A 107,591-nucleotide genomic window follows, 5' to 3' on the forward strand; every position below is an offset into this window, starting at 1 on the left:
TCTCGCAATAACAACCAAATCTAAGAAAAATATTCTCTTATAAGAGCAGGGGACACCCAGTTAGAGGTTGGAGATTACAAGCAATAGGAGTTGGTCATTGCAAGAACCACGGGCTAGTTTAAATGTGCAACTTAGCCCAGGCGGAAAGAGAGACCTGTAGTCAGCATTCTGGAGAGCCTCCTGCAGCCCCGGGCGAGGATGCCGGGGCACCAGCCAGGAGGTTGTCTCTCAGCGTCTTCTCGCCACTTTTTGCTTTTTCTCTTTCTCTACAAACTGGCTTTCTTGGCTCTGGTTTGTAGAAGGGAAACAGACACCTTGCATCTCTCAGAAGGAGCTCAAAGCAGAGCTGTACCTTCTTTGTTCTGACTAATTGATAACACAGAAATCAGCTCTGTGCATTTCAGGCTGGATGCGCAATCAGGCAGGTCTAGCGTGTCTTCCAGGCCCACACCTAGAAGACTGGGGCGGGGGTCAGCAAATTGGTTTGCTTCCCTGAGAAATAGAAGCATGCGATACACTGAGAAATGCCAACCCAATGACATCTATATAAACGGGAAAGAGTGACTGTGGCATTGAGTTAAATATTCAAGTATATTCAGTCTATTTCCTTAAGGTGACATTGCATTCTAATCTAAGGTGTGTTGATCAAAAGGATAATCTATAATAATAAAAGCGTAATATGCTAATTAGACCAGACTTCCGGACAAAGCCACAGCGGGCAGGGGCCGAGGCAGAGGCAACAGAGACCCCTGGCTGTGGTGGCAGCGGGTGGGGGCCAGGGCCAAGGCCCTTGCATGAATTTCGTGCATCAGGCCTCTAGTATAATATAATGCCAGTTTCATCAATGAAACCCATTTAACCACAGATATACCAATGCCATGTTATCATATTACATGTACATTTGTGCTTATATCTTATTGGGAAAGCATTATGGAGCCCACTTTGAGCAGCAAGCTGAGTTTTCTTACAAATACATTTAGCCTTTTTGGAATGAAGTACTCCCAGAATTTTATGCTTGAAACAAATCTGAGTAAATCAAAGCAAAATTTACCATTAATGGGCTAGGAAAAATCATTCTGAATTATATCAATACTTTTCATATATGAAATAATAAAATATTACATTTCAAAATAATGTCTACTAATAAATTTCCATGACAATATAGAAATATGGATAGGTTCTTTCTTGGTTGATGGAAATTGAGAAGTGAGACTTGAAAGAGATGGTAGAGGGAGATGGAGAATAGAAAGGAGAGGAAAAGGAGGAAAGATGGAAAGGAGAAGAGGGAGAGGAAGGGGGTCTATCGGGCGAGATCATCCAAGCAAAGCCCTCGGATGCTGCCCCACAACCGAGGCAGAGAAAGCACAGACACAGACAAGGGTAGTGAGTGATGGGGCTGAGAGGCCACCTCCTCGCCCTTGAGGCTGATGAGGGGGATGATCTCCTGGAGGCTCCTCCTTGGCTACTACACACACATACACAAATGTATCCAGAACTCATTGCTCATTTAGATGTGCTGGTTTCTCTGCACAGCAGTGTGGGAAACCACAGTAGAGGATCTACTCTGGCAACTTCCTTCATCATCTCTGCGTGAGGAATGTTTCTTAGCTAGGGTTTAGTCTGGTACAATGTCTCCTTTTCCCTTTGGTCATCTCTCTTGGTAGCCTTACTATTGTTTCTCAGACTGAGAACTCTTGAGGAAGGGAAGGGAAGAGTTTCCAACATGAGTGAAGGGCAGTCACAAAGGTGAGTTCAGACTTAAGTAACATTTAGCAGCCAAAATGCACACTGTAGCACAGGTGAGGAGTGGGAATCAGATGTTGAAAAGGGAGAAGGACAACATGTTAAGACCTTCAAGGTCCACTGTGGTAGATATTGCTCAGGGATGTCAGCCAACAATGTTGGGTCAAGCCCTTCTTTAAAAAAAATTAATTAATTAATCAATCAATTAATTTTGTAGTTACACTTTATTTTATTTTTAAATTATATTTTATTTTTATTGTTGACATTATTACAGATGTCCCCCATTTTCTTCCCCTTTGCCCCACTCCACCCAGACCCTGCCCTCACAACATTGTTGTCTGTGTCCACAAACTGTGGCTGAATAGTGGAACAGGTCAAGGACAAACAAGCAGACAAGGACAAGTCAAAGAAAATAGTTTTCATCTTGAACCAGTAGCTTTTTGTTTGTTTGTTTTTTAAGGGAGAGTAGGAGAGAGAGGGAAAGACAGAAACATCGATGTGAGAGAAACACATTGATTGGTTGCCTCCTGCACAAGCCCTGACCAGGGCCCTTGACCAGAATCCAACCCAGGATGTGTTGATCAAAAGGATAATCTATCCACTGAGTCAAACCTGCTAGGGCAGTAGCTTTGCTTTGAGGGATGAATTAAGAGGTTTAGGTCAATGGTTCTTAATTTCATCATACCTACTACTCTTTTTTGTTGTTGTCAATCCTCACCTTGAGGATGTTTTTCCCATTGCTTTTTCAGAGTGGAAGGAAGGGAGAGAGGGAAGGAGGGAGGGGGAGAGAGAGAGAGAGAGAGAGAGAGAGAGAGAGAGAGAGATACATCGACGGATGCCTCCTGCATGTGCCCCGCCGGGGTAGGTGCTCTTGGTGGGGAATGAAACCCCTTCCATGCGTGGGCTGGTGTCTAATCATTGGGCAACACTGGTGAGGGTGACACTGTTTTTCTTAAATATTTTATAACGTTCTCTTTACTACCCTATAATGAAACTCATGGATCACATACGTGCCTATACAGGATAGGAAACACTGGCTATGCTACCCTACCCACATGTGAAGGGGAAGTGACGGTCCTCTCTCATTCGTCCACTAGCACGGAAGTGGGCACGGCTGGCCTGAGGAGGCAGAGGAGCTGTTGGCACAGGACACGCAGAGCGTCTGGGTGAGGAGGCTGTGCGTGCCGATGGGAACAGTGGGTCTCTCTGGAGATTCGGATATCATGATGTGATTTTCTCCTGTGGTGAAACAGCTTCTCCAAAGCTCTGACATATATGTATATATGAAGTTCTCCTTCCCCTCAGTTTTCATGGTAGCTGCATTTCTGGAAAATTCAAACACACTAAAACTGTACACAAAGCATTGGGGACGCTGTGGAGAGCAGTTAGGTTCCAGGCAGAGCTCTGCCTGCGTTCTGGTCCAGTGGGCTGTCTGACAGTTCTGCAGGAGGCGGGTGGTCTCTTGTGCAGCGCAGTCCTGAGCACACAGCACCTCTAGCAGCCTCCGCTTCCATCGCTAACCAAAGCTCGCTCCCAGACAGCGACCGGCAGCACTGCCACCTGCCTGAGGCCCCGCTCTGCACCTTGCCCCCTCGCCCCCTCGCCTCCTGCCGGAGACCCGCTGCCACTCCCACGTGGGCTGGAGGAGCCCTTAGGGGCTCCGTGTCTTGCTGGTTACCAAGTGTGTGTCCGAGGAGCATTGGCAGCTCTTCAAACACACAGATTCCCAGGGACCGTTAGGGTCTGTTCAGGAGACAGAGCGGTAGAAGGTCCAGCAGAGTGTGAAGTGCAGCCGGGTGGGAGCCCTCTGGGCCAGCGTTGCTCCATTGGATTCCTGAGGTAGCTTTTCCCTAACGGGGGGCCTGGGCTGCTCAGCCTGGGTGTGAGGGAGCCTTAGGGTCCCAGCGTCAGGTCTCTTCCCACCTCCTCCAGCACAGAAGGCGAGCCTGGCTGGCTGCTGCACTGAGCACCTGTGTGAACCCTTCCTCTGGGCCAGGTGAGGCAGCCTTGGAGACGGCTGGTTGGTGACTGGACTTCAGCTCTCTCTGCTTGTCTTCTTCGCGTGCTCAGGCCCCCACTTTTTCAAGAATGAGAAACACTTTCTCCAGGTCCCCATCTTCTGATGTCACATCGGCGGCTGAGTCCGCTTCCCACCCACCTGCAGCAGGACCCGGGACAGCAGAGCTGCCCTGAAGCTGATGGGCTGCGTGTGCATGCACAGGGTGTGGGGAGACACACGGGCGCTGCAAGCACAGACAGCTGCTGTGAAAAGAGCTGGGGCAAAGAAGATAAACTCTTCTTAAACGGGAAGCATGAGACACACTGAAATTAAGTACAGGACTTTCACTGTGTAGAGTTAAGTGTTTCATTCATTCATTCATTCATTCGTTCGTTCGATAGTTCATTCAGTGCATAATTTAAATGCACTCAGCACAGTCAGGCTTTCTTCCAGACAATGATAAGACAGCGCTGAATAAAACAGCCGAAACCGGTTTGGCTCAGTGGATAGAGCGTCGACCTGCGGACTCAAGGGTCCCAGGTTCGATTTCGGTCAGGGGCACGTACCTTGGTTGCGGGTACATCCCCAATGGGGAGTGTGCAGGAGGCAGCTGATCAATGTTTCTCTCTCATCGATGTTTCTAGCTCTCTATCCCTCTCCCTTCCTCTCTGTGGAGAATCAATAAAATATATTTTAAAAAAATAAAAATAAAACAAACCCAGGCCCTTCCCTCCTGGTGCTTACGTTCTAGTAGGGACAGAGGTTAATAAACAACATCGCAGAGCAGTACAGGAAGCTGTTGGTGACGTGCTATGAAGCACCAATGAGGACTTCAGATAGGAGTGGGTGTGCACGGCGTGGGAGTGCACGTGGGAGTGCACAGGGCTGAGATCTAAGGACTGGCGATGCCCATGTGACAAGGGGGAGAGAAGCGTTGGGGGTAGGGCCTGAAGTTGGCAGCACAGGGGGCGGGAAAGAGATGCCGCAGCTGTCAGGACAGGAAGTGACTCGAGCCTGGACCAAACGTTTTAGCAGTGAGAGCCAGAGCCATAGCCAAGCCGCCTGGTAATAATTAGTCGGCGTTTACGCAAGGAAGGTTGAGAAACTGCTGGTTGCAAACTGACCTTTTGTTTCCTTCAAGTCCCTGCTTCCTGCGGACTATTTGGGTTTCAGTTCCTGATGGGCTCAGAGTGCGCATGAGCCACCGGTCCCGGGGCCACGGCAGGCCCTTCCCACCCCCGGGGTTCCTGGAGACTTGAGTGTTTGTGCAGAACCCGGCTTCTCTGTGTGGTCTGGCTGTGTTCTCGAATGAGGAATTTATCAGCGGTGCTGACGAGTGTGACCTTAGCCAGAAATACCGACCACTCTTTACCAGAACACCCTGCTCCCAAGTGACATCACACAGGCGTGTATGCTCATGAAGCTCCTGTCACACTCGCTTACTGCATAACATGGTGAGCTACAAACACAGTCAGTGGCTTGATCTGTGATTTTCTCAGTGACTCGCCAGTGTAACTGGGCAGGGATTCTTATTCCCATTTCATAGGTTCAGAAAGCTGGAGTAAGTTGCCCAAGTAAAACAAACAGATGACGGAGAATGATCATCTCTGCCACTCACTACGTCAGACAATGTTTAGATGTGTTAACATATTAACTTATTCAGTTCTCACAACAACCCATAAAGTAAGGACTATTGTGACATTATTTTATCGTCAAGGACACTAAGGCATAGAGAGCTAAGTGGCTGCTCAGCACCCCAGCGGGTGCTGGTGGTAGAGGGGCGCGGCCTGCAGCCGCTCCTGCCTGTTTCAGAGTGCTCTTCCTTGGCAGACAATGACTGCCACTGTGCAAGGCGCAGGGTGCGTGGACAGACAGGCAGCCTGGGAGCGAGGGAGTCCCTGGGAGAGCAGCTCAGAGTGAGGGAGTCCCTGGGAGAGCAGGTTAGAGTGAGGGAGTCCCTGGGAGAGCAGCTCAGAGTGAGGGAGTCCCTGGGAGAGCAGCTTAGAGTGAGGGAGTCCCTGGGAGAGCAGGTTAGAGTGAGGGAGTCCCTGGGAGAGCAGCTCAGAGGGAGTCCCTGGGATAGCAGCTTAGAGTGAGGGAGTCCCTGGGAGAGCAGCTCAGAGTGAGGGAGTCCCTGGGAGAGCAGCTCAGAGTGAGGGAGTCCCTGGGAGAGCAGCTTAGAGTGAGGGAGTCCCTGGGAGAGCAGCTCAGAGTGAGGGAGTCCCTGGGAGAGCAGCTTAGAGTGAGGGAGTCCCTGGGAGAGCAGGTTAGAGTGAGGGAGTCCCTGGGAGAGCAGCTCAGAGTGAGGGAGTCCCTGGGAGAGCAGCTCAGAGTGAGGGAGTCCCTGGGAGAGCAGGTTAGAGTGAGGGAGTCCCTGGGAGAGCAGGTCAGAGTGAGGGAGTCCCTGGGAGAGCAGCTCAGAGTGAGGGAGTCCCTGGGAGAGCAGCTCAGAGTGAGGGAGTCCCTGGGAGAGCAGGTTAGAGTGAGGGAGTCCCTGGGAGAGCAGGTTAGAGTGAGGGAGTCCCTGGGAGAGCAGCTCAGAGTGAGGGAGTCCCTGGGAGAGCAGCTCAGAGTGAGGGAGTCCCTGGGAGAGCAGGTTAGAGTGAGGGAGTCCCTGGGAGAGCAGCTCAGAGTGAGGGAGTCCCTGGGAGAGCAGCTCGGAGTGAGGGAGTCCCTGGGAGAGCAGCTCGGAGTGAGGGAGTCCCTGGGAGAGCAGCACAGAGTGAGGGAGTCCCTGGGAGAGCAGCACAGAGTGAGGGAGTCCCTGGGAGAGCAGCACAGAGTGAGGGAGTCCCTGGGAGAGCAGCACAGAGTGAGGGAGTCCCTGGGAGAGCAGGTTAGAGTGAGGGAGTCCCTGGGAGAGCAGCTCAGAGTGAGGGAGTCCCTGGGAGAGCAGCCTGGGAGCCAGGCAAGCTCCTCGAGCGTTGGGGCCTGTCTGCCTGTCTATGAAACAAGCGGTAGTGAAGCCGCGGGTCCTGTGGGAGCAGGAAACCCAGTGTCCATTAAGGCTGCCTCATTGGCCCGCACTAGTAGGCGCCCGGCATTTAGGGAGTCCCTGGGAGAGCAGGTTAGAGTAAGGGAGCACTCCAACACTGGCCCTCCCCGCTGCGCTTCCTCCCGACATGAATGAGCAGTCAGCAGGCACAGGCGGAAGAGCAGCTGGCAATGTTTGGGTGAAATAAGTGGGAAGCACCTAGTGGTTCCGCACAGCCTCTGAGGAAGCCGGGCGGGGGTGGGGCCGTGCCACCCGAAAGCAGCTGGGACCTGGGTTCCAGGCGAAGCCGCTGGGTGGGGTCATTGGTTCTCCGGCAGCTTCCCGCTGGCTCTCTGTCCCTGCACCTCCGGGGGGCACACAGGGCTGCCCCAGCTTCCTGGAGAGCAGCAGGCTCAGACTCCTGCTCAGCACCCTCTGCACGCTTAAAACTGGTGAGAGCTCTAAGGAGATTTGTTTCCATGGTTAACTCCATGGATATTCATTGTGTCAGAAACAAAAACAAATTTAAAAGTGAATTTTTATTGATGATTTAAATAACAATAAATTCATTACCTTTCACATAAATAAGGTTCCTTTTATAAAATATGTACTTTGAAAACAAGAAGTTAGAGAAGTGCGTTGTTTCACACGGAATGGGAATCTCTTTCCCGCGTCTCTCTGGAACACGGAGGAAGGCCCAGGTCTGCCTCCGGAGCCAGCCTTCGAGGGGCGTCCCACATGGACTCCGAAACACCCGGTGGGGAACGTGTGTGGACAAGGCACCCACTGTCTGAATTGTTGTTAAAGTAGTTTTTTAAAAAATATATTTTTATTGATTTCAAAGAGGAAGGGAGAGGGAGAGATAGAAACATCAATGATGAGAGAGAATCATTGATCGGCTGCCTCCTGCACGCCCCTTACTGGGGATTGAGCCCCATCCCAGGCAGGTGCCCTTGGCCGGAATCAAACCCGGGACCCTTCAGTCCACAGGCCAACGCTCCATCCACTGAGCCAAACCAGTGAGGGTGTTAAAGTAGTTTTGATTTGTGGATCCTTGAAAGGGTCTCAGGGACTTTTGAGAGACACTGGTGCAGAATGTCACTTCCTCTTTCACATTTTTTAAATTCTTAGAATTTCCTCGCAACTTTTTTCTCCTCATGGCTGTGTTTAACCAACCGATCACAAAGGCTAGTGAGTCCTTCCGAAGGCTTGGCTTGGCAAACCTGGAGATGGAGGGTCGTGCTCTTTGGACTTCATACAGCTCCCCACCCCCCTTCCCCTGCCTTTCCTCCCTCCTCCCTTTCCTCCCCACCCCTTCCCTCTCTGGGCTTCCCTCCTGTCTTTGTGACACACCTGGGCGTCCTGCCTTCAGGCTGGGCCTCACCGCCGGTCTCGGCTCTAGGCCAGTGGCCTGGCTTTTACCTGACAACATTCTCAGTTCACTTCCTCGAAAGTCTGGATCTTGGCTAACATTGATTAATTCTGGGTTATGTTTTATAAATATTTCAAAAACTTTCCCAAGCAAAATTAAAATAAAAATTTTTTGAGATGTGTAAAAATGTTAGGCATGCTCACAGCCGACTTCGGAAATGTAGCAGAATTCTGCCTGCGGCTGAGATTGAGCGATAGGGCCTAAATTTGCTTTGTACCAGACACCCCAAAACTGTATGAAGTACGTGAAACTCCAGTGTTTAAGACGTTGGAAATCAGCCAATGGACAGGAGCCAAACAGGATGCGCCCTCCCATTGCTCCTGCTTGCCGGCTGGGAGTGTAGTGTCAGCCACGGAAGCATGGCCAGCCATCCCCACAGGGCGGGGGCCCAGGCACAAATCAGATCCTCCTGAATCGAGGAGACAGGGCTGAGCCGAGGGAGATCACAGGGCTGCAGGTCACAGGGCGGGGCAGGCGAGGAAGGAGCAGAGGACTAGTGAGGGCTCTGGATGTCAGAGGGTCCCCTTTAGAGTCAGTGCATGTGTGTGAAGAAACTACTGAGGCCAGAAGAACTGCCCTAAAGGTTAGATAGGATAGTGGGCAGTGCAGCAGGCCAGGAATAATTCTATCCCTACCTGCCAGACCAGAAAGCCTCCAATTCACAGGCACTCGGAAGAAGACGAGGAGGATCGTGCCTCAGCAGTCAGACAAAGTGAACCCCAGGGTGCAGGCTGCTGGGCCCTGCCTAACAAGTCATAAAAGTAAGATTCAAAGAATCAAAGCATTTCTAAAAACGCGAATATATCCAAAACACAAAACATCCAGAATCCACAAAGTTAAACTCCACAATGCTTGGCATGCAATATAAATTACCATGGCCTTGGCCGGTGTTGCTCAGGGGTTAGAGTGTACGCCTGCGCTTTAAAGGGTCGTGGGTTGGATTGCTGGTCAAGGGCACCTACCTCGGTTGCAGACTTGATCCTCTGGCCCTGGTCTGGTATGTGCAGGAGGCAACCAATCCATGTGTCTCTCTCACTTTTATTTATTTATTTACTTTTTACTTTTTTATTTTAATGCCCTTGACCAGAATCGAACCCAGGACCCTTCAGTCTGCAGGCTGACGCTCTATCCACTAGCCAAACCAGCTAGGGCTGCCTCTCTCACATTGATGTTTCTCTCTCTCTCCCCCTCCCTCCCTATCTCTCTCTCTCTCTCCCCCTCCCTCTCCTCTCTCCCCCTCCCTCTCTCCCTCTTTCCACTCCTAAAAATCAATGGAAAAAAATATCCTTGGGTAAGGATAAACAACAAAAACAACAAAAATTACCACGTATGCAAAGAGTAGGAAAATGAGAAAAATCAATCAAAACCAACTAAAAACACACACATGTTAAAATTAACAGGTGAGGGCATTAGAACAGTCGTTATAATTGTATTCTATATGTTCAAAGACCTGTGTAGAAAAATGAAAGCCCAAAACAAAAAAGACCCACTTCTAACTTTTAGAGATGAAAACAACAATATTTGAGATAAAAAATATACTGGATGAGATTAACAACAGTTTAGACATTGCAAAAGAAGAGATGAATGAATTTAGAGACAGAGCAATAAAAACTGGCCAATGAGACACAGAGGAGGAAAACAAACAAACAAACCAAGCACCAGCGAACTGCAGGACAACGTCAAGCAGACAAGTACATGTGTAATCGAAGTCCCCAAGAGGAAGGAAGGGAAGGTGACAGAACAAAGATTAGAAATCAATGGCCCAAACTCTTTCCAGTTGGATGAAAATTATAAATCCACAGATCCAGGAAATTCAATGACCCCTAAGAAACACAAAGAAAATTATGTTTTATCACAATTATGAAACCATGTTTCATTATAATAAATTACTTAAAGTGACAAAAGAAAAAAATGTTAAAAGCAGCCAGAGGGAAAACATCCCGCAGCGAACCCGGGTGAGAAGACGGGTGCTTTGCTGGGGAAGCAATGCCGTTAGAAGACTTTGGGGCCTTATTTCTAAGGTCCCAAAGAAAAATCCTGTCAACCTAGAAATCTATACTCAGTAAAAATATCCTTTAAAAATATGGCAAAACTAAACTGTTTCAAACATAAAAAGCTGAATTCCTCCCCTGCAGACTCCACCACAGAAATATTAAACGAAACCCTTTGGCAGAAGGAAAATGAAAAAATAAAAATCTCTGGATATATCCAGAAGAATAAAAAGCACTGGAAATGGCAATAAAATTATTATTTAAATTTCTTCAAAAGAAAACTATCTAAACGGAACTCATAATAGCATAGTGTGAGGTTGATAACATGTAAAAGTGAAATGAGTGACAAAAACAGCTCACAGGCCGGCAGGAGAAACGGAAGCGCAGTGCGGTAAGGTCGGTGCATGTGAACTAGTACGTCACCATGGAGAAGCGTTCAGCACAAAATGCCTAACTTAAAAGGCAGAGAAGTGTCAAATCAGTGCTACAGCCTCCACCTTAAGTAACTAGAAAAGAAGAATAGATTACACCCAAAGCAAACAGAGGATAAGAGAAAATAAAGAGCAAAGCAGAGTGCCATAAAATGGAACACAGAAACACAACAGAAACACTCAGTGACACCAAAGGCTGCTACTTTGAGAAGACAATAAAATGGACAAATATCTGACAAGAATGATCAAGAATTGTCAGGAATTAAGTGATAGCACTGCACTACCCTACAGTATTAAAAGAATAATAACAGGTTATTGGGAAAAATTATGCAAAAAATATTGAAATTGAGGTGAAATGGGCAAATGTTTTGCTTATTTATTTAATTACTAGAGGCCCGGTGCCCGAATGCATGCACCAGTGGGGTCCCTCGGCCTGGCCTGTGGGATCGCCAACATCCCTGAGGGGTCCTGGATTGTGAGAGGGTGCAGGCCAGCCTGAGGGACCCCACTGGTGCACGATCGGGCTGGAGAGGGACTGCGGGAGGTCTCCAGGGCATGTCGGCCCATATCGCTCAGTCCTGATCAGCTGGACCCCAGCAGCAAGTTAACCTACCAGTTGGAGCGTCTGCCCCCTGGTGGTCAGTGCACGTCATAGTTAGTGGTTGAGCATCCTTAGCATATCATTAGTATACTAGAGGCCCAGTGCACGAAATTTGTGCACGGGGGTGTGTGTCCTCAGCCCAGCCTGCACCCTCTCCAATCTGGGACCCCTTGAGGGATGTCCAACTGCCCGGTATGATCGGGCCTAAACAGGCAGTTGGACATCCCTCTCACAATACAGGACTGCTAGCTCCCAACTGCTCTCCTGCCTGCCTTCCTGATTGCCCCTAACTGCTTCTGCCTGCCAGCCTGATAACCCCCTAACCACTCCCCTGTCAGCCTGATTGATGCCTAACTGCTCCCCTGCCAACCTGTTTGCCCCTAACTTCCCTCCCCTGCAGGCCTGGTCACCCCTAACTGCCCTCCCTTGCAGGCCTGGTCCCTCCCAACTGCCCTCCCCTGCAGGCTTGATCGCCCCCAACTGCCCTCTCTTGCAGACCTGGTCCCTCCCAACTGCCCTTCCCTGCTGGCCATCTTGTGGTGGCCATCTTGTGTCCACATGGGGGCAGCCATCTTTGGCCACATGGGGTCAGCCATCTTGTGTGTTGGAGTGATGGTCAGTTTGCATATTACTCTTTTATTAGATAGGATAGAGGCCTGGTGCATGGGTGGCAGCCAGCTGGTTTGCCCTGAAGGGTGTCCCGGATCAGGGTGGGGGTTCCCTTGGGGTGTGGGGCAGCCTGGGTGAGGGGCCTGTGATGGTTTCTAGGCTGGCCACACACCCCGGTGACTCAAGTGGAGGCCCTAGTATCTGGGATTTATTTATCTTCTATAATTGAAAGTTTGTAGCCTTGAGTGGAGACCAAGGCAGGCCAAGGCTGTGGGAGCTTGGCTTCCTCCATCGCCGGGGGCAACTCAAGCCTCCTGCTCTCTCCAGCTCCGTGGCTCCCACCATTTTTGTTGGGATTTATTTATTTTCTATAATTGAAACTTGGTAGCCTTAAGTGGAGGCCTGGGCTAGCCAGGGTGTGTGGAAAGCTTGGCTTCCTCCATTGCCGGGGAAACCCAAGCCTCCTGCTCGCTCTGTGGCCACAGCCATCTTGGTTGGGTTAATTTGAATACTCGCTCCTGATTGGCTGGTGGGCATGGCTTGTGGGTGTGGCGAAGTGATGGTTAATTTGCATATTACTCTTTTATTAGATAGGATTACGCTTTGATTAGTTGAACGGCTGACCGGTTGACCATACACTTAGCATATTAGGCTTTTGTTATATAGGATCTTTTTATTTTCCATCACCATTTATCCTCCCATGCCCTCTTCCACCTCCCCCCCCCCACTCCCCACTGCAATCACCACACTGTTGGCCATGTCCATGAGTTTTTTTTCTCTTTTTTTTTCTTTTTTTGCTCAATCCCCCCACCCTTTAACACTCTCTCCAACCAGAGCTCTCAGCCTGCTCTCTATCTATGAGTCTGTCTCTATTTTGTGTGTTAGTTCAGTCTGTTCATTAAATTCCACAAATGAGTGAAATCACACCTGTTAACACCTTCTCTAATGAGGAATCTTGGTCTGCAGTCTTTTTGCTTGTCAGCTGTTGTTTGGTTTTACTCTCTGAGCAATACTAGCCTCATGGAGTTGGGAAGACCACATGAGCTGAAAAGTATTCATTCCTCTTCAATTTTCTGGAAGAGTTTGTGCAGAATTAATATTACTTCTTCCTTAAGTATTCAGTGGAATTCATCAAGGAAGTTATTTGGGCCTGAAGTTTCTTTGCAGGAAGATTTTCAACTACAAATTTAATTTCTTTAATAGATAGAGGGCTCTTCAAGTTACAATTTCTTCTTGAATTAGGTGTCTTTCAGACAATTTGTCTACAGTAAACACTTTCCAACTCCTGAGTTCTTCCCAACTCCATGAGGCTAGCATTGCCCAGATATCAAAACCAAGCAGGAGCCCAGCCGGCGAGGCTCAGTGGTTGAGCATTGACCTATGAACCAGGAGGTCATGGTTCCATTCCTGGTCAGGGAACATGCCCGAGTTGCAGGCTTGATCCCCAGTAGGAGGCAGCCAATCAATGATTCTCACTCATCAGTGATGTTTCTATTCCCCTCTCCTTCTCCCTTCCTCTGTCTGAAGTAATAATCTACACTAATAAAAGAGAAACATGCAAATTGACCATCACTTCGCTACACCCACCAGCCAATCAGGAGCGAGTATGCAAATTAGCCCAACAAAGATGGCGGCGTCCATGCAGCTGGAGCGAGCAGGAGACTTGGGTTTCCCCCGGTGATGGAGGAAGCCAAGCTTCCCGCCCGCCCTGGCCAGTCCTGGCCTCCGCTCAAGGCTGTAAAGTTTCAATTATAGAAGATAAGTAAATCCCAGATACCTGCTTCCAGCTGGCCCTGGCCTCCACTCAAGGAGGCGCTGGGAAAAAAAAAGAAAAGAAAAGAAAAAAAGGAAGGTCTGGGAGCCTGGATTGCTGGGGGGCGTGGCCAGCCTGAAAACAGCCCTCAGCTCCTCACCCAGGCTGGCCACACTCCCATGGGGTGAGGGTCCCCGCTGGGGGGCTTGGCCAGCATGTAAACAGCCCCCAGCCCCTCACCCAGGCTGGCCATGCCCTCCCAGCAGGGCCCCTCACCCCATTGGGGCATGGCCGGCCTGAAAACCACCACAGGCACCTGGCCCAGGCCGTCCCACACCCCAAGGGAACCCCCACCCTGATCCGGGACACCCTTCAGGGCAAACCAGCTGGCCCCCACCTGTGCACCAGGCCTCTATCTATACTAATAAAAGGGTAATATGCTAATTAGACTGGGAGACCTTCCAGGAGACCTTCTGGATGTTCTTCTGGACAAAGCCATGGTGGTAGGGCTGAAGTAGAGGCGGTTAGAGGCCAAGAGGGAAGGGCAGTTGTGGGTGATCAGGCTGGCGGGGGGAGGGGCCGTTGGGGGTAAGCACACCAGCAGGGTAGCCAGTTGGGGGCAAGCAGGCCGTCAGTGTGGGTCAGTTGGAGGTGATCAGGACAGCGGGGGGGTGCAGTTTGGAGTGAGCAGGCCAGCAGGGGGCCAGTTGGGGGCGAACAGGCCAGTGGGGAGGGGCGTTGGGCATGAGCAGGCCAGCAGGGGGGGGGCAGTTGGGGGTGAGCAGGCTGGCAGGGGAGGCAGTTGAGGGTGAGCCCACTGGCACAGGGGGCAGTTGGGAGCGAGCAGGCCAGCATGCAGAGTGGTTAGGGGCAATCAGGCAGGCAGGCAGGCAGGTGAGCAGTTAGGAGCCAACAGTCCCGGATTGCGAGAGGGATGTCCGACTGCCGGTTTAGGCCTGATCCCTGTAAACCAGCAGTAGGACATCCTTCAAGGGGCCCCAGATTGGAGAGGGTGCAGGCTGGGCTGAGGGACACCCCACCCCCTGTGCACTAATTTCATGCACCGGGCCTCTAGTAATAAAAATAAAAATAAAACACACTAAGAAACCCCAACAGGAGGTGACAAGAAGGGAAGACCGCAGACCAAGGTTCCTCACAAGGGAGGTGCTGGCGTGTGACTCGGCTGAGTAAGGAGAGGCAGCACGGCTGGCTGGGAGGAAAGGGGGAGCTGTGATGTCTGCTCAGGTGGACATTTCAAACAAGCAGAATGTCTATTTTGGATAAAAATGAGCTCGGTGGGGAGCGACAGCTGTCCCAGACTTCAGAGCAGCCATGCCCAGTGGTGGGGACAGTCACTGGAGGGCCCCCGCGGGCAGAGCTAGTGCAGCTCAGGAGCTGGGTCGTTAAAGTTATTGAATTACACAGGATTTGAACACTTCATGTTTCTAGAAGCTGCATGGATCGGGTAACATAGCTAGAGGAATATGCCTTCAGAGAGCCATGCATGTCTCGCTCAGGGGCACGTCTGTGCTTTCTGTCCAAGTCTGGTCCACTCTGGATCCGGAATCTTTGGTGCCATGTTTGGGGGACTGAGATCTCAGGCTTCTCCTCTTCCTCTGAGAACAATGCCAGTTGCGTTCTACATGGTGCGCCGAGCACATCAGCAGATCTAACCGTCCTGGAGTAGGACAGACCAGCACACACATCCAGGCTCTTAGTTCACTGACTTACTTATGAAGACGCGAGAGGAGAAGAAGGAATCGCTGGCACTCTGGCCTCTTCTCCCAACCTTTGAACCCAAGGCTGAGAACTGTCCAGCTCCCACCCTCCCCCAGGGCAGCCATGGATAAATGATCGTTGGACAGCAGTTCACTTGCTGCTGAGTTGTTGCCAAATTGTTCTGAGAAAGAGGAGAGAAAGGAATAGTTAAGTGCAAACATAATCTCTGGACATCAGGCGAATGAATCATCAAGCATGACCTTCGGAGTCCGAGCAGGTTTTGCCTCTGCTTCTGTTGCCAGGAGGGCCCTCCTCACTCCCCAGCCGCCTCTGCTGGTGGAGGCCTGTTTTCCTGGGCGCACTCATTCTTGGAAAATCCTCGAATAACAACTCTAGAAGCAATCATTCTTGCAGTTAGTATTTGCTGAAAAGAACAAAGTTATAGTTACTTTTTTTATTCTAAAAATGTTTGTCTAAAATTTCTAAGTGTGTTTGAAGCTAAATTTATTTGGCCATCTCCTGACTCTCCTTTTTCCTTTCTTTGCTGGTGAGATAGTCCCAATGACAATTTCAGAAAGTCGTCTGTAACTGGGCAGTGTTTGGAGGGGAGGCCGGGGAAGGCAGTCTTGTCTGACTTCACCCTGTCCCACAGCTCTCGCGGCTTCCCGGGCTGCGCTGTGGGGTCTGGCGCCGGCCCGGAGCCCGTGGAGCACGCGGGCGGAGGAGGCCACACAGCACTGCCGAGAAAGGGAGAGTGCTGAGCTGCTCAGGACTGAGCCATCGCAGGGTGGGAAGCGGTGAAAGACCAGGTGGAGCACCGGTCCTGCGGGCCCGCGGACGGAAAACGTTTTCCGTGTGAGAGGAGCAGAGAAGTAGGCTGCGGGGGAAGTCCATGTAGGGCAGCGGCTTCTCAGACTGTCGCAGGGACGCTGTGGTTTTGTGAGCGGCGGCTGGCAGGTCCATAAATAACGAAAATAGCTGCAGCAGGAATCGCAGAGGCCCTGTGGGCAAAAAGGTAATTTTCTCCATTTGCCACAATTAAAGTCAACTTAGCTCATTTCCGTCTGCTGCCAGGAAGAACATCTTGCAATGCAGGTGCTTGGCCCCACGGTTACTTCACTCCTTGGGGTAGCAGCACAGTCATTCAAAATTCTTCCCTCTCTGGACCCCTTTTTGTCTCTGGACGGTCACTGGCGTCCTGGGGGGCGGCGGAGGAGAGGGCATGGGCCAGGCCTCGCGTGCTCTGTCTGGATGGTGGGTGAGCCGTGCGCCTCTCGCACACCGTCCAGGTCCATAAACACCAGCCGCCTCCCCGCTGCTGCTCTGAGTGGACAACACTGACTTACAGCAGCACACGTTCTTCTGTGTTCACGCGGCATCCCGACCCAGCAGCCTGCATCCCCGCCGCGGTGTTCGGGGTAACTCACGGGACTCTGAGCTTGGAGACTAGCGTAGTGAGTCCTGTACTGAGGCGCCCCTGAGGGCCCCGGATCTCCTCTCTCCAGACAGCAGCTGGGTGGCCAGCTTGTCCTGGGAACTTCCTTACAGAGCTGGTCTGTCACAGGCAGCTTTGTCAAACAGGACCAGGTCACTGAGCTTGTCCTGAACTTGGCCTTCGGACCACTTCTTCTTTTGGGCTTTGCCCCCCGACTTGCTCATGGGGTCTAGGCTGTTCTGGGCTGACTTTCCAGCATCATTCTTCTTCCTGTCGTCCTGGGGCTTTGCGGGCTCAGAGAGTGAGCAGGGTGCCACTGCTGCTGCACCCAGAGGGGCCCAGAGCCAGCACACACGCTTCTGAGTGCGGCTCCGGGGAGGGAGCCTGTGCTCCCAGCGACCAGACGACGGTGCTTCCTCGTGACCACGTTCGAGCCCGCAGTGCTTCCGACTGCCCTGCCACACTGCGCACACAGGGCACACAGGGCACACAGCGCACACAGGGCACACAGGGCACACAGCGCACACAGCACACACAGGGCACACAGACCACACAGGGCACACAGGGCACACAGCGCACACAGACCACACAGACCACACAGCGCACACAGGGCACACAGACCACACAGGGCACACAGGGCACACAAGGAACACAGCGCACACAGGGCACACAGACCACACAGGGCACACAGGGCACACAGACCACACAGACCACACAGCGCACACAGGGCACACAGACCACACAGGGCACACAGCGCACACAGCGCACACAGGGCACACAGCGCACACAGACCACACAGCGCACACAGGGCACACAGACCACACAGCGCACACAGCGCACACAGGGCACACAGGGCACACAGACCACACAGGGCACACAGCGCACACAGGGCACACAGCGCACACAGGGCACACAGGGCACACAGGGCACACAGGGCACACAGGGCACACAGCGCACACAGCGCACACAGACCACACAGCGCACACAGGGCACACAGGGCACACAGGGCACACAGCGCACACAGGGCACACAGGGCCCACAGCGCACACAGCGCACACAGGGCACACAGGGCACACAGGGCACACAGCGCACACAGACCACACAGCGCACACAGGGCACACAGCGCACACAGCGCACACAGGGCACACAGACCACACAGGGCACACAGACCACACAGGGCACACAGGGCACACAGGGCACACAGGGCACACAGACCACACAGACCACACAGACCACACAGACCACACAGGGCACACAGACCACACAGGGCACACAGCGCACACAGACCACACAGCGCACACAGCGCACACAGCGCACACAGGGCACACAGGGCACACAGGGCACACAGACCACACAGCGCACACAGACCACACAGCGCACACAGACCACACAGCGCACACAGCGCACACAGACCACACAGACCACACAGGGCACACAGACCACACAGGGCACACAGCGCACACAGGGCACACAGGGCACACAGGGCACACAGCGCACACAGGGCACACAGGGCACACAGACCACACAGCGCACACAGGGCACACAGGGCACACAGGGCACACAGGGCACACAGCGCACACAGCGCACACAGGGCACACAGACCACACAGCGCACACAGCGCACACAGGGCACACAGGGCACACAGACCACACAGCGCACACAGGGCACACAGGGCACACAGGGCACACAGGGCACACAGCGCACACAGGGCACACAGCGCACACAGGGCACACAGACCACACAGCGCACACAGGGCACACAGACCACACAGCGCACACAGGGCACACAGCGCACACAGACCACACAGCGCACACAGGGCACACAGGGCACACAGCGCACACAGGGCACACAGGGCACACAGGGCATACAGGGCACACAGCGCACACAGACCACACAGCGCACACAGCGCACACAGACCACACAGACCACACAGGGCACACAGGGCACACAGGGCACACAGCGCACACAGACCACACAGCGCACACAGGGCACACAGGGCACACAGCGCACACAGGGCACACAGGGCACACAGGGCACACAGCGCACACAGCGCACACAGACCACACAGCGCACACAGGGCACACAGGGCACACAGCGCACACAGGGCACACAGGGCACACAGGACACACAGCGCACACAGACCACACAGCGCACACAGCGCACACAGACCACACAGACCACACAGGGCACACAGACCACACAGCGCACACAGACCACACAGACCACACAGACCACACAGGGCACACAGACCACACAGCGCACACAGACCACACAGCGCACACAGACCACACAGCGCACACAGCGCACACAGGGCACACAGACCACACAGACCACACAGGGCACACAGACCACACAGGGCACACAGGGTACACAGCGCACACAGACCACACAGACCACACAGAGCACACAGGGCACACAGGGCACACAGCGCACACAGGGCACACAGACCACACAGCGCACACAGGGCACACAGACCACACTGGGCACACAGGGCACACAGGGCACACAGCGCACACAGACCACACAGGGCACACAGACCACACAGACCACACAGGGCACACAGACCACACAGGGCACACAGACCACACAGACCACACAGCGCACACAGGGCACACAGACCACACAGGGCACACAGCGCACACAGGGCACACAGACCACACAGCGCACACAGCGCACACAGCGCACACAGGGCACACAGACCACACAGGGCACACAGCGCACACAGGGCACACAGGGCACACAGGGCACACAGCGCACACAGGGCACACAGGGCACACAGGGCACACAGGGCACACAGGGCACACAGCGCACACAGCGCACACAGGGCACACAGACCACACAGCGCACACAGCGCACACAGGGCACACAGGGCACACAGACCACACAGCGCACACAGGGCACACAGGGCACACAGGGCACACAGGGCACACAGCGCACACAGGGCACACAGCGCACACAGGGCACACAGACCACACAGCGCACACAGGGCACACAGACCACACAGCGCACACAGGGCACACAGCGCACACAGACCACACAGCGCACACAGGGCACACAGGGCACACAGCGCACACAGGGCACACAGGGCACACAGGGCATACAGGGCACACAGCGCACACAGACCACACAGTGCACACAGCGCACACAGACCACACAGACCACACAGGGCACACAGGGCACACAGGGCACACAGCGCACACAGACCACACAGCGCACACAGGGCACACAGGGCACACAGCGCACACAGGGCACACAGGGCACACAGGGCACACAGCGCACACAGCGCACACAGACCACACAGCGCACACAGGGCACACAGGGCACACAGCGCACACAGGGCACACAGGGCACACAGGACACACAGCGCACACAGACCACACAGCGCACACAGCGCACACAGACCACACAGACCACACAGGGCACACAGACCACACAGCGCACACAGACCACACAGACCACACAGACCACACAGGGCACACAGACCACACAGCGCACACAGACCACACAGCGCACACAGACCACACAGCGCACACAGCGCACACAGGGCACACAGACCACACAGACCACACAGGGCACACAGACCACACAGGGCACACAGGGTACACAGCGCACACAGACCACACAGACCACACAGAGCACACAGGGCACACAGGGCACACAGCGCACACAGGGCACACAGACCACACAGCGCACACAGGGCACACAGACCACACAGGGCACACAGGGCACACAGGGCACACAGCGCACACAGACCACACAGGGCACACAGACCACACAGACCACACAGGGCACACAGACCACACAGGGCACACAGACCACACAGACCACACAGCGCACACAGGGCACACAGACCACACAGGGCACACAGCGCACACAGGGCACACAGACCACACAGCGCACACAGCGCACACAGCGCACACAGGGCACACAGACCACACAGGGCACACAGCGCACACAGGGCACACAGGGCACACAGGGCACACAGCGCACACAGGGCACACAGCGCACACAGGGCACACAGGGCACACAGGGCACACAGGGCACACAGCGCACACAGGGCACACAGGGCACACAGGGCACACAGCGCACACAGGGCACACAGACCACACAGCGCACACAGCGCACACAGGGCACACAGACCACACAGCGCACACAGGGCACCCAGGGCACACAGCACACACAGGGCACACAGGGCACACAGGGTACACAGGGCACACAGGGTACACAGACCACACAGGGCACACAGGGCACACAGGGCACACAGGGCACACAGGGCACACAGACCACACAGGGCACACAGACCACACAGGGCACACAGACCACACAGGGCACACAGGGCACACAGGGCACACAGACCACACAGCGCACACAGACCACACAGCGCACACAGACCACACAGCGCACACAGCGCACACAGACCACACAGACCACACAGGGCACACAGACCACACAGGGCACACAGCGCACACAGGGCACACAGGGCACACAGGGCACACAGCGCACACAGCGCACACAGACCACACAGCGCACACAGGGCACACAGGACACACAGCGCACACAGGGCACACAGGGCACACAGGGCATACAGGGCACACAGCGCACACAGACCACACAGCGCACACAGCGCACACAGACCACACAGACCACACAGGGCACACAGACCACACAGGGCACACAGGGCACACAGGGCACACAGGGCACACAGGGCACACAGCGCACACAGACCACACAGGGCACACAGACCACACAGGGCACACAGACCACACAGGGCACACAGGGCACACAGGGCACACAGGGCACACAGGGCACACAGGGCACACAGCGCACACAGGGCACACAGGGCACACAGGGCACACAGCGCACACAGACCACACAGCGCACACAGGGCACACAGGGCACACAGCGCACACAAGGCACACAGGGCACACAGGGCACACAGGGCACACAGCGCACACAGACCACACAGCGCACACAGACCACACAGACCACACAGGGCACACAGACCACACAGCGCACACAGACCACACAGCGCACACAGCGCACACAGACCACACAGGGCACACAGGGCACACAGCGCACACAGCGCACACAGACCACACAGCGCACACAGGGCACACAGGGCACACAGCGCACACAGGGCACACAGGGCACACAGACCACACAGGGCACACAGACCACACAGCGCACACAGACCACACAGCGCACACAGACCACACAGCGCACACAGACCACACAGCGCACACAGCGCACACAGACCACACAGACCACACAGGGCACACAGACCACACAGGGCACACAGCGCACACAGACCACACAGCGCACAAAGACCACACAGCGCACACAGCGCACACAGACCACACAGACCACACAGGGCACACAGACCACACAGGGCACACAGGGCACACATGGCACACAGCGCACACAGCGCACACAGACCACACAGACCACACAGCGCACACAGGGCACACAGGGCACACAGCGCACACAGGGCACAGAGGGCACACAGGGCACACAGGGCACACAGCGCACACAGACCACACAGCGCACACAGCGCACACAGACCACACAGACCACACAGGGCACACAGACCACACAGGGCACACAGGGCACACAGGGCACACAGGGCACACAGGGCACACAGACCACACAGCGCACACAGACCACACAGCGCACACAGCGCACACAGACCACACAGACCACACAGGGCACACAGGGCACACAGGGCACACAGGGCACACAGACCACACAGGGCACACAGGGCACACAGCGCACACAGGGCACACAGGGCACACAGACCACACAGACCACACAGCGCACACAGGGCACACAGACCACACAGGGCACACAGGGCACACAGGGCACACAGCGCACACAGGGCACACAGACCACACAGCGCACACAGGGCACACAGGGCACACAGCGCACACAGGGCACACAGCGCACACAGGGCACAGAGGGCACACAGGGCACACAGGGCACACAGCGCACACAGGGCACACAGACCACACAGGGCACACAGGGCACACAGGGCACACAGCGCACACAGACCACACAGCGCACACAGGGCACACAGACCACACAGACCACACAGCGCACACAGGGCACACAGGGCACACAGCGCACACAGACCACACAGGGCACACAGGGCACACAGACCACACAGGGCACACAGGGCACGCAGGGCACACAGGGCACACAGCGCACACAGGGCACACAGACCACACAGCGCACACAGGGCACACAGACCACACAGCGCACACAGACCACACAGCGCACACAGGGCACACAGCGCACACAGGGCACACAGGGCACACAGCGCACACAGGGCACACAGACCACACAGGGCACACAGGGCACACAGCGCACACAGACCACACAGACCACACAGGGCACACAGGGCACACAGACCACACAGGGAACACAGCGCACACAGACCACACAGACCACACAGACCACACAGGGCACACAGGGCACACAGGGCACACAGCGCACACAGACCACACAGCGCACACAGGGCACACAGCGCACACAGGGCACACAGACCACACAGGGCACACAGGGCACACAGCGCACACAGACCACACAGACCACACAGGGCACACAGGGCACACAGACCACACAGGGAACACAGCGCACACAGACCACACAGACCACACAGGGCACACAGGGCACACAGGGCACACAGATCACACAGGGCACACAGGGCACACAGGGCACACAGACCACACAGGGCACACAGACCACACAGGGCACACAGGGCACACAGGGCACACAGCGCACACAGGGCACAGAGGGCACACAGGGCACACAGACCACACAGCGCACACAGGGCACACAGGGCACACAGACCACACAGGGCACACAGGGCACACAGACCACACAGGGCACACAGGGCAAGCAGGGCACACAGCGCACACAGACCACACAGCGCACACAGGGCACACAGACCACACAGCGCACACAGGGCACACAGACCACACAGGGCACACAGGGCAAGCAGGGCACACAGGGCACACAGCGCACACAGGGCACACAGACCACACAGCGCACACAGGGCACACAGCGCACACAGACCACACAGCGCACACAGGGCACCCAGGGCACACAGCGCACACAGGGCACACAGGGCACACAGGGTACACAGGGCACACAGGGTACACAGACCACACAGGGCACACAGGGCACACATGGCACACAGGGTACACAGGGCACACAGGGTACACAGGGCACACAGGGTACACAGGGCACACAGGGCACACAGGGTACACAGACCACACAGGGCACACAGGGCACACAGCGCACACAGGGCACACAGCGCACACAGGGCACACAGACCACACAGGGCACACAGGGCACACAGACCACACAGCGCACACAGCGCACACAGGGCACACAGACCACACAGCGCACACAGACCACACAGCGCACACAGGGCACCCAGGGCACACAGCGCACACAGGGCACACAGGGCACACAGGGTACACAGGGCACACAGGGCACACAGGGTACACAGGGCACACAGGGTACACAGACCTCACAGGGCACACAGGGCACACAGCGCACACAGGGCACACAGACCACACAGGGCACACAGGGCACACAGGGCACACAGCGCACACAGACCACACAGCGCACACAGGGCACACAGCGCACACAGGGCACACAGCGCACACAGGGCACACAGACCACACAGGGCACACAGCGCACACAGGGCACACAGGGCACACTGACCACACAGCGCACACAGGGCACACAGCGCACACAGACCGCACAGCGCACACAGGGCACACAGGGCACACAGCGCACACAGCGCACACAGACCACACTGCGCACACAGGGCACACAGGGCACACAGGGCACACAGGGCACACAGGGCCCACAGCGCACACAGCGCACACAGGGCACACAGGGCACACAGGGCACACAGACCACACAGCGCACACAGACCACACAGCGCACACAGACCACACAGCGCACACAGCGCACACAGGGCACACAGGGCACACAGGGCACACAGACCACACAGGGCACACAGGGCACACAGCGCACACAGACCACACAGCGCACACAGACCACACAGCGCACACAGACCACACAGCGCACACAGCGCACACAGGGCACACAGCGCACACAGGGCACACAGGGCACACAGGGCACACAGCGCACACAGCGCACACAGGGCACACAGGGCACACAGACCACACAGCGCACACAGACCACACAGACCACACAGGGAACACAGCGCACACAGGGCACACAGACCACACAGGGCACACAGACCACACAGGGCACACAGACCACACAGGGCACACAGCGCACACAGGGCACACAGGGCACACAGCGCACACAGCGCACACAGGGCACACAGGGCACACAGCGCACACAGGGCACACAGGGTACACAGGGCACACAGGGCACACAGGGCACACAGACCACACAGACCACACAGACCACACAGACCACACAGGGCACACAGGGCACACAGGGTACACAGGGCACACAGGGTACACAGGGCACACAGGGTACACAGGGCAAACAGGGCACACAGGGCACACAGACCACACAGGGCACACAGGGCACACAGCGCACACAGGGCACACAGGGCACACAGCGCACACAGGGCACACAGGGCACACAGGGCACACTGACCACACAGCGCACACAGGGCACACAGCGCACACAGGGCACACAGCGCACACAGGGCACACAGGGCACACAGCGCACACAGTGCACACAGACCACACAGCGCACACAGGGCACACAGGGCACACAGGGCCCACAGCGCACACAGCGCACACAGGGCACACAGCGCACACAGGGCACACAGACCACACAGCGCACACAGACCACACAGCGCACACAGACCACACAGCGCACACAGACCACACAGCGCACACAGACCACACAGCGCACACAGACCACACAGCGCACACAGCGCACACAGGGCACACAGGGCACACAGACCACACAGCGCACACAGACCACACAGCGCACACAGACCACACAGCGCACACAGCGCACACAGGGCACACAGCGCACACAGCGCACACAGGGCACACAGGGCACACAGACCACACAGCGCACACAGACCACACAGACCACACAGGGAACACAGCGCACACAGGGCACACAGACCACACAGGGCACACAGACCACACAGGGCACACAGACCACACAGGGCACACAGCGCACACAGGGCACACAGGGCACACAGCGCACACAGCGCACACAGGGCACACAGGGCACACAGCGCACACAGGGCACACAGGGCACACAGCGCACACAGGGCACACAGGGCACACAGCGCACACAGCGCACACAGGGCACACAGGGCACACAGGGCACACAGGGCACACAGACCACACAGCGCACACAGGGCACACAGGGCACACAGCGCACACAGGGCACACAGGGCACACAGACCACACAGGGCACACAGACCACACAGGGCACTCAGACCACACAGGGCACACAGGGCACACAGACCACACAGGGCACACAGGGCACACAGACCACACAGACCACACAGCGCACACAGACCACACAGGGCACACAGACCACACAGGGCACACAGGGCACACAGGGCACACAGACCACACAGACCACACAGGGCACACAGCACACACAGGGCACACAGACCACACAGGGCACACAGACCACACAGACCACACAGGGCACACAGACCACACAGGGCACACAGACCACACAGGGCACACAGGGCACACAGACCACAGGGTGGGCTGTGTCTCAGATCACTGGTCAGGCTGCCCAGGTCACTGTGACTTTTCGTGGGCATTGCCACGTTTTCCTCCTCAAAGGGGCCTGTGCTCTGAGCAGCTTGCCAGGTGAGAGAGACCGAACACCTGCAGGGGGCATGGCCGCTCTGCAGGAAGGTGCCCGGGCTGGCAGACTGTCCAGACTTCCAAACGGTGCGTCCTGTGGGGAGGGCAGCGAGGAAGATGCGCTCCACCAGATGTCACAAGGCTTCAGAGGTGCTTTCTGCTCCCTCACGTCCCTGTCCAACGCGTCTGCCCCCGTCGTCCTGAGGGGTGCGTCTGACACTGAAGCACACACTGGCATTCAGAGCATCTGTGTGGTTCTGAGACCCAGTAGGAGGGACAGCTGCCCGCAGGGGGAGAGCAAGGCAGCTGGACCCCTGAGGTGCCAGGAAAGGGGGCAGGGGGAGAGGGGGAGCGGTCTGCACACTGAGGCGGGGGAGGAAGGCCAGGACTTCCGAGAGGAGAGTGGTTATAGGAGCCACGGGAAGGTCTCCCAACCCCATCCCCACTGGCGCAGGTGTGAGAGCCCACCTGGGTCCAGGTGTTTAGCAGGGAACTTGGGGCAGGAGTGGGTGGGAGGTGCTAGAATGTAAAGGAAAGTGTAACTTCATTTCCACATCATTGCACAAGTCAATTTTTCTCTCTACTTGCAAACTATTAAACAACCTTCACTGCATAAGCGGTGAGACCCATGTATGCTCCCCAGCATGCGGCGCCCGCCTGGGGCTGCAGCGCGGAGCCGCCGCCCATTTTGGACGTGTGCTGAAGGCGCTCAGGGGGAGGTGCGGGGAGGGCTCCGCTGGGGGCTTGTGAGAACAGCTGCCCACAGCCTGGCTGCCAGTGGAACCGCCCGGGAGCTCCCCAAACGCTGAGGTTCATGCCTCAGCCCCAGGATTCAGATATGGCTGATCTGGGCATCCGAGGTCAGGTCTCCCCGGGGCTTCCAATGTGTAGACAGGCTGGGAGAACCAGCACCCTGAAGAGGGATGCGAAGAGAGGGGACTTCTGATGACTTCTCATAGTATTATGTCACTGGCTTCCCTCTTGAGCTGGTCCCCTGAGAAAAAGGACTCATGTAAGCTCTGGACCCAGATAAAAACAAATGGGAAATTGTCATGAGGCCAGGCCACAAGGCATAGTAGGCTCGAGGATTATTGCGGCCTGCTCCTTTATGCAGTGATGGGGATATGGAAGGATGGGGCAGGGAGACAGCCCAGAGGGTCGCAGGCAAGGCTGCTGAGCTGTGGCAGGAAGGAAGCAATCATCTACCCGGTGCCTCCTGGGAAGAGGGCCCAGGAGCCCTCACAGCAGGCCGGGCTGGTGCAGGTCCTCCCCACCCGCATGGGGTTTGAGGTGTGCCCAGCCATTCATTGCCTCTCTGAGTAAGAGCTCATTTGCAAAACCAGTCCCTGGACTAAGTGGGTTTTAAGCTTAAAAGAATAGCCCATCTGGCCGAGAAGCCCGGCATCAAGACTGTGGCGCCTGTTAGGGGCCTTGCCATGGCGGCAGGACCATAGTTACCAGGGCTCCAGAGTGGGATCTGCTGCGCGCTGGTTTGCAGTAATTGCGCACTGAATCTCTCCAGTCACTCCGTGAGATGGGAGCTGTCACGATCCCTTTTCACGGAAGAGGACACCGGGGTGCAGAGACATTAGCGACTTGTCCGAGTTCACAGTCAGCCAGAGAGGGCTGGGCCAGCAGAGTCTGCCTCCGGAACTCAGGCCCAGGGGCCTGACAGCGGGGAGGCAGCTCATTCTCGAGGTCACGGTGAGGAGTCCCCGCGCACTTCGGGCGGTACCACCGGCCGCCCTGGCCCGCAGCCTCCCGGCGTCCTGGCGCCCGGGGGCCGCCAGGGCGGGGGCGGCCGGAACGGGGGTGAGGCTGGGGCGCCCGGCCAGCTCCCATGCGTCGGTCGCCCGGCCAGGCAGTCTCCGCCCTCCGCCCGCCCCCGCGCCGCGGGCTGGAGCCGGAGCCACGCCCGCAGTCCCGCCTTCCGTCCCCGCGCACCGCGGGCGCTGCTCGCGCTCCGGCGAGCGGCTGGGAACGCGGCGGCGGCGGCGGCGGCGGCGGCGGCGGCGGGATCGTGTCCCCCACACCCCCCCGACCTCCCCCCAAGAAGGGCGCCGCCGGCGCGCGGGAATGTGACTGCCCTGCGCCGCCCCGAGCGCCCTCGCTCGGCTCCCGGGGAGCCCGGCGGGCGGGCCGCAACCCCGCAGGTCCCGCGGGGCCGCCCAGGTAGGAGAGGCTGGGGCGGGCGGGCCGGTGGGGTGGAGTGAGGCGGAGTCCTCGGCGCGTAGCAGGCGTCCTTTCTCAGCTGCCCTGGTCTCAGCGAGAGTGGGGTGGGGGCGGCTAATCTGTGGGGTGCCTGCTTGTTTCTGCCCGTTTGGATCCCTTGAAGGCGTGACTCGCCGGTGGTTCTGGCAGCTGTTCTAGGTGTGTGCGCCTGTGGCCGCGCGCACGTGTGTGTGTGTGTGTGAGTTGCTTCCAGGCCTTGTAATCCGGCCGAGTTCAACTGGTTTAGGAGTGTCCCTCTTAGGGGTTCAGGAGTTTAGCGCGTTAGGGTTTAGGCTCAGAAGGTCCGGCTCCCTGACAGGATGGGGATGAAGGCCCTGAGCACAGGGGCCGGCCGCTGTGGAGCCTCCAGGTCCAGGTGACCCTGGCGGTAGCTACAGACTCCAAGAGGACACTCCTTCGCAACCGGCGTGCCCAACACTCTCCAGTCTGTGCGGCCCTGTCCGCTGAGGCTCCTACCCTCCCGGCAGTCCCAGAGCCGCTGCTCCCCCGCCTCTCTTCAGAGCAGCCGCTCAGCCAAGTGCCGGCTGCGGAGCCAGAGCTGGAGCCGGAGCCGGAGCCGGAGCCGGAGCCGGAGCCGGAGCGGGCGCCCCCCGCAGAGCAGGCGCCCTGGGCTCCAAGCCCCGAGCCTTCCCCCAGGGCGTGTCGGCTCCGGGTCCCTCCCAGCTGGGAGGGAGGAATGTGGCTGAGCCGGTGCGAATTCCAGTTCCTGCCCCGCTGTCCGCAGTGCTTCCTGGGGGCAGGGGTGCCCGTCTGAAGGCGCCTTCCATTGGTTTAAGCTCTAGCGCTTAGACTCGGAGCGAGGGCCACGACGCGCGCAGGAACGGTCAGCTGGGCTCGCCAGCGCGGGCGGCTTCTGGAAGGCGGACGGACGTCAGGATGGCGCTCCGTGCCTGTGATGAACTCGGAGAGGCCGGCGTGCTCGGGAGCTTGGGCACCCTTTTTCCTCTCTACTTACCATGCAGCTGTGGGAATAATTTTCTCCATTGACTTGTTAACGGAAAAAAACCACTGAAACCTGTAAAGAATTTTTGTGAGTTTATTTGAGCCAAACTGTCGACATATGCCGGGAAGCAGAACTTCAATGAATTGAGATAATGCTCCATAGAATGGCGGGTTACATCTACATTTATACATTGAAATCAAAGGAAAGGGACGTAGGAGAGTTACATGAAATCCATTGGTGATAGATTAGGGAGGTGGGACAAAGCAAAGCGCGGGGGGGGGGGGGGGGGGGGAGAAACCTCTGGGGTAGGGGGAAAAGTGAAATGGTGGGCATGTGCTTCTCTTGCAGAGATGGATACAGGATAATGAACAGTTGACAATTAACTTGATAACAATAACAATGAGGGAATGTCCAGGTGCCATTAGTTGTGCCCTGAGGGGTCCGGGGTAAAAAGGAAGTTACAAGTTACCCAGACATCTCACAGATATGTTATCTTAGAGGCAAAAAGGCAAATGGGCTCAGTAAAGATCTAAGTTGATCTTTGTCAGGGAAGATATCGGACTAGGACATGACTACCCACTATAACCTGTTTGTAGTTAAATATTTAATTTTCAAACCATCCTTTGTGGTTATTCCAGGTCTCTGAGTTTGCAAGACTGCCACGCAGGCCTCCCCTGAGCTTGTCAGGTTAGCATGTGGCTCCTTTCGTCCACAGACTGCTTTAATTTCTTATTTATTTAATACCCTATTTATTATTTCACTTAATATTCTATATGCATAGCTTATATTATGGTGTGTGCTAGACAAAGTGGGGCCTTTGGGAGGGGGTCTGGTGGAGGAGGTGCGGACCCCTGGCTTTTGTCCAGTCTCATTGGCTCGCTGACTGCTGCTGCTGTGGAACAGCCCCTGTCTTCCTCCGCTGTTGGGGGGCCTCCTGGTGTCCTCAGAAAGAGTAACTGACCTGGATTGTCACATGGCCAAACGCCTCGTTTCTAACAGGCTCTACTGAGCCTGGTGTGGCATGCTGTGGCGCTAGGCTTTCTTTATGGCTTTGAAGCAAGTAGCATCTTCTGAGTCATTCCTTTACTCGTGGTGAAGCATTTTGATAGTATATTCACTTATTTACCTGACAAGTGCTATTGACTATCTCCCATGAGCCAGGTGCTGTTTGAAGTGCTGAGGACAGCACGGTGACTCAGGTAAACCGTGCCCTCTGATGGCCACGGGTGCTCTGGGGAGTCTCAGGGCCACTGTGAGCCTCCAGCTGGAGGAGGGCGCTGGGGGGCCTAGCTACAGACACGGAGAAGCTAAGCGTGTATGAAATGTGCCCCTCTGAGCAGGATGGGGCCCCTGGCTGCTCACAGCCGGACACTGCTCCGCTCCTGCAGTGGAGAGACAGGAGGGCGGTGGGCAGGGACACAGCGCCTAGGTTCCCGAAAGAATGGCAGGGTGTTGAGCTAGACTTTGAGGCTTGGACCAGGCAGGTGGGAAACCTGGGATGCAGCAGGGTGCATGCCTGGAGGCAGGGGGAGGTGCTGTGGAGAGAATGTCCCATTCTCAAAGCGGCAAAGCTGGACAGTTGCAGTGAAACTACACAGCCTTGGGGGTAGGGAGGTGCAGAGATTATGATAATGATGCTACGTGACAGATGTGCCTCGAACGGGCCACTTTCAAGGACAAAGTCATGGGGGCCCTGCGACTCCCTGGCAGGGCCAGCCCTCGGTCCATCGGCTGCTGTCCTCAGGCGTCGGTTCGTCTTCCTCTTTTGAGGCTTATGTGGCCTGGCAGGGTCTGCACTGCTGGCCCGCGGGCCCGGAAGTGCGGCTGCAGCCTCCTGGCCAAGGCAACTGGGCGCGGAGGGCCCTGGCACCAGTGGTGGGATCACCCCTGGTCGCCTCACACCTTCGGATGCTGCACCGTCTCTTCTTTTCATGCATGTGGCAGAATAATGGAGGCAAGTTTTTCGTTCCGACCTGTTCTGGAAAGGACGTATAAGATGCCATAAGTTAAAAATAGGGTACAATAAAAACTAGAGCAGAGACAACGTGGAGCCGAGTGTAGAAATGAATCAGTCGTCCCCCACCCACAGCCTTACTCTCCACGGTTTCAGTTACCCACGATCAACCGCAGTCTGGAAATATTAAATGAAAAGTTCCAGAAATAAGTTGTGAATTGTGCGCTGCTCTGAGAAGCGTGATGAAATCACGCACCATCCCACTCGTGCTGCCCGGACGTGAACCACGCCTTAGGCCAGCGTCTCCGCGCTGTGGACACTCCCGTCCGTCAGTCACTTCGCAGCGTCAGTGCCTGGGCTCAGTCACCCGCGTTCACTTAGTGATGCCCCGGAGTTCGGGGGTGTGGAGCTGGCAATCGGATATGCCAAAGGGGAGCCCTACAGTGCTCCCCTCGAGGGAGAAGGTGTGTATATCTAGAAAAACATTTAATCAGTAGAAGGTTTGCTGCTGCAGGCATCCACTGGGGCCTTGGAAGGTACCCCGTGGGGAAGGAAGAACGACTGTAAAATGTAAACCTCACTGTACGGAACATTTATAAAGTTGCCACATGGGGCTGCATGTGTGGAGGTGAGTCTGGTGCCCCCCCCCCCCCCCGGCCTGCACCTTGGCACTCGGATATACCCGGACTGGGCCTGGAGAAGCCACTCTGCATGCTCAGGGGCATGCCCGTGGTTCTAGCCCCCAAGTGATTCTAGCATGATGCCCGGCTGGGAGCACTGATGCCCGCGCGCGCAGGTAGTGGAGAAGGCGCCTGGCGGGCATGGTTGTCGGTGTTTTCCAGGGGGAAGAGCCGTGCTGGGAAGTGAGAGCTTTCCTGGCGCGGAGAAGCAGGGCATTCCCGAGGGTCCCGCTGATGAGCGAGTTGGAGGCTGTCTCTTGCCGTGACTGCCGGTGAAGTGGAATTCGGTGACCGCATCTCAGCCGGATCAGGCGCTGGAGTCGGTGGGTGGGGGCCGAGGCACCTGGGCTCCGCACACCGGCTTTCCACACCGGGAGCTCACGGAGCCCTGCGGCGCAGCAGGGCTGCCTGCCGAGCCCCAGGTCAGCGCCGGGCACCCCGCTCGCAGCCCAGTACCCCTTAATGCAAATATTTTAAAACGCCCTTTATAAATTCTGAAGTAATATAATGAATCTTACCTACAACATAGTTTCCAAATAATCAATATAAGTAGCTAGATGTAAAGGTAACCTGTATTAAAATTGTATATTTTAGTGTGTGGATGTGTGGGCAGAGCCAGCTGGGACCTAATGAGACCAGCCGGTGCCTCTGTGGACTGACCGGCCGGCACAGGGCAGCTGCCACTGCGTCCGAGCGGACGAGTCCTGAGATCCAGGGGCCACAGGTGACTCTCGGTCAAGGTCTCACTGGTAGTCAAAGGCCAGTCTCTCAATGGTCACAGTGGCTGCACTGCTGGGAAATTGAGTATGTATGACATGTGTGCCGACAATACATACATGTTTTACATTAGTGTGGGAAGGCGTTAGGTGCTGGGCTCAGAAATGAAGTGACACTTTCCGTTGGCAGGAATGGCTGTGTGATGCCTGGCAGCCATGCAGGGTGAGGGGCAAGTCTTTCTTGGGCAGAACTGCCTTCCATTGTTCTGGAAATCTAGCACCCCTGGCTCCCAGCACTGCAGGCATTACTGTGAGCACCCCAAACAAGCACTCCCGCCCCCCACGTGCTCCCTTGGGGCACACTGCCCTTGAGAACCACTGCGGGGCTGGGACGGGGGAGGGAGTGCAGCAGAGTGCACCTGCCCGGGGAGCGGGCACTGGGTGCGCCCCAGGCTCTCGCGTGCTAACTGTCCCTGGAGCTGGAAAATGCCGGTACAAACCAGAATGTGGTGGCCATGTGCGGGGGCCACACTGAGGGACACAGGGGACTTGGCGGGGGGAAGGGGTTTCTATCCTGAAAGAATATTCCTGGTGGATGCAGTTGTCCCAGTTCCTGGCATTGCACACTTAAATTTGTTGTGTGTTTACTATATGCATGTTTTACCTCAATAACAAACCCACAGAAACGGAAGCGATGACATTGTTGTGGAGAAAGCTGATCCTCTGAGACTCTACCTGCAGACCCTGCCCCGCCTGATGGGGGCCATGCTCGGGGACGGCTTTGTGACGCTGCCCTGGAGGCTGGGAGAAGCTGGAGGCTGGGAGAAGCTGGAGGGCAGACAGGGCAGCTGCAAAGGGCGGGAGAAAGACCGGAGCCATCTCGTCGCGGGTCTGGTTCCTGTCGTCCAGGAGCCCTAGGAGGTTTGAAGGGGCAACATGGGAGCTTGTTGAGCTGCAGCCCGGGGCCCGGAGGCGGGGCAGCCCACTCCTGTGGCAGCCTCCTGTGACCTAGCCACCGTCCTGTGCTTCCTCTCCCTGGCCCTCAGACCCACGGGAGCAGCAGTCTGCGGGGCGGGCCTCGTCAGAGCTGCACACTGAGTCTCCTAGCAACCCCAAAAGCTCCGTGCCTTATCTTCACGTCCTTGAGCACGGGGTCCTGTGATGATTAAAGAGCGTCCTAGGCCTCGTTTGTCGGGGTAGAGAATCGCATAAATCTACTGGGAGCTGGGCTTTGGCCCCACCTGCTGATTGGAGGATTGCAAGCTGTCGGTGTTTCTCGGGATTTCCGGGTTTCTGTGGCCCCGGGAGTGGGGTGGTTTTGCTCGCTCATAGCTCTCAGGGGGACATCCATGAGAGCTGTGAGGGCCACACAGCTGTTGATTAGGGTGTGTGTGTGTGGAGGAGTGTATGTCGCTCATATGTGCAAGCGGGAACAGACATGGCACAGGTGGAGACTCCTCTGGGGCCACTGCCATGTTCTCCGTCATCCTGGAGCCTCCAGTGGTTAGGAGAGGTGCTCTGCCTGCCTGGCCCCTGGGAGGGAGTCTGTGGGCCCGGCGGTCCGGAGGAGAGGGAGGACCGTGGATGTTGACCAGGGCAGCGCCGCCAGACTTTGCCGCCGAAGGACTCCTCCTGGGAAAGGAAGGGCAGCGCTCAGCTGAGCGGTCAGAGCCTCACCGTCAGAGCTGTTGCTTTGCGGCCTTGTGTTTTATCTCCTGGAGATTTTTCTTCCCACGATACAGCCAGATTACATAAAATGTGAAAAGGATGTCCCCCCACCCCTGAAATTCTTAGGGGAAGATCAGCAGCTCAGGAAGAGAGAGACCCTGGTGCCTGGCCACCTGAAATGCCTCCTTGGGGTAACTACAGAGTTCTCAAGTGTTTTCTTTAATCGTGTGGTTCTTTGGCGGTTTTTTTAAATTTAAATTCTTTATTGTTTGAAGTATTACATGAGTCTCCTTTACCCCTCATTGACCTCTCCTTGGCGGCCCCCACCCCCCAGCACAAGCCCTCACCCCCCGACTGTCTGTGTCCATTGGTTATGCTCATATGCATGCATACAGGTCCTTTGGTTGATCTCTTACCCCCTCACCCCTGCCTTCCCTCTTAGGTTGGACAGTCTGTTCCATGCTTCTATGTCTCTGGCTCTATTTTTGTTCATCAGTTTGTGTTGATCATTATATTCCACAAATGAGTGAGATCATGTGATATTTATCTTTCTCCAACTGGCTTATTTTGCTTAGCATAATGCTCTCCAGGTCCATCCATGCTGTTGTAAATGGTGAGAGTTCCTTCTTTTTTATTAATACAGCAGCGTAGTATTCCATTGTGTAGATGTACCACTGCGGGGGCCTGATGCGGTGGGGATCTCCCTTTTCCGTGGCCAGCACGGAGAGAGATGAAACTGGTTCTTGATAGAGGCGTCCGGGGATTGAGAAATAAAGAAATTAAGAGACACAGAAGTAGATGCAAGCTGGGTCCCGGGTGGGTCGCTGACCTCTTCTGCTGGAGAGACAGACGACTCCCTGAGCCACGCAGCACATTTATTTATACTCCCATATACAAGGGGGGTTCACCGGAAAACTTAAGATTAAAGGAGCTTGGGAGGGCCCAGGTCTATTTCATTTCCTCTTTTCCGGTGTAGACTGGTTCCACATCTCAAAGCCCTCTTCCGGAACCTAGACAAAGGTAAGCCAGGAACTGACAACACCTCCGCACTCCTGGGACGGGGTGCAACTGACATGACTCTGTCAAATATCTTGGGCTTAGTCAACAGCAATCTAAAGGATGTCCATGTGTCTTCCCAGGGGGCCCTCTACATACCACAGTTTTTTAATCCACTCATCTGCTGATGGGCACTTAGGCTGTTTCCAAATCTTAGCTATGGTGAATTGTGCTGCTATGAACAGAGGGGTGCATATATCCTTTCTGATTGGTGTTTCTATTTTCTTGGGATATATTCCTAGAAGTGAAATGACTTGGTCAAATGGAAGTTCCATTTTTAATCTTTTGAGGAAACTCCATACTGTTCTCCACAGTGGCTGCACCAGTCTGCATTCCCACCAGCAGTGCACGAGGGTTCCTTTTTCTCCGCATCCTCTCCAGCACTTGTTGTTTGTTGATTTGTTGATGATAGCCATTCTGACAGGTGTGAGATGGTACCTCATTGTCATTTTGATTTGCATCTCTGGGATGATTAGTGACTTTGAGCAAGTTTGCATATGTCTCTTGGCCTTCCTTATGTCCTCTTTCAAAAAGTGTCTATTTAGGTCTTTTGCCCATTTTTTATTGGATTATCTTCCTTTTGTTAAGTTGTATGAGTTCCCTGTAAATGTTAGAGATTAAACCCTTATTGGAGATAACATTGGCAAATATGTTCTCCCATGCAGTGGGCTTTCTTGTTGTTTTGTTTTATTTTATTTTATTATTTTTTTAAAAAATATATTTTTTATTGATTTTTTACAGAGAGGAAGAGAGAGGGATAGAGAGTTAGAAACATCGATGAGAGAGAAACATCGATCAGCTGCCTCTTGCACACCCCCTACTGGGGATGTGCCCGCAACCAAGGTACATGCCCTTGACCGGAATCGAACCTGGGACCCTTGAGTCCGCAGGCCAACACTCTATCCACTGAGCCAAACCGGTTTCGGCTCTTGTTGTTTTGTTGATGGTTTCTTTTGCTGTACAGCTTTTTATTTTGATGTAGTCCCATTTGTTTATTTTCTCCTCAGTTTCCATTGTCCTAGGAGCTGTATTGGTAAAGATATTGCTATGACATATATCTGATATTTTGCTGCCTATGGCTTCTTCTAAGCTTTTTATGGTTTCCTGTCTTATATTTAAGTCCTTTGTCCATTTTGAGTTTATTTTTGTGTATGGTGTAAGTTGGTGGTCTAGTTTTATTTTTTTTTGCATGTATCTGTCCAGTTTTCCCATCACCATTTATTGAAGAGTCTGTCTTGACTTCATTGTATGTTCTTGCCTCCTTTGTCAAATATTAATTGAGCATAATGGCTTAGATCGAATTCTGGGTTCTCTGTTCTGTTCCATTGGTCTATATGTCTGCTCTTGGGGCAGTACCAGGCAGTCTTGAGAACCGTGGCTTTGTAATATAGCTTGATATCTGGTATTGTGATCCCTCCAACATTGTTCTTCTTTCTCAAGATTGCTGCAGTTATTCGGGGTCTTTTTTTCAGTACAGATGAATTTTTGGAGAGTTTGTTGTAGGTCTTTGAAATATGCCATTGGTATTTTAATGGGGGTTGCATTAAATCTATAAATTGCTTTGGGTAGTATGGACATCTTAATGATGTTGATTCTACCAATCCATGAACACGGTATATACTTCCATTTGTTTATGTTTTCCTCTATCTTTTTTTAGTGTCCTGTAGTTTTCTGAGTACAGGTCTTTTACCTCCTTAGTTAAGTTTATTCCCAGGTATCTTAATTTTTTTGTTGCAATTGTAAATGGGATTTATTTTTTTATTTTTATTTTTTAGTTTCTCTTTCTGTGAGTTCATTATTGCTGTATAAAAAAACCATAGATTTCTGGGTGTTAATTTTGTATCCTGCTACATTGCTGAATTCATTAATTAAGTCTAGTAGTTTTTTGATGGAGTCTTTAGGGTTTTTGATGTACAATATCATGTCATCTGCGAATAATGACAATTTTACTTCTTCTTTTCCAATTTGGATGCCTTTTATTTCTTCTTCTTGTCTAATGGCTATGGCTCGCACTTCCAGTATTATGTCGAACAGGAGTGGTGAAAGAGGGCATCCCTGTCTTATTCCTGTTCTTAGGGGAAAGGGTTTTAGTTTTTGCCCATTGAGTATGATGTTGGCTGTAGGTTTGTCATATGAGGCTTTTATTATGTTGAGGAATGATCCCTCTATTCCCAGTTTGCTGAGAGTTTTTATAGAAAAGGGTGTTGGATTTTGTCAAATGCCTTTTCTGTATCAATTGATATGATTATGTGATTTTTGTCTTTCAATTTGTTTATGTGATGTATCATGTTTATTGATTTGCGGATATTTTACCAGACTTGCATCCTTGGAATAAATCCTACTTGGTGATGGTGTATGCTCTTTCTAATGTAATGCTGGATGCGATCTGCTAGAATTTTTTTGAGGATTTTGGCATGTATGTTCATGAGGGATATTGGCCTGTAATTCTCTTTTTTTGTGGTGTCTTTATCTGGTTTGGGGATTAGGGTAATGCTGGCTTCATAGAAAGAGCTTGGAAGTGTGCCTTCTTCTTGAATTTTTTGGAATAGTCTGATAAGGATAGGTTTTAGTTCTTCTTTGAATGTGAAGCCATCTGGTCCAAGGCTTTTGTTTGCTGGAAGTGTTTTGATTACTGTTTCCATTTCATCAGTAGTTATCAGCCTATTCAGGTTTTTTATTCTTCCTGATTGAGTTTTGGAAGCTTGTATTTTTCTAGGAATATGTCCATTTCATCCAGGTTGTCCAGTTTGTTGGAGTAGAGTTATTCGTAGTATTTTTTTTTTTTTACAATCCTTTGTATGTCTGTGGGGTCGGTTATTACTTTCTCTCGTTCATTTCTGATTTTGTTTATTTGGGTCCTCTCTCTTTGCTTCTTGGTGAGCCTGGCTAGAGGTTCATCAATCTTATTTATCCTTTCAGAGAACCAGCTCTTGGTTTCATTAATCTTTTTTCTTTTCTTTTCTTTTCTTTTCTTTTCTTTTCTTTTCTTTTCTTTTCTTTTCTTTCTTTCTTTTCTTTTTTTTTTTTTTTTTGGTCTCTATGTCATTTATTTCTACTATGATATTTATTATTTCTTTCCTTCTGGTTACTCTGGTCTTTTCTTGTTGCTCTCTCTCTAATTCTTTAAGTTGCAAGGTTAGATAATTTACTACCATTTTTTCTTGTTTTTTGAGGTAGGCTCGTAGAGCCATGAACTTCCCTCTCAGGACTGCTTTCACTGTGTCCCATAGATTTTGGGTTGTTGTGTTTTCATTGTCATTTGTTTCCAGGATGCTTTTTATTTCTTCTTTGATCTCTTTGGTAACCAAATCATTGTTTAATAGCATGCTATTTAGTCTCCAAGTATTTGATTTTTTTAATTGTTTTTATTATAGTTGATTTCTAATTTTATGCCATTGTGATCTGAGAAGATGCTTAGTATGATTTCTGTCTTCTTGAATTTGAAGAGACTTTGCCTGTGTCCTAATATGAAGTCTATTTTTGAAAATGTCCTGTTTGCACTTGAGAAGAATGTATATTCCATAGCTTTGGGGTGAAATGTTCTGAAGATCTCAATTAAGTCCATTTGATTTAGTGAGTTATTTAGGATTGCTGTTTCTTTGCCGATTTTTTGTTTAGAGGATTTATCCAGTGGTGTCAGTGGGGTATTAAAGTCCCCTACTATGATTGTACAGCTGTCAATCTCTCCCTTGATAGCCTCCAGAAGTTTTTTTTTATGTATTTGGATGCTCCTGTATTGGGTGCATATATGTTTACCAGAGTTACTAGTATATCCTCTTGTTGAATTGCTCCCTTTTTGAATTGCTCCCATTAGTATTATGAAGTGGTCCTCTTTATCTCTTGTTACGACCTTTACTTTGAGGTCTAATTTGTCAGATATAAGTTTTACTACCCCAGCTTTTTTCTCATTTGTATTTGCCTGAAAGATTTTTCCCTATCCCTTCACTGCCAGTCTGTGTGAATCCTGTGTTCTGATGTGGGTCTCTTGTAGACAGTAAATATATGGGTCATGTTTTCTTATCCATTCTTATCCATAGCTACCCTATGTCTTTTTATTGGAGCATTTAATCCATTTATGTTTAATGTTATTATGGATATGTACTTGTTTGTTGCCATTTTTATTCTTTATGCCTGTGTTCCTTCTTGCCTTTCTATTTCTTCTTTTTACAGCAGACCCTTCAGCATTTCTTGCATTGTTAGTTTGGTGGTAATAAACTCTTTTAGCCCCTTTTTTGTCTGTGAAGCTCCTGATTCCACTTTCAATTTTGAATGATAGCCTTGCTGGGTATAGTATTCTTGGATTCAGTCCCTTGCTTTGCATCACTTTGTATAGTTCATTTCATTCACTTCGGGCCTGATGTGTTTCTGTTGAGAAATCAGTTGATATTCTAATGGGAGATCCCTTGTAGATAACTTTCTGTCTCTCTCTGGCAGTCTTTACGATTCTTACTTTGTCATTGATGTTTGCCAGTTTAATTATGATGTGTCTTGGTATTGGTCTTTTTGGATTCATCTTGTTTGGTATTGTTTGTGCTTCTTGGACTTATGTGGTTTTTTTTCTTCCCAACATCAGGGAAGTTTTCTGTCATTATTTTTTAAAACAGGTTTTCTATCTCTTGCTCCTCTTCCTCTCCTCTGGCACCCCTATTATGCGGATGTTGTTTCTTTTTGTGTTATCCTAAAGCTCTCTTAGGCTCTCCTCCTGATTTTTAAGTTTTCTTTCCAGTTGCTGCTGTGTTTGTGTGTGTTTTTCTACCTTGTCTTCTAATTCACTGATGCGGTCCTCAGCCTCTTCTATTCTGTTGAAGCCTTCCATTGTATTCTTTATTGCAGCTGCCATTTTTCATTTCCTCTTGGTTCCTTTTCATGTTGGTGACATACTCATTCAGCTCCTTATAATTCTCATTGAGTTATCTGTATTTGTCATCCAGAGTTTTGAGCATTCTTATAACCATTACTCTGAATTCTTTCTCTGACAAGTTACTTGCCTCGATTTCATTTAATTCCCTTTTTCTTTCCTTTGGGGATTGTTTTTTTGTCTCCCTATTTTTTGCTGTAATGTTTTAGTTGTTTCTATGTCTTAGATCCAACTGCTTTGCTACCCAGGTTCTTTTGGGGGTGATGACATGTAGTTGGTGATTTTGGGGACCCAGTGGTACAGTCTCTCAGATCTCCTGGGCTTGGTGAACTAGCGGAGCCCCATACCTGAGCTATTTGGGTTCTTTTCATGTAGTTGGATCTTGAATGTTAGTTTCTTATTCGTGGATGAAGTCTCGCCACAGATTGGCAATGTGACTCACCCCCAGATTCGTTGTGCAAGCTGTTGTGGATGTGATCGTGGTTCCAGCTCTTGTGGAAAGGGTTGCCTGAAGTCTCACTGGTATTTGCTCACTGTGAGTTCCCGAAGTCCACGGCTGGGAGGAAGGGGTCTTGGGGCCTGAGGCTCAGGTACTGTGACTTTGGCTGGTATTGCGTGACTCTTGCTGGGGTAGCATCACTTTGCAACTCACTATGAACCTGTGATGGTGGGGGGTAGCTGTCCCGTAGTCTGCAGTTGAAGCAGTGGGACTCTGGCCAAAGTGATTTCCCTCTCTGAATCACGAGGAGGTTCAGGAGCCAGCAGCTGGGGATGTGGGAATCTTGAAGTCTGTGGCTGAAACAACATGACCTTGTCCAGTGAGGTGAGTCCTCAGTAACTCACCAAGGTGTCCAGAGGTAGGCAGCTGGGAGGGGGATGTAGTGGATCCTGCCAAGAGTTGTGAGCCCTTGGTTGGAGAGGCACATGCCCAGTGGCAGCTCACAGAAGGGCCCAGGAGCTCTCTGCTAGGGCTGTGTTCTTGTGGGGCCTGCATGCTGGAGTGGCATGATCATGGTGTGCAGTCGTGGTATCCAGATGCCAACTCAGGGAGGGAGAAGTTCCAGTTTTTGCTTTGGGAGCTGTGCGCCCTTGGTTGGATACACGTGCCCAGCGGCGGCTTACAGAGACTCCCAGGAGCTTTCTTCTGGGGCGGTGGGCTCAGGGGGCCCATGTGCTGGAGTGGTGCTACTGTGGGGACTGGATGCTGGCAGCTGGGGTCACGCCTTGAGGCGGCTCAGAGAGGCATCCAGGAGCCACCAGCTGGGGCCGGGGGCTCAGGGGGCCTGCTCGCTGGATCAATGTGACTGCAGTGTCTGGAGGTCAGCGGCCCAGGAGGAGGAAGTCCGAGTTGCTGCCGGGGCTTTGCGCCCTTGGTTGGTTGTGAGCGTGCCCAGTGGAGGCTCACAAAGGCACCCAGGAGTCGCCTGCCTGGGCGGTGGACTCAGGGGGCCACGCTGAAGTACTGTGGTGTCTGTGGGCAGGCAGGCAGGGAGGGGGAAATCCCAGTTTCTGCTGCTGGGGCTGTGCGCCCTTGTTTGGATATGTGAGTGCCCAGTGGGAGCTCATAGAGGCACCTGGGAGTCGCCTGTTGGGACAGCGGGCTCAGGGGGCCTGTGTGCTGGATTGGCGCAACTGCAGTGTCCCGAGGTCAGCAGCCGGGGAGGGGGAAGTCCCAGTTTTTGCTGCCGGGGCCTTGTGCCCTTGGTTGGATTTGTGTGCAGCAGGGCAGTGGCTCACAGAGGCACCTGGGAGCCATCTGGTGGGACAGCGGGCTCAGGGGGTCCGTGCACTGGATCAGCGTGACCGTGGTGTCCAGAGTTAGCAGCGGGGGAGCGGGAAATCGCATTACTGCTGCGGGAGCCGTGTGCCCTTGGAGGTGGGTGTCCTAGGGTCCGCAGGTCTGCGGGCGAGGCAGCAGGACTTTGGCTGTGTGGCTGCAGGGTCGCAGGCAGTGTTCAAGGCCAGTCTGGGTGGTGGTGCTGATGAGTTCTGCTCTCCCCTTCAAGCTGGTGTGGGCTCTGTGCCCGAGCCCCGCAGCCCGGGAAGTGCCTGTAGCAGGGGTAGGGGCTCCCTGTCCAGGAGAGCCTGGTCTGCCAGCCCCTGACACTCCTGCCTGATTTAACTGTCCCTCCCTCACTCACACACACATCACACACTCCCCTTCCACCCCTCACTCACACCCTCTGCCTCACCTCCGTCCTCCCAGCCGCCATCTCCCCCGCTGGTTCTTTGGCCTAGTAAGTCCGTTTTCTTATGCCTTGTCATTAGAGCTGACCTTTTTGGTCTTAAGGATATTGGAGAGTGCTTACTAGCTCTTTGACTCTTTCTAAAAGGTGAAGACCATCACTTTGGGTTTTGTTTCAATGCTGTAACCTATTCCCCCTACGTGTCCTCTGGTTCTCAGTGGGACAGGAGGCTGCGATAGTTCATGAACTTTCACTAAAGAACTGCTTCGTCCTCGCTTGTCCCAGGACTCATCCACAGCCACCTCTCAGCTGCAGTCAGTGAGTTGGAGCCTCGTTCTCTGACTATCTCTTCACCTTGCCCAGTACACATACATCCGATGCTGATAAGTGCTGGGCTGCCAGGGACTGCCCTGTGCTGTGTTGTTCTGAGGCCCCGCGGGAGGGGGAGCCGGCAGGAGGGGGACCCTGGGAAGTGCCGCCTGGACGTCCTTTCAGTTGCAGGAGTGGGCTCTGCACTGCTGGTCCCTGGGAGAAGGAGCAGCCGCCTGCTGCTGTCTCATCTCTGCTTGGGTTTCTGCAGGGCGTGGCTGCTGCTGAACGCCCCTTAGACTCAGCAGGAGAGCTCCACCCAGGCACGGGGTCCTGCTCTGCTCCTCAGCCAGCCACATGCCTTGGCATGGCCGGGTCTGGAGGGCCAAGCGGATGTGCCCACTTGGGACCTGTGCCCACCAGCACCTTCCCCTTGACCATGTACCCAGTGGGAGAGCTGGGATTCCCCGCCGGCAGCCTGCAATCGCACTGCAGCCTCCAGGCTCCTTCCCGTCGTCCCGTGGACCCCACTGTCCGTGTGCCTTTCTGACATGCAGAGTGGCCAGCGCCTCCGTGGGTGACGGACGTGGACACGTGGATTGGGCTGACTACCTCGGCATGCTCAGGGATGGAGCTGGAGGCAGGCTGTGGAGTCAGGCTTGGAGGGCGATATAGATAGAAACAGCACCCCAGTGCCAGGGCCTCTGCTGCCCAGGCCCCACAAGTAGAGTTACACCCCTTGTGCATCATCGGGGCCTGGGGGTCCGATGTGTGCCACCTCAGCTCCATGCCGGGCTGCCTCCTTAGAAGACAAGATTCTCAATGTGGGGGTTCCTCAGGAACAGGAAGGCGATAATAGGTGCCATGTGGTCATAAGTAGGAACACCCCCCCCCTCCCGCCCCCCCGCTGGGTGTGGAGGGAGCTGCCTGTTCTTGTTCCCCAGCTGTCAGTTTTCAGGTGCCCCAGGGTGGGGCTCCCGCAGAGTGACCGATGGTTCCTGGAAGGCGGGCTTCTGCTGGGCCAGTATGGCATTGTTGATTCTTACACCTGATCTCTGCTTTTGTAATTTAGTTCACATTGACATTTCTCATTTTGGGTCTAGTAGGAAATTGCTTCATGTCGCAAATGAACATTTCGTTTTACCTTTAATAGAGAAGTGGCTTTCCATGTGAGTTCCGTGTACCACCTACCCATGTTTCCAAATATGAACAGTCACCAAAAAGTAACGGGAGCTACACTTGGAGAGTCCCCAGGCCAGCGTTCCCGTGCGATTGCCACAGGGCGCCGGCTTCCCGGCTTCAGCCTGCTGCCTGCAGTGACTGGACCAGCTGCTGGGGGTGCCTGCCCGGGCGGCATCACCCCTGGGTGCACCCACCTCTACCTGTCTGCGGAGGCTGCTCTGGAGAGGGTGTTGGGGAGTCGGACAGCTCTTAGGGAACAGGGTACCACTGCATCTCAGGAAGGAGCAGGGAGCAGTGTGCTGGGCAAGTTAGCTTAGGGGGGAGTTAATCTTCTGCCCTTTAATAATTTTACTTTATGTTGAAGATTCATCTGCAAAATCACACGGTGAAATAAATCTGTGGCTTTTTATTATTGTCTGTATTTTCTGAAATTATATTTTGAATTTTACTATAAACCAATTTCAAAAATCACGATGGCCTTTGCCAAGTTGCCTCCGAAGAATAAGGGAGGTTTTCTCACCGGCGTACCTTCCGGCGGGCCCTCTCCCAGGCCCGCGCTCCCCTTCCAGCCTCTGCTCTGAGCCCTCTAACTCCCTTGTATTCTACCTGCTCCAGGAGGATTCCTGACCTCTCCAGACTCCAGTGATGGGTCCCTTGCATTTCTGTTCTCTGACTTACACTTGGTACCCATGTTTCATCCTTTGTCCCCTGATTCTAGGCCAGGTTTTTATCCCGATGTAGTCTAATGCAAAGATGGTGGGTGGATCCCTCCCTCCCACCCCCTTTCCCTCCCCCGCTCCCTCTCACCCTCCCTCCCCTTCCCTCTCACCCTCTCTTTCTTCCTCCCTCTCTCCCTCCCTTCCTCCCTCTCTTCTTCTCACCTACCATCCCTCCATTCCACCCTTCCTCCCTCTCTTTTCCCCCTCCCTCTCTCCCTCCCTGCTCTCTCCCTCCCGGTCCCTGTCCCCTTTCCTTCATAGCTATGTAGGTATTTATTGAGCTTTGAGCTCTTACCACATGCAAGATGCATGGGATGGGCTCTCCTCCGGGTGTGGGAAGGAGAGGGGCTGCCCTGTACCTTTCTCCTGGCCCAGGTGGTGAAGGCCAGCAACAGGGGAGCCATCAGTGATGCCCGAGGGCGAACCTCTGTGATTGGCATGCCTGGCCCTGGAGGAAGCAGTGTCTGCAGAGGTCCCTGGGAGACGCTTCTGATCCGAATCTGTCAGAGCTGGGCAGGGTCAGAACAAGCGGCTCCTGGGATGAGCAGGATGGAACAGCATCCTGGGAACCGTGCAGACACAGGCGGGCAGGCAGAACAGCCCAGAGCAGCAGCGAGAGGGAAGGCAAAGGCAGAACAGCAGGGTGGGGGCCCACCCCAGGGGTCAGGTAGGAAGTGGGAGGCCAGGTGCTCTGAGCTGCCCAGTACGATGGAGACGAGGCCCTTGGTGTGGAGGGACCGAGCTGGTGGCGGCCTGGGCAGTGGTCCCAGAGCACAGGGCACGGGGGCACGGGCAGTGCGTGAGCAGTGGCTGGGAGGTGGAGGGGGCAGATGGACCGTTTCTTGCAGAGGAGGCAGGAAAGGTCAGTGTCTGGGGACAGGGGTGCCGGCTCCTCTGGGAAGGCTCCTGGGCCTTCCTCGCTCGCCTCGCCCTCGCATCAGCGTAGGCCTTTCTGGGACGGTGGGGGGTGGGGGGCGCCCTGGGTGGGAAGTGAGCCGAGGATGGCGCCTTCTCTGACCTTCTCTGACTTGGTGGTGCCTGAGTCCCGTGGATGAGCCACTGCACCTCTGGCCCGGGGTGCTGTGCCCGTCTGGTGAGCGAGCACTGAGGTTCCCTTCACCGTGTCTGGGCGGGGGCAGCGCCAGGCGGCTGCTCTCTGGGTGGGCAGTCAAGGCTGCATCTAGGCCCGAGGAAGTGATCCGGCCCTCGACCCGGGACCCCAGGTGCTCCCCGTCACCAAGAGGCAGAGGGTGATGGCGGGGTGTCTGCAGGACACGGGGGGGGGGGGGGGGGACGCCAGGCCTCTCTGGAGGTTTCCTAGTGACTACTGTGCAGTGCAGGTGCGTCTGTGCGGGTGAGGAGGTGGGCCGAGGGCCTCTCCCGAGGGGCCGGTGCGGTCTGTGGGCCTCAGGGCGCTCCTCGCCCTCTGCTGGGGGCTGCCTTCACCCCTAGGAAGGACCAGGTGCGCGTTTAATCAGAAAGTGCTCTCCCGCCGCTTGGCCTCTGCATCCTCTCCCCGCACCCCGCCCGCGACCTAGACTCCCTGTTGGCCACGTTCTGCGCTCCGGCTTTGCGGGGGGCACCCGCCTCCGGCTTATGGTCCAAACACGATCTGCACGCCCTCCCTGGCCCCCGCTCCGGGAGGCCTGCCTCCGCATGCCCTGGGCGATTCTGTGCCCGGCCGCTCCCCAGGAGGGTGTCATTCTCTGTGGACGTGCCAGGCCCTGCTGGCCGACCAGCCCCCTGAGCCGGCCCTGGTCATTCTTTCTGATTTGCTCCCAGAGCCCAGCGCCTGCAGGCCTGTGGCGGACGTGCAGGGAGCCGGTCTCGTTTGGCAGTGAGGGAACAAGAACATGGGGGCACATCTGAGGGCACATCACCAAAGCCGCCCGGTCCGCAGAGCACCAGGCGATGGACGATGGCGTTTGACCTCTGCCGGACAGTTTTCTCAGCCCTTAAATAGGACCGCTTGTGCGATCCTCACAGCAGACGTCCGTGAAGATACCCTGTCCTCTTCCCTGTGTGTCCCACGCAGAGGCTGGGCGTCTGTGGTCAGGCTGTGACTGTCGCGAGAAGGTGGTCAGCTTTCACACTTGACGGTGTGCACTCTGCGCTGTGTGTGTCTGGGCCCAGCCTCCCCGGCACCCGGAGCAGTGCGGCCTGGCGGGCCTTCCCCGCCTGGCTTGGCTTCGCACCTGGAATTTTGGTTGTTCTGGGTGCACGGGGTTTATGCTGATTTTTGTTGGGAGGTGGTTTGTTTAGTCTTGGGTGCATTTTTCCCTTTTCCCTTCCCACTGCCCTTACTCTCTTGGATCATGTGACCCTAACCCGTTCCTATAGCCTGGAGCGACGCCTGCCCGGCCCAGGCCGGCTGAGTCAGCCTGACCCCCCCCCCCCCCCCCCCCCCCCGCCCGCCGGCACCGCGCTCTTGGAACAGGAAAGGTCTGAGGTTGTCGGACTCATCGCCCACCTCGTGCACCTGAGGCACGGAGGCCAGGGGGTCAGGGCCGAGGACAGGCGTCCTGCGCTCCGGCTGCTGGCTTTGGACTTGCAGCTGCCGCAGGCCCTGTGCTCAGAGTTCATTTGAAACGTGTCTGAGATGTGCTGTGTGAATGCAGCCGGCCTGCCCTCGCCTCCCGCCGGTGCACAAGCCAGGTGCCGGGGTGAATGCTCACTGGGTTCACAGCGCCCTCGTTTTGTTGTTGGTACACTAACGTGGGTGATTGACGGGCCTGGGACTGGGACCATTTGCAGCCTTTATTTCCTTCTCTGGCAGAGGGAGCACACTTCCTCACAGGGTGGAGAGCCGGTAGCCAGGCTGTAGGGCGCAGCACCTCCAAGCGTGTTTCAGTAATCTGACAGAGTTCAGAGGAACATGATGACACTGTGGATGCAATTCCAGGCTAAGCTGGGAGAAGGCCAAGTTATGCGAATAGAAGGGAGAGTTCAGGACGTTTCAGGAACGCAGTCTGGCTGCTCCAGGTAAGTTTCCAGGCTTGAGGCAGGCACAGGGACCATCTTCCCCCACTTATTGAACAAGCACCGTGTAGCATTGCCATTCCTGTTAACACCACTACTCAACGGAGCACTTTCTGGGTACTGTTCACACGGGTGCATGTCATTAGAGTCTGAGGGAGTGACGTCTTGGGTAAAATATTGTGTGTTTGCAGTTAACTTAGAGCTCCAGATAAGAACACAGGCCAGCGTCATCCCCCCTCAAACCAAAGGGCAGCCTCAGAGCACAGCGTCATCCCAGCACGGTCTGCTCTGGACACGCTGCTCAAGTGGGGGGATAACCGCACCTTGTACTCACTCTCCTTTCATTCCCTGAGGCCTTGTTAAGGCTTCTGAGTTCCAGGCCCAGTGCTGGGGGCTGGGGGCCCTCACAGTGGGGGTGCAGGGCAGTGCTAGGGGCTGGGGTGCCCTCACGGTGGGGGTGCAGGGCAGTGCTGGGGGCTGGGGGGCCCTCATGGTGGGGGTGCAGGGCAGTGCTGGGGGCTGGGGGGCCCTCACAGTGGGGGTGCAGGGCAGTGCTGGGGGCGGGGGGGTCATCACAGTGGGGGTGCAGGGCAGTGCTGGGGGCTGGGGGGCCCTCACGGTGGGGGTGCAGGGCAGTGCTGGGGGCTGGGGGGCCCTCACGGTGGGGGTGCAGGGCAGTGCTGCACCTGTCACCCTGGTGGGGAGCAGGTGTGGCAGAGAGCTTGGTTTGGGGCCTGTTGAGTTTGAGGTCCTCGGGGCCCTCAAGTAGATCTGTGCGAAGGTCCCTGGAGGTCTGAGACTGGAACTGACTGCGTGTGAAGGTGCCCATTCAGGAGCAGGTGATGGTCATGGGACCTAATCTCCGGAGCAGGAACTCAGAAAGGAAAAAGGTTCTGCTGAGCATTGACTTCATCTGCGCTCGAGAAGTTTAGAAAGGTCGGCAGGAGTGAGTTCTTCCTTTTCGCATTCAATTGCTATATTTAGTGGCCTTGCTTTTGTAGATAAAGCAGAGGTGGTGTCTCCTTCCAGCGTGAAACCAGAGCCGAAGGTGATTGCACCCTGCGTGCTGTGGACAAAGCGTTATATAATTAAAATGCGTCACTGGCTCAGAACCCACTTAGTGACTCCCAGGAGAATAACACTAATCAGACATACTCAACACAGTTAAGCCTTCAGTACAGCGTGCGGGAAAACTGATACTGATGACTCTTAGTGGATGTATTTTCAGAAATAATCAACCTGAGAATGAATTAGGGACTCAGATGAGTTTCCACGGAGGTAGGAAGCAGTGGTGGTGGTAAGGGTCACACACACAAAAAAAAATGCGTCACTGGGACCTCGCTTAATAGGTGCTCACATCGCTGACCTGCACCTGCTGTAGCTGCTGCTGGGTTGGTAGGCCATCTCAGTCACACGGGGCCAGGGGCGTGAAGGTTTTGCTTTTGTTTTTTACTTTGTGATACAATTAATACATGCTCATTATAGGGATTCTAGATAGAAAGCTACAGAGAAGGGAAAACCACCCAACTGCAGGAACCAACCCAATGTTAATATGTTGTTATATTTTTTAGTCTTTTTTGGTGCATTTTCATACAGCTATATAATTTTATACAAATAATTTAGTGTCTTACCTTGTAAGACGAAAGTGTGAGCTTTGAGGTGGACCTGGAAGTTTAGGGAGACTTTTGCAAGTGGATCCAGGTAGGGAACAAATCTACATAAGTAGCCGCAAGCTGGTTTTATCAGATATAAGTATTACTACCCCAGCTTTTTCCCTTTCCATTTGCATGAAATATTTCTTTCCATTCCTTTACTTTTCGTCTGTGTGTATCTTTCCTTCTGAGGTGTGTCTCTTGAAGACAACATATACATGAGTCTTGTTTTCTTACCCACTCCGCTACCCTATGCCTTTTAATTAGAACATCTAGGCCATTTACATTCAAAGTGATTATTGTTAAGTACATGTTTATTGCCATTTTATTTTATTTTTATTTTTTAAAAATATTTTTTTATTGATTTTAGAGAGGAAGGGAGAGGGGGAGGGAGATAGAAACATCAATGATGAGAATCATTGATCAGCTGCCTCCTGCACGCCCCCTATGGGGGATTGAACCCACAACCCCAGGCATGTGCCCTTGGCCTTCAGTCCACAGGCCTACGCTCTATCCACTGAGCAAACCGGCTAGGGCGTCATTTTATTTTTTAACTATGTTCTTTTTCCCCCTTTTTCTTCTGCTTCTTAAAGCAAGCCCTTTCAATTTTCACATAACAAACTCCTTCAGCTTTTTGTTGTCTGGGAATCGCTGTGTTTCTCCTTCAGTTTTGAATGACAGCTTTGGTGGGTGAAGTAGCCTTGGTGTAGGTCCTTGTTTTTCATCCTTTTGAGTATTTCATGCCCCTCCCTTCTGGCCTGAAATGTTTCTGTTGTCAAATCAGCTGACAGTCTATGGGAGCTCCCTTGTAAGTAATCGACTGCCTTTCTCTTGCTGCTTTTAGATTCTCTCTGTGTCTTTAACCTTTGCCATTTTAGTTATGTGTGTCTTGGTGTGGGCCTCCTTGGGTTCATCTTGTTCTGACTCTGTGCTTCCTGGACTTGTGTGTCATTTCCTTCACCAGATTGGGAATTTTTTGGTCATTATTCCTTCAAATGGGTTCTCAATCCCTTGCTCTTTCTTTCCTCCTTCTGGTACCTCTATGCTGCGGATATCGTTATGCTTCATGTCCCAAAGTTCCCTTAAGCTATCCTCATTTTTTAAAAGTCTTTTTCCTCTTTGTCATTGTCTTTTTTTCTATCTTGTCTTCCAAATCACTGATTCAATCCTCTGCTTCATCCAGCCTACTTTTTATTCCTTTCAGTGTATTCTTGTTGTCAGATATGGTATTCTTCTTTCCCGACTGGTTCCTTTTCGTGGTTTATATGTTCTGTTTTATGCTGTTGTAGTTCTCATTAAGTACCTCGAGGGTCCTTATTACCATTACTTTGAACTCTTTTATCTCTGATGGATTGCTTGCTTCCATTCATTTAGCTCTTTTTCTGGAGATTCCTCTGTTCTTTCATTTGGGGCCTGTTTCTTTGTCTCCCCATTTTGCTGTCTCTTTGTGTTTGTTTCTATGGATGAGGTAGACCTGCTGTGACTCTCGGTCTTCATAGGGTGGCAGTATGTAGTAGGTGTCCTGTGGGACCCAGTGGTGCAGTGTCCTTGCTCTCTGAGCTGGATGCACTAGGAATGTTGTGTGGGTTATATGGGCCCTCCTGTTGCAGTTGAGTCTTGATTGCTGTTGGCCTGTTCATGCATGGGATCAACCCTCAGGCTGTCTAATCGTGACGCTCAGCCCCCAATCATGGTATGTGAGTTGCTGTACAGATGCTGAACAAAAAATAAAAATAAAAAAATAATAATAATATAAAAAAGGAATAAAAAGAATACGAAAGGAAAGAATAAAAAGGATAAGAAAAAATCATAAGAAAAAAACAATAAGAAAAATAAAATAAAGAAATAGAAAGGAAAAAGAAAAAAATTGGAAAAGAAAAAAGTGGCATTCACCTCATCAGAGTTTTTTAGTGCCTCCTGCGATCTGCTGTTTGTGGAGTTTCCTGGATCCTGCTCCAGTGCTGCCTGAAGCTGGACGCTTGGTGTGTTGCTTTTGGTCATTTTGGGTAGGACTGTGGTGCAGGCCAGTGTCAGACGCTGCCGTGTGCCTGGTGCACAGTATGGCTGCCTCTGCTGGCTTGGCTGCACACAGGGAGAACCAAGCTGTGCTCCAAGGCCAGCTGTTACTAGTGCTGGGCCCTGGGGCAGCTCGGCACATGTACCGAGGCACCCCGCCCCCTGCCGCTGCCTTCCTTGTTAGGCTCCTTCTGAAAAAGCCTCTGGCGGTGGGGCTAGTGGGTCTTCGTGAGAGGAGGTGCCATTCAGACTTCAGGGAAGGTGGTGGGTATGACCCCCATCCCAGAACCATGTGACTGAGTCTGTCCCGGATTTTGCCCTGACCTCAGCAGGGCGGATCCTCTACCGCTCGGGCACATGGGCCTCCGGAGCCCCGAGGTCGGGCCTGCCAAGAGCTGGGAGGGTGTTCTATGGGACCTCCTGTGATGGGGAAGTACCAGACTGGTTCACAGGAAAAGTGGGCATAAAGCCTCACCTCAAACCCAGTCACTGACACCCAAAGTCTGCCCAGACTTCTACTCCTTGCTCTATGCTGCTGACTCCTTGCAGGGCGGGTGGCGAGGGACTCCTGGGGGCGGGGTAATTGCTCTCCCCCAGGCTGATGCTCTCCGAGGGGATTGCCCTGCCCAGAAGGGGGCTGCTGCGGTCTCCGAGAATGACTGGCAGCTGTCCCCCCACATCTCTCCCTAGAACCACAAACCCCAAACTCTGCTCAGGCGACTGCAGCCAGCACCACCCTCCCTCCTTAAAGTTTGCTCTTGAAGGGGGAGCGGGTGTCTCCAGCAGACTCGGCTCCCCTTGGTGGGCAGAAACCCCGCTGCTTTCATAGCTGGGTGCTATGTGGCGCCTCTTCCCAGCTCTGGTGCTCCGGGCTGGGGAGCTTCCGGGCTGGGGGCCTGGCCTGGGGTTAGGCCTCACACTTCCCAGGGGAAAGCCCCCGTAGCTAAGCTATCTCTCCAGCACCTCAGCTGCTGTCGGTGGGAGTGGGGCAGTCCCTCCTGCATCTCCACCCTTCCTACCAGTCTCAATGTACCTTCTGCTGCACATCCTTCATTACTAGTATAAGACTCCTCTTCAGCCAGTTCTCATTTGGTTACTCAGGGTGATTGTTCCCCAATTTACTTGTATTTCCAGTTTGGTTTAGCGAGGAGGTGAGTTCAAGATTCACCTACTCTACCGCCGTCTTGAAAGTCTCTGGAATAGTAACATTTCTAACTTTTGTTTTTCTTTCATTCCTGTTTCTCTAGGAGAATATGAAAGTGTTACTCAGGCTTGTTTGTTTCATAGCTCTACTGATTTCTTCTCTGGAAGCTGGTAAGTTAAGCATTTCCATGTGTTATTATCTGCTAAGAGAATCTATTATTTAGAATACATGAAGTACCTTATCTAACAGAATCATTTTTCTTATCTTTCCTGTTGAATCCCAATACTCAGAGCCTCCTTCCTGGTCACAGAACTGTACTGATGAGTATTCTTTTCAGCATCTTCTCATTCTCTTGTTTACATATTTGGAAACAGACCCAGTGAGGTTAAGAGCCCAAGGCCATATCTCTAGTTTCAGAGCAAGAGTTAAAATCCAGCTCTCCAGTGTCTAGTCCAGGCCTCTTCCCACTGTATTGCTGGTCAAAGAGTATAATACAGGAAATCCTGGCTTTCATTAGGAAGAGGCGTTAAATGTAGTCTTAATGAACCCTCAGCTGAAAACCATCAAGAGACAGTTCTTTCTTTTCTCTGTTTATTCATTTCACTCTGTCCCTCTTCCTCCTTTTACTGCAAATGCATTAGCCCCTACCCTGTGCCAGGCGCTAGGTGCTGAGGATACAGAAGTGAATGATCAAGACAGAAAATCTGACTGCAGGTGGTCCACATTCCAGTAGGTTTAGAAAAGTAAACCTTTATTATGTCATTGGTGATAAGTGTAGAGAGAAAAACAGAAGGAAAGGGAGATATAAAGTTTTGGGCCTGGCCGATGTGGCTCAGTGGTTGAGCATCGAGCTGTGAACCAGAAGGTCATGATTCGATTCCCAGTCAGGGCACATGCCCAGATTGCAGGCTCAATCCCCAATGGGGGGCGTGTAGGAGGCAGCTGATCAGTGATTCTCTCTCATCATTGATGTTTCTATCTCCCTCTCCCTCTCCCTTCCTTTTGAAATCAATAAAAATATATTAAAAAATAAAATTTTAGGAATGTGTGGGTGGCAGAAAGTTAAATTTTTTGACAGCGTGACCAGAGAACACTTACTGAGAAGTTGACTTTTGAGTCAACCCTGAAGTTGGGGATGGGGAAACAGTCCAGGCAGATGTGCTAAGGCCCTAAGGAACTGGCATGTTCCAGGCACTAAATACCATCGTGGTTGGAGCCAAGTAAGAAATGAGGGAGGTAATAAGGGATGAGGTCATTTGGTTAATAATATATGTCAACTGCAGATATGCTAACTAAGATGATGTTTGAAGTTGTTTATTTGATTTAGCAACTTAAAAGTCATAGGTGACATTGATCAGAACGATTTTGGTTGATGGGTGGGTCAAACCCCAGATAAATAGAAGTGTATGTCTAGCTGAGACCTTACTTTATTTTATTCCTTTTATTACTATTACTAGAGGCCCAGTGCATGAAATTCATGCATGGGTAGGTTTCCTAGGCCTGGCCAGCAATCAGGGCCAATCTGTGGGGCCACCGGTGTGGTGACTGTGGCCCCCACTCGCACCCGCCTTGGCCTGGCACTGCCTGCTCACCAGCCCTGCCCCCTGCCGCTGCCACCAGTCGCCTCCCTCTGTGGGGCGACCAGCGGGGCGGTTGGGGGGGCCCCCGCTCGCACCCGCCTTGGCTGGCCTAGTGCCACCCACTTGCCGACCCTGCCCCCCACCGCTGCTGGCCGGGGCCTGCGGGTTGGGGGCAGCTCCTGCATTGAGCGTCTGTCCCCTTGTTGTCAGTGCACGTCATAGCGACTGGTCATTCGGCCAGTCGTTGGCCATTTGGTTGATTTGCATATTAGGGTTTTATATAGATAGATTTCTATTGCTTTTGCTACTGCTATTTCCGTTATCTAAATACTTAGGAGTCCTCACTCTGCACAGGTTCTATGCTAAGTGCCTAGCCCCTTTTATTTCAATTCTGTGTTTCTTTTAGCAGCTTGAGTTAATAACTGACATATAATAAACCACACATGTTTAAAGAATACAATTTGGTGTGTTGACATACATTTCCACTCTTAAAATCATCACAATCAAGATAATGAATATATAGTCATTGCTTTCTGAAGTTTCCTGTTGATCTGTGTTTCCTGTAGTGTATGGCTACTTAAGTCTCTGCTTGGTCATCTGATGATTGGTCAGAAATTTCCTTAGACTATTTGACCCAATTAGCCTTCTACCCTTTGCTGAGGGGCCATGTGTGTGTTGAGGTATGCCTTCAACACTTAGGCTGCTCACAACTCTTCGTCTTCACTTCCTGCTGTGCTTGACTTTAAGGTCATCCATATTTAAGAGACTGGTCTTCCCTGGGCATGTACACAGCCCTGCATACATAGGCACTTTTCTGGATTACCCAGGCATATGTTAGAGCTTTTTGAATCTCTTTATGGTCATTTAGTTCCCCAGATTTTATTTTTCCTTTTGGCCAGACTCTTGTTTGTGTCAATGGTATCATGGCTGCAGGCAGCTGCAGAATTAAACAGTTGCCACTGGTTGATTTTTTAAACAAACACTCTTGGGATAGCACTTCTTGTGGAGCTCTGAGTCAGGGCAATAATAACACCATTCTGTGAGGGTGACTTTTCCACAGAGTTGCCAGTCAGGTCAAATTGTGGCAATGCTCCGGAATGGTACTTTTTGAGAGGCTCCAAACCTGGTTCACTCTTGCAAGCCTGCGGCTTTCATAGCTATTGTGTTTGTAAGGCTGCTGGTTTTCGAGTTTATAGTGGAGCTTGAAAGAAAGGCAGATGAGAGTAGTTTAAATTACAAATATATAAATCTCGCTGCTCTGAGATCCAGCTGCCACTGCTTTTTTTTGTTTGTTTGCTTTGTTTGTTTTATCCTATCTAATAAAAGAGTAATATGCAAATTAACCATCACTCAACGAGAAAGATGGCGGCACCCATAGCGGCCGGGGTGGGATGCTGGTGGCGTTGCCCCAGCAATGTGAGCCCAGCAGGCAAGCGTGGCCTGCAGGCAATACCCAGCGACCCGTGAGCAGGCAAGCACGCCCGCAGACAGCACCCAGCAGGAACTGCTTGCCCATTGCCGTGGTGTGGAGCAGGCAGGCCCCACAGAGAGCAGAGAACCATGGGGAGCGGGCCTAAGCCATCAGTAGGACATCCCTAAGAACTCCCAGATTGGAGAGGGTGCAGGTCGGGCTGAGGAAACCCCCTCCCACCTCCCCGTGCACGAATTTCGTGCACCGGGCCTCTAGTTTTAAAATAAAGGTTCTGATTGTTGCATCCCTTTGATTTTGAAAATTGTCCAGCCTTTTTTTTTTTAATATATATTTTATTGATTTTTTTACAGAGAGGAAGGGAGAGGGATAGAGAGATAGAAACATCGATGAGAGAGAAGCATCAATCAGCTGCCTCTTGCACGCCTCCTACTGGGGATGTGCCCGCAACCAAGGTACATGTTCTTGTCCGGAATCGAACCCGGGACCCTTCAGTCCCCAGGCCGACGCTCTATCCACTGAGCCAAACCGGCTAGGGCCAGCCTCTTTTTCTTTTTTTAATTTCTTTATTGATTGTGGTATTACATATGTGTCCTTATTCCCCCATTACTCCCACCCCCCCCCTCCCATTCATGCCCTTACCCCCCTGTTGTCTGTGTCCATTGGTTAGGCTTATATGCATGCATACAAGTCCTTTGGTTGATCTCTCCCCTTTACCCCAACCCTCCCCTACCTTCCCTGAGGCTTGACGTTCTGATCGATGTTTCTCTGTCTCTAGATCTGTTTTTGTTCATCAGTTTATGTTGTTCATTATATTCCATAAATGAGTGAGATCATGTGATATTTACCTTTCTCTGCCTGGCTTATTTCACTTAGCATAATGCTGTCCAGTTCCATCCATGTTGTTGCAAATGGTAAGGACTCCTTCCACTTTACCGCAGCGTAGTATTCCATTGTGTAGATGTACCACAGTTTTTTAATCCACTCATCTGCTGATGGGCACTTAGGCTGTTTCCAACTCTTAGCTATGGTGAATTGTGCTGCTATGAACATAGGGGTGCATAGATCCTTTCTGATTCGTGTTTCTAGTTTCTTGGGATATATTCCTAGAAGTGGGATCACTGGGTCAAATGGGAGTTTCATTTTTAGTTTTTTGAGGAAACTCCATACTGTTCTCCATAGTGGCTGCACTAGTCTGCATTCCCTCCAGCAGTGCATGAGGGTTCCTTTTTTTCTGTATCCTCGCCAGCACTTGTTGTTTGTTGATTTGTTGATGATAGCCATTCTGACAAGTGTGAGATGGTACCACATTGTTGTTTTGATTTGCATTGCTCGGATGATTAGTGACTTTGAGCAGGTTTTCATATGTCTCTTGGCCTTCCTTCTGTCTTCTTTTGAAAAGTATCTATTTAGGTCCGTTGCCCATTTCTTGATTGGGTTGTTTAACTTCCTTTTATTAAGTTGTATGAGTTCCCTGTAAATGTTGGAGATTAAACCCTTATCGTTGTTATCATTGGCAAATATGTTCTCCCATGCAGTGGGCTTTCTTGTTGTTTTGTTGATGGTTTCCTTTGCTGTACAAAAGCTTTTTATTTTGATGTAGTCCCATTTGTTTATTTTCTCTTTAGTTTCCATTGCCCTAGGAGCAGTATCTGTGAATAAATTGCTTCGGCATATGTCTGAGATTTTGCTGCCTGAGGATTTCTCTAGTATTTTTATGGTTTCCCGTCACATGTTCAAGTCCTTTATCCATTTTGAGTTTATTTTTGTGTATGGTATAAGTTGGTGGTCTAGTTTCATTTTTTTTTGCATGTATCTGTCCAATTTTCCCAACACCATTTGTTGAAGAGACTGTCTTGACGCCATTGTATGTTCATGCCTCCTTTGTCAAATATTAATTGGGCATAGTGGTTTGGGTCAATTTCTGGAATCTCTATTCTATTCCATTGATCTGTATGTCTGTTCGTGTGCCAGTACAAGGCAGTTTTGAGAACAGTGGCTTTGTAATACAGCTTGATATCTGGTATTGAGATCCCACCTACTTTGTTCTTCTTTCTCAGGATTGCTGCAGCTATTTGGGGTCTTTTTTTATTCCAGATGAATTTTTGGAGAGTTCTTTCTAGGTCTGTGAAATATGCCATTGGTATTTTAATGGGGAGTGCATTGAATGTGTAGATTGCTTTGGGTAGTATGGACATTTTGATGATGTTGATTCTACCAATCCATGAACACGGTATGTTCTTCCATCTGTTTATGTCTTCCTCTATCTCTTTTTTCAGTGTCCTGTAGTTTTCCATGTATAGGTCTTTTACCTCTTAATTATGTTTATTCCCAGGTAACTTAATTTTTTTAGTGTGATGGTAAATGGGATTGCTTTTTTAGTCTCTCTTTCTGTAAGTTCACTATTGGTGTAAAGAAATGCCATAGATTTCTTGGCATTAATTTTGTATCCTGCTACATTGCCGAATTCATTTATTAAGTCTAATAATTTTTTGATGGAGTCTTTAGGGTTTTCTATGTACAGTATCATATCATCTGCAAATAAGGACACTTTTACTTCTTCTTTTCCAATTTGGATGCCTTTTATTTCTTCTTCTTGTCTCATTGTAATGGCTAGTACTTCCAGTATTATGTCGAACAGGAGTGGTGAGAGTGGGCATCCCTGTCTTGTTCCTGTTCTTAGGGGAAATGGTTTTAGTTTTTGTCCATTGAGTATGATGTTGGCTGTGGGTTTGTCATATATGGCTTTTATTATGTTGAGGTATGATCCTTCTATTCCCACCTTGCTGAGAGTTTTTATCAAGAAAGGGTGTTGGATTTTTTCAAATGCTTTTTCTGCGTCAATTGATATGACTGTGTGATTTTTATCTCTTAATTTGTTTATGTGATGTATCACATTTATTGATTTGCGGATATTGTACTATCCTTGCATTCCTGGGATAAATCCTACTTGGTCATGGTGTATGATCTTTCTGATGTATTGCTGGATCCTACTTGCTAGAATTTTGTTGAGGATTTTGGCATCTATGTTCATGAGGGATATTGGCCTGTAATTCTCTTTCATTGTGTTATCTTTATCTGCTTTTGATATTAGGGTGATGCTGGCTTCATAGAAGGAGCTTGGAAGTGATCCTTCCTCTTGAATTTTCTGGAATAGTCTAAGGAGGATAGGTTTTAGTTCTTCCTTGAATGTTTGGTAAAACTCCCCTGTGAAGCCATCTGGCCCCGGGCTTTTGTTTTGCTGGAAGCATTTTGATGACTGCTTCAATTTCTTCCATAGTTATCAGCCTATTGAGATTTTTATAATCTTCCTGGGTGAGTTTTGGAAGGTTGTATTTTTCTAGGAATGTGTCCATTTCCTCCAGGTTGTCTAGTTTGTTAGAATAGAGTTGTTCATAGTATTTTTTAACAATCCTTTTTATTTCTGTGGGGTCTGTCGTTATTTCGCCTCTTTCATTTCTGATTTTGATTATTTGGGTCCTCTCTCTTTGATTCTTGGTGAGCCTGGCTAGAGGTTCATCAATCTTGTTTATCCTTTCAAAGAACCAGCTCTTGGTTTCATTGATCTTTTGTATTGTTTTTCTGGTCTCTATGTCATTCATTTCTGCTCTGATCTTTATAATTTCCTTCCTTCTGCTCACTCTGGGCTTTTCTTGTTGCTCTCTTTCTAATTCTTTGAGTTGTAGAGTTAGATGATTTACTACCATTTTTTCTTGTTTTTTTTTTTTTTTTTTTTGAGGTAGGCCTGTAGAGCTATAAACTTCCCTCTCAAGACTGCTTTCATTGTGTCCCATAGCATTTGCATTGTTGTGTTTTTATTGTCATTAGTCTCCAGGATGTTTTTAATTTCTTCTTTGATCTCATTGGTAACCCAATCATTGTTTAATAGCATGCTATTCAGCTTCCAAGTGTTTGAATTTTTTGGATTGTTTTTATTGTAGTTTATTTCTAATATTATGCCATTGTGGTCTGAGAAAATGCTTGATATTATTTCAGTCTTCTTGAATTTGTGGAGACTTTGCTTGTGACCCAATATGTGGTCTATTTTTGAAAATGTCCCATGTGCACTTGAGAAGAACGTATATTCTGTGGCTTTGGGACGAAATGCTCTGAAGATGTCAATTAGGTCCATCTGATCTAGTGAGTCATTTAGGATTGCTGTTTCTTTGCTGATTTTTGCCTAGAGGATTTAGCCAGTGTTGTCAGTGGTGTATTAAAGTTCCCTACTATGATTGTATTGTTGTCAATCTCTTCCTTGATATCTTCCAGGAGTCTTTTTATGTATTTGGGTGCTCCTGCATTGGGTGCATATATGTTTACCAGGGTTTTATCCTTTTGTTGTATCGATCCCTTTAGTATTATGAAGTGGCCTTCCTTATCTCTTCTTATGGCCTTTACTTTGAGGTCTATTTTGTCAGATATAAGTACTGCTAACCCAGCTTTTTTTTCATTTCCATTTGCCTGAAAGATGTTTTTCCATCCCTTCACTTTCAATCTGTGTGAGTCCCTTTTTCTGAGGTGGGTCTCTTGTAGACAGCATATATATGGGTCTTGTTTTTTTATCCATTCAGCCACTCGATGTCTTTTGATTGGAGCATTTAGTCTGTTTATGTTTAAAGTTATTATTGAAAGATACTTGTTTGTAGTCATTTTTATTTTTTGTGTCTCTGTTCCTTCTTACCTTTTTATTTCTTTTTTTTTACACCAGTCCCTTTAGCATTTCTTGCATTGCTGGCTTGGTAGTGATAAACTCCCTTAGCCTTTTTTGTCTGTGAAGCTACTTATTTCCCCTTCAATTTTGAATGATAATCTTGCTGGATAGCGTATTCTTGGATTCAGTCCCTTGGTTTACATCACTTTGTAAATTTCCTTCCATTCTTTTCTGGCCTGATGTGTTTCTGTTGAGAAATCACTTGATAATCTAATGGGAGCTCCCTTGTATGTAACTTTCTGTCTCTCTCTGTAGCCTTTAAGATTCTCTTTTTGTCCTGAATATTTGCCATCGTAATTATGATGTGTCTTGGTGTGGGTCTTTCAGGTTCATCCTGTTTGGGACTCTCTGTGCTTGTGTGACTTTTATCTTCCCCACACCAGGGAAGTTTTCTGACATTATTTCTTCAAATAGGTCTTCTAACCCTTGTTCCTCTTCCTGTTTTTCTGGCACCCCTATTATTCGTATGTTGCTTCATTTCATATTGTCTCATAGCTCCCTTAGGCTCTCCTCCTGTCTTTTAATTTTTTTCTCCAGTTGCAATTCAGTTTGGCTGTGTTTTGCTTCCCTGTCTTCTAATTCACTAATTTGGTCCTCTGCTTCTCCTAGTCTACTGTTGAAACTTTCCATGGTGTTTTTTATTGCAGCTATATCACTCTTCATTTCTTCTTGATTCTTAAATAAGTTGTTGATTTTTTTTCATCCATTTCTTCTTGATTCTTACATAAGGTGTTGATTTTTTCTTCCATCCGGTTTATGAACTCTATGACCCTTATTCTGAATTCTTTTTCTGACATATTGCATGTCTCTGTTTCACTTAGCTGCTTTTCTGGCAATTACTCCTTTTCTTTCCTTTGGGTGTATCTTTGTCTACCCATTTTTCGTCTCACCAACTGATCTAGATGTCAAGTCGTGCAGGGGCTGCTCCTTGGGTGGCAGTGGCTTCTCAGGCCGCGGTTGCTCCTCAGGTGGTCACGGTAGCAGCTGCTTCTCAGTTGTCCAGCCTTTTTGTTATTTTTATCCATTCTTGCTGTTCTGGAAATCCTGCCTCAAAAGATAAGATTTTGTGTGTTTTGTTTTTTTAATAAGGATATCCAATTTATTGAAAACGCTATCTTTTCTCCACTCAATTTCCTTTATGCCTTTGTAAAAAAATCAGTTAAATATGTTTGTGTAATTTATTTCTGGGGTTTCTGTTCAGTGACCTATTCATCTTTATGTCAATACTACACTGTCTTAATTCATGTGGCTTTATAATAAATGTTGAATTAAGTCAGTGTAACTCAACTTTGTTCTTCTTAAAATCAAAGTTGTTTTGACTAATTATATATAAATTTTAGAATCAGTTTGTTAATTAGTACAAAAAGTCCTGCTCAGATATTAATGGGGATTGAGTTGAATATAACCCAATTTGGGGACAACTAACATCTTAATGATATTGAGTGTTCTGATCCATGATCATTTATTTAGATCTTGTTTTTCTTAGCTGGTATTTGCAAATCCATTCAATTTTGCATACTCATATTACATTACAATTCACTAATCCTTCTAGATCTTTTGTAGATTTCACAGATGATCATGTTGTCTGCAAATAAAGCTATTTTACTTTCCCCTTCAATCTGGGTGCCATTTATTTTTTTCTTAACTTAATGTTCTAATTAGATCTTCCAGTAAAATATTAAATAGAAGTGATTAGAGTGGAAAATCCTGACCTCATTCCTAATCTTGCTGTGTATAAGAGCTGTACGTTTTTCATAGCTGAGAGTTCACCTCTATTCCTAGTTTGCTGATGTTGGATTTTGTCGTTTTTTTTTTTTTTTTTTTTCTGGGTCTACTGAAATGATTATATAGATTTTCTTTTAAACTCTGTTAATATATGGAATTTCATTGATTGATTTTTTTGAATGTGAATCCAACTTTGCATTTCTAGGATGCTATATACATCACAATATATTATCCTTTTTTGATATATTGTAAGATTCAGTTTGATGAACTGTTTTAAATAAATTTTGCATTTATGTTTATGATGATTGGCTTATGTTTTCTCTTGTAATGTCTTTGTCAGGTTTTAGTATTAGAGTAATGTTGACCCCATAGAGTGAATAGGGACATGTTACTGACTCTTCAATTTTCTGCAAGAGTTTGCCTAAAATTTCTTCCATAAATATTCCAGTGACACTATCTAGGCCCAACATTTTCTTTGTTGGAAGGTTTTAGCTGCAAATTCATTTTCTTTAATATCTATAGGGCTATTCAGGTTATTTATTTCTTTTTGAGGGAGCTCTTATAGTCTGTGCCTTTCAAGGAATTTTATTGTTTCACATAAGTTATTGAATTTATTGGCATAAATTTGTTCTTAATATTTCCTTATTACTCCTTGAGAGATAACACCTCTCTTTTTTCCTGGTTATTCTGGATGGAGATTTTATCAATCATATTTTCTGAAAGAACTAGCTTTTGGTATCTGATTTTTCTCTGTTACTTTTTTGTTTTCTATTTCATTGATTTTTTTGTTGTTAATCCTCACCTGAGGATATTTTTTCCATTGAGTGTTAGAGAGAGTAGAAGGGAGGGAGGTATTGGAGGGGGGCAGGGGACAGAGGGAGAGAGAGAGACAGAGAGGAGGGAGGCAGAGAGAAACATCAATGTGAGAGAGACACATCCATTGGTTTCCTCCCACACATACCCCTACCGGGGTCAGGGATCAACCTGCAACCCAGGTACATGCCCTTGCCTGGGAATTGAATCTGTGGCCCTTTGGGGCGCAGGCCGACCCTCTAACCCTGAGGCCACATAGCCAGGGCTCACTGGTTATCTGCTGGATTCATGTTATTTTTTATCTTCTGCTTACATTGGGTGCATTGTTTTTCTAATTTATTGAGTGGAAACTGAAATCATCAGTTTGAGATCTTTTTCCTTCTATAGGCATTTAGTGCTGTCAGTTTTCCTCTACCCACTGCTTTCATTGAATATCATCAACTTTGACATGTTGTATTTTCCTTATCATTCATTCAAAATACCTTCTACTCTCGCTTTTTATTTCTTCTTTGACTCATGGGTTATTTAGAAGTGTGTTTTTAGTTTTATTTTATTATTTTACAAATAATATTTTTTATGATTGCATTCTGCTTACTCTGGAAGTTGTGTTCAAATCTGCTGATGCTTTATAGAGCTGATAAATTAGAACAGTATGGATTCCCAGCTAACAGTGTGTTTTATATTCATTTAAAATGTTTTCTCAAACATATTGGGAATTCCTAGATAGGTTTTGGTTATTGGTTTCTAATTGAATCCTATTGTCACCAGAAAATGCACTATGTCTAATTTGAATCCCTTTAAATACATCAATTATTGGGTGATGAACAAGAATATTGTATATGTTGGTAAATTTGTTGTGTTAAAAATGTGTATTCTACTATTGTTGGGTAGGATTTTCTATAAATACCAGTTATGCCAAATTTTTTTATTCAAACCTTTTATATCATTAGTGATTTATCTAATTGTTCTATTTGTTCTATCAATTATTGTTTGAGTAGGGTATTGGATTCTCTGACTATAATTGTGGGTTTTTCTATTTCTCCTTGCAGTCTTAACATTTTTTAAAAATATATATTTTTATTGATTTCAGAGAGGGAGAGAGACATAGAAACATCAGTGATGAGAGAGAATCATTGATTGGCTGCCTCCTACATGCCCCACACTGGGGATCGAGCCCACAACCTGGGCATGTGCCCTTGACCGGAATCGAACCTGAGACCCTTCAGTTCGCAGGCCAACACTCTACCCACTGAGCCAAACCAGCTAGGACAAAGTCTAACATTTTTGCTTCAAGTATTTTGAAGCACTGTTAGTAGCTTAGTAAACATTTAGGATTACTGTGTACTTCTTGATGAATGACTTCTTTATCATAATGAAATGACCCTTTTTATCCCTGGTAATAATCTTTACTGTACAATCTAATTTGGTTGTTAACAATGTAACAACCATTTAAACTTTCTTTTGATTAGTGTTAACCCCACCATTTTTTTTTACTTGCAATGTTATTTGTATCTTTATATTTAAAGTGTGTGTAAGTGTGATGGCGTGTGTGTATGTGTGTATGTGTGTGTGTTTGTGCGAGACAGCATACAGTTGGATTCTTCTTACTTTATTTAATCTGACCACCTCTGCCTTTCAATTGGGATGTTTAGACCATTAATATTTTAAAATATGATTATTAATATATTTGGATTTAATTTCAGGATCATATTATTTTATAATTACCTTTGTAGTAAACATTTCTGGTGTATTTATTCCTTTGTGTAGATTCATTTTTATCCAATATTATTTTCTTTATCTCTGATGGACTTGTTATATTTTCCTGATAGTGCAGGTCTACTGGTGATGAATTTTTACAGCTCTTATAAATACACAAATAAGTTTTGTTTTGTCTTTATTTTTGAAAGACATTTTCACTGAGTATAGACTTCTAGGTTGACTTTTTATCTTTCAGTATTTACCTTTATTCCACTTTCTTCTGGCTTCTATTTTTTCTGGCAAGAAGGCTGAATTATTTTTTCTTTGTTGGGTGGAGTTTTCTTTATGCTTCTTTTGCCTGGGTTTTATTGTGATATTAGAGTCTGTGAGCTCCTCATTTTCATTAAATCTTGAAAAATTTCAACCTGTATGCCTTCAAATACTCTTCTGTTTCACTCACCTTTCCTCTACCTCAGGGATTCCTATGTCATGTACTGAAGTTGGCCAGCAGCTAAATACTGCCCTATTAATTTTGTTCTTTTTCGCTGTGTGTTTAATTTTGAATAGTTTCTAATGCCATGTCTTAAAAGTCACTAATCTTTTCTTCTGCAATGTCAAATCTGCCATTAATCACATCCAGTGGGGTTTTTTTAAAAATCAACATTGTAGTTTTTATTTCTAGAAATTTGATTTAAGTTTTTTAAAAACAACTCCCACGTCTCTTCTCAACAGGTTTGATCTAGTGTCTCGAACAAGTGAAATACAAATTATTTTAATTTTTCATCTATTCTATCACCTCTGTCATTTCTGGGTCAGTAGTGATTATTTTCTCCTCATTATTGGTTATATTTTCCCGCTTCTCTGCATGCCTAATAATTTTTTAAAAGGTGCTAGACATTGTTATTTTCACCATGTTAGTTGCTGGATATTTTTGTATTATGAAGAATGTTCTTGAGTTTGCTCTGTCATAGGTTTACTGTTGAAAACAGTTGATCATTTCAGGTCTTGCTGTTAAACTTTATTAGTTATGATCAGGAAAAATTTTATTCTAGGCCTGATTTCCCCCGTCTACTGAGTCAAAACCCTTCTGGGTATTCTACCTGATGCCCCATGATTTTTGAGGTTTTCCATTCCAGCTGTAAACAGCAACTATTTCCAGAATTGTGTGTGGGTTAGGTATTATTTACTCTAATCCTTTTGGCAATTCACACTCTGACCGTGGGTAGTTTTTCTTATATAACTTAAGCTAATCAATACTCAGCTGAAAACTGGAGGGAGGCTCTGTAGGTCAGCAAAGTGCTTGCTCCCTCCCTCTCCCGCTCGCTCTGTGTGCAGGGCTGATCTGCTCGGTGCTCTGCCCTGCACACTTTTGGTTTCCTTGGATTCCCAACTCCGTTTCCTCACCCAGAGAACACGAGACTTTGCCTGGCCTTCCTCCTTGCAATGCCCTGGTCCTGAATCTCTCTAGCAGTGATTGGGTGAATTATAGGGCTTACCTCCTTTGAGTCCCCCCTTTCTGATATTTCTATTTTTTATGTCCAATGTCGTGAACATTATTGTTTCATAAACATTGTCCATTTTTCAGTTGTTCAGGTAGGAGGGCAAGTCCAGTCCCTTATACTCCATCTTGTCTTGAAGCATCTCTCACCTGCTACACTTTCACCAGTTTTTAGATGACTTAAGAGGGGATGGAGGTTACATAACTTGCTCAAGGGCACTCAGGTAGTAAGTAACACAACTGAATTTGAATATAAATCTTTCAGACTTCCAAGATAGTGGTGTTAATCATAAGGCTGTTAAATATTTCATATGAATTAATGTATTGAGTAATTGATACATTTATATGTAGATATTATATTAAGAAACATTGACAGATTTCATATAGAATTTGCTTTTCCTCTCTCCCTTTTAAAGGTCAATGTGAGGAACGTAAAGGACAAATAATTTTAATTTCTTCTGCATATGAAATTGGTGTTCGTACATGTCCTCTTAACCCAAATGAAAACAAAGGCACTATAAATTGGTATAAAAATGACAGCAACACAGCTATACCTATGGAAAGAGGCTCCAGGATTCATCAATACAGAGATAAGCTTTGGTTTGTTCCAGCTAAGGTCGAGGACTCAGGACATTACTATTGCACAGTGAGGTAAGGAAGCAGTTACCGTGTTTCAGACATGTGTGCTGTGCACCTACAGTAGTTAAGACAGAAATGTCCTTTAATAATGATTGATTCACCTATTTTGATTTATTTTAGAAATTCAACTTACTGTCTCAAGATTGAACTAATTGCAAAGTTTGTACAACATGAACCTGACCTGTGTTACAGTGCACAAACCATGTACATACAGAAACTAATTATTGCAGGAAATGGACAACTTGTGTGTCCTTATTTGGATTATTTTAAGGATGAAAACAATGAGTTACCCAAAATAGAGTGGGATAAGGTAATGTCTTAATATATATATATATTATTATTACTTCTTAAATCTTTATTGTTGAAAGTATTACATAGGTCCTCTTTTTCCCCCATTAACCTCTTCCAGCCAGCTCCTGTTCCCCTTGCCCCAGGCCCTCACCACCCCATTGTCTATGTCCATGGGTTATGCATATATATATATATGCATGCAAGTTCATTGCTTGATCTCTTCCCACCCACTGTCCCTGCCTTCTCTCTGAGGTCCAATAGTTTGTTCATGCTTCTATGTCTCAGGTAATGTTATATTAAATATAGTATTTTATTTTTCCAACAAATAAAATAGTTTTCTTTCACAGACAATATGTTGAATCTGCAAAGTACACTTTCATTTGGCATATCATTTACTTTTGAGTAGTGAAACTTAATAGGACATTTTTAAAAAAGTTGTAAGACTACATATATTTAATTTGCAGCTTTACTAAAAGCTTACTTTTTGTTATTTTTCTTAAGAAGATACAGTTGAAGAAGAGTATAGTAAGAATAAAAGAAGTTTAAAGATAAGGCAGTATAAATTTAGGGTTTTTAAGAGATAACTATTTGTTTTAAAAAAGTATTCCTTTTTTTGTTTATTTGTTAATCCTCACCCAAGGATAAATTTTAAAAATATATATTTTTATTGATTTCAGAGAGGAAGGGAGAGGAAGAGAGAGATAGAAACATCAATGATGAGAGAGAAACATTGATCGGCTGCCTCCTGCATGCCCCACATTGGGGATTAAGCCTGCATCCCGGGCATGTGCCCTGACCAGGAATTGAACGGTGACCTCCTGGTTCATAGGTTGACGTTCAACCACTGAGCCACGCTGGCTGGGCACCCAAGGATATTTTTTCTATAGATTTTTATACAGAGTGGAAGGGAGGGAGGGTGAGAGAGATAAACATCAATATGAGAAAGACACTTCCATTGTTGCCTTCCGCACATGCCTCAGCTGGGGCCAAGGATTGAACCTGCAACCCAGGCACATGTCCTTGACTGGGAATCAAACCTGCAGCTCTTTGGTACATGGGCTGGTGCTCTAACCACTGAGTGACACAGGCCAGGGCACAAAATTTATTCTTTTGTGTTTTATTAAAATATCAAGTGGTCCTTAAATAACTTCATAGCTTCTTTCTTTTATTTTAATCCTCACCTGAGGATATGTTTTTATTGATTTGAGAGAGAGAAACATTAATAGGTTGCCTCCTGTACACACCCCAATTGGGAATCCAACCCACAACCTGGGGATGAGCCCTGAGGGAGGACTGAACCGCTGCCTTTTGGTGTTCGGGAGGATGCTCCAAACCACTGCCCCACCGCGCCCAGCGCAGCAGTTCGGTATCTGCCTGAGAAGAGACTGCCTAGCACTCCACGGGACAGATCGGTTTGCTACCGTAGATCTATACCTGGGCTGCTAAGGCTTCTTTGGGGAACATTCTGTGCAGGGTAAGAGACACAAAATCCATAACATCTGGGAAGAAAGGAAGCACAGCGTACAAACTATAGTGTGAGCATTCTTTCCTCCAATGTGTTTTTCTTTATTTCCAAATAAATTTGTTTTCAAAGTGCAAGGCTCATAGGTGTGTTTACTATCCTAGGAGTATAATTATGACTTTTGCCACAAAAATCACAACATTAAAACTTGTTATGCAAGGAATCTCTCTCTCTCTCTCTCTCTCTCTCTCTCTCTCTCTATATATATATATATATATATATATATATATATATGTGTGTGTGTGTGTGTGTGTGTGTATAAATATATGTATATATATGTATAAATATACATAAAATATGATAGACATATTACATATGTATAAAACATTTGCTGATATGGAAAAATGGAATTTTTCCTCCTGGCAGACTGGAGAAAGTTATTAATTGGTTTTCAATACTCCCTTCCTGTTGCTCTATCTAGGACTGCAAACCTCTACTTCTTGACAATGTGAACTTCATTGGAGAATCAAATAAACTCATCATCATGAATGTGACTGAAGCGCATAAAGGCAACTACACTTGCCGTGCATCCTACGTGCTCTTGGGAAAGCGGTATCGCATCACGCGGATGATCGAGCTTTTAACTCTTGGTGAGTCACAGCTCTAGCCTAAGACTTCCCATCCGGGAAGGCCCAGGGATCCGGATTCTACTAGCACCTGCATGTCCGTGGAGGAGCTCGCGCCACGAGAAGCTGGATGACTTGCCAGAGTCACATGGTTTTAACGTTTGTTGCTAAATACCATGTGAATGGCTTCCCTCCTGCTTCAGATCAAGTGCTATTTAAACGATATGAGCCGCATTTCCAACTGAGTGAGCAGGCTCGTTCTTTGGGGTGGCTGAGGATGGTTCTTTCTGAGAGCTCCATAAATCGTATATGATAATTATTCTTATTAATTTCCTGAGCTTTCAATTTTCTATTGTTTCATATTAAAAACTATTTTACAACAAAATACACTTTTAAAAATTACCTGGGGCAGGGAAGAGTGTGCAAGCGTTCTGTAAGCATCCGATTTTGTAAGCTTTCCGTAACACACAGAGACGCTCACTCGCGGGGGTTTGAATGTTAAAGGGGTCTCTACTGATAATCATGCTGGGAAACAGACATGAGAGGGAGTGTCGCAGGGCAGGGACCCAGAACCGGACCGCCTGACATACAGCTGAGCTTTCTTAATTCCATCATACTTTTATTTCTTCAAAATTTATTATTTTGTTGAATCAGAATTAATTCCTACTAGTATCAGTGAACCATAATTTTCAGCAGTCACAGCCATCTTGAGCTTTGAGCAGCCTCTCTCTGGTCATTGTGTAGCTCTGGTTTGTTTTTCTTGACTTGTAGCAACCAGACCAGCAGACAGAGTCTTCATCTCCTTTTCTGATCCCTGTGTACTTAATCAGGGTGAGGTCATTTTTAAATCTTCTTCTAAAGGGAGATTCAAAATGATTTATGGAGCATCTACTACGTGCCAGGCACTGTTCTAGGTGTACACTGTATTAGCAAACCAAAGAGACAGTATCCTGCCTTATGGAGCTGACATTTAAGTTCATAGTTTCTCAGGCTTGGCCACAGGTTACACCTTGAAGCCAATCTTTTTGTAAATAACAGATTGATTTCTGGGGCTACTTAATATTTTTATCCTGTTTTAATAAACTATGCCAAATTGCTTGACATTCTACTCTTGGGTCATTAGTGAAGGTCCCGTGTCTAAGCAGGTCCAGCATCGAAGGCCCTCTGCGGAGAGATGCTGCGCCAGGCCCGCACCACGCCCGCCTCGGCCGGGCTGGCTCCAGGAGAGCCTTGGTCTGTGGCCGAGCCTGTGCTGCGTGCGGCTCTGTGTAGCCCAAGCTGCCGGGCTCAGAGGGCGCAGGCTTTGGAGCGGGTTGTCGTGATTGGGCTGTGGCCTCTTTCACTTCTTGCCTCTGTCTCCTGCCATAAATGCGTCCGGCATTTGAGGGAATATCTGCCAGATGCCGTGTACAGTTTGGTGTACTTGCCAAGTGTTGTCATTTGAGACTCTGATCTGCGCGGACTGAGAGCCTGTGGGTGTTTATTTCAGAGGAGGAGAGGCCCCAGAGCCCTGAGATTGTGAGTCCGGTGAACGAGACGACGGAAGTGGTCCCGGGTAAGTAGCCTCCAATCGGGACAGGCTGCAGTATTTATTCTGAATTCAAGATTAAGATAAATTGTACCTTTACTACACAGAGCCTACGCTGTTTACTGGACATGTCTATAATGAGAGAGAAGTGGCCTAGGTTGTCATACTAAATGTTCCTGTGGATTTCCTGCCTCTTATGGTACAAATCGCACCACCTCTGGTTTGGCCATCCTTGCTTTCCCGTGGAGACTTACCACGAGAACCCAGCCCCAGGCCAATCTCAGCGAGCCGAGGGTGAGAGTGTGCCTTCCGGCGCAGTGTCCCTGACACCAGAGCAAGCCTTTAGGCAGGGGAGCTGGACTGCAGGCAAAAGGATGTCGTTCCAGAAAAACACTTTCACAAGTCAGTTCACTTGTACATTGTTTATTTCAAGAATGAAGAAATCTTATAAGCATCCAGCCCAGCCCCGTGCAGTGCAATAGCCACTAGCCACATGTAGTTATGCATATGTGAATTTAAATTAAGTAAATTAATTTAGTTCAATTGAATATTAGTTTCTCAGTCAAGCGCTTAATAGCCACATGTGACCAGTGACTTCAGGATTAACACAAATAGAGCACATTTTCACCATCACTGGACATTCCATTAGAAACCGCTGGTCTAAGTGTAAAGACAGGTTTTGGTACCAGAGAATCAAAAATCAAGTTAGTGTAGAGAATTCTCTTCTGTAATAGTAACTGCAAGAAGACAAGGATTAGAGGTAAGAGTTGGGACCTATGGATTCTGTTAATTTGTTATTCATGATGTATGGTAATATAAAGAAATTCTTAGATATAAACTAACAAGCATGTATAACTCAAAATTACATATGGGCCTATAGAATCGAAAGCAGGGTTACCCAGGCTTTGTTTCATCCCTGTGCCCCTTTGGGAGCCTAAAAAGGCATTTCCCTCCAGCCCTGCTCCTTTCTCAGAACGTAGCATCACAGATGCTGTCTGTCGATGTACTCTGGCACTTTGAGGGCCACAAACCCTTGCAACAGCTAAGCCTTTCTTGGCCCCTTAAACCAATAAAACAACTGAAGTATTATATGCCCCAAGTAAAATGTACATGGATATTTTCCTGATTTGGTGGTAGAGGAGGATTTTAGAAAAAAATAGTGAAAACAGATAAACAGTTATAAATTTGACCAAACAAAAAATAAAAATATCTTTACCAAAGGATTTCCATAAACAAAATTGAGATGAAAGCAAGCAACACTGAGGGCTTTTGGAGTAGTTCCATGTGTGATGGAGATACTGTAATAATGCCAGTAAGTAACGGACAGCAGGGATAACCAGCAGTTCTTAAAGGCAAATGAACACTGAGCTTATAAAAGACATGTCGATTCGCCATTAATACAGTCGAAAATGTGAATGGAATGTTTTTCCCCTCTGAGTCGGCACTGACTGGGGGGAGCCTGGGTGGATGCACGGCACTCCCTGCTGGGCGAGTGGGAAGTGCAGTCTTGTGTGGGCGAGAGGGGCTGGCTTTTAACAGTATCTCCTTTAACTGGATTCTGCTTCTGGATTTTTACTCAGAGTGCTGTTTCAGAAAATGTACAATATTGATGTACAAGAATGCTCATTGGAATAGTAATCATAATAATGAAAAATTAGGAACTGGTTGTGTTTAGCACTAGGGAAATGATTATCATATTCTGTCTGATTGCGTAATGCTGAACCAGCTACAAAGGAGCCTATTTTGGAAGGCTAATCGTGTGAGCCAACATTCCCAACACAATAATAATTACAAATAGTAGATAATAACACCCCATTTAAGTAATCGCATGTGTACACAGAGAGGATAAGGAATGAGATACATAACGTTATTAATAGTGGTTATCTCTAGGTGGTAAGTGTAAGGCTGATTTTTCTTTCTCTTTGTGCTTTCCTATAATTTAAAATTCGTATCCAATAGCCATTTGTTAATATAGATAAATGGATCACATGAAAATTAATTAATGTTAGGCTTTAAAATGCACTGCTTCGCAGGCTCCCAGCTACAGTTGGTGTGCAATGTCACTGGCCCTGACACTAACTTTGTCTACTGGAAGTGGAACGGGTCGCTAATTGATGACGACGACCCAGTGCTGGTGGAAGACTACATACAGTAAGTATGCCGAGCGCCAACCGCAGCAGAGATGTTTTGGTGTTAAATCGCACGTCATACTTTATACAGTCTTGATGGTTTAACCTAATAGCAAAAGTTACTTGACAGTTGATTGGCCCTTTGCCACCCATATTGAGCTTTGTTAAGCTAAACAGGATTTACAAGAGCTTGTACATCTACACTAATAAAAGAGAAAGATGCAAATTGACCATACCTCTGTGACGCCCACCAGCCAATCAGGACTGAGTATGCAAATTAGCCCAACAAAGATGGCGGGTTAATTTGCATAGGCAGGCACCAAGCGGCCGAAGGCAGGGCGGTGCCAAGCAGCCTGGGTCCCAGGAATGGGCGTCAAGCCCACAGCCTCCCAGGACCATTGCTGACCCTGGGAGGCAAGGGCGGCCGCACCAAGCCACGCCCACAGGCTCCCGGGACCATCGGCGGCCGTGCAGCTTGACAGCAGACAGCGGGGCCTGCTTGGCTGTAGCTGCAGCAACCCGTGAGCAGGCCAGTGGGCCCGCAGGCAGCACCCAGCAGGGCCTGCTTGCCCATTGCCGTGGTGTGGAGCAGGCAGGCCCTGCAGAGAGCAGAGAACCGTGGGGAACGGGCCTAAGCCGTCGGTAGGACATTCCCTGAGGGCTTCCGGATTGGAGAGGGTGCAGGTAGGTCGGGCTGAGGGACTCCCCCTCCCCCATGCACAAATTTCATGCACCAGGCCTCTAGTTTAAGATAAAAATGCATGTCATCGTAGTGCAAATTCAGGACCACTTGGAAGGCTTTCCGTTAAATTAGTCACATATGTTGCAACATTCTGGTGAAGCAATCTTCATGTTATTCCACTTTTTATTAAACAATCTAAAAAGGACGCATAAAATGGGGCCAAGAATCATGCCCTTCACTTCTCAAGTCCCCAGGGGCTCCTTAACCTCTCTAGGGATAAACTCCTGACTCCTTAGCATCACCTTCAAACCCTTTGCCATCTGCCTGCTCTACTCTTGTTCCATATATTCTTTTCTGTGCTACATGGAGACAAAAATGCATATGTTCATATTTTTCTTCTTGGAAGCTGGTGATTTTTATTCAGTTTCTCTCCTACTGAGTCTTTTACTGATAATGAACTTAGGTCCATAACATCTCCATCAGTGTTGCTAACAGCCTGATTGTTATACCTGTGCGTAGGCTGGTGATTGTTTCTGCCGTAATTTATACAACAAATAAAGAGAAAAACCATGCATGTGTCTTATTTGTTGTTAATGCAGTTTACTTAAAACAACTTTTTATTTCTCTCTCTCTCTCTTTTGAACAGAGTGGAAAATCCTTCATCCAAAAAAACGAATACAATCATCCTAATGCTTAATATTTCAGAAGTGAAAAGTAAATTTTATCTATATCCATTTACCTGTGTAGCCAGGAATAAATATGGTGTAAATTCAGCATATATCCAATTAATACACCCAGGTAAACAATACAGCTGTTTATTGGAAATGTGCTTTTATGTTACCATGGTAGGATTCTGTGACCTTGAGGTTTGCAATGCTCTTCCCTCTGCCCAGAATGCTCTGGGATTCCTGTTAACCTGGATAGCATCTTCCCTTTTTTACTTCTCGGCTGAACTGTTTCTTCTGTACTGTTCTCTGCCAAGACAGATGAGGTGAGGGCACTAGCACTCTAGGTCCCCACCCACCACAGTAGTTGTCATACTTAGTTTTCTTTACTTGGCTGCAAATTCTGTGGTGCTGCAGACCATTTATCTTCCTAACTATTGTATTTCCAGAACTAGTAGCAACTTAAATCTGGTCTTGGTAGGTATCTAATGAATATTTTTAGGTGAATGATGGATGTGCAGGGAAAGTTTAAATGTTGTTTTTTTTTTAAATATATATATATATTTTATTGATTTCAGAGAGAAAGAGAGAGATAGAAACATCAATGATGAGAGAGAATCATTGATCGGCTGCATCCTGCACACCCCGCTACTGGGGATCGAGCCCACAACCCCGGGCATGTGCCCTTGACCCGAATCAAACCCAGACCCTTCAGTCTGCAGGCCAATGCTCTATCCACTGAGCCAAAACAGCTGACTGTGGGGGAAGTTTAAATATTCACTTTCCAGAGAGAGTGTCAGAAGTTATTGATTTTCATGAGTTGTATAATCTTAAGACACAGTATTGAGAGTATTTGTGAAATATTTTAAGATTATCTGTAGTTAAAATAGGGTATTTATGAATGTGTACTTGGAAGAAAATCTGAACAGACAAACTATTAGACTTAATAAATGAATTTAGCAAGATAACTAGTCTCTATATATGTACTATTTCTATGTATGTCTATAAATAGACCAATAACAAACCAATAGAATTAAATTTAAAAGGTATCATTTACAGTAGCATAAAAATTATCAAAGATATAGGAATAAGCTAGCAAAAGCTGTTCAAGACCTCTGTAATATAAACTAAAAAACAACAATATTATTGAGTAAATTGGAGAAGACCTCAATAGATGGAGGGATATACAATGCTCATGGATTGAGAGACTCAATATTATAAAGATATTAGTTGTCCCCAAGTGAATTTATAGATTAAAAACCATCCCACTCAAAATCTCAGCACTCTCTGTGCAAGTATGGGTGCGTGTATATATATGTGTGTGTGTGTGTGTGTGTGTGTGTGTGTGTGTGTGTGTGTGCTGTGTGTGTGTGTTGTGGGCGGGCTTATTCTAAAAGTCATATGGAAATGTAAAGAGTCAAGAACAGTCAAGATGGTCTTAAATAAAAATGATAAGTTTATAAGATTTATACTATAGATACCACGATCTTGTATGAAGTTACAGTTGTGAAGATTGTAAATATAAACTATCAATTGAACCAATTGGCTATTGGTCTAGAAAATGGTGTATCTTGATTTCTACTTTATACCCAAATCAATTGCAGATGGGCCAAAGACTTATATTGAAAAAGTAAAATAAGAGAGCTTTTAGGTTCTCTTTTCTTTTTAAAGAATATGTTTTTGTTGTTGTTTTTTGTTTTTTTTTAGAGAGAGAGGAAGGGAGAGGGAGAGTGAGATAGAAACAACAATGAGAGAGAACACTGATTGGCTGCTTCCTGTATGCACCCCTCACCAAGGCTGCAACCTAGGCATGTGCCCTGACCGGGAATTGAACTGATGGCCTCTTGGTGCATGAATTGATGCTCAACCACTGAGCCCATTGTCTGGGCAGGTTCTCTTTCTTGATGCCTACATACCCCTGATGTTTATTTTTTGTTTTATTTTTAAAAAATCTTTATTGTTGAGAGTTTTACAGATACCCCCTTTTCCCCGCATTGCCCCCTTCCAGCCAGCTCCCACCCCACTCCAGGCCTTCACCACCCTTTTTTCTGTGTCCATAGGTAAAGCATACATGCATATAAGATCTTTGGTTAATCTCTTTCTGTCCCCCTTCCCTCTGAGATTCATTCATCAATCTATTCCATGTTTTCATGCCTCTGGTTCTATTTTATTCATCAGTCTATTTTGTTGATTAGATTCCTTGTTCATGTACTTTGACTTTTAGATTTAATTATTGATACATATGTATTTATTGCCATTTTATTGTTCATATTTTTCTTCTTCTTTCCTCCTCCTCCTCTTCCTCTTCTTAAAGAATGCCCTTCAGTATTTCATATACTGGTTTGGTGGTGATGAACTCCTTTAGCTTTTTCTTGTCTGTGAAGGTCTTTATCTGATCCTCAATTCTAAATGATAGCTTTTCTGGGTAGAGTAATCTTGGTTGTAGGTCCTTACTATTCATCACTTTGAATATATCTTGCCACTCCCTTCCGGCCTGCAGAATTTCTGTTGAGAAATTAGCTGATAGTCATATGGGTGCTCCTTTGTAGGTAACTAACTGCTTTTCTCTTGCTTTTTTAAGATTTTCTCTTTGCCTTTAACCCTTGGTATTTTAATTATGATGTGTCTTGGTGTGGGCCTCTTTGGGATCCTCTTTTTTGGGACTCTCTGTGATTCTTGGATTTACAAGTCTGTTTCTTTCACGAGGTAGGGAAGTTTTCTGTCATTATTCCTTCAAATAGGTTTTCAATATCTTTGTCTCTCTCTTTTCTCTCTGACACTCCCATAATGTGGATGGTGATACTCTTGAAGTTCTCCCAGAGGCACCTTACACTATCTTTATATTTTTTGGATTCTTTTTTCTTTTTTGCTGTTCAGATTAGGTGTTTTTTGCCTCCTCATATTCCAAATCATTGATTAGATTATCAGAACCATCTAATCTACTGTTGAATCCCTGTAAATTATTCTTTATTTTAGTTAGTGTATGCTTAATTTCTTTTTTTAATGTTAAAATATCCTATCTAATAATAGAGTAACATGTAAATTACCATCACTCCGCTACGCCCACGATTGGGTGGCGGGAGGCTGGGGGTCGGGACTCGGGGTGGCCTATCCGGCCATTGAGAGGCACGGATCCGCTGTCACTGAGGGAGGGGTCCCGCCCCCTGTGCCTCTCAACGGCCAGATCCGGGGCCACTGAGGAGGCCTGCCGCGGACACCCTGCTGCGCCTCTCAATGGCAGGATAGCCAGGTGTTCACGGCAGACCCCTCAGCAGCCGCGGACCATCAAAAGTGGGGGAGCTGGGTGCCTGTCTGCTCCGGCACCAGGGGACAGGCACCCAGCTCCACCGCGAAAAGCAAAAGCGTGTAGGGGACCCTACACGTGCATGATTCAATCATGCACTGGGCCTCTAGTTTATTTATAAAAAAAATACAATGGGATAAGTTTATGCTGAGAAATTCAGCAATAAATACAGCTGAAACCAGAGCAAGTCTACACCAATACACTGGCACAATAGGAAGAGCACATGCACCACCCAGACCCACGTGCCTGCCAGCCCACTGTACACGCTCCTTGAGAAACACCACTTAGAAAAGGTCTCCTTCGCTCAGGTGAGAGAATGAGGACACATATCATCACCAGTGCACTCAGATCATTAGTAAGCAATACTGTAGAAACATTCATCTGTGAACGTCTAAAATGCTGCATCTTCAGTTTAGTTGGTGGACACCACCTTTAGTTTAATTTCTGACTGGTCCTTTTTCATATCTTTGATGTTCTCACTAAGGTTTTTGAAAGTCTCACTACGTTCCTTGAATCTATCATTAAGATCCTTGAGCAACATTATAACCATTGTTTTGAACTCTGTATTTAGTAGTTTGCATGCTTTCATTTCATTTACTTCTTTTTCTGGAGATTTCTTCTGTTCTTTCATTTGTGACATGTTTCTTTGTCTGCATTTTGACTGCTCCCCTGTGTTTGTTTCTATGTAGTAGGTAGAGCTGCTATGTCTCCTGGAATTGGTAGAGTGGCCTTGTATAGTAGGTGTCTTGTAGGGCCCAGTGGCTCAGTCTCCCCAGTCACCTGAGCTGGGCACTCTAGGTGCACCCCTATGTGGACTGTATGCACAGTCTTGTTGTAGTTGAGCCTTGATTGCTGTTGGCATCACTGGAAGGAGTTGACCTCCAGGCCAATTGGCTGTAAGGACCAGCTGCAACTACAGTGGGAGAGCTGCTATGCAGGAGACACCCCTATGAAGCAGACTTGCTTCAGTGGGGCTTTGGTGCTCACTGAGTCTGCCTCTTGAGTGTGTCACTGTGGATGTGTAGAGTTGTAATCTAGTTTGGTCTGAACCTGTCCACCGGGTGTATAGGCTAAGGGGCCTCCCAGGAGGTGCAAAGTCAGCCACTGCCTGGGGCCACTGGGCAGGAGCTACAGAGAGATCTGCAGATGGCTGCTACTTGTATTGGTCTTGGAAGTGCCCAGGCGAGGTCAAGCTGTGAAGCAAGGCAGTCTTGGGCCTCTTATTGATAGGTTTGGGGCACGCTGATGCCAGATGCAGCTTGTTTAAGAGATTTTAGGAAAGGCTGAAGCCTGAGCCAAGATAGGCCATTCATATGAAAAAGCCACTGCAAACAGTTTGAGTACCACTGCAAATTGGATGGGGTGGGGTCTCAGAATCACCAGGGCAGAGCGAACAGTGTGAGCCTGGCTGATGGAAATGCAGATATGGCTGCCAGTCAGTTTTGCAATGGGGGAGGTCCCAGCATAGGAACAAATGACCTCTGTGACCCCCCCTGTCTGGAAAAAAACTGCCCCTGAATTCTTGCCCTGATGCCAGACAATCCAGTTCCTCCCAGAATGTCCCAGGTTCCTTTCAAGCTGCTGCCCCAGTGCTGGAGCTCAGAGAAATCAAGTCCGAGTAAGTTCATGCTCTGGCCCATTAAGAAGAACATGTGTGTCTCCAGCTGCCTATGAGTCACTCAGCCACAATTCCCATTGGTTTTACAACCTGAACAGGGACTTCTCTTCCCAGCTTTATAACCCTGGGCTGGGGGCTGGTGTGGGGCTGGGACCCCTTACTCCTCATGGGAGGCCTCCACAGAGATGATCTCCCTCCCGATTAAAAAACACACCACACATGGGTGTTGGACCAGCCCGTTCCATGTCTCCACCCCTCCTACCATCTCAGTGTACTTTCTTATTTACTTCTCTCATTGTAGGACTTCTATTCAGCCAAATTTCAGGCGGTTCTGAATGATGGTTGTTCCGTATTTTAGTTGTAGTTTCAATGTTATTGTCCGAGGTGGTGAGTACCAGTGTTTACCTACACCACCATCTTGGTTCTCCTCCTGACCCCTGACATTTGTATGTCCCTTTCTTACTTCTTCTTCTCCACCCTCTTCTCCTTATCTTTCCTTCACCTTCCTCCTCGCCCCCCCCCCGTAATCAATCATCCTATCTAATAATAGACAAATATGCAAATTGACCATACCTACGACACACCCACAAGCCACGCCCACCATCCAATCAGAGCGAGTATGCAAATTAACCCAAACCAAGATGGCTACAGCCACAGAGAGCAAGGTTTCCTAGGTAACAGAGGAAGCCAAGCTTTCTGCCAGCCGTTGTAGGCCTAAGCCTCCACTCAAGCTACAAAGTTTCAATTATAGAAGGTAAACAAATTCAAACAAATGGCGGCAGAATGGAGCTTGAGAGAGCAGGCCAGGGTTGCCGCCGGCAACAGGGGAAGCAAAGCTTTTCGCACACCCTGGCCGGGCCCACCCGCTTAAGGCAACAAGGTTTCAATTATAACCCCAAAACAAATGGCTGCGGGCCTCGGAGGGAGCCCCAGGCTTGGCTCTGCTCCAGGCTACAAAGTTTCAATTGTAGAAGGAAAATAAATTCCAGATACCAGGGCCTCCGCTTGCGTTGCCAGGGGGCGTGGCACACCTGCAAACCACCACAGTCCCTCGCTCAGGCCGCCCCACGCCCCAAGGGAACCCCACCCTGATCAGGGACACCCTTCAGGGAAAACCAGCTGGCCCCCACCCCTGTACCAGGCCTCTATCCTATCTAATAAAAGAGTACTATGCAGATTGATCATCACTGCAACACACAATATAGCTGCCCCCATGTGGTCAAAGATCCTGCCTCCATGTGGAAACAAGATGGCCACCACAAGATGGCCAGCAGGAGAGGGCAGTTGGGAGGCACCCGGCCTGCAAGGGAGGGCAGTTGGAGGTGATCAACCCTGCAGGAGAGGGCAGTTAGGGGTAACCAGGCCGGCAGAGGAGGGAAGTTGGGGGCAAACAGGCTGGCAGAAGAGTGGTTAGGGGGTGATCAGGCTGGCAGGCAGAAGGGGTTAGGGGCAATCAGGAAGGCAGGCAGGCAAGCAGTTGGGAGCCAGCAGTCCAGGATTGTGAGAGGGATGTCCGACTGCCCCTTTAGGCCCGATCAGGCCTAAACGGGCAGTCGGACATCCCTTGAGGGGTCCCATATTGGAGAGGGTACAGGCTGGGCTGAGGGACAATCCCCCTCCGTGCACGAATTTCGTGCACCGGGCCTCTAGTTGGATGAATAATTAGCCAATGAAGCCTGGAGAACATTGAAGTGTTAAACATTCTGTGTGGCATCCCTCACCCTTCTCTTTCCCCCTAGCCTTCACCTTCTCACCTGACTCTCTACCTCTAGGAACTTTTGCTGGATTTTGAATAACTTAGACTCTTTCACTATAGAGTGCTCTATCCTGTGGTCTTTGTTATTTTTCTATGAGATTGTGTATTATACTACTTAGGTGGAAATTTAGTACAAGGCACTGTAGTTCTTCTACATGGTATCCATTCTAGATGTCTTTGTACATTAATACCCATTGTTAAGTGATAATGAATGGATTAATACTATCTGAGATTTGGGATTATAGGCCAGTCCCAAATATGGTTTCTCTGGGATCATCATCATGTTTAATTTGTTGTGCTCAAATTTTTAAGTCTTTTGGTTCTAATAAAAGTTTCGTCTCTTTCCTGCTGTAGTCCCCAGTTTCCAGCAGCACACGATTGGTATATTTGTCATGTTAACAGTAGTGATTACGAGCTTTGTTTTCATCTATAAAATCTTCAAGGTTGACATTGTACTTTGGTACAGGGATTCTTGCTACGATTTTCTCCCAAAAAAAGGTACAATTTTTATTTTATGCAACCTTTTCTTGTTGAAGAGAGGGGATAGTTAAGAGATATAGAAGATAACTAAGAGGGTTTTTACTTAAATTTTAAAATGAAATGTAACATATATAAAAATAGTAGTTATTCTTATATATAATTATAGTTTCATAACTGAACAGACTGACATTGTTTTCCAAGTTACTGCTTTAGGCTCATAGTGGTGGGTAAATGGCATTTAGAGCGTCTTCATAAACCCAGTTATTCAGATCCTGCTCTGTGCTGGGCAGAAGACAGATCACCCAAGATTTGCTATCCAATCAAAGAAAGGACTCAATTTTCATGCATGTGCTCTCTCTTTTGTTTAAATCTTGCAAAAAATGAATGCTGCAACAATACATAGAAGGGAGAATGGTAGAATTGGGCATTGTGGCATGGCGAGGGAGATGAGGACTGGAGGCCCTTCCCGTGCAGAGAGGTGGAGGGCACTGCATGTGGGTGGCCATCAGCAACATAAAAACAGCTTTGCAGTAAACGTAACAAAGAGACACTTGTCAGGGCACAGCACTTGGAAAGGAGTGCTGCGTTTTGTATTGAAACTTCATTCATGCCATCATACGAAATAATCGTTCATTCCAAAGTGCATGTGTGCAATATCGACTTTTCCAAACCTCGTATTTTTCCTTGTTCTAAAATGTCGCATTTCCCCTTTAGCTCCGGACGGAAAGACCTACGATGCATACATACTGTATCCAAAGACCCTTGGGGAAGGGTCCACCTCTCACTCGGATGCTTTTGTGTTTAAAATCTTGCCTGAGGTCTTAGAAAAACAGTGTGGCTACAAGCTGTTCATTTATGGAAGGGATGACTATGCTGGGGAAGGTATGAATGTAAAGGGAAAAGTAAAAGTCTCGTTTTGAAACTAATTTATTAATTAATTGGATTAAATAAATTGGGGTTCATCTTTCTAGGCAACTAGCATAGGCTCACATATTTGACAATTTTAAGACCCTCTTCAGTGGTGCATAATGATGATTTTCACACTATTTAATGCAAAGTATTTACTTTTCTCATATTTTGTTGAAGCAAAAATTAACTAAGTTGTATTTCGTTTTGGAAAACGTAATTGCTAGTTAGATCTGAAAATTGCTTTACAGCCGATACAATAAAACAAAAGAGGAACAGGTCAACCGGTTTAACAACAGATTTTAAATTTCTCCTGAAAGTGCTCTGAGTCCTAAGAGAAAGCTCAGCTTCTGGGGCCAGTGTTTGAGCTCATCTCTCAGTGGGACCCTCCTTTCACCCTAAGTAAGGCAAGCAAGTGTCAGGGGACATGGGGGGCGGGGGTCCTTCTGGGGTTGTGGTTCTGGAGAGAATGATTGTAAATAGAAATTGCACTTACTATGCCATGCTTCGTGTTTCTCAGACATTGTTGAGGTCACCAATGAAAACATAAAGAAGAGCAGAAGGCTGATTATTATTTTGGTCCGAGAAACATCGGGATTCAGCTGGCTGGGGAGTTCGTCTGAAGAGCATATCGTGCTGTACAATGCCCTCATTCAGGATGGGGTCAAAGTCGTCCTGCTGGAGCTGGAGAAGATCCAGGACTACGAGAAAATGCCCGAGTCCATCCAGTTCCTCAAGCGAAAGCAGGGGGCCATCCGCTGGTCAGGGGACTGGACGGCGGGGAGGTCCCAGTCCGCAAAGACAAGGTTCTGGAAGAAGGTCCGGTACCACATGCCGGCTCAGCAGCCCCTGCAGCCCAGCGCCAGCGGCTGTCTGCGGCCCCAAGGCCGACTCCAGGGTGAGACTGCGAGGGGAGGGCCCCGTGCCTCTAGGGGAGCAGGTGACGCCTGTCCTGTGGCACTGGGCTGGCCTGTGCCTTGCTGATGTACACGCACAGAGTGCCCTCGCATGACCCTTCACCCCAGGCCACCTGGAGTCGGATTGTTGAGGGACCAGGGCGGTGACAACAGCAGCCCAGGCACCTCAAGGCAGAGGAGTGGGGAAGGCCTTCCAAAGGCCTCCCCTGCCCTCGGACGTGTGAGCTGCGGGGAAAAGGCCCTGGGGAGCAAACAACTGGACAGAACGCTTAGAAAATATAACGATCTAGAGACAGTGTTATGACGTCACCAACAGTTCAAGGGGGGCTGTGCCAGACTAGGGATAGCAGGGTCCTTGATGGCAGGGGTGGGAAGACGCTACTTCTCAGAAGGAGGAGACATGTGGGAGAACTGTCCACTGGCGTGCGTTTTCATACGCACCCACTGCCCGCAGCAGCTCCAAAGACAGTGGTGTTGTTGAGACCTTTAAAATGCCATTGCAACAAAAAAGGGCTCTCCAGCGCTCCAAGGCTTTACAGTAACCGTGGCTTTCCACCGGGGAGAGTCCAAAACAAGGGTGCAGGGAGGGGCGCTTCTGTGGTGCCCCGGTGGCCATTCTGTCCCACCTTGTTCTGCATGTCACTTGGCTCTTTACTTCTTTGGAAGGACAACTTCCAAGTCCCTCCCTCCTCCACTGGGTCACACACGACCCACAGATTAGCCACCCTTCTGAGCCACTGCTCTCCTCCACGCAGCTCGCCGGGTCAGGAGCAAAGCCAAGTTACCCGCTGGCATGTCACTGTGGGGCTGTGGTCCGGACTGGGGGTTCCAGCCGGTTTGCGCAGTGCTACGTGGAGGGTGCCCACGGACCACCTTTCGCTGTGGGCCGTCGCCTTGATTCTGTGAAGCCAGCAGCTGCTTACAGCAGTCACTCTCAGCGCTGGGCAGCCGCGCCGCGTCCAGGGCGGCCGAGGCTGTGACCGCAGGGCCACACCTGTCCTTCCCCGCCCCGCCTCCTGTGGGAAGAAATGGTAGTTTGCAGGATGGTGCCTGCTTCTCATTCCTGTGAATGTTGGAATTAACAAAAATCACGTTAGATTTTTTGGAAAAGTTTCTGCCTCCATATATTCTTCCCCTAAAGTAAATGCATGCTGGTAAATAAAAACGAGAGCAAGTTGTGTTTCTCTGGTGCAGAAGAATATTTTAAACACTGGACAGCAGTCCCAGGACAGTGAGCGAGAACCGGGCACTGCACTGCTGTGTGCCGTCTGCTGAGGTCACATGGACATGGCAGGCCTTTGTTTTTGGTCTTTTTAATATTTAATATTATAGGTGAACACAAACTTTCATTTGGTATTTTTTTCCTCAAAAGTAATCAGAACTGGACAGAAACGGATTCACTGCCACCTCTTCCCACCTGTTTCTCTCGGATTCAGTTTGGCAGCCTTGGGGACAGCGTGGCTGTGGAGCTGCTGTTCTTACAGAGAGCGCCTTCTTTTCACCCGGCAGCGCTCGGGACCCGGCCAGCAGTTTGGGGGTGCAAGGGGGGACTGTCCTCTCCCCACAGTCGGTCAGCTGTAGAAGTGCCCGCACGGGAGTCCCAGGAGAGCCACTCAGGACTAGCCAGGAGCTGAGGGGCGGGCAAACACCAGGGCCGGCCCGCCTGGCAGAGGAGGCGGAGGGTCCCAGAGGAAGGTGTGCCCCTAGCTCCCTGGGAGCTGCCTTTGTTCTGTTTCCCCCCAAAGCTCCGTTAAGCCTGCCCTGTCAGGGCTTCCTCGCGAACTAGGTCTCACTGCGCCCCTGACGGTACAGTTTTGTCAGCGGGGTGCGGGGACGGGTTTGCGTGCACCAAAGGGCGTCGTTTCAGGCGCTGCGCGGCCCAGCGGGGCTTCTGCTCCGTCCTCCTGGCCCCGTTTTACTTGCAGTTGCCGTACGGAGCCGGCGTGCCGGACACTTGTGACAATTATATCTGTAACTGTTAATGAGGAGGAGCTTTCTGCAGACTCATGTGTATCAATAAGTCAGCAGCAGATACCAAATATTTTTTTAGTAAAAACACCAATTCATGTACAGCATGTATCATTGATCAGTGGACTGTACTTGTTTTCTAATAAAATTGTCAACACCTGGTATTGAGGGTTCTCATGGCAGTGTCTCTGCGCCCGCCTCCCGGGCTCACACGCACGTGCCCAGGCCCGACGGAGGGCGAGGGCACCTTCAGCGGGGAGGGTCAGGGCCCGGGAGTCCGCAGGGAGCCCCAGCTCCCACCAGTGGCCTCAGCGTGCTCCCTCTGCTTGCTTCTGTGTGGAGTGCAATGTACGGCTTATGATTATTAACCTGTACCTGTCCAGCGAGGCAGGACAACGTTTGTATAGACTTGCACATTTTACAAAAGGTTTCTTTTTATTTTCTTCTTTGACCAGGACGTAAACACAACTGGCAAACGTGTCAAACTGAAGCTCTAATGAGCACAGATTCTGGTGATCGGGCCCTTCCCTTCCAGCACCTGCAGTGCCTTTGTCTTCCGCTCAGAGCACGTCCCGGAGGGCTAGTCAGCTATAGTGGGCAGAGTCACTATCAACCCTGCCTCCTCCGTCCACATGGTGTGAGCCCTCCCTCCCTCATCCCTGCCTCCTCCGTCCACATGGTGTGAGCCCTCCCTGAACCCTGCCTCCTCCGTCCACATGGTGTGAGCCCTCCCTCCCTCATCCCTGCCTCCTCCGTCCACATGGTGTGATCCCTCCCTCAACCCTGCCTCCTCCGTCCACATGGTGTGAGCCCTCCCTCCCTCATCCCTGCCTCCTCCGTCCACATGGTGTGAGCCCTCCCTCAACCCTGCCTCCACCGTCCACATGGTGTGAGCCCTCCCTCAACCCTGCCTCCACCGTCCACATGGTGTGAGCCCTCCCTCAACCCTGCCTCCACCGTCTACTTGGTATCAACACTTGGTCCAACAATTTGAGCCCCAGTGTCCTCACCTATAAAGTGGACAAAATGCCTAATTCATAGCATTGTGTAAGGATTAAAAAGATGAAATAGGTTATGATGCACACAGTGCCTAGCAAACAGCAGGTCCTCAGAAAATGGTAGCTTTGCTAGTAGCAGTTCTATGCATAAACTTTGCTGTCTCAAGTCATAGTAGAAAGAATGGGTAGAGAGGAGATAGAACTAGGGGTGACCCTTGATGCCACGGGAGGGAGCAAAGCCATTGTGAAACCAAGGACAACAGAGAAGACAGGCACTGATGCCGGGTGGTGAGGGTGCTGGGAGCTCGGGTCCCGCAGCCCAGGAGGTGGTCACTGGCCACTGATGGCTGGAGCTGACGCTCGCGCTGACCCTCTGCCAGCCCCCAGCTCTAAAGGATGTTTGATGGTCTAAGTAAAAAAAAGATTTGACACATTTCTAAGAGATTTTTAAATAAAAATTAAGTATCCTATATAATAAAAGCCTAATATGCTAAGTGTCCAGTTGTCTGTTCAACCAATCAAAGCATACTATGCTAATGATATGCTAAGGCCGCTCAACTGCTCGCTATGACGTGCACTGACCACCAGGGGGCAGACACTCCAACCAGCAGATTAGCTTGCTGCTGGAGTTCTGCCGATCGGGACTGAGTGAGACAGGCCAGACATGCCCTGGAGCCCTCCCGCAATCCCTCCCCGCCTGGCCAACTTCCCAAGTCCCTCCCCGGCCCCAGTTATGCACCAGTGGGGTCCCTTGGCCTGGCCTACGCCCTCTTGCAATCCAGGACCCCTTGGGGGATGTCAGAGAGCCGGTTTCGGCCCGATCCTGCAGGCCAGGCCGAGGGACCCCACTGGTGCACGAATTCGTGCACTGGGCCTCTAGTAAGTACATAAAAATGTTAGAGTCAGCTCTTCAGAAAGCTTGCCTATGCATAATTTCTCATGGAAGAATTCAGAGAGTTTTTCAAGATAGTATTTTGGTTATTTTACAAGCTAATGTATTAACAAACAGGAAAGTCAATATAGCTATCTAAAAGTCTTACTTTTGTTGTGAGGATTTTTATTCCTCTTTTTACCAGATAACTGTTCCTTAGAATAGCTTTCATGTTCTTCTTCTTGTCTTTGGAATAACTTCTCCAACTGGTGGGAGGAGACCAGAGTATAATAAATTCCTGTACTGTAACAGTTTTGAAACTGGAGCAAAGCACTTGGTTATTTTGAACCTCAGTTTTCTAATCTGTAAAATGGGACTTCCAGTGTTTCAAGGTTTTATATGTGACAAAGCCCCTGAACAGTAACTTAGGTGGAATCTCCAAACAAAATATATTTTCTTAATTTTAACTCTTGGACAGTACAGATAAAAGAAAAATTTATTTATCCAAAATGTGTATTTTTTAAATTCTAGGGTTTGGGGGTGGAGGAAGAGCAGGTTATATAATCTTAGTGTTAACTTTTTAAAATGATGGTAGCTTTTACTTAATACAATTTTAGTGAGTTAAACCTGTCTTGGTATTTTGACATAGTGGGCTCCCCAAATGTTAATTGAAGTATAATCATTATCCTATATAAATAATGGAGAAGAAATATGCAAATTAACCCTCACTCCGTAATGCTGTCACAAGATGGTGGCACACACAGCGGGGGTGGGGCAGCGGGGGTGGGGCTGGTGGCTGCTTCGCAGGACTTCTACCAGGGTTTCCATGGTCCCATGTGCGCACCGTGGGGGCGGGACCTGGTGGCCGCTGAGCACAGCCCAGAGGCGGGGCATCGGGGTGGCACTCTAGGACTTGGGGCCATCCCGTGGAGCACCGGCCACGCGGGGTGGGACTCCGGGACTCAGAGTGGTCCCATGGTGTGCAGGAGCAGGGATGGGTCCTGGGTCTCACGTGATTTTGCGTGAAGGGTCACTAGTCCTATATAATAAAAGGCTAATATGCAAATTTTCCCCTTGGGAGTTTGACCCACCAGGAGTTTGACCACTCGCTATGACATGTACTGACCACCAGGGGGCGGCATGGAACAAAGGAAGGCCCCAGCCGGCAGCCTGAAGGCCCCAATCAGCCCTGATTGCTGGCCAGGCCTAGGGACCCTACCTGTGCATGAATTTCATGCACCGGGCCTCTAGTACACTTATAAAATCAGAGATTTCCTCAAGCTAATTTGTCAGAAGAAAATCTTTTCCCTTTGGGGGCAAGGATCTGTGCATGTGGTGATTGGCTTGTGTGGAGCCCACAGAAGGAGTGGCAGGTGGGGCAGAGAATGATCTGGGCCTTTGAAAGGTTCAGGGTGGGCCGGGGTCGCGCACCTATGACATGAGGCCATAATGTATCAAAAGAGATTTTATTGCCGACACCTGGGTGCAGGTGGGCTGAGACCGAGAAAGGCATCCGTGGAGAGAGCAGCGAGAGAGAGGTTTTTATTCATCCTGGCTGGCTGCAAGCCGCTCTGCTGACATGGGGTCTGGTCCGTCCTTGGTTCCTCCCATGCCAGGTGTCTCCTGCTTACCTGAGCTGTGCTGTGCTCAAGGCTGCAAGCTTTCTGCAGGATTGCTGCTCAGCACAGTAAGTCTTTCTCTGCCCTGTTTTATTCTCTTTAACCCTTTCAGCCTTGAAGGGGAAAGTTGTTTCTTTTTACTAAAAATGCACAGATGAATCATGACAGCAAAAGGCAGTTGTAATCTATAAAAAAGTTATACCTGGAGAAATGGGCATGGGCACCCAGGTGGAAGGAACTATTTTTGGTGTAATAACGTATATTTACAACCAAAATATGAAGGGGTGTGTGTGTGTGTGTGTGTGTGAGAGAGAGAGAGAGAGAGAGAGAGAGAGGGAGAGAGAGAGAGAGGGAGAGAGAGAGAGATTTAGGGAGAACAAGAGTTACAGGAAATGGATGACACTATTTAGAATAAATATTAACCTTTGACAATGAAAACGTGCCCATCTCAACTCACATGCTCAGGTTTCTCCTGAGGAAGCCGTGCCTGATTGGCGTTCCTCAGTCCTGGGCATTCCCTGGGCTCGGAGCCCAGCGCTGACGCGAGTCCCGAGGTTGCAGCGGCACCTGGACCTGGGACAGACTCGCAGGACCTGCCGGCTCCTTGCACCTGCCCAGCTGCTTCCAGATCCCTTCCCCCAAGGGGGGAAGTCACGGAGCCTGTCTTCCGTGGAACACTTGGCCCGGAGGTGACCCAGTGGCATGGGCTCACGGGGTCCATTCATTTCCTCCCATGACCCCCCTGAGAGGAGACCGCAGCTGCTGTGGGGACACTGCCTGCTTAACCGCCTGTGGGAACCCCATTCTGCCCTCGCCCTTCTCTCCTCAGCCTCCTGCCCTGCCTCTCCGCTGCTTCTGAGGCAGAGCCGTGGGCAGTGCCTGGGCAGTGGCCGTGGGCAGTGGCCGTGGACAGTGCCGTGGACAATGCCATCTGTCGGACACGTCTCACCATTGCATGACCTTTCATAAGCTTGCCTCCCGCACTGCACTTGAATTCTGAATTCTTACTGAGCCCTAACTCTGCCCTCAAATTCCAAAATGTAGGGGAAGTGTTTTTGCTCTCAGGGTTACTTTTGGGTTGTTTGAAAAGTGTCTCCCAGGTGCCTAAGGTTATACCAGACACTGAAAAAATAACAGAGTAAGAACAACTGCAATCGCCTCTAGAGCAGTGTGGAGAGGAAGCTGGTCAGGAAGCAAACTCACGTGCTAGAGGATGTGAGGACGCGGGCTGCAGTCCCCAGCGCTATCGATCATTTGGAATTGGTGCTTGGGAGTGAGTGGAGGTGCTTGGCTGGGAGAACATCAGGAATAAAGTCCACGGAAGGCGCACTGCTTGCAGGGTAAACAGGAAGGAGTGAAAGGTTAGGGAGGGGCTGTTAGGAAGCTGGTCATCCCTCTTCGAGTTGATTGTAGTAGAAACATTTCTTAAGTAAACTGAAAAAAAACCCTTTTTGTATTATGGTAACAATGTTAGTTAGAGAGAATGTAGAAATTTTTGAAAACTATAAGGAAGAAAAAGGTCACTCAATTCTAAAGATAAGTACTGACACTTCATTATAATCCTATAAATATAACTATTAATATTAATATAACTATAAATATTATTCGAATATGATCTCTGAGCCATCACTAAGCCTATCGGAATGGCTGGTCCATAACTGAGCTTGTCTGCTTTGGTTGGACATATACCCAGCGTTTGCTCTCAGTGGTCAGGGTTCAGGGTCACCCTTGGCCCAGGCTCTGGCCCCTGCCCGGTGATGTGATTGGCACAGAGTCCCAGAATCTGCGGGCAGAGGGCAGTGGACCTTGGCAGGCTCTTGACTGTGTTCTGTAACACTCATTTTTTAATCTTTGCCAATTTAATAGACAAAAATGTATCCTTTGTGATAATTTTTTTGCAAGTTAAATAATGTGGTTGAAAGTTCCAATTAACATCGACAGTTCCTGGGGTCCCCGGCCCCCCAAAAGAATTATAACCTCCAGCTAGTTAGTGAGAGGCCTGAGAATCGAGCGTGATGTTCTGCTTCCCAGGTGAAGGGTCTGTTTAAACAGCCACTGTCACCAGGTGACCTTGACAAGGGCTCAGTGTAAGCGGAGCGATAAGGCAGGTGCCGGCACCGGGGCAGGAGGTGTGGCTCAGCAGCAGAGAAGGGCGCAGTTTTAGGGTATTAGTGTGCAGTGATCCTGGGATGAACGAATGAGCAACGTGAGGCAAAAACAAACCCAAACCAGTGCACACAAACCCATGAACACAAATTAACAGAACTGCGCACTCCCATGAGCTCCCAGCTTGAGAGGCCAGAGGTGAGCCCGCAGCTGAGGGGCCTTGAGGCCTGTGGGCGCCTCTGGCTCCAGGGCCTTGGCCTGGAGAGAAGTCATTGCAGGAACTTCAGCAGCACTCGGCGGCACGGCACTGCGGAGCCCAGGTGCTTCTTCTCGGACCCAAAGGTACACCGAACCTCCTGGCGAATGCCATTGCCTCCTCCCGGAGGGAAGGATGATTTGCTCAGAGGTCGGCTGCATGGAACGGGCTGCCTGGAGAAAACGAGTGCCTTCAAGCCTCAGCCGGATAAACTTGGCAGGCCATGAAGAGATCTACTCCCCGGCTGTGATTAAACCAGGTGTCTTGTCGCAGGAGCGTCTCTAAAGGGGTCTGTGCCTGAGCAGATCACCAGTGCTGGGAGCGTGGGGCGCTGTTACAGCTGTGTGTGTGTGTGTGTGTGTGTGTGTGTGTGTGTGTGTGTGTAACATACAAGCCATGACGTTGTGAGGGCTTTCAGTGGTGACGGCTGCACCGTGCCGTGCCCGTGTACAGGAGTGTGTTCACTGTACCCAGATGGTAGTCGCATCTTAGGTTCGATTCCATCCTGTGATTTTGTGATTCTCTCAATTTTATTTAAGATTAAAAAAGAACAGGGAGACATTCAAATGGATCCCAAACAGGTCTCCACATGTTCGCCCCACTGTCATGGGCTTCGACTCTTCCCCGGTCTCCTCTAGTAGCCTCTGAGCTGTATCCATGTTTCTCCCCTTGCCACCCCAACCCTCAAAAACAATGCTTTACACAGCATCGAGAGTGAATTTCCTTTGCCCTTTTATTGAAATACTAGTGGCCCGGTGCACAAAATTCGTGCACATTAAAAGGGGATTAATTAGAGGAAATAATTTAATATTGCTATTTGCCCTTACTCTATAATAGAAGTGTCAGAGATGAAAGAAAATTAGTAAAACGTATATGAAAACCTTCCTCCTGTCAGAGTCTGGGGTGTGCCGTGGGACCCAGAGTCAAGTCCCTGCCCACCCACATGTGCCTCAACATCGCGTGAGACCCAGCCCCAGCCAGCCCCCACCCCCATTGAGCTAGATCCAGACCTGGCCAGTCCTACCCTTGTCAAGCCCCGCCGGGCAGGGGACGTAGCCTCAGGTCCCCTGGCCCGGCGCCAGGATGGGGGGCATGGCCTCAGGTCCCTGCTGATTGCTCGTTAGGCTCCTTATGGGAGCTTGGCCTCAGCTGTGGGTGCAGCCATCTTTGTGACGGAGTGAGGGTCAAATAGCATATTCCCTCTTTGTTAGATAGGATAATTTATATTTATAAAAAAGCACGTAAGAGAACAGCTGCATAGAATGTCACAGGATGTGCACAAGCTGCCAGCACCCAGATCAAGAAGGGAAGGTGGCTCTAGACAGTTTGGCTCAGTGGCCCATGGACTGGAGAGTCCTGGGTTCAATTCTGGCCAAGGGCACGTACCTTGGTCGGGGTGCATGCAGGAGGCAACCAATTGATGTGTCTCGCATGGATGTTTCTCTCTGTGTGTCTCCCCCTTCCTTCCACTCTCTCTAAAAATCAATGGGAAAATATCCTCGGGTGACGCTTAACAAAGAAAAAAAAGAAAAGAGGAGGAGGAGGAGGGAAGATGACCAGCATCGGAGCGTCCCTGTCCTGTGCCCTTCAAGCTACTAATTGCCTTGCCCCAAGGGAAGCCATCATCCTGACTTTCAGCAGCACACGTTCATTTGACCTGATTTTGAATTTCATGTAAATGGAATCATGTCGTGTGAAGTTTAAAAAAAACAACTATTTTCTTTTGTTCAACACTCTGTCTGTGATATTCATTCATATTATAATTGTCTATATTGTACATAGTTCTCATGGCTCCATAATATTCTATTGTGTGATCTAGCACATCTGTTTTATCTATTCTAATGTGTTTTTTGTTATTGTTGTTGTTAATCCTCACCCGAGGATATTTTTCCCATTGATTTCTAGAGAGAGTGGAAGGAAAAGAGGGAGGGGGAGAGAAAGAGATAGGAGAGAGAGAGAAAGAGAGAAACATTGATGTGAGAGAGACACATTACCCCAACCTGGGCTGGGGATCAAACCTGCAACCGAGGTATGTGCCCTTGACCCAGAATGGAACCCATGACCCTTTGGTGCATGGGCCAACACATTAATTGCTGAGCCACACCAGCCAAGGCATATTCTATTGTGTTTTTTAAATCTGACTTTAAATAATTTTATATTTTTCAACTGTAGTTGACATATAATATTACATTAGTTTCAGGTGTACAACTCAGTGATTAGACATTATGTAACGTACTAAGTGATCACTATGATAAATCTTGTACTCGTCCAACACCATGCATAGTGATTACAATATTTTTTACTATATGCCCTATGCTGTTCTTTACATCCCATGACTATTCTGTAACAACCAATTTGTACTTCTTAATCCCTTCACTTTTTTCATCCATCCTTCCCTACCCCCTTCCAATCTGGCAAACATCAAAATGTTCTCAGTATCTAAGAGTCTGTTTCTGTTCTTCTAGTTTGTTTCTTTTATTTTTCAGATTCCACATATAAGTGAAATCATATGGCATTTGGTTTCCTCTGTCTGACTCATTCACTCAGCACAGTACCCTCTAGGTCCATCCATGCTGTTGCAGAGGGCAAGATTTCATTCTGTTTTATGGCTGAGTCATATTCCATTGTATACATGCACCATCTTTCTTTTCCGTTTATTTATACACTAGTGGCCTGGTGCACAAAATTCATGTATGGGGGTGGGGAGTGTCCCTCGGCCCAGCCTGCACCCTCTCCAATCTGGGACCCCTAGAGGGATGTCCGACTGCCGGTTTAGGCCCACAGGGATTGGGCCTAAACTGGCAGTCTTACATCCCTCTTGCAATCTGGGACCGCTGGCTCCTAACTGCTCACCTGCCAGCCAGCCTGATCACCCCTAACTACTCTGCCTGCTGGCCTGCTCACCCCCAACTGCCCCCCCACCAGCCTGCTCGCCCCCAACTGCCCCCCCTGCCTGCCTGCTTGCCCCCAACTGCCCCCTCCCCCGCCAGCCTGATCATCCCCAACTGCCCTCCCCTCCTGGCCTGATCACCCCTAACCATCTCTGCCTTGACCCCACCACCATGGCTTTGTCTGGAAGGACATCCAGAAGGTTTCCCGGAAGGTCTCATGGTATACTTAGCATATCACCCTATTATTAGTATAGATGGACACTTGGGTGGCTTCCATATCTTGGCTATCGGAAATAATGTTTCAGGGAACATATGGATGTAAATGACTTTTCTATTTAGTTTTTTGGATGCAGTTGGATAAATACCCGTAAGTGGAAATATTGGGCCCTTCTCTGTCTCTTGTGATATAGCCTTTGTTTTAAAGTCTGTTTTGTCTGGTATAAGTATTGCTACCCCAGCCTTTTGTTTGTTTCTGTCCAATTACATGAAATAGATATAATTTTTAAAAATTTATCTTTATTCTTAAAAATATTACAGATGTCCCCTCTTCCCCCTCCATTGACCCCCCTCTACCCTGCACCCACCCCTGCCAGGCCTTCATCAGCTATTGTCTGTGTCCATGGGCTACGCATATATGCGTACAAGTTCTTTGGTTAATCTCTCCCCACCACCCCCACCCTCGCCTTCCTTCTGAGATTCATCAGTCTGTTCCATGCTTCTATATCTCTGGACATATTTTGTTCAGCAGTTTATTAGATTCTACATATGAGTGAGATCATATGATACTTGCCTTTCTCTGATTGGCTTATTTCCCTTAGTATGATACTCTCCAGGTACCTCCATGCTGTCCCAAAGGATAAGAGATCTTTATTTTTTTACAGCCACATAGTATTCCATGGTGTAAATATACCACAGCTTCTTTATCCACTCATCTACTGATGGGCACTTGGGCTGTTTCCAGATCTTAGCTATTGTAAATAATGCTGCTATGAACAAAGGGGTGTGTACATTCTTTCTGATTAGTGTTTGGGGTTTCCTAGGATATATTCCTAGAAGTGGGACCACTGGGTCAAATGACAGTCCCATATTTAAATTTTTGAGGAAACCACATACTGTTTTCCATAGTGGCTGCACCAGTCTGCATTCCCACCAGCAGTGGACTAGGGTTCCCTTTTCTCCACATCCTTGCCAATACTTGTCATTTATTGATTTGTTGATGATAGCCATTCTGACAGGTTTGAGGTGAGACCTCGTTGTCTTTTTAATTTGCATCTCTCTGATGATCGGTGACTTTGAGCATGTTTTCATATGTCTCTTGGCCGTCTGTATGTCCACTTTGGATAAGTGTCTATTTAGGTACTTTGCTAATTTTTTAATGGGATTGTTTGTCTTCCTTTACTTAAATTGTATGCATTCCTTATATATTTTTGAAATTAACCCTTTATCAGATATATTATTGGCAAATATGTTCTCCCATGCAGTGGGCTTTCTTGTTTTGTTGATGGTTTCTTTTGCTGTGCAGAAGCTCTTTATTTTGATTTAGTTTCATTTGTTTATTTTCTCCTTAGTTTCCTTTGCCCTAGGACCGTGGTCGGCAAACTGCGGCTTGTGAGCCACATGCGGCTCTTTGGCCCCTTGAGTGTGGCTCTTCCACAAAATACCACGGCCTGGGCAAGTCTATTTTGAAGAAGTGGCGTTAGAAGAAGTTTAAGTTTAAAAAATTTGGCTCTCAAAAGAAATTTCAATCGTTGTACTGTTGATATTTGGCTCTGTTGACTAATGAGTTTGCCGACCACTGCCCTAGGAGATGCATTGGCAAATATATTGCTACAAGAGATGTTTGAAATTTTGCTGCCTATGGTTTCTTCTAAGATTTTTATGGTTTCACTACTTATATTTAAGTCTTTTATCCATTTTGAGTTTATTCTTGTGTAAGGTATAAGTTGGTGGTCTAGTTTCATTTTTTTGCATGTATGTACCTGTCCAATTTTCCCAACACCATTTATTGAAGAGACCATCTTGACTACATTGTATGATCTTGCTTCCTTTGTCAAATATTAATTGAGCATAATGGTTTGGGTTGATTTCTGGGTTCTCTGTTCTGTTCCATTGACCTATATGTCTGTTTTTGTGCCAGTACCAGGCAGTTTTGAGAACAGCAGCTTTGTAATATAGCTTGTTATCTGGTATTGTGATCCCTCCAACTTTGTTCTTCTTTCTCATGATTGCTGCAGCTATTTGGGCCTCTTTTGGTTGCATATACTATTTGGAGAGTTTGTTGTAGGTCTTTGAAGTATGCTGTTGGTATTTTAATGGGGATTGCATTGAATCCATAGATAGCTTTGGGTAGTATGGACATTTTAATGATGTTGATTCTACCAATCCATGAATATGGCATATTCTTCTACTTGTTTATGTCTTCCTCTATCTCTTTTTTCAATATCCTGTAGTTTTCCTTGGTTAACTTTATTCCTAAGTATCTTATTTTTTGTTGTTGCAGTGGTAAATAGGATTGCTTTTTAGTTTCTCTTCCTGAGAGCTCATTATTGGTGTATAAAAATGCCATACATTTCTGGGTGTTAAGTTTGTATTCTGCTATGTTGCCAAATTCATTTATTAAATCTAGTAGTTTTTTGATAGAGTCTTTAGGATTTTCTATGTATAATATAATGTCAGTGAATAATGAGAGTTTTACATCCTCCTTTCTAACTTGGATGCCTTTTAATTCTTCTTTTTATCTGATCACTATGGCTAGGACTTCCAGTACTATGTTGAACAAGAGTGGTGAAAATGGGCATCCCTGTCTTCTTCCTGTCTTAGAGAAAATGGTTTTAGTTTTTGCCCTTTGAGTATGATGTTGGCTGTAGGTTTCTCATAAATGGCTGTTGTTATGTTGAGGTATAATCCCTCTATTCCCACTTTGCTGAGAGATTTTATCAAAACCAGGTGTTGTATTTTGTTTAATGCTTTATATGCTTCTATTGATATGATCATGTGATTTTTGCCTTTCAATTTGTTTATGTGATATATCATGTTTATTGATCCGGCACCCTTGCATCACTGAAATAAATCCCACTTGGTCATGTTGTATGATCTTTTTAATATACTAGAGGCCCGGTGCACGAAATTCGTGCACGGAGGTCCCTCAGCCCAACCTGCACCCTCTACAATCCAGGAGCTCTCAGGGTTGTCCTACTGATGGCTTAGGCCCACTCCCCATGGTTCTCTGCTCTCTGCAGGGCCTGGAGGTTTCCCTGCAGCCATGGAGATGAAGTCCCCATGCCCTGCTGTCTACTCTCTGCCTGCTGCTGCCATGCGCCATGCAAAGGAAGCCCCAATGCCCTGCAGTGTGCTCTGTCTGCCAGGCCTGGGGGCTTCGCCAACACGGACACACTAAGGAAGCCCCAATGCCCTGTTGTCCGGGCTCTGTCTGCAGGGCCTGGGGGTGTTCCCACTGTCATCTTGCTAAGGAAGCCCCCAAGCCCTGCTTTCTGGGCTCTGTCTGCTGGACCTGGGGTGTTCCTGCCACCTCTGCTCTAAGAAAGCCACCATGCCCTGCTCTATGGGCTCTGTCTGCAGGCCTAGGGCTTCCCCTTTGCCGCAGTGCTAAGGAAGCCGCCATGCCCTCCTCTCGGGGCTCTGTCTGCAGGGCCTGAGGCAGCGATCAGGAATCTGTCATGCCCTGTTCTCCCTGCTCTGTCTGCAGGGCCTGGGGCTTCCCGGCTGCCGCGATCCCGAAGCCGCCATGCCCTGCTCTCCCCGCTCTGTCTGCAGGGCCTGGGGCTTCCCGGCTGCCTCCATCGGGAAGCCGCCATGCCCTGCTTTCCCCGCTCTGTCTGCAGGGCCTGGGGCTTCCAGGCTGCCGATCGGGAAGCCGCCATGCCCTGCTCTCCCCACTCTGTCTGCAGGGCCTGGGGCTTCCCGGCTGCCGCGATCCCGAAGCCGCCATGCCCTGCTCTCCCCGTTCTGTCTGCAGGGCCTGGGGCTTCCCGGCTGCCTTGATCCGGAAGCCGCCATGCCCTGCTTTCCCCGCTCTGTCTGCAGGGCCTGGGGCTTCCCGGCTGCCGCGATCCCGAAGCCGCCATGCCCTGCTCTCCCCGCTCTGTCTGCAGGGCCTGGGGCTTCCCGGCTGCCGCGATCCCGAAGCCGCCATGCCCTGCTTTCCCCGCTCTGTCTGCAGGGCCTGAGGCTTCCCGGCTGCCGCGATCCAGAAGCCGCCATGCCCTGCTCTCCCCGCTCTGTCTGCAGGGCCTGGGGCTTCCCGGCTGCCGCGATCCCGAAGCCGCCATGCCCTGCTCTCCCCGTTCTGTCTGCAGGGCCTGGGGCTTCCCGGCTGCCGCGATCCGGAAGCCGCCATGCCCTGCTTTCCCCCGCTCTGAGGTGACTGGGCGCAGCCATCTTGTGGCTATGGGGGCCGCCATTTTTGTCGCGGAGTGATGGCTAATTTGCATATTACTCTATTATTAGATAGGATTGTTGCATCTGATTTGCTAATATTTTATTGCGGATTTTAGCATCTGTTCATCTGGGAGATTGGCCTGTATTTGTCTTTCTCTGTAGTGTGTTTATCTGGTTTTGGAATTACAATAATGCTGGCCTCATAAAAGGAGCTTGGAAGTGTTCCTTTTTCTTGTTTTTTATTTTTTTTTTAATAGTTTGAAGAGTATATCTATTAGTTCTTTGAATTTTTGGTAACCCTCCCCCCCCCCCCCCCCCCCCCCCCCCGTGAAGCCATCCAGACCTGAGCTTTTGTTTGCTGGGAGTTTTTTTTTTTTTATTACTGCTTCTATTTCTTCAGTTGTTATTGGCCTATTAAGGTTTTCTGATTCTCACTGATTCAGTATTTTTCTAGGAATGTGCCCATTTCATCCACATTGTCCAGCTTCTTGACATATAGTAGTTCAGAGTATTTTCTTATAATCCTTTGTATTTCTGTTGTATCAGTAGTTACTTCTCTGCTTTCATTTCTGATTTTACTTATTTGGGTCCTCTCCCTTTATTTCTTGATGAGTCTGGCTAATGGGTTCGTCAATCTTGTTTATCTTTTCAAAGAACCAGCTCTTGGTTTTATTTGTTTGCTTATTTTAGTCCCTATGTAATTTAGTTCTCCTCTAATCTTTATTTCCTTCCTTCTACTTACTCTGGGTTTTCTTGTTGTTCTCTTTCTAATTCTCTAAGTTGTAGGTTTAAATAATTTATTGTTGATTTTTCTTGTTTTTTGAGGTAGTCCTGAAGTTCCCTCTCCCAAGTGTTTTTGCTGTGTCCCAGATATTTTGGGTTGTTCTTTTTCATTTATTTACAGGAAGTTTTTTATTTCTTTCTTGTTCTCATTGGTAACCCATTCATTATTTAATAATATACTATTTAGCCTTCATGTGTTTGAGTGTTTTTACTGTAGTTGATTTCTAATTTCATTCCTCTGTGACCTGAGAAGATGCTTGATATGATTTCAATCTTCTTGAACTTGTAGAAACTTGTTTTGCATCATAACATGTGGTCTATCTTTGAGAATGATCCATGTGCACTTGAGAAGAATGTATATTCTGCAGCTTTGGGGTGAAATGTTCTATAAATGTCAATTAAATCCTTCTGATCCAGTGTGTCCTTTAGAGTCACTGTTTCCTTGTTAACTTTTTGTCTAGAAGATCTATCCAGTGAAGTCAGCATGGTGTTAAAGTGCCCTACTCTACTATGACTGTATTGCTGTTGATCTCTCCTTTTAAATCCTCCAGAAGTTTTTAAAATATATTTAGGTGCTCCTGTATTGGTCACATATATGTATACCAGGGTTATATCCTCTTGTTGGATCGATCCCTTTAATATTATGTTGTGACCTTTGTTGTCTCTTGTGATGTCCTTCATTTTGAAGTCTATTTTGTCAGATATGAGTATTGCTACTCCAGCTTTTTTTTTTTTCCATTTCCATTTGCATGGAAAATTTTTTCCATCCTTTCATTCTCATCCTGTGTGAGATTTTTGTTCTGAGGTGGGTCTCTCTTGTAGACAGCATATACTTGGGTCATGTTTTCTTACCCATTCAGCTACCCTATGTGTTTTATTATAGCATTTAATCCATTTACATTTAAGGTTATTATTAATAGGTACTTATTTATTGCCATTTTGATTCTGTATGCCTACATTTCTCTCTATATGTATTCTTCTCATTGCAGCAGTCTCTTTAGCATTTTTGCAATGCTGATTTGGTGGTGATAAACTTCTTTAGCCTTATTTTTTGTCTGGGAAGCTCTTTGTTTCACCATCTATTTTAGTCCTGGGAAAGTGTCTAGAATACCCTGTCTTCTAATTCACTTTTGGTGGATAGAATAATCTTGGTTTCAGATCCTTGCTTTTCATTACCTTTATTACTTCATGCCATTTCCTTCTGGCCTGTAGTTTCTGATGAGAAATCAGCTGACAGTCTTATGGGAGCTCCTTTGTAGGTAACAAATTGCTTTTCTCTTGCTGCCTTTAAGATTCTCTCTTTGTCTTTAATTTTTAGCATTTTAATTATGCTGTGTCTGGGCATGGGCCTGTTTGGGTTCTTCTTGCTTAGGACTCTCTATGCCTCCTGTACTTGTGTGACTTTTTACACCAGCAGGTTGGGGGTTTCTGCCATTATTTCTTCAAACATGTTCTCTATCCCTTGCTTACTGTTTTCTCCTTCTGGTACACCTGCTATGCAAATATTGTCATGTTTCACATTGTTCCTCAGCTCCCTTAACCTATTAACTGCCACCATCCTCACACACCACAATATTTTGAATTTAATTTAAAAAATCATCTGACTCTGGAGTTGAATGAAGGATGTCATTTTTTTCTTCTTGTGAGGTGCTTGGTTTGATTATTTCTTCATCTGATGCCATTTATGGGGATTGAATTTTATTTGCACAATATAATATACTAGAATCCTGGTGCACGAAATTCATGCATGGCGGGGGGTTGTCCCTCAGCCCAGCCTGTACCCTCTCCAATCTGGGACTCCTGGAGGGATGTCCGACTGCCCGTTTAGGCCTGATCCTGGTGGGATCGGGCCTAAACGGGCAGTCGGACAACCCTCTCACAATCCAGGACTGCTGGCTCCCAACTGCTTGCCTGCCTGCCTTCCTGATTGCCCCTAACCTCTTCTGCCTGCCAGCCTGATCACCCCCTAACCACTCCGCTGCCAGCCTGGTTGATGCTTAACTGCTCCCCTGCCAGACTGTTTGCCCCCAACTTCCGTCCTCTGCCAGCCTGGTCACCCCTAACTGCCCTCTCCTGCAGGGTTGATCACCTCCAACTGCCCTCCATTGCAAGCCTGGTCCCTCTCAACTGCCCTCCCTTGCAGGCCTGGTCCTCACAACTGCCCTCCCTTGCAGGCCGGGTGCCTCCCAACTGCCCTCTCCTGCTGGCCATCTTGTAGTGGCCATCTTGTGTCCACATGGGGGGAGGGTCTTTGACCACATGGGGGCAGCTATATTGTGTGTTGCAGTGATGATCAATCTGTATATTACTCTTTTATTAGATAAGATAGAGGCCTGGTGCACGGGTGGGGGCCAGCTAGTTTACCCTGAAGGGTGTCACAGATAAGGGTGGCGGTTCCCTTGGGGTGTGGGGCAGCCTGAGCGAGGGGCTTGTGGTGGTTTGCAGGCCGGCCACGCCCCCTGGCAACCCAAAGGGAGGCCCTGGTATCTGGAATTTATTTTCCTTCTACAATTGAAACTTTGTAGCCTGGGGCGGAGCCAAGCCTGCTGCTCCCTCCAGGGTGGCAGCCATTTCTGTGGCAGTTAATTCACCTTCTACAATTGAAACCTTGTAGCCTTAAGCGGGTGAGCCCGGCCAGGGTGTGCGGAAAGCTTTGCTTCCCCTGTTGCCGCCGGCAACCCTGGCCTGCTCTCTCAAGCTCCATTCTGCTGCCATTTGTTTGAATTTGTTTACCTTCTATAATTGAAACTTTGTAGCTTGAGTGGAGGCTTAGGCCCGCAACAGCTATGGAAAGCTTGGCTTCCTCTGTTACCTGGGAAACCTTGCTCTCTGTGGCTGTAGCCATCTTGGATTGGGGTTAATTTGCAAACTCGCCCTGATTGGATGGTGGGCGGGGCTTGGCTGGTGGGCGTGGTTTATGTAGCGGAGTGATGGTTAATTTGCATATTACCATTTTATTAGAGAGGATTAGAGGCCCGGTGTATGAAATTTGTACACTGGGGGGTGGGGGGAGGTCCCTCAGCCTGGCCTGTGCCCTCTCACAGTCCAAGAGCCCCATGATCGATTGTCCCCACAGAGGGAGGCCCCGCCCACCCGCCCACCGCAGCCCGCCTGTCTGTGGCCTGGGCCTTCCTCTACAGGGCGATCATGGGGCGATGGCCGCGCCCCTGACCAATAGCATCGCATCCACCTTGGCTGGCCTGGTGCCAGTAGGTGTCATAGCGTGGTCATCCAGACAGTTGTTCTGCTGTTCGGTTATTCAGTTGATTTGCATATTATGTTTTTATTATCATGGATTACAACAATAAATTCAATAATAAAATAATGATAATTTTCAATTCTACAGAAATATCAACAAAAGTGAACGCGAAATAAAAATAAACCACCGACAGGAAAAGGCTCGAAAACACTAAATTTTGTTGATGCTCCAAAGATGAAATCTGTAAAAAAATAATGAAGAATGCACACAATATTTACCATTTTAAGCGTGAAATTCATGATAACAAAAACAAATCTCAAGTGTCACAATGAACAACAACAAAAAAAACTCAAGTGTCGCAGTGTTTATCTCTCGCGCATCTGAGTGGCAGCCCTATATATCGATATTAGAATTTCTTCCATATGCGCTGGAATATTTACTTATTTAAGTTACTATAATTTTCTTTACAAACCCAGAGATGTCACTAACAAGTCTGATTTTAAAATTGGGCGACCAGAATTGATGTGCTAGGTGTGCGGCTATAGACGCATGTGGTGTGTGGGGAAGGTCCGCGGCTTGTGTCTATAGATGCTTATGGCGTACAATGGGTTAACTACCCTCCTGTTTTTTCTTTTTGGTTCTCTGGTTGAGTGATTTTTTTCTAGAATACCCTGTCTTCTAATTCACTGGTCTGATCCTCTGCTTCCCCTAATCTGCTGTGTATTCCTTCCAATGTGTTCTTTATTTGTGCTATGTCATTCTTTATTTCTGACTGTTCTTTTTTCACAGTTACTACATCTTTTCTCATGTTGTTGAGCATCTTTGCCATCATTATACTAAACTCTATATCTGATAAATTTCTTATCTCTATTTCGTTTATTTCTTCTTCTGGAGAATTCTCTTGTTCTTCCATTTGGGTTATTTTTGTCTCCCAATTTTGGATGCCTGTTTGGGTTTGTGTCTATGTATTAGGTAGATCTGCTATGACTACCAACCTCTAGTGTAGGACCATGTCAGAGGCTGTTTCTGATTGGATCCCCTGGATCCCCTGGATCCCCTCTTTGGAGTTATCAGCAAACCACAGCTTGTGGCTCCCTCTGCCGGGCCGAGTGCCTTTGGAAAGGACCAAGCAGGTTCTGCTTTTCTTAGCCCTGGGCCCAGAAGAAGAGCAGGCAAAGACTCGAAGCCTCCAGACACCCACCTCTGTCTGCAGTCTGATTGTTATTCTCAGAGTCTTAATTTGGCTCCGGTTATAGACCACAGGGTCTTCCAACAGGGTGGTAACTGCCTTTGGCAAAAACCGTCTGGATAACAAAGGTCTGCCTGAGAAAGATGTCCTCCAAAGTGTGAAGGAATGACTCAGCACAGGAAACCGGGTGGCTGCCCTCTGAGCTTTGCCCCAGGCCCCCAACCCTGAACTCTCCTCACACAGCTTCAGTCCACTCTGCTCTCCCTTTGTCAGAGCCCAAGGTGAGTAGCTGCACGCCAAATATTTTGCATGGGCCCTTTAAGAGGGTGCCTGCATTTCTAGCCATCTCTGGCTGGCAGACAGCAACCCTGCTGCTTTTCACAGCCAGATGTTCTGTGGGTTTCTTTTTCAGTCCTCAGTGGGAACCCCCCACAGCTAAGATAGCCCTCTGGACCTCCAGCTGCTGTCTGTGGGAGCCCGGCCAGCCTTTCACCCCTCTGCATTTCCTACCAGTCTCTGTGCGGTCTCCACTTTCCATCCTTGAATACCAGGTTCTCTCCAGCTAGTCTTCAGTTGATTTTTCAGGGTGATTTTTCTGTATTTTGGTTGTATTTCCAGTTTAGACCTGGGAGAGTGTCAGTGTAGCTTATACTTACTCTGCTGCCATTTTTTTTCCCTTTATTGATTAAGGTATTACATATGTGTCCTTATTCCCCCATTGTTCCCTCCCCACTCTGCTGCCATTTTTAATCTCTCCCTAGTATTCTTTCATTTTTTAAAAAAGTGTTAGTTCTATCTCCCCTTCCACATGAATCAATTCTAGATTTCTATCTTTGAGCTCACAAGTTATGTCTTTCATATGGTCTGCTTCATCTCATTTATTAAATTCTTCAGCTTCAAAATTTATGTTTAGTTACTTTTTAGATTTTTTAGTATCTCTGTAAAGGGCTCATCTTCATTCATTTTATTCCTGAGCTCGCTGAGCTGCCTTTTTCAGTTTTCTTGTATCCTGTTGAGTTTCTTTATTCCTGCTATTTGGAATTCTCTATCATTTATATCACATCTTCCATGGCTTTGAGTTTGGTTTCTGGAGAATTGGCATTGCTTTCTGCAATACTGTGTCATCTCTGTTCAAAGTGAGTCGACACATCTGAAGTAGTGAACACTTTTTTTATTTAGGTACCATTTTGTTTTTAAGGATTTAGCAGACTGATAAAGGTCTTTTCATTTGCTTCCCAGTAGATGGTGCCATAGTGCAACCTTTAGTTTTCTCTTATTTGTGTGCTGCTTGTGTCTCTGAGTTCCCTGGCTGCCTGGGTGACCAAGGTGATGGGTAACCCAGATGTGTCTGGGTTGCCTGGGTCTTGGGGCACCACCAGCATAACGGGAGGGGGATGTGGCAGGTGTGTGGGTGTGGAGGAGCTGAGTTTGCCACCCTGCCATGCTGCTACCCTGGTTTCCATGGCCACTGCTGCCAGGCTGTCTGGTGATGTGAGCAGCGCGGCGATCACAGAAGGACACTGGGTCCTGTGCGCTGACACTACCTGCCCTGCTCACTCTTTGCTGGGCGGTGGTGCAGGTGCTGTCCACCAACTCCTTTGCTATCACGTTTGCTGGGGCTGAGGCTGAGCCAATCGAATTGGGGAGACAGGCTTCGTCTTTGTCCTTCCCCCTCCCCCGCCCCCACGACGTGTGCCCAAACACCTACCTTCAGAGGCAGTGCTGTGTGGGTCTTTCGTGCGGCTCCATGTCCTGAGCAGAGGAGCCTCTGTTGGGTTAGAAATGTCCAACTAGCTGTAGATTGAAAGGGAGATACAGAAGGGTCATCTCACTTACCCACGATGGTACTCATGTCATTCTGTCTATTCTATTGTTGATGGCAACTTGGGTAAATTCTAGTTTTTTAATTTTATGAATACTACTGCCATGAGCATTCTAGCAAATATCTCTTTTGTTGAATATCCTAGTAGGTATGCATTTCTATCTGGTGTATCCCTCAGGGACCGGCTGAGTTAGCTGGAGTAGAAAACAGCAAATCGTTTTCCTAAGTGCTGCGTGTGACAGCTTCAGTCATTCCATGTTCTCTACACTTGGTATTGCCAGTCTTTGTAACTCACCGTTTTAGTGGGATTTTAATCATCAGCATGATATTTTCAAAGGTAAATTAGATTATATCTCTTTTATGCTTTAAACTGCCTAACAGGTTTTATTTTGCCCAGAACAAAATCCAGTCTTTTCATTGCCCGCAGGCCCTGGGCTTCCTCCCGCCTCGGTGACTGTAGCCATCAACACTCCTGCTCAGTCACTGTGTTCCACAGACTTCATTTCTGTTACTTTAAATTCTCCAAATTTTCTTCCTTCCAAGAGTTTTTGTTTCTCCTGTGAGGAGAGCTCTTCATCCGTGCGCTCGTGCACCTGGTGGCTCCCATCACTCAGCCTCAGCCATCCTGTCGAGTGGGCAGGAGAGCCGCCCCACACCCTCACTACCCCTTCATCAGATTCCGTATCTTTCATGTCTCGCTAACCTAAACCTTCTCTTTAAAGTTTCTTATTCAGTGTCCCCGCTCCCTACACCTTCCCATTCCTCACTCCACAGGCTCAGCTCTAGACTGTAAGCTCTGAGCAGGCCTCTCCTCTTCAGCTTGGCTTCTGGCACCCAGAGTGCCCCGGCACATGGGAGGAATGTACAAATACGCGAGTGAATGAATGGACTGAAGATGGAAGTTGAGGGAGAAATTAGGCCTAGAACCTCAGGAAACCAAATGCTTTTAGCATCATTCTTCTGTCACTCCTGTACGTCTTACATCTCTAGAAGTTCATTCATTTCAGCAATGCAAGTATGCTATAGAGTTGCTGCTATGCATTCTCAAGTGTCGCAGGAAAAATGTGAGGACAGAGAGCCTTAAAGGTGTAGAGAACTTCGTGGAGCCCCAACCTCCCAGGCCAGCCTGATAGCCGTTTGTGGAACATTTGACCACGACATGCAAACATATTTCTGCTTCATTCTCACTATAAACTTTCTCTTTAGAGTTGGGAAAGCGCTGATATTTAGTTAAAACAAATAAAAGGTACTATGTATAAAATATACATCCATGTATCCCATCGCTAATATAAATAATTGCCCTGCTGCTCTTCTGAATATGTATCACATCCTGGCTTGAGGATCAAATAGATTGAAGGTAAAATTCCACAAACCTGAACTCAGCAACGCCTCCAGCACACAGAGATAGTGCTTTACGCCTGCTCTCGGGAGGAGGCAGTGACCTACAGAGGAAGTTGCTTCACTTTATAAAAAACATAAACCAATGGAAAGAGTCCATCACCCATTGCTGTGACTAACAGCGTAAAGGACCCATCCCTTGTGACTAATAGCATAAGCTTCTAAGAATATTTGCATTGCAAAAACATCTGCAATTGGAAAGATTGTGACAGGAGGAGTTGGTGAGATGATGATAAAGAGGTCTGGTTCATCGGGGATCTATAACATCAGACACTCTGCTAAGGAAGTTTCACAAATGTCACCTCTGAAAAGTGGGCCTAGTCACCTCAGTCTTGTAAGTAAGAGGTACTGCTGGCGTGCGCTCCTGACAGGGAGAGGACCAGGAGGCACGTCTGCATATCCCTTGGAAGGCACCCTCATGAGACATCGGAGGTAGAACTCAGTGAGTTTTCTACAAATTACTGAGAAGAAGACAAACCAAGTGGGCAAAAGGGCAAACATATGAGAAGGAATTTCATACAGAGAACACACATGTGGCCAAAGATGTCCCACCTGAGTAGTAAATAGTGGAATGCAAAACAAAATCAGACGATAGCTTTTACATCTTTGGGCTGACAAAACTAGCAACAGGTAACAGTGTGACATGACCAAATATGTTGGCAAGCACATGAAGCGGGAACCCTTATCCTCCAAAGGACACAGATGTGGAGAAAAATCAGGGATATTCTAACATAATTGAAGACACACCTACCAATGATGCTGCAATTTCACTCACTAGCCAACCTCTGAAAACCCACACAGAGAACATTACAG

At 48.9% G+C, this 107,591-nt stretch overlaps 1 protein-coding gene across 1 annotated transcript; it reads left to right on the forward strand.

Annotated features, from left to right (window-relative positions):
* Positions 1 to 28,562: 28,562 nt before the first annotated feature.
* On the forward strand, positions 28,563 to 85,412 carry IL1R1 (interleukin 1 receptor type 1). The gene is made up of 11 exons (XM_079792437.1): positions 28,563 to 28,701; positions 52,927 to 52,993; positions 66,694 to 66,928; positions 67,037 to 67,226; positions 69,151 to 69,319; positions 70,785 to 70,850; positions 72,857 to 72,974; positions 74,281 to 74,432; positions 81,332 to 81,475; positions 82,172 to 82,339; positions 82,884 to 85,412. The coding sequence occupies exons 2-11, from the start codon at positions 52,933 to 52,935 to the stop codon at positions 83,345 to 83,347; spliced, it is 1,767 nt and encodes a 588-aa protein (XP_079648563.1). The 5' UTR covers positions 28,563 to 28,701; positions 52,927 to 52,932; the 3' UTR covers positions 83,348 to 85,412.
* The last annotated feature ends 22,179 nt before the right edge of the window (positions 85,413 to 107,591 follow it).

This window comes from Cnephaeus nilssonii (assembly GCF_951640355.1).
Source record: "Cnephaeus nilssonii genome assembly, chromosome: 15".
In the NCBI taxonomy this organism is placed as follows: Eukaryota; Metazoa; Chordata; class Mammalia; order Chiroptera; family Vespertilionidae; genus Cnephaeus; species Cnephaeus nilssonii.

Coding starts and splice junctions, on each gene's coding strand:
- IL1R1 (XM_079792437.1), top strand. CDS start 52,933: ATGAAAGTGTTACTCAGGCTTGTTTGTTTCATAGCTCTACTGATTTCT. Junction 70,851..72,856: donor GACGACGGAAGTGGTCCCGG/GTAAGTAGCCTC, acceptor ACTGCTTCGCAG/GCTCCCAGCTACAGTTGGTG. Junction 81,476..82,171: donor CGATTTTCTCCCAAAAAAAG/GTACAATTTTTA, acceptor TTTCCCCTTTAG/CTCCGGACGGAAAGACCTAC.